The following is a 144,179-nucleotide window of genomic DNA, read 5'->3' as shown; positions in this document are numbered from 1 at the left end:
CTACATATTTGTGTTCTTTATAAATTTTTTCTTGTGATTGATTTCTAGTTTCATACTGTTGTGGTCTGAAAATATGCATGATATTATTTCAGTGTTTTTGAATATATTTGAGACTTGTTCTAAGGCTTACCAGGTGGTCTATTCTGGAGAATGTTTCATGTGCACTTGAAAAGCATGTGTATTCCACTCCACTATTTTTGGATGGAATGTTCTGAGTATATCAGGTCCATCTGGTTCAATGTGTCATTCAAAACTACTATGTCCTCATTAACTTTCTGTCTGATCTGTTCATTAATATAAGGTGTGTTATAGTACCCTACTTTTATTTTATTACTGTGCATTTTTTCCTTTTTTTCTCTTCATAGTTGCTTTATGAATTTAGGCATTCCTATGAAGGGTGTACAGGTATTTATAATTGTTATATCTTGGGGTGTCTGCCTTCGGCTCAGGTCATGGTCCCAGGGTCCTGGGATCAAGCCCCACGTCGGGCTCCCTGCTTAGTGGGAAGCCTGCTTCTCCCTCTCCCACTCCCCCTGCTTGTGTTCCCTCTCTCGCTGTGTCTTTCTCTGTCAAATAAATAAAATCTAAAAAATAATGTTATATCTTGTTGGATTGTTACTTTTATCATTATGTCTTTGTTAGTCTTTGTTTTATAGTCTTATTTCAATCAATTTGAGTATTGCTAGCCCAGCTTACTTTTTTTTTGCATGGTAAATGGTCTGCCCCCTTTCTCTTTTAATCTGCATGTGAGTTTAGGTCTGAAGTGAGTCTCTTATAGGCAGCATATAGGTGGGTCTTGTTTTTTTGTTTTGTTTTCCATTCAGTCACCCTATATTTTTTGATTGGAGCATTTAGTCCATTTATAGTCAAAGTAATTATTGATAGGTATGTGTTTTTTGCCATTTTGTTACTTGTTTTACGGTTGCTTTCCTAGTTCCTCTTTGTTCCTTTCTTCTCTTACTCTCCTCCCTTGTGGTTTGATGGCTTTCTTTAGTGACAATGATTGGATTTTTTTATTTTTTGTGTATTTATTATAGGTTTTTGATTTGTGGCTACCATTAGGCTAATATATAACATCTTAGGCATATAGCAGTCTATACTGAGTTGATGGTGGCTTAAGTTTGAACCCATTTTAAAAGCACTAAATTTTTATTCTGCCCCCATATTTTTTGTATATGAGTCATACTTTACATCCTTTTATTTTGTGAATCCCTTGACTTTTTTTTTTTAGATATAATGATTTTACTGCTTTAATGCTTTAAATTTGTACTGGTTTTGTAAGTGATTAATCTACTTTTATTATGTTTGTATTCACCTACAAAATTTTTTCCTTTCCTAATTTTCCTCTTGATTATGACCTTTATTTGCACTCAAGAAATTAACATTTCTTATAAGGCTGGTTTAGTGATGATGAACTCCTTTTACTTTTGTTTGAGAAACTCTTTATTTCTCCTTCCTTTCTGATAGAGCAGCTTTGCTAGGAAGAGCATTCTTTGTCGCAGGTTTTGTTATTTTTTCCTTTCAGCACTTTGAATATATCATGCCAGATATCATGCCACTCTCCTCTGGCCTGCAAAGTTTCTGCTGAAAAAATCAAGTGATAGACTCATGGGGTTTCCCTTGTACATAATTGTTTTCTCTTTCAACTTTTAAAATTCTCTAAGTCTTGGTGTAGACCTGCTATAATTAATTTTGTTGTGGGCTCTCTCTGCCTCCTGGATCTGGATGTCTGTTTCCTTCTTTAGGGAAATTTTCAGCTATTATGTCTTCAAATAATTTTCTGCCCCCTATCCTCTTTCTTTTCCTCCTGGGATCCCAGTAATGTGAATGTTATTATGCTTGATAATGTCATTGAGTTCCCTTAACCTACTGTCATTTTTTATTTGTTTTTCTTTTTGTTGTTCAACTTGATTGCTTGCCATACTGTCCCAGCTTGCTGACCCATTCTTCTGCATCCTCTTATCTGCCATTGATTCCTTTTAGTATATTTTTAATTTGAGTTATTGAGTTCTTCAACCTCAGTAGGTTCTTTTTTATATTTTCCATCTCTCTGTTGAAGGTCTCATTGAGATCCTTCACTGTTTTCGCCAGTCCAGTGAGTATCTTTATCAGGCATATTGCTTATCTCTGTCTCATTTAGCTCTTTTGCTTGATTTTGTCATTTCATTTAGGGGAGACAGATTTCATTCTGTTTCCTCATTTTGTATAACTGTGTGTGTGTGTCTGTGTGTTAGGAGTATCAGCTATGTCTCCTGATCTTGAAATCAGTGGCCTCATGAAGAAGCATTCCTGTGGTGCCTTGTAACAGTGTCCCCTGTTTACCAGAATCAGACACTTCAGGGTATATCCTTTGTTGGTTGTGTGCACCCTAGTTGTGGCTGAGCCTCATTTGCCTTCAGTCTAGTAGTCTGCCATGGCCCACCTTGCCTATTGTTGGCACACCAGAAGGGTTTGGTCTCTGTGCTACAGTGGGACCTGTCTGGGGCTGTCATGGGCTGGTAGGTGGGTGATGTCAGCAGTCAGACCAGATACCTGCCCCTCCTCTATTGTGGCTGCAATAGCAGCAATCTACAGGGTGTTGCCCCTTGCCTTGTTTCCTGAGAGACTTTCCTTGGTGGGTGAGGCTGGCAATCAGACCAGATGCCTTTTGCCAGTCCATTTACTGAGGCTGCAGTTGAACTCATTGGAAGGGTACTTTGTTTGCACTGCCAGCTGTAAGGTTTGGCTGCTGGGACTGCAGGTACACTAGTGTGTGGTCATCTTCTCTTCCTCGGGCAGGAGCTGCTTTGGAGGGATGCCTGCCAAATGGGACAGGTTGGATGAGTCAGATATGTAGGAAAATTCCATACCAGGGTGTGTGGTTGCAGCAAAATAGGTGGAGAGAGTTCACACTGGTTTCCACAAGTGTCCGGGTATCTAGGCTGGTGTGAGGGGAAAGAAATGGCACCTGCCATCTCTTTTGTTCTTGGAGATATTTCCTAAAGATTCCTGCCCCTCCAGTGCATGTTCTGAGATTAATAAGTCTTGGGCAAAAGGATACTTAAATCCCCAAAAATACAGCTTAGTTCAGTAGAAATGAGAAAGTGATACATCCAGCTATTGATATGGAGTGCTAAAGGAACAAGGACCTGAGCCAGTGCTTCAGGCAAGGCATTTGGCAGATTTATTCCTTCAAAGGCTCTAGTTTGGTCACACCTCCATGTATCCATGTGTTTTGGTAGTGCCTTCTCATGCAGGGTCTGTGATTGGGTAACTGATTATGTTGGACATTAGCAAATATGATGAGTGCAGAAGCTATAAAAGTGCTTGTGCATTAATGCTTGTTTATTAGTGCTCTTAGACCCCGAGACCACTAAGCAAATAAGTCCAGAGCAGGCCTCTGGAGTATAACAGACACCCAGTTAACAGTTTGGTCTTCCAAAGACTCAGACATCTGAGAGGCCAGGCTGTCTCAGCTGACCCTCAAGCTGACAGATGTTCAGATAATTTTGAGACCAGAACCTTCTAGCAGAGTCTACAAGTTGCCTACCCATAGAATAATGAACTAAATAAATGGTTATATTAAACCAGTAAGGTTGAGACAGTTTGTTACAAAGCAAAAGATAACTGTTACACAGTGTATTTAACCACTTCAATGTGATAGCCTGTCACAGGATAATTTTAGCCACAAATTACTTAATTTTATCCATAGGTTTTTATATTTTCTTCAATTTGGAAATATTTCATAAAGATAAGCTAGTTGCTATGTAAAGAAAATTATATATCCTTATGCATACATTTTTTTGTTGTTACTTATGTAGACAATGAACAAATATAATTAAAGTCTTAGGAACATTTATAAGTTCTAGGAAGACATTTATTAAATATTCATCATTATGGGTGTAATAGGCACACTCTTCCCCTACCACCTTTTATATAGTTACCTGCTAAGTGTACATCTGTGCAATGCATTTGTCAACTCAGAAGAACAAGGCCGGCAGTTATGCTTGAGTATACAGGATAAATACATAGTGTGAAAATTGAAATTAGACATGCTTATTATAAAATGTGATGATTATTTCCATTCCAGGACCAAATTAAATAAAACACCTTATTGATCTGGATTGAATTTCAATTTGCTAAGGTTGGTGCCAGCCAACTTCTGTCCCACAATATCTGAACAGAAAGGCTTGCAAGGCCAGTAGGCTATTCATCACAAGTGATTAAAAAAAAAAAAGTCAATAAATTACTTTTTACTACAGAAGAAATTTCTGCTTTATATGCCAACAAAGAGTTGAAATGCCAGAAGCAGTTGAAGACTAAATTACTAAACACTTATTTTATCACATCAGAGCATTAATGCCAGTGCTTGATTACAGCAAGCAATCCAATTGCATGAATTTGGACTTCAAGGCACCCGGGCTTTTATATTCATTAGAAAAGTTATTGATTCTGGAAAGTTACCACTAATAAAACTACACTATTTTCTCAGGCATGTTATATAGGCACAGATTATTTGATCAATGATATTGAGCAAAGGCAAAGTACTCATTGCTTCTAATCTCTTTTCCCTCCCTTTTAAATTATACATTGGTTTCAGCAGCAGGATGATGAGTAAACATGGACCCAATGTGAGCCCAGTGTGAGTCCTGTGTACAACAGAAAGTTCTTGTTTGGCCTCACACAGCTATATATGATTTTTGATAATAAAATTGCATTGTTTTGATAAAAATATTAATAGAAACCTAAAGTAAAAAAGGACAATGAAATAATATAAAATTATATTAGTAAAAATAATTATACATTTATACAAAAGTATAATTTTTGTTGCGATTGGTTTTAGCAAAATCATATGTAAGTTATGCACTTTGCATTTATCAGCTGCTTGAACATTTATGAAAAGTTAGTTTCATCTTTTAAAGGACAAGTTCCATAGGGTTTGTATATATATATATATATATATATATATATTTTTTTTTTTTTTTTTTTAACTGAGACTCCTAGAAAATGGTGGAGTAGGAGGATCCTAGGCTCACCTCATCCCATGGACACACCCAGAAGCCAGCCACATCAAAAACAGTAGGAGGGGTGGAGATGGGGCAGGGAACCAAACTCCTAGTGAGACTAACCACAAGCAGAAGGGACACCATAAGCAAGCAGAGGGTAGAAGAGCAGACCCCAACCAAGTATCCAAGGCATGGGGGACATGCATTGGGAAGACAAGTCCCTATAATATTTGGCATTGAAAACCAGCAGGGCTTAATTCCAGTACTTTAAAAATCACTGGGCTTAGCTCTGGGAACACTAAGGGCAATAGGAAATTGAGTCCCTGCCCTTAAAGAGCAAGTATAACAACCCTTGGAGATACAGCATAGAAGCAGCAGTTTTAAAAGCACCTGGAGTATACACGAGGATTTTTTTTTTTTTTTTCCATTCCCCAAATCATTTATCTCTACTGGATTTTCTTCTTAGCCTGTAAAGATTTCCAAACCTTGATCATCTTAAGGAAAAAACAAAAAAACAAACCAAAAAAGAACAAGCAAATAATACATTTCCAAAAGCCTTAACCTGCACTCAACTAGTTTCTTCCTTCTAGCTATCAATATTTCTTCTTCCCTTTTAGCCAAACCTTTGAGTAGAGTTGCCATTCAGGCAGCTAACTTTGTCAGCCTCCAGACATCAAACTAGCATACTATATTCTTTTTGGGGGGTAATGAGGGAAGGGAATTTATTTTTCCCAGTTTTATCAATAATTGACATGTTATTATATAAATTTAAAGTGTACAGCATGATTCTTGATTTACATATACTGTGAAATTATTATCTCAGTAGGTTTAGTTTATATCCATATCATCTAGCTAAAACTAAAAAAAAAAAAAAAAGGAAAAATTTATCTTTGTGATGAGAATGCTTAGGATTTACTCTCTTGAAAACTTTCCTCTCTTTCATAAAGCACTGTTAACTACAGTCATCATGTGGTACATTATATTCCTAGCACTTACTGATTTTGTAATAGAAAGCTTGTACCTTTTGACCATCTTTCTTCTATTTCCCCTCTTCCCATCACCCACATCTGGTAGCCACAAATCTGATCTCTTTTTCTATGAATTTGGTGTTTTGTTTTGTTTTTCATTAGATTACACATAAGTGAGATCATACAGTATTTCTTTCTCTGACTTCACTTGAAATTAAGAATATAATAGAAGCAATCAGTAGCAGATTAGAGGACACAGAAGAATGGATCAGCAAGCTGGAAGACAGATACTGGAAAGCAATCAAGCTGAACAACAAAAAAATTAAAAATGACAATAGGTTAAGGGAACTCAACAACATCATCAAGCATGATAACATTTGTACAATAGGGATACCAGAAGGAGAAGAAAGAGAATAGGGGGCAGAAAAATTATTTGAAGAAATAATAGCTGAAAACTTCCCAAATCTGGGGAAAGGCAGACATCCAGATCCAGGAGGCACAGGGAACCCCCAACAATATCAACCCAAGGAGGTCTACACCAAGACGTAATAATTAAAGTGTAAAATATAATAGAGAATTTTAAAAGAAAATAGTCAATTATAAGGGAAACTCCACCAAGTCTATTACTTGATTTTTTAGCAGAAACTTTGCAGGCCAGAAGAGAGTGGCATGATATATTCAAAGTGCTGAAAGGGAAAAAAAATATCTGCAACCAAGAATATTCAACCATCAAGACTGCCATTCAGAAGAGGAGAGACAAAGAGTTTCCTCAGACAAAAGTTAAAGGAGTTCATCACCATTAAACCAGCCTTACAAGAAATATTAAGGTAATTCTTTGAGTAAAAATGATGGCCATAATCAGGAGTAAGTTCACAGGTAATTACAAACATAATAAAATAAGTAGATTAATCACTTATAAAACCAGTATGGAAAACACAAAGCAGTAAAATCAATTATAGCTATAAAAATCAGGGGATTCACAAAATAAAATGATGTAAAGCATAATATCATATACATAATACATGGAGGCAGGGGAGTAAAAATTTAGTGCTTTTAGAATAGTTCAAACCTAAGCCACCATCAACTTAATATAGATTGCTGTATGCCTAAGATGTTATATATGAACCTAATGGTAACCATAAATCAAAAACCTGTAATAGATGCACAAAAAATAAAGAGAAAAAATCTAATCATTGTCACTAAAGAAAGCCGTGAAACCACAAGGGAAGAGAGTAAGATAAGAAACAAATAACTAGAAAAACAACCATAAAATAAGTAACAAAATGGCAAAAAACACATACCTATCAATAATTACTTTGACTGTAAATGGACTAAATGCTCCAATCAAAAAATATAGGGTGACTGAATGGAAAAAAAAAAGACCCATCTATATGCTGCCTATAAGAGACTCACTTCAGACCTAAAGGCACATGCAGATTAAAAGTGAAGTGGGGGGGGGGGGGGCAAAAACATTTACCATGCAAATGGAAGCAAAAAGAAAGCTGGGGTAGCAATACTTACATTGAACAAAGTAGACTTAAAAAAAAAAGATTTTATTTATGTATGTATTAGAGAGCGAGTGAGAGAGAAACAGCATGAAAGGGGAGAGGGTCAGAGGGAGAAGCAGGCTCCCCGCTGAGCCGGGAGCCCAATGTGGGGCTCGATCCCAAGACTCTGGGATCATGACCTGAGCCAAAGGCAGTCTCTTAACCAACTGAGCCACCCAGGCGCCCACAAAATAGACTTTAAAACAAAGACTGTAACAACAGACAAAGAAGGACCCTACATAATGATAGAACAATTTAACAAGAAGATACAACAATTGTAGATACTTATGGGTCCTGCATGTGAGTGCCTAAATACATAAAGCAACTATTAATAGACATAAAAAAATCAGCAGTAGTAAAATAATAGCAGTGTACTGTAATACCCCACTATCAATGGATAGCTCATATAGACAAAATAAACAAGGAGAGAGTGGTTTTGAATGACACTTTGAACCAGATGGACCTAACAAATAGAACAGTTGAAAAATAGTGGAATACACATGTTTTTCAAGTGCATATGGAACATTCCCCAGAGTAGATGATGTTAGGCCACAAAACAAATCTCAATATATTCAAAAAGGATGAAATCATACCATGAATCTTTCTGGACCAGAACAGAATGAAACTAGAATCAGCCACAAGAAAAAATTTACAAAGAACACATATGTAGCGACTAATTAACATGCTACTAAACAATGGGTCAACCAAGAAATCAAAAAGGAAATCAAAAAGTACATCGAGACAAATGAAAATGAAAAACGTCCAAAATCATTGAGATGCGGCAAAAGCCATTCTAAGATTATAGCAATACAGGCCTACCTCAAGAAGAAAAATTTCACACAACCTAACCTTATACCTAAAAGAGCTATACAAAGAAGGAAAACCATAGCCCAAAGCCAGTAGAAGGGAGGGAATAATAATAATAATTAGAACAGAAATAAGTTAAATGAAGAATAAAAAACAATAAAATAGATCAATGAAACCAGAAGCTGGTTCTTCGAAAAGATCAAAAATATTGAGGAAGACTTTAGTCAGACTCAACAGAAAAAGGAAAGAGGCTCAAATAAACAAATGAGAAATAAAGGAGGAGAAATAAGCTGACACCACAGAAGTCCAAAGATTATAAGAGAATACTAGGAAAAAGTATAAGCAAAGCAATTGGACTATCTAAAAGTTACGGATAAATTTATAAACACATATGATCTAAAACTGAATCAAGAAGAAACAGAAAAATTGAACAGGCCAATTACTAGCAATGAAATCCAATCAGTAATCAAAAAACTCCCAACAAACCAAGACCAGATGGCTTCACAGGTTAATTTCCTAAATATTTCAAGGAGAGTTAATATCTATTCTTCTCAAACTATCCTAAAAATAAAATGAAAGGATGGAAAGCTTCCCAATCCATTCTATGAGGTCAACATTACCCTGATGCCACAACCAGATAAAAACACTACAAAAAAAAAAATACAGATCAATATCTCTGATGAGCATAGATGCAAAAACCCTCAACAAAATATTAGGAAACCCAATCCAACAGTACATTTAAAAAATCATTTACTATGATCAAGTGGTATTTATTCCAGAAATAAAAGGGTGGTTCAGTATTGCAAATTAACCAAAATGTTAAGTCACATTAGGAAGAGAAAGGATAAAAGCCATATGATCATCTCAATAGATACAGAGGAAACATTTGACAAAGTACAACATCCATTCATGAGAAAAACTCTGAACAAAGTATGTTTAAAGAGTATATACCTCAAAATAATAAAGACCATATATGAAAAACCCATAGCTACAGTAGATTCAGTGGTGAAAAACGGAGCTTTTCTTCTAAGATTAGGACAAGACAAGGAAGTCCACTCTCAGTATTTTTATTCAACATAGTACTGGAAGCCAGTGCACACATCAGACAAGAGAAAGAAATAAAAGGCATCCAAATTCATATGGAAGAGGTAAAACTTCTACTGTTTGCAGATGACATAACACTTTATATATAAAACCCTAAAGATACCACCAGAAAGCTACTAGAACTGATAAATTAATTAAATAAAGTCACAGGATAGAAAATGAATATACAGACATCTGTTGTATATCTGTACACTGTTAATGAAGTAGCATAAGGAGAAATTAGGGAAATAATCCCATTTCACTCACACCAAAAAGAAAAATACCTAGGTATAAACTTAACCAAGGAGGCAAAAGACCTGTACTCTGAAAACTATGAAACATTGGTGAAATAAATTGTAGATGATACAAACAAAGATATTCCATGCTCATGATTTGGAAGAACCAGTATTGTTAAAATGGCCATACTACCCATAGCAATCTACAGATTTAATGCCATCTTTTTCAAAGTAGCAACAGCATTTTTAACAAAAGTAGAACAAATATCTTACAATTTTTATGGAACCGTAAAAAACTATGAACAGCAAAAGTAATCTTGAGAAAGAAAAATATAACTGGAGGTATCAGAAACCCAGGTTTCAAGATATACTACAAAAATACAGTAATCAAACTCAACACCCAAAGAACAAATAATCCAATCAAGAAATGGGCAGAAGACATGAACAGACATTTTTCCAAAGAAGAGATCCAAATGGCCAACAGACACATGAAAAAGTGCTCCACATCGCTCGGCATCAGGGAAATCCAAATCAAAACCTCAATGAGATACCACCTCACACCAGTCAGAATGGCTAAAATTAACAAGTCAGGAAACGACAGATGTTGGCGGGGATGCGGAGAAAGGGGAACGCTCCTACACTGTTGGTGGGAATGCAAACTGGTGCAACCACTCTGGAAAACAGTATGGAGGTTCCTCAAACAGTTGAAAATAGAGCTACCATACGATCCAGCAATTGCACTACTGGATATTTACCACAAAGATACAAATGTAGGGATCCGAAGGGGTACGTGCACCCCAATGTTTATAGCAGCAATGTCCACATTAGCCAAACTGTCCATCGACAGATGAATGGATGAAGAAGAATTGGTATATATACACAATGGAATATTATGCAGCCATCAAAAGGAATGAGATCTTGCCATTTGCAATGACGTGGATGGAACTGGAGGATGTTCTGCTGAGTGAATAAGTCAATCAGAGAAAGACATGTATCATATGACCTCACTGATATGAGGAATTCTTAATCTCTGGAAACAAACAGGGTTGCTGGAGTGGTGGGGGGTGGGAGGGATGGGTTGGCTGGGTGATAGACATTGGGGAGGGTATGTGCTATGGTGAGCACTGTGAATTGTACAAGACTGTTGAATCACAGATCTGTACTTCTGAAACAAATAATGCAATATATGTTAAGACAAAAAAGAAGAAGTTAGCAGGAGGGGAAGAGTGAAGGGGAGTAAGTCGGAGGGGGAGACGAACCATGAGAGACAATGGACTCTGAAAAACAAACTGAGGGTTCTAGAAGGGAGGGGGTGGGGGGATGGGTTAGCCTGGTGATGGGTATTAAAGAGGGCACGTTCTGCGTGGAGCACTGGGTGTTATGCACAAACAATGATTCATGGAACACTACATCAAAAACTAATGATGTAATGTATGGTGATTAACATAACAATAAAAAATAAAAAAAAACTACACTGTAGGTATTCAATTTTCTCACATAAAGTCTAGATGCACAATAGTACTTTTCTTCTCAAAGTGGTACATATAGTACACAAATCTTTAGCACTGGCATCACATGGAAAATTCAGAATCCCAGGTCCCTCTTAGACCAAAAGAGTCATAATCTGGATCTTAGCAGGATCCCCCAGGTTATTACTTTTTTAAATTTAAATCCAGTTAGCCAACATGTAGTTGGCTATCATTTGTTTTTGATACTATGGTCAGTGATGCATTAGTTGTATATAATACCCAGTGCTCATCACATCATGTGCCAGGTTATTTTTTAATTACATTCAAGTTCAGATTCTCTAGGTTAGCATATTAAATTTTTTGAGGAGTCCTGCACCTGTATAAATTACTTGACCTGTTTAACTTAGTATCTGTGTTCAAATATCATCAAGGACATCTGATTATCATCAACCAAATTCACTTGATATTTCCAATAATTTTGTACACTTTACTTTTTCCAAGTAAATATTGAAATAATTTCTTTATCTTTGATTCTTCAAGGTCTTATATATAAGGGAGAATTCAAACTACGAGTACTAGCTTTGAAAACCAAGGACTCAATAAATCAAAGACTTTTTTTGCTCTGCCTTCAATTTCTCAACCACAGCAAGGACTTCCCTTATGCTAAAGATTTACATGCTTCTGATACATCACCATTCTATGTAGGCCTGTTGTGAGTTGTAATTTTACATAAACTTATCCCGTTTAGCTTAATAATATCCATTTATAGCTCAGTTTATAACACATTCTCTACTTGAAAGTAATAAAATTGCATTTTGTTAACAAATATATATATATATATAGTAATCAAAACAATATAGCACTGGCACACAGAGACATATAAATCAGTAGAACAGAATGAGCCCAGAAATAAACCTGCACTTATATGGTTACTTAATCTGTGACAAAGGAGATAAGAATATATAATAAAAAAAAAAGCCGTTCAACAAATGGTGCTGGGAAAACTGGACATCTACATGTAAAATAATGAAATTGGACCTAAATGTGAGACCTGAAACCATAAGAGTCCTAAAAAAAACAGGCAGTCATTTATTTGATATCAGCCATAGAAACTTTTTTTTTTTTAAGATATATCTCTTCTGGCAAGGAAAACAAGCAAAATTAAACAATGGACAACACCAAAATAAAAAGTCTTAGCACAGGTAAGGAAATCATCAGCAAAACGACAAAGCAACCTACTGAGTTGGAGAAAAAATTTACAAATGATATATCTTAGAAGGGGTTATTATACAAAATATATAAACAACTTTTACTAGTCAACACAGACACACAAAATGGTCCAATTAAAAATAGAGGACTTGAACAGATATTTTTCCAAAGAGACATAGAGATGTCCAACAGACACATGAAAAGATGATCAACATTACTAATCATAAGGGAAATGCAAATCAAAACAAGTTGTCCATCACCTTACACCTGTCAGAATGAGTAAAATGAAAAACACAATGTATATAACCATTGTTGGTGAGGATGTAGAGGAAAAAGCTCTCATGCACTGCCAGTGGGAATGCAAACTGGTGTAGCCATTGTAGAAAACAGTATGGAAGTTTCTCAAGAAATTAAAAATAGAATTACCATACACTTCAGTAATCCCACTACTGGGTATTTACTCAAAGAAAAAAACATTAATTCAAAAAAAATATGTCGCCCCCATTTTTTATTGTAACATTATTTTACAGTAGCCAAATATGGAAACAGTCCAAATGTCCTTTGATAGATGAATGGATAAAGAACTTGTTACATATAAAATGGAAAGAACAAAATCTTGTCATTTGCAGTGACATGGATAGATATAGAAAGTATAATACTAAGTGAAGTAAGTCAGAGACAAAAACCACATAATTTCACTTATATGGGGAAATTAAGAAAGGAAACAAATGATAATAGAGACCAGGAAAAACATTATCTCTGAAATATAGTGAGGAACTTGTGGTTACCAGAGGTGAGTAGGGGATGGGTGAAATAAAGGGTATTAAGGTACAAACTTCTAGTTACAAAATAAGGGAGATCAGAAGTATAGCATGGGGAATATAGTCAATAAGTTGTAAAAACACTTTGATGACAGATGATGATTATACTTCTTGTGGTGAGCACTAATACAGATTTGTTGAATCACTATATGGTATACCTGAAACTAATATAACACTGTATGGTAATTATACTTGAATTAAAACAAAAGGTTTTAAATTAACTTTAATGTAAGGATAGTGTACCACAGTAGATAGGATTGGAATTCTCATAAAAAAATTAATCAATATGGAAACCTTAGTCACTTTTTGTATTTTTTAGAAAATATGGTTTTAACTATTCTATGGTTGTTTTCATTTTTATTTAAAATATTAGAATCCCCTAACCAATTTCCACAAAAACCCTACTGCTATTTTAATTGGAATTGCTTGAAACTATAGATTAATTTGAGTAAAATATCATAAAAATACTGAATTTTCAAAAACAATGAACAAGGGCATAGCTCACCATTTATTTAGAACTTTAAGTTCTCTCAGCTGTGTTTCCACTGTGGAAATTTTCCCACATCTTTTGTTGAATTTATCCATAAATACAAATATTTGATGCTCTTATACAAGGTATGTTTAAAATTTTTATTTTCTAATTATCTGTTGCTACATATATAAGTGCAGTTGACTTTTGTACACTGGGAATGTGTCTTAAAATTTTGCTACATTCACTCATTAGTTTTACTAGGCTTTTTCTATATTTCTTAGAATTTTTTATGTGCAGGAAAAAATTTAAAATATCTACTCTTCAGTTAATTAAGATGAAAAATCAAACCACCTACTGAGAGACAATGTTTGTAACACATATCTGACACAGGACTTGTATCCAAAGGTATGAAGCATTTTTACAACTACTTAACAACCACCACCACCACAATAATAGTAATAAAAAGAACAATTGCAAATAGGCTAAAGTTTGAAACAGATGCTTAATGATGTAAGATATATAAACTACAAGCAGATGAAAAGCTGTTCAACATTTTTAGTTATCAGAGAAATGTAGATTAAAATCTCAATGACATATCAGTACACACAATTGACTAAAATTAAAAACTAAAATCACAAGATTTGGCAAGGTTATGGAGTCGTCAGAATTCTTATATATTGCTGATAGATTTGTAAAATGGTACAGCCACTTTGGGGAACTCTTTAGCAATTTCTTACTCAAGTATTAACCTAAAAGATATGGAAATGTATACCGTCTAAAATGCTTATATAGAAATGTTCATGGCAGCTTTATTCACAGTAGCCTCAAATGGGAGACAACCCAATGTCCATCAAATCATAGAAATGGTGAAACAAATAATGGTAAGTACATACAAGGAAACATTCAATAAAAAGGAACAAACTATTGATAATTGCAATAACAAAGATCTTAGGTTACTTTGGATGTCTCTTCTAAGTAGATGGACTTTTCCAATTCAGCAAGACAGTTCTTGCTAGAAAACTGGACATTTCAGTCAGTATGTTTATTTCAATGTTTGGTAAAATAATAGTTCTTTTTAAGTTGTGTGTTTTGGTGGTATTTAAAAGACTCGGGGTAGACTGCTTAGGTTTGAATCTTGCCTTCTCTTGACTTTTCTCATGGATAATAATTTTCTCTCTCACTGCCTAAGATTTGTACCTATAACATGGGATAATGATAATAATAGGTGCCTCAAAACAGTATTGTAATAAATCAATTGGCATAAACATGTTTCAAACATCAGCAATTCAAAGTGCTGTTTAAGGCTTGGTTATAAGTATTATTGAGCCTTCTGTATGTTCTGCTTTTCATGTTTCTTGTGTCCATATACCCTTTCTCTGGCTCCTTATGAAGTGATTAAGGTTTTTAATTTTCTTCCCCTTAACTGTTAGGAAGCTATGTCTTGCATTATAATATTTACAATTTGAGCTTGTATATATAAGTTCTAAAGTTAATAAATATTTTTACTTCTTAAATCCAAAGACCGTAAAATGTTTTATTTTTCATCACCCTTCTCAGAGCACATTTACGATTGTCAAATTCTTAAAATTTCTAGTTTATGTTAAAACCTACAAACATTATTTTATATTTTATAAAATCAAAATATACGTAGATTTATTCTTATATTCTTTACTCTCCCTTCTTTGATGGATTTCAGACCTTCCTTATGGCACCATTTTCCTTCCTTTTTGAAGAAGTTATTTTGTTGAGGGTCAGTTAAAAGCAAACTTGTTCAGTTTTTCTTTATCTTTATTTTTTTTTCATTCTTGAAAATTATTTTAGCTTGTAAATAATTCTAGATTGACTATTATTTTCTCTGAATACATCGAGGACATTTCACTGTAGTCTGTTGATAAGCTAGCTGTCAGCCTAAATTGTACCTCAGTAGGATCTGTCCTTCCTCTCAGGTCCATGTGAGCATGATAGACCCAGATCCACTTTATATTACAATTTCCAGCTTGTATACTGAGGGCTACATAAACAGTATAGATTCAGGCTCCAAACCAATAACAAGCCAGTAGATATCAGATTAACAGGGAAAATCTATTTTTCATCCAGGGTCATTCAAGTTGAGACAGCAGTTGAGAAGATTGATATCCCATTTCCTAGGATTCTGGCTTTATGTAGGTGGTCTCAGATCACAAACTTCAGGCCACAGGGATCTCCTTCAGGATATCTTATGGTCCTAGAAGATCTAGTGGCTCCATGATCACTTCTCTGTGCTTTTGCTTCTGCTTAGCTCCTGCCCATGCAGATTTTCATGAGATTCATCCATTGCTTTAAAAGTTATATGTGTTTATTTGTGTGTCCCTATTGAGCAGTTTTACTTGTCATATAGCATGATCTCTAATCATCCAGTCCCCCATATCATCCATTTCAATTTATTTGGTTTGAGGGAAAAATAATAACAAGTAAGCATATGTGGTTGGCCTTGAAAACCATGTCTCTAGCTTGAGAGTTAGTGTATCAGTTATGTAACAGAAAAAATAGCATATCATAATTTCTTTGTCTAAGAAGTGTTCTAGAAATAACAAAAATCTCCACATTCATCCCCTGTGTATCCATGAGGCAAGACAGTGTGAAATTATTTAAATATCATAATGTACCAGAATTTGAACAAATGACTTTTCATATAGAAAACATAATAAAAATAAAATTTCACTTAGATGTTGAGAAAAGTATATTGTTTTCTTTATGTTCTAAGATATTCTTGTGCTTTTCTCTAAAATCGAGTTGAATATCAGATGGCTCCTGACAGCTGCCTCAACCTTTTTATTTACTGATACTTAAAAAGCCATTGAAATGTTTCAGCCTAATGACCCAGCAAAAATATCAAAGGTTTTCTGAAGGACAACAAACATATTTCTTAAATCTCATTTGCCATCACCCCAAAATCATATTTTCACTTTTTGCTGTGTTCTACACCAGGGGGTGATTGTACAGATCTTCTTATCTAGATCCTCTTGTTTATTCTCTTTTTTTGGCCAGTTTTCAAGTTTAGTAACCACTTGATCATCCAAAGACTTGCACTATATTAGCATTCCATTCTATGCCACCGGTGATAATTTGACTACTCAGAAGACCGCTGCATGCCACAAACTGTCATTTTTCAAAGTGTCCTCAGCAGGGACATCATCCATATGTTTACTTAATATATAAGTAACATAAACTCAGAGTTCCATCTTGGGTACAGCAACTTTTGGTACCAAATGCTTGTCATTTGGTACAAGAGGAGACAGAATTCACTCAAGAGTTTGAATACAGATCATTAGTTGACTACTTAGAAGAGTGAGGCAGGATTAAAGGAACAAACAAGGGATGTCAAGTCACCCAGAGACTAGTAATAGCTACCACTGCTTGTGTTCAAGGCACTACATGTGGAAATGGTTTTACCACTGAAGTCCTAGGAGGCCGGATTGTGAGGAGAGGCTATCCAGGAGTAGCTTAGTCTGTAGAGCAATGCAGCCGCCCCCATAGAGAAACAATGGTGAGGTACATTAAAGAGAGAAGACAGAGCCTGATCTATCCTACTTCCAATGGTGATTACAAATAGTATGGACTGATACTGCTTTAGGCTGTGCTGGGGAACTTAGAGAAAACAAAAAGTTTTAGATTTTGAAATCTCAAGGCACAGGTGGAAAAGTCCCAAAACTACTATGGTGACTTTAAAAGATACCTTGCACATCCAAAAGTCAGGTACACAAAGGATAAGTCCTTAAAACTAATTTCATGGATTGCATAATTGTAGTATGTGTTGAATGCATAATTTCACTGACTCCATTTGGATGGAGTTAGGCAACTGATTGAGAAGGAAAGGGACCCTTAATATGGCAGACTGAATCAAAGACAAAAAACTTGGGCCCTCAAATCCTTTGACTCAGCCCTAATAGTCCTGTGCTGGCAGAATGAGTGCTGTCTTTGTGTTTAAATCATCCTTGGTTTGAAGACATGCTCTGGGAAGAGATAACGTGGACATTATTGGAACTATAAGATCTTGAAAACGTATTAGAAGGGAGTTGGAAATCATGAATAAAAATAACTAATTCTAAGTTTACCTTGGTCTTCCCTCTAATTTTGAATTTACTTCTACTTCAAGTTCTGTCAAATTTTACTTCATGTGCTTTGAAGCTGTTATTTGGTGTGCACACAGTTAAGACAGTTATGTCCTCTTATCATGATGAACTGTTATTTTTATTATAAAATATCTTTATCTGATCACATTTTTCTTTGTTAATATATGCATACCTTCTTTATGATTAGTGCTTATGTAATATATTTTTATTTTTTAAAAGAACTTTTCACTGATCTGTTTTATATTAAATGTATATACTTATATATTTTTTATATAATTTATTTTAAAATTTATAAATATATATATTTAATGGTGAGTTTCTTTTATGCAGAATGTTGTTCACTCTTTTACATCTGGTCTGAAAAATCTCTACTTTTAAATGTAGTGTTTAGACCATTTGTCTTTAAATTAATTTTTAAAATGAGGTATTTTATATTTCCTCCAAAGTAACATCCTAGTACTTTTTTCCTCTATGTAAATCCAAGTTTCTTTTTGGTGTCATTTTTCTTTACCCCAAAGAACTTTTTCACAGTTCTTTTAGTGCAAGTCTGCTAGTGACAAATTATTGCAGGTTTTGCTCCTGAAAAAAGTCTCTACTTCACCATCATCTTTGAAGGATAGTTTTTCTGTTTGCTAGATATATAGTTCCAGGTTGACTTTTTTTTTTTAAGTTGTTTCATTATCTTTTGTCCAGCTTTATTTCTATTGAGAAGGTGGTCTTTGTTCCCCTGTGTGTATTTTGTCTTTTTTTTTTTCTCTAGGTGCTTTAAAGTTTTTCTCTTTATCACTGGTTTACAAAAATTTCATCTTGTGATGACTTATGGTGTTTTCATGTGGTTTGTCCTGATTTTTGTTTGCTGAGTTTGTTAGATTAGGGAGTTTATGATTTTCATTAAACCAGTGAAATATTTAGTCATTATTTGGTAAATATTTTTCTTCCCTCCCAACCCACTTCCCTCTGGGGTCCCACTGACATGTGTGTTATATGATGTCTATTTTCCCACTATTTACTGAGAGTCTATTTTTAGTCCCCCCAAAATGATTCATTTTGAATAATTTCTGTTGTGCTATCTTCACATTTTTTCCATATTTTCCATAGTTTTTATCTGCTTTTAAACCTAGTTAGTGAATTTTTCAACTTAGATATTATATTCTTTAGCTCTAAAGTTCCATGTTTTTTTTTAATAGCTTCCATTTCTTTTTTTTTCCTCATTTCTCTTTTGTCATGTTTTTCTTTAATTCTTAGAGCACATTTGAAATACCTCCCTTAAGGCTTTTACCCACAAATTCCATGGTCTCTGTTTCTTCCACATCTGTTTCTATTGACCAATTTTATCCTAGTTATGAGTCATATTTTTTGTTCCTTTACCTGCCTAACAATTTTGATTAAATGCTATGATTTATTAATGGTACACTACTGAGTCTGAATTTTCCTTCCTACCATCTTCCTTCCTTCCTTCCTTTTTTTAGAGAGCCAGAGAGATTGGGGCCCAATCTCACAACCCTGAGATCATGACCTGAGCCAAAATCAAGAGTCAGACACTTAACCAATTGAGCCAATCAGGTGCCCCTTGTCTTCCTTTAAAGTGTTCAGATTATTTTCGCAACTGTCTAAATGATATGTAGATCAGCTTGATTGAAAACTAGTTTTCAGATTTTCTTAGGTAGGTTTAGATCTTCATTCCCTAGTATTCCATCAGTAATTATGTTACATGGTAAAGGGGCTTTGCAGATATAATTAATGTTATTAATCAGTTGACTTTTAGATAGGAAGGTTATCCTCGATATTCTATGTGAGCTTGAGCTAATCACTTGAACCCTTCAAAAGAATAAAGGAAAATATGAGAGATTATAAATATAAGAAAGATTGAACATGCCATTATTGGCCTTGAATATGAAGAAAGCCACAAGCCAAGGAATGTGGAAGGCCTCTAGAAGCTGAGAATAATCCCCATCCAACAGTCAGCATAGAAACAGAGACCTCCTTCTACAACATGGAGCTGAAATCTGCCAACAATCTACATGAGCCTGGAAACTTTCCCCCAGAGCCTCCAAATTAAGACCACAGGCGAGTGGGCAGCCCTGTTGAGACCCTAAGCAGAGAACCCGGTGAAGTCACACCATGCCCTGACTTGTGATCCACAGAAATATGAGATAAGAAATGGGCATTGCATTAAGCTGTTAAGTCTGTGGTAATTTATTATGGCAGCAATAAAAAAAAAAAAAAAAAATATATGCCCTCAGGGACAATTAATTTCAACATGTTATGTGAATCCTTCACATTTACCATCACCATGTCATAAATACACACATAACTCACATGCACACACACATTCGTGCAATCTCAGAGCTCCCAGTTTGTGGTCTTTTAGAATTGGCTCTTTCTCTGCTTTTAAAGCCTTTGATTCTCAGCATTGTCACTGAGCCTTGCTATTATAGTTTGTGTCACTTTAAATCTATCTTCTCTACTGTCACCCTCAGCATTTTCCTGTTTTACTTTTTTTTCTCTTTTCCCCACTTGTATCTCCTTCCCCTAATGCTTCTCACAGTCCATTGGTTTTCTTTTAATCAGCACATGTATATTTTTTCTTCTCAGTCAAGAAAGCACATTGCATTATGGGAGGTGTTTATATTTTCATTGCATACATACTGCAAAATGGCATGTGGACACTTCTCTAATGTTGCATAACTTAACAGAAAAATTCATTACTAGTACTGCATGACGCTTGAGATTGAAGAAAATTTGGCTTCTGGAAAACTGAATTATTATATTTGGTTTGAGAATTAGATTTGATATGGTTTTGTATATTTTATTACCATCAATAGAAAGGTTATATTAACATCAACACTTGTAATTTAAATGTGGTTTTAAGTGCTTTGTTAAAAAGAATCATAATGGATCAATCTGCATGTTTATGTAAATTGAATATTACATACTTTTCTTTTTTTTCTATTTAGCTTACTCCATCTCATAATTATAAACCATAATAAGGTTGAGAGTCACAGTAGATTCCTTTCTGTCCTTCACATCTTTTGTGTTTTCCTACATCTTTACTTTTTTATCCTGAGGAGGAGAAATAGATTTGATTATTGGGAGCTATATAATTAGCTGCTGTACAAACAAACAAAAGACCCAGAACTTCTAATCATGTACACTTTACAGATGTCTAACTTGTCCTTTGGAAGAAAATGTTTTTCCTTTCACTGGTATTTGTAGAGTAGAGACTTGGTAGGAATATCACAGGAAGTATGCTGACCTCAAATGGTTGGTTGAAGAGTCCATTCCAACATGGGCATTTCTAGTTCTGTGATCAACTTCACTGCTTACCCGGCTGTGAAGAACAGCCTTTCAAGAGCATCTCAAGTGCTCTCAGAGCATGTTTGTTCATTTTTGGATCCTTATACTGGCACAGCCCTTCATGAGGAGAAGATCCTCGGGAAATGGTTCTGAATAAACTGAATAAATTTTGTAGGTTTTTTTTTTTTTTTACTGATTAGTTGTTTAGAGAATATTTGAATCTACTGACTTGAGTAAATTTGGCAAACAGGAACATTTTTACATTTTTAAAAAAGATTTTATTTATTTGACAGAGAGAGACACAGCGAGAGAGGGAACACAAGCAGGGGGAGTGGGAGAGGGAGAAGCAGGCTTCCCGCTGAGCAGGGAGCCTGTTGCGGGACTCGATCCCATGATCCTGAGATCATGACCTTAGCTGAAGGACTGAGCCACCCAGGTGCCCCACATTTTTACATTCTAATAGGATCTGATCTGCAGATTTAATGGCCGCTGCTTTTTTTTTTTTTTTTTTTTTTAGGAACAACACCCTGGTTTTTACAAAATGAGACTTTGAAATTTATAACAATGTATATTATATATGTATGTAACAATGTTACAATAACATTGTAAATTGAAATTTATAACAACTTATAACAATGTATGATTAAGGTTTATGCTTTTTTTAAAACACTGATTTATTTGAAGCCTGTGTTAATTTGGCTAGAATTTGTAGTTGGAACAATCATCAACTAATATAGTGTGAAGGAGCTTATAAAATGTAACTCCATGAAATATTTTTATTAAAACTAGATGAAGTCAAAGACATCTGATGTTTTCATTCTCTAAAGAAACAAAGTCTATTGACATCCATGGACCTAAAATGTAGTCTCTTAAGTTATCAAAAAAGCCTATTTTAATACAGTTTTGAAATATTTTATCCACGCAATATTTATTCTTTTGTGAGACTAACTCTGCAGAGAGTCGTCATCTTTTATGAAAATAATTCAGCAAAGAGTCATTTTTCCTTCCTGTCAACAGTTAAATATTGGTAGCCACAGCTTTATTGAGTTACATTCAGCTGGTTGTGTTTATGAAGCTAATCTATGAGGTTAAAAAAAGAACAGAATATATGAATAATATTTAAAAAATATCACTAACAAAATCACTGATATATTTAAAAATAGCATATAAAAACACTAGTTTATTATACTCTAATATTTTAGTTAAAAACTAAATCTGTTACTATTTTTCCCACAAATCTATTATTGCATTGGATTCCTCTCATCTGAGCATAGCTCAGTTGTGTTATTCATATATTGGGCATGTTGCGGGGGTGACTGGGTGGCTCGGTCAGTTAAGCTTCAGACTCGGTTTCAGCTCAGGTCATGATCTCAGGGTCCTGAGATAGAGCCCTTTGATGCGCTCAGTACTCAACATGGAGTCTGCCTGAGATTCTCTGCCTCTCCCTCTTCTGCTCCTCCCTTTCCTCCCCTTCCCCCACTCACACTCTCTCTCTCTCTAAAATAAGTAAGTAAATAAAATCTTAAAAGGTATTGGGCAAGAAAATTCTCAGAAGTTATTTAATTTATTCTAATAAATGCCTATATTCTAAATGTATTAATTAATAGGGCTCCCCAGGCTCTGATTCAGTAATTTCATTCAACAATTATATATTGAATGCCTGTTGTGTGTGAAGCCCTGTTCTGAATATTGGGGAAACAATAAAAAACTCAGTGATATCTTCAAGAAATTATATTGTAAGGAATGATGTAGGCAATGTACAAACATACATTATAATGTTAGATAGTGATAACTTTTAAAAGAACAATAAACAAACGTATGGGATAGAAACAGATGGGGGCAAGTATAGAGACATGGGTGTGGCCAGGGAAGATCTGTCTAAGGGGATACTGTTTGAGTAGACAACTAGAAGTGAAGGCCAGAGTCTGCAGACTTCTGAAGAGAGAGGGTCCAGGCTGAAGGAGCTGCAGATCCTCAGGGAAGTTGGTGTGTCTGAAGACTAGGGAGGAGGCCAGCATGACTGAAGTAGAGGGAGAACATAGGAAAGTAGAGGGATTTTGAGGTCAGCAAGGAGACCAGATATATATATGGCTTGCTTGGTTGTGCTTAGCTTGCTGGATTTTATTTTAAATGTAATGAGAAGCTATTGAAGAATTTTCAGCAATTACATTTTAAAAGGATCATTTTGGCTGCCTTATGGGGCACAGAGTGGAAGCAAGAAGCCCAGATAAGAAGCTATTTGAATAACTAGGCAAGAAATGGTGGTGTTAAGGACCAGGGTGGTAACCATGAAGGAGGTGAAAAGGGCAGATACAGGATATATCTTGCAGAATGGAGCATGTAAGAAAAACAGCCTATTTTATAAACTGCAGAAATTCAATGTGATTGAACATGGTGAAGGTGATGAAGCTGGGTAGCATGAGATGCAAAACCTGACTAGGGTTGGATTAGAAGAGGCTCTTTAGGGCCTGGGACAGAGTTTTGTTTTATTTTAAATACAACAAAAAGTTATTGGAAGATTTTAAGTGCAGAATCACCTAATCTGACTTCCATTACGTAAAGATTATTGTGTCTACTAAGTGGAGAATAGATCACAGAGGGGAAGAATGAAAATCTGGGACCTATTTAGGAAGCTATTGCCGGAGGCTAGACAAGAGATGATGGTGGCGCTGACTAGGGTGGAGACCGGGGAAATGGAAAAATGGAATCTATACAAAGTGGACTTTGGACTTTAGACCAGGAAAGGAGAAGGGAGATGAGGTCAATGAGGAGTCCCGTCAGACACATAAGTAGGGCCTGGTTAGCTGTGATTGACTGTGATATTGGATATTGGATGTCAGGGGAGCGGGAAGTGGAAGAGTGAAGGATTTCCGGTTTTGGTAACTGAGTTACAGTAGTTCATTAAATTATATGTAAGTTAAATACGTACATATACTTTTAGTGTTCTTTTTTGTTTTGCTTTGATTTTATTTTTGGCTTTAATAGGATTGTATCATACACATGACTCTAAGCCTGTATTAATTTTTAAACATTTTAAAGTAACTGATACATAGTAGGCTTAAATAATACTTTATTGAACTGACCTGAAGTACTTCCTAGATAGTGTTCTTATTTCAAGGATATCCCATTTCTAAGCCGTCCTTTCTATAGTGTGAGCTTCCAAAACTTTTCAATAAACTAAGTAATGCTCTCATTTCAAACCCATCAGCAATCTTCAGTGCTCTTAGCACAAGATCCAAAGACCACAACCTAGCACATAAGGTTCTTCCTCTCATTAGCTTCACTTTACAACAATTTCTTGACCCAGCCTCTCCCTTTTCCTTTCATGCAATATTGCAGATATACCAAACTAATTATGCCTTCAAGTGTGGCGCTTTCTTAGTTCAGAATGCCCTACTGCCCCTTATAGTTATTATTACACAATGTTGATTGTCTTCTTATAAGAAGCTTCTCTAATCTCCCAAGTGTAAGTTAGATGCCCTCCTGTGGCACCCTAAACCATGTGCACTCACCTAATAAAGCAGTATCTCATTGTCCTGTAATTGCTTATTGACTTTTATATTTCCCCCATTGGACAATATGTACCTTAAAGCCAGAGATTTTTTTTTCCCCTATAATTTCATCCTTAGGACACAGTATTGTAAAAGGTTCAAACTAGGAGCTTGATAAATAATACATTACACAAATGAAAATTATTACACAGCAGAGAATAAAGTTTCTACAGAAAGTATATAGAGTGAAAAGAGCACAAGGCTTGGGGGACACCACTATTTAAGGAATGGGGAGGCACAAAAACAGGAAAAAGAAAAGGAATGGTCATAAAGATGCAAGGAGAATGGGCAGTGTACTCGATCACAGTCGTCCATGAAAGACAGAATTTTGAGAAATGGATGATCAATAATGTCAAATGGATATAGAAGTCAAGAATAATAACTGTAAAATGTCCAGTAGATTTGGCAATTAAAAGGACAGTGTGTGGATCCAGAAGCCAGGGGATGGAGTACTGGATAGTAAATGGGACAGAAGGGTTCGATGACAGCATGGCTTTGCTGTAACATGGCAGGAAAAGTTTTGTGTTCTGTGTCATCACGGCCTTCTGTGGATGGTGAATTCTGGTAACTAATGGATGTTTAATTCCCTGAGTGAAAATAATGATGGATGATGCAAATTTAGATGAGCCTTCAGAAGAGACAAGAGAAAGGAAGAGATGTGGAAATGCTCTGGTGGAGAGTCCTCAAGTGAAGGAAGCTTGAAAGACTAAAAGGGAGTTTCACTGGGGCAGTTGGTGGCACTTTGCAAATGGGTACTGGAAGAGAGATCCCTGGTGGCCATGAAACTACTCCTCATAGGTTTCCAACTAGAGACAGGGTTACTGACCTCGGGCCTGGCTGATGAGCTTTGAAATCCATCCTGGATTTGTGCTGTAGCTGCATATGTCATGGGCTGCTCCCAGCCAATGCCTGAGGGCAGTAACGACACTAAAGCAATTTGTTCCTGGGAGACGTGAGCTCCTCGTGGTCAACTTTGGCTCAGGGTCGCCCCAGTGGCCTTGAAGAAACTTGCTTAGACTGGATGACAATCTCAGATGCTTTCTCCAGCCTTCTCTCCTTTACCATTTTCTCTCATAGGAATTTAATAAAATCCTTGCGTATTTAATCCTGCACCAGTGTCTGCTTCTCAAAGGACCCAGACTAACAGAAAGGTGAATTGCTGTGCTGTTGATGACACTGCCTCCCCCATTCATGTTTCTTCAAAAGATACTTAATAAAATGTCCATTTCTAACTAATGCTCACTGAAATAGGTCCTTCTTTTTGGGGGAGGGATAAAGTGAAATGATGAGAACTGTTGAGGAATGCCATAGGTTAAGGATAGAAGCTGCTCAGAGCACAGAGGCATATGTAGATTACACAGTAATATTAAGTCCCTCACATAAGTAAAACTATGAGTATCAACGTGTTGCTTATTGCTGAATATGCAGTCATGTCATTCAGGAATCTTATTTTATATCCCAAAGGAAATTATGTGTTCCCTATTGTGAAATATCCTAAAAAGTAGAAGGCATATAATAATACAGTAATAAAACCTAACAGTGCATAGGATTCAGCTTCAAAGAGTCACAGGATATGAGAGCTATGAGGCACTTCTGTGACCACTTACTATCGTCTCCTAATTATAAATATAAGAAATGGACAAAGGGTACATGACCAACTCAAGGTGTTGTAGACTGTAGTCACTGAGCCAGAAATAGTAGCCAGTTCTGCTCCTGTATATGACAGACAGCTGTAGTCTAGTGCTCTTTGGAACATACTAGTGAGAGAAACCACAGCTCATTGGGATTCCACAAGATCTAATGTACAAGAAGAAGAAATATGTGTGGATGCAGGCACATAGAACTATATTCATGTACATTTCCTGTTTTAATGATAATACACATTATTAACTGAAGGATGAGTATGTACCTTGCCCTTACTATACAAGACTCAGAAATTCCCCAAAAAACTCAACCAGAGGTAAATAGTAAAATTCTCTTTCTATAGAGGATGAAAATGAAGTACCCAAGATTGCATAGCTAAGCCCACTTCGTCCCAACTTCAAAATGGGGACTGGCTATTAAATCTGAGGTATCTTTTGAATCTTCCTAATTTTCTATCTGCAAGCCCATCTAAATTGACTTATACATACTAATTTTTTCATATAATTTGTTTATCACAGGAAAAAAAACATGCATTTAATGGCTTTAAACAGGTGGACCTCAAAATAGATGAAATGAGCATATTGCTGTTTACTCATTTCCCTTCTTTCTATTTTTACTAAAAATCCCCAAGCCCTATGAAAATTCTTAAAAAGTGGGATTTGTTTTATCATGTTCCTTAATATAAACAATTTTTTAAAGGATTGATTTATGCAGTGAACAAAATACTTCTAAACAATAAAAGCAGATGTTACAAATTCTGGACAAGATCTGGGAATGTATGGGACTGTCTTGCAAATAAGCTGCTTTTGTTCAAATATGAAATTTAGTTTTTAAACTTCATTTTAATATACATTTCTGATTTGACTGTTACCAATAAACATTAGTACCTTTTACTAAGACTCTTAGTTTTCTTTCTGCAACTCCCTTGATTATATATTTCATTGAAGCATTCATTGTTATCGAGTGAAGAAAGAGTGCAATAAACCGTATGTACAGAAATGCATGGCCATAGGCCAAGAAGTAGACTAATCTGTTTTTTCCCCTCATTCCTTATGCTATAGCCTTCTTTAATTTTAAAACTCTTTTGTTCCTTCTTTACAGTTTATGATGTAGTTAACTCTATGTACATTCTGAAGCAAGATAGACTGGGATTTTCTCATCCCACATCTCTTATACTGTGACCTGTATTTTTGCATCTTTAGTCATAGATATCTAGGGTAATAAATAAAGTGATTGAAAAGATGAGGAAAGAGCTAGAGAGATAATATGTCTTGAAAGATCGTGTTCTAAGTTTTGGTCAATATCAGCAAGAGGAAGTTTCTTTGCGTGGTAGATGTGTCACTCCAAGTTTTAAAGGAAGAGCAGATGACTCACATTGTCATGACATGAGTTTGGAAGCCATATTCTTCTAGGTTTAGCAAGGGAATGCCCATGTGAAATTGAATGGCAGGCCTTTTGAGATGGAGGAAAAGAGGAAAAAGTGCAACTCTACGGTGACAGCAAAGAGACTGAGGAACTGTGAAGTGTGGGGGAAAGAAGGTGGGAGCAGATCCAGGACACCTGCTACAGAATGATAGCTACTTTGAGGAAAATCGAGGAAGGGCATTTTGCACTATTTTCTGGAGTCTGTGTACTGATTTTATAATAGATATATGTCTTCTTTCCTGGTATGGGAATCTACCTTTCTTCCTTTTTTAAATGCTATACCCATGAAAGTTTTTCAAAATTGAGACACTGGTTATTTTAGACATAAATGAATTTTATAAAACCTCATATAATTGAGTAGGATTGAATTTAGATATCACATCCAACCCCTTTCATTTCTAATATCAAATTATTAGTGAATCCAGGACAAGAACCTGTCTCTGACCTCCAATTTGAGTTTTCTTCCTGCAGTAAGTTCTCTTAGTTCAGGCTGTTCTAACAGAACACCATGGCCTGGACGGCTTATGAACAACAACAATTTGCTTCTCACAGTTCTGGAAGCTGGAAAATTTAAGATCCAGGGGCTGGCAAGTTTGGTGTCTGGTGAGAATCCACTTCCATGTTCATGCATCATTATCTTGCTCTGTCTTTACATGGTAGAAGAGGGGAGAGCTCTGGGGCTCCCTTTTATAAGGGCACTAATCCCATTCAAGAAGGCTCTACTCTCATGACCTAATCACCTACCAAAGGCCCACATCTTAATACATTCACATTGGGGATTAAGATTTCAACACAGGAATTTCCAGGGGGATACAAACATTCAGGCTATAGCATAAAGTGATTTTTTTTTTTAATGAAACCAACCAGGTAAAGTAAAACAAAACAAAACAAAAAAACTGGTTTCTATGCTGTCCCACACACTACTTTGAACAATGGAATAAGGGAAAATATGGTTAAGAAGCCCCTGAAACTCCAGCTGCCTTAAGAGTCATTGACACAGTTGGTGAACACAAGTGGAAATCCAGGCGGCCTGTGAGAATTCAGGGATAGAGAATGGTGACACAGAAAGGGTGAGGGAGAGGGAGACAAGCAAAAACCACAAAAATCAGGAAAGCCAGAAATAGTGACCACACAAACAGGAAAGCCTGATTAGCAGGTGATATGAGTAGGAGTACTTGGGAAAGAGATGCCAACCAGGCTTCCTACAGAGCTATCTGCATATAGAACTTTCTATACAAAGCATTGAAATGGCCATTTGTCTGGTGTTCTGCCCCAGTCCTCCCTATTTGTGGTCTTTTCTGTATCATAGGGGCAGGATATCTGAAAACTACATTTTCCAGACTCCCTTGGGATAGATTTCCAGTAAGTTGCTGATAATGGGAGGCATTGGCAAGACATTGGAAGATGGGAGGGAGGGCAGATCCTTATTTTCAGCCAATGTTTTACTCCTAGCCGTGCATTTGACAAGTGATAGTGAGTGCCAGCCTGCGTTCCTGCATCAGCAGCAGTGGAGGCTCCAACAGATGTGTCAGCCCAGCACTCCTGGGCTCTCACTCCTGTAGTGTCACAAGGAGTGTGGGCTCCCGGCTTCCATCAGCAGTGGTTCTGGAGGAACTCTAGCATCCACAGCAGCACAGCCATGTGGACATGGGGTCACATCATCATCTCCCTTTTGTTTCCTTGGCCCCAGGAGCAGTGAGGACATTCTGCAGTTACTAATGGCAGTAAATTCTGCAGTCTCTGGGGGAGCTTCATCCCTTCTTTCTTTCTCTTTCTTTTTGTACATTTTTTTGTTACTTTTATAACCAATTTTCTAATCAAATCTATTTGAAATACCTAGAGTTCTTGTTTTTCTAACTGGACATGCGTAGACACAAGCAATGTACAGTACTCCTACATCCTGCTCTCAGAAATTACCCAAGAAAGCTTTACGTTATTCACCAACTGTTGTGCTGTTTCTAGGACAGTGGCACTACGCAAAGACTGGTTTATGTGAAGCCCTAGAATCTGCTATCTTATATTTTTATTATGCCAGTTTCTGTAGAGTATATAAATAGTGAATACAAATACTACTATTATGATTAAGTAGCTGTGCATTTTCATATTAGAGCTCATTGTGTTTCTTAGTGCAAGTTATTTCTGCATAGAACTTATACATAGATGTATATACTGTGCAGTAGAGCAGATCAGCTCCAGGTAGGTTGGCAGCGATATACCACAAGAACATAAGGACTTTCCTAAATATACTGTAATTGAACAGGTTGGGCATTTACTAAGATATCTGGAGCACAGTGTGGCTTAGCTTTATTTGCTGAGTCCTGGAGAAGGACTTGGTGAGGGACACAGAGAGATGGTAAGAAGTACACAAATGTCATTTGGGAGGCCAGGGACAGGTAATGAGCAGAGTGGCTCCCTGGAGGGGATGAAGGGAGACTTGTGAAAGACCGGACACACAAACCAAACCAAACAAAACAAGGACACTGATAGGAAAGGCAGGGCCCTTGTTTAGTCCCTCTGTGTGACTCAGCATAGACAAGTCAGTGTGTAAAAGCATGACAAAAATTATCTTTTGGTGTTGATAATGATGATTTTGAATATAAACATACTATGATTATGATTATCTGTTCAAAGCTTATGCTGTGGAAAAAAAAAATCTCTGAGGTTCTTCATCAGTTTGAGGTTAAGAAAACTCAGTATATTCCCCCATTTACCTTTTGGTTGATTGAACAATTGAAGAGCAATCAGTATAAAACCTAATTTCTAAATCTTTCACAGCCATAATGATATTTTAAATCTCACTTGGATAAATTTTCATCCCAAACTATTCTCTTGCTTCATAGGAATGTATTAAAAGCATTTCAAAGGTTAATGAAAATAATGAAGCATGCATAACTTGAACATACACGTCTTATATTATTGTTGGTTGGTGGTCTTATTTCTTTTTTTTTTAAGATTTTATTTATTTGAGAGAGAGAGAGAATGAGAGATAGAGAGCACGAGAGGGAAGAGGGTCAGAGGGAGAAGCAGACTCCCTGCTGAGCAGGGAGCCTGATGCGGGTCTCGATCCCGAGACTCCAGGATCATGACCTGAGCCGAAGGCAGTCGCTTAACCAACTGAGCCACCCAGGCGCCCCGGTGGTCTTATTTCTGAAAACAAATAAAAGGTCCTAGGAGAAAAGTAGAGTTGATAGCACATTTTTAGCTACTCCACTGTTGCAGGGCCCTGCAGAAGGCAAGGCAAAGAGAAGGTGGAAAGCGATCCTAGGGCATGGGAAACAGACATTTTAGAAGTTCAGAGAACCTTCTCTTAACTGCCCCCACATGTTCCTTTCCTACAAACCTGCTTTCTTCTGCCAGGTCCTTCTCTAAGATCTCTATCTCTCTAATTGAAAGGATAGGAAAGAATTCAGGTTGTTACTGTCAACCTTTTGAAAGGAAAGGTAAGCAATTCAGCCAGCAAAACAGAGTTTATTCAGAAATAGCAGAGGAATTGCAATTCAGGACAAGCAAACCATTGCAAACTGTAGGCAAGTCCAGAGAACAAAGGAGGAGAGTGTCCTTTTATAGAGGAAAGGAGGAAGTAGGGAGGGTTGTTTGAACAAAAGTTCATTGGAGGAAAATACGAGTTCAAAGTGGTGGTGGTGGCTTTCCACTGGCTGCTAGGGAGGACAGCTTGCTGTTGCCAGACTGAAAGGAAATCTTCCTTCTTCTTGCGGAACTGTGCAAGTCTGTGCAGGGATAACTAGCTTGGTTTATTCCTCAGAGTCTCAGACCTTAATCCAGAAGCATAGGTGAATGGGGAAAAGCCAAGGCCACAGAGGATATCCACCTGTGTCTTTCCTACCTACCATCTCAGCACACACTTAAGACCTTTCCTGGTGGCATGCGCTCCTCTTGCACATGCTGCTCAGACTCGAAAGAGAGATTTCTTTAAAAAAGAGGATTTTATTTATGTATTTGTCAGAGAGAGATCGAGAGAGGGAGAGAGCACAAGCAGGGGGAGCGGCAGGCAGAAGGAGAAGCAGGCTCCCCAGTGAACAAGGAACCCGATGTGGGACTCAATCCCAGGACCCTGGGATCATGACCTGAGCCAAAGGCAAACCCTTAACTGACTGAGCCACCCAGGCATCCCTGAAAGAGAAATTTCAAAGGTGCAACCCATGAAGCAGGTTTGGGTGAGGGTAGAAAGCAGAGACAAGCTTTTTACTGTTCTGCCTTGGAAGAGGTCAGAGACTTCACTTGTTTGGTGTTTTCAGCAATCCAGCAAATCTGGTTCTGAAGGCAACTTTCTCCCTCTACGCGCTCTGATCTAAGCCTTTCCCTAGGCACCATGTTCTGCAACAGTTTGTGCTCTTGGAAAGAGAGCAATCACCATGTTTACCCACTGAATAACATTTCTGTCTCTCGTTCAAAGTGAGGTTAGAGGTTAAGGAAGGACCTTGTGATCCTTGACTCCAGAGCATCTATGTTAGCCTCTTGGCTGTGGAGGAACACCTCCTTTGTTTGCACACTTTACTTCCTATATTTCACTATTCCCAAGTATTTCTCAGAACAGAAAGGTCTTGACAACCTTGACTGTGTGAAAAGTGTGATAAAGGGTGATGGTCTGTGTAAAGCATACATATATTTTCTTTGTCGGAGGGTGTCTGGGCCCCAGTCTTGTCCTCAGAATCAGTAGTGTAGCATCTCAAAAAGCCCTCAACACCATGTCTGCCTGCCAAGGTAACTCACAAAATATGTCTCGCATTTGTTATTCAGATAGTCAGTTCTACTTGCAATTGCTGTTTACTGATTCCCATCTGTTAGAGGTTTTTCTTGTACCCAATGGCAGTTGAAGCAGATTGGGAATGTAAGAGAAAATGTTTTCTTGGCACAGAAAAGGAGTATTTGTTTTAATTGACAAGGTGTAACATTTATGAGATAAAATGAATTTAGCCATCTCATTTATTTTATTTCAGTCTATACAAGACAGTTATTGGCATTCAGGTATATATAACCTCAGGAAATTTTGGAAAAGACAGAAAAAGAACTCTGAGGAAACTCATTTCAAGTATGCTGATTTAAAAACTTTAAGGGAAATAGCAGATTTGGAGAATGGAGAGGGAGAATAAGGGTGGCAGCAGAAATTCTTAGTGTCTTATGTGCTACTGTAATTATTTTTTTAGAAAATAAAGGAGTGTTATTACTTTAGGAAAGCGATTTCCCCTGCTCAGCAATGATAAATAAATCATTTTGTTACAAATGAGCCTGAAGTCAATGCTTTCAAATGAGGGGAAAAAAATCAATCCCGTTGCTCCTTAAGAATGATCATATATTTGATGAGTATCTTTCATCTGATAATGATTTTTTAAATCTTATTTCTTGATACCCTTGTGAGTCGTAGAATATATTGAACAGTAAAATGCTAAACAATTTTTAAGGTTAGGCATTTATCCCAGTTAGTGAGCTGAGGGTACTGGGTTCATACTGGATTAGACTAGTTTTAAGGGATATTAGGAAGATGCCTCCCCAAAAAAAGTAGTAAAAAAAAAAAGTTGAAAAGTAGTAAAAAGAAAGTAAGGTTGAAATTAACTATTCTTATCAGTGGAAAGGCACTATATTTCCCCCAAAGGAAATAAAGTAATAGCAACATTCTCATGAGATCATTCTATGAGAGAGAAAAAAGGGAATACAAGGGCACATGTTCTATCCCATTTGTAACCCAGTGAGCCTCATTAAATCATTATATGATGCTAAAATGAGAACGAAGTATCTATAATGCATCCCAATTTTCAATTTTGGAAAATATTTGGTACAATTTGAAAGAACCCAAGGCTAAGGTATTATGGTACAGGAAGGATGATTTTGATCGATACTAGTAGTTTTAAGCCCCAAGAGACAAATCAAATGCCCTTTGAGAGTTGCAGTATAAGAAAACACCTACTGTATATTCTGCCTTCTTGTAGCAGTGTTATCCAGTCATTGCCCTGCCTCCCTGAAACCTTTGTCTTCATCTGAGAGACCATTTGCCCAGAGCTGTTAACTTATGTTTCTAATTGGTGTAGGAGTGAGGGTGCTAAGAGGAGCATTACCAAGTGGTACTGCAGGAAACCTGTGCAAAGTGTCCCCACACTAAGCAGAAAAATGCCTCTGTGCTTGCATACTTTCACATTTTCAAAAGCAAAACTTCTTATGCTAACATAACTTTTTCTAAATGGCACATACAAATACAGGATTTTTTCCCTGTCAGTTTGATTAATGCTGTTTGGACTTTGGTAAACCCCCTAATAACTGACGGGGGCAGGGAGGGGAGGTCAGAAGGGCTACAGGGATGACCCTGCACATTCCAGACCTGGCTTCATGGAGTGCTGGCATTTAGAGAATGCTCTTTAATCTGTTTCCCATTGACCTTTCAAATCCTATTAATTGCTTGTACAGTAAGCATTACAAGTCAGGCCTGGCAAAATCAAGAAAGCTGAAAAGAAGACATGAAGTTTTCATTCAAAGGATGAAACAAGTAACAGGAACCATGTCAAATGTGGACCAGGTGGGGAACAGGGAACATTTGCTGTGAGACTGTTCAGTAGAGAGGAAGTAGACTCCTTCAGCTTGACCCCAAGGGGAACTGAGGAGATAGTAGTCATCTCTAGGAGAAATTACTGGGACCCTTGACACCTCAAATGTGTAACAAAGGTAAACCACCATTTCATGCGCATACTCTCAAGAAGTTCAAATATCACATGGTATCAGATTATTTCTACTTTATTTTTAATTTCAAGGTTCTGTATCCTATTCTGAAATTTCTATTTACTTCAAAACTTACAATCGTTAAAATTCTATTCAAAAATTTGAGACGAGGTTGGATTTCTCTTTATAAGGACAAACCAGGCATGAGTGATTTTTTTTAAAAATCACATAGACTAATCTCTGATATTTACCAATAACATTTATAATGTTCCTTCCTCTAAATTGGTTTTCAATATTCCCCACCATTAAAAGATTTAGTGAATTTTCTGTCAAATTATTTTGGGCTTGGAGTCTTCTGCCAAATTTAAAATTTGGACAAAATTAACTTTGGCTATAGAAAGTAGACAGCTATTGATAGTAAGCTATTAGGAAGAAATGGAAGATTTACTGAACAGGAAATTCATTATCTTTTTTTTTAAGATTTTTATTTATTTATTTGAGAGAGAGCGAGAGTGAGAGAGAGCATGATCAGGGGAGAGGCAGATGGAGAGGATGAGGCAGACTCCCCGCTGAGCAGGGGATCATGACCCGAGCCGAAGGCAGATGCTTAACCAACTGAGCCGCCCAGGCGCCCCTCATTATCTTTCTTACTACCTATGTTATGAGACTGAATTGAGGCCACAATCCCTTTTCTCTTGGGCAGGAAAAAATGTTTTTTTCACAATTAGTAATGCTTCCATAGTTGTCATCTGACACTTAAATGGAGCAGAAGAGTTAGGATCCTTAAGCTTACAAATAATTAGGAAAGTATAGACTTATAGATGTCGCCATTATGTTACTCTCAACATCCAAACCATACCAGTTTTGTCCTCTTGCCTTGCTTTATGATTGGGCTTTAAAAATGCACATCTGCTCTCCTCATTCTCCTGATGAGCACCTTCTAATGGGCTCCCATCTCCCTGAGGATATAGAATATTCTAGAACAGCTCCCATGTTCTGGTCCCACCTACTGCTTTTGTCTTAGTGCACTTATTTTCAGCTCCAGCCATAAGGAAATTCTGCTTACACTGTCCCTTGTCTCAGGGATTTAGCATCTGTAATTCTCTCATTTAACCCTCCCTTTCATGCAGCTAACAGCTACCATTCCCTCAAGTTTTACCTTAAACATGGCTTTTCAGAGTTGACCAGTCCAGTCTTGTGTATGTTCTCATGGCAGTTCTTTCTTTCTTTGTAACACAAATTATATGTACTTGGTATGTGGCTTTCCCACCTTTAAGCCTTTGAGCTGCATGAGGGCAGATAATAAATGTCAGTTGGATAAACAGATCCATGCTCGATCTATTTCTAATGACTGCTCTAAACACAGTCTCAGAACTAGATGGGCATACTACGTGCAGTTTAACTTCCTTCTCTATTTTTCTTTTAATTTCAAATACATACACACACAGATGTAGACACATGCACACAGACACATGCATACACACCCCACACACATAAACATCTTGCTTGCAATTTTCCAAAAGTAAAGTTCCAGTGCTGCAGGTCCCTCATTTCCCATGTTGCCCCATGACTCCACTTTGATTTCACTCACCACAACTCCCCAGCACCTGGAGACTGTGGAGCAGCACACTCAAGAGTGCCTTGCTCCCCTTCCTTGTGCCAAAGGACCAGGAGCCATTGAGCCACAAGTAAATGGCTTTATTCTTGGTGGAGAGAGGACACACAGTATGTTCTTTGGGAGGAGAAGCTAAATGCTCAGAGTCATGCTATTGAAATGGAGCTCTGAAAAATTAATGCTCTCCACATGGCTACTCTCTGGAAGGTACGTTGTGCTGCATCCTCACTAATAATTAGTGCGTAAAGGAAGGAGACTATTTGGGCACTGGGACCCGTGATCTCTGAAAGTTGCCGTGGAAAGGCAAACTAGGGCATAAGGGTCTGAACTGTCTATACCCCTTCCTTCCATCCCCATCCAGGCAAAAGCAAATACAAAAGAAGAGAAGTCACACGGCATCGTCTACAACTGACTCTTCTTATCTTGAATAATTGAAAAACAGAATAAAGAGTCTTGAGGAAGAAGAATTAAAGCCTTAGCATGTTCAGGAGGCACTGGCTACATCAGACCTCAGTGAGGCATGCTGTGTCGGGCATCTGGTGAGAGATGGTAAATCCTTCAAGCGGCCAGTGTTCATCTTGATCCCACCACATGGAAGGCACTGTGATCAACATTTAGACAAATAAAGTGGGAGACAGCTATGAAAATCTATCTGCAATGAGTTTCCAATTAGGTAGAGGAGAGAGCAATGTACAGCAGTGAGTGTACGAAAGAAAAAGTCATGCCATGATATAGGCAGAGCAACATGTGGTGAAAGATCAAAGGAGGGAGGTTAATTCTGAATAAGGGGAATGGTGGAAACTTCAGTGCGAACATGCCATCTGAGGGGGATATTGCAAGGTGATGTGGAAGAAAAGAGGTAAAAGGGGAGCAAGGGAGAACATGAGCAAAGGATGAGTTGTGAATTTTCTTAACATTTTAAGAAAAATAAGCTGAGGGAATAAAAGTATTCTCTTGTGCTGGAACAGAGACTATCTAGACAGAAGGATCTGGAAAGAAACTTAGAAAGGTAGATTTAGGGTGGATCACGCAAGACCACAAGACCTTGAAAATAAGGCTAGAAACTTCAACGTTATACTACCAGCAATAGAAAGCTGATGTGGTTTTGTTGGTATGTGTGCGTTGGAAGTTTAGCTAAGCTACCTTATAGTATTGCTGTCTCCGCAACCATGTTATTTGGCCAAGCAGCCTGTGGCGACCTTAACCTGATACTGGCCCCTCAGGCACATGACCTAGAAGCTCCTAGAGTCACCAGCCAGGTAGAGCAGAGGCAGCGAGGGCCAGATGGAGCCCACACCAAGGAACATGAGGATTTATTAGAGACATGAGCCTAAGCAAGGAGTCCTGTTAAATGGTTCCTGTAATAGAGTAAGGGGTTAGTGAGGACAATGGTAATGTGAATACCAAAGAGGAAGTCAATATTAGATAAATCAGAGCCACTGAGATGAGAACTCAAGAGAGAGGGTGATGCTGAACTTGAGTTTGGTGAAAGAGAGAATGGCAGTACCATCGATTGCACCACCAAACCCCAGCAAAGAGCAGGATCGAAGAGAAAGGTGATCTTTGAACAGGCCCATTTCCCTCACAGTGTTTCACTTCATGCTCCACCCCTAGATCTCTGGTGCTGGCACCCTCTGTCAGAATAAAAGAGCACAGCGGCGTGGAGTCTATAATGTATTATGTAAATTTCAAAGAACTAGAGAGAAATGTTATTAAATAGATGGAAGGAAGAATATTTGCCTGATAGGAAAGTTACAAAACTGAACTTAGAGAGATTTAACACTGGTTAAAAACAGTATGCTAAAAATTTTTTGTTACTAAAGAATATTTTAAATGAGACAATATTAAAATGTAGGTCTCCCCAAAGCAGAACAAGGGAACCACTAACCTCCCTGCTAATTAAATGATTATATAATTGTATGAGAGCAGGTTAAGTTCTGCTTTTAGATATAATTGCTGGGTAATTTGAGTAGAAACCAAATATGGAGGATTTGAAATAAAAAGCGTCAGTATTCCCGACTCCATAATATCTGTGCCAGCTGATTGTAGATAATAAAATGGAAGATAATGAGTAGATGTAACAGCTATTTTCAATTAGCCATATTTGCACTCTTGGTTTCCAATTTTCAGTTCTCTCCACAAAATACAATTATTCTTAGCAGTTAGTAACAAAAGTCTCAAAGGATACAAGCAAGTCTTCACTTTGATTTACAAGCTTCAGTGTTTATTAAACTAATGCCAAATACACTAACAGTTTGGAAATCCTTTGACAAATACCATTGTAAATGACAGATCTGGCTTATGCATAATTAGATGGAGACTTGCCTGATTTTTAAAAGGTATTTTACAGACTTGGCCATATAATATTTAATCTATAACTGCTCATTTTATCTTGGAAAATATTGTCTATAAAATCCTGGAGAGAGATCACCCTGGAGTACAAATTGGCTTTGTACAGGAATAAGTCAATTGTTCCTCAGAAAAGGTGCTATTGAGGATGGAGCCCAGAAATGGCAGAAGCAAGCTTAGTTCCTTCAGTTTTTCCTCTCATCTTCCTGTGCATGTGCTCCTATACATTTTAGTCTTTCTTTAGGAGTTGCCTTTCACTGAACTCCTTCCCAACTTGTGCATCCCTCCTCTTACCTGGGACCTACGTATCAGAGTAGTTTGAGAATTTCCTTTTGCCCTAGCTATCTCTTAAACATAATCACATATATTTATTAACTCTTGATTTTACTTTTTCAGTAGCCTCCTACCCTGCCATGCCAGGAGTTATATTCAATATTATATTAAAGATTCTAAAAATGGATTTAGAAAACTGTATGTACTACATTTTGGGTGAGAGAGTGGGAATTTAGTGGAGAAAATTTGTATTTGTTGCTGGGTGGGCTACTTTCTAGAGGTGATTAGATCTATTTCATCAACCCATCTTTTTATTTTGTTATTCCAATACATTTTCAAACTAATATATTTGAATAGAAGTGTAAAATAGTAAAGTTAATATAAATACTAATGAACTGTCAAAACCAAGAGTTGGTTCTTCAAAAATATAAACAAAACTGACAAACCTTTAGCTATACTGATGAAAACAAAAGAGAGTGGGGGACTCAGATAAAATTAAAAGATTTCGGGGACTTCTGGGGAAGATGATATAGTAGGAGGACCCTAAGCCCACCTTGTCCCATGGATACAGCTAGATAACAGCCATATCAGGGTACATAACCCAGAAAATGACCCAAAGACTGGCAGAATAGACTCTCCACAGCTAAATGTAGAGAAGAGGCCACATCAAATAGGGTAGGAAGGGTGAAGACTCCTATTGCTACAGGTCTCCTCTTGCTGATGTGGACCTTCTTGATACTGACTGCCCTGGCCCTGTGTTCTCCTGGCAGTTTGGTGTTCCTGCATCTCCGGCAAATGTCTGCTCTGAGTCAAGGTAAGCACAAGGTGGCCCGGGACTGGCCCATTAAAAACACAGGGACCAAAACCTACCCAGAACAGGTAACATGTCTGAAATGTTAGGTTCTGGCAAACAGGGGACATTGCATTGCAGGACACTACAGTACCTCTTCTTTTTAAGGCCACTACTTTTAAGAGCAGGAGACACATCTGACTTTTCTAGTGCATAAAACACATACACAGAGAATTAGAAAAAAATGAGACAGAATATATGTCCCCAGTGAAAGAACACAAAATCACAGCAAGGGACGTAAATGAATTGGAGATAAGTAATATGCCTAATAGAGAATTTAAAGTAATGGTCATAAAAATACTCACTGTACTTGAGAAAAGAGTGAAGGACTTCAGTGAGGCCCTTACCAAAGAGATTGAAAACATAAAGAAGCACCAGTCAGAGATAATGAAGTCAATAGCTGATATTAAAAAATACACTGGATGGAATAAATGATAGGCTACAGGACGAAGAACAGATCAGTGACTTAGAGGATAGAGTAATGGGAAGAAATCAAGCTGAACAGGAGAGAGAAAAAATAATTAAAAATGAAAAGAGACTTAGGGAACTTAAGGACACCATCAAGCATAATATTTATAGGGATCCCAGAAGAAGGAGAGAAAAAAGGGGGCAGAAAATTTATTTGAAGAAATAATAGCTGAAAACTTTCTGAATGTGGGGAAGGAAACAGACAAACAGATGCAAGAGCCACAGAGAACCCCCCCAAAAAACTCAACCCAAGGAGGTCCACCCCAAGACACATTGTAATTAAAATGGCAAAAAGTAGTAATAAAGAGAGAATTTTAAAAGCAGCAAAAAGAAAATAGTTATATAAAAGGGAAACTCTATAAGGCTCTCAGCTGATTTTTTAGCAGCAACTTTGCAGGCCAGAAGACAGTGGCCATGATAGAGTCAAAGTGATGAAAGCAAATAAGCAAAAGGCTATCATTCAGGAGACAGAGAAAGAGCTTCCTAGACAAACAAAAATTAAGGGAGTTTGTGGCCACTAAACCAGTCCTACAAGAAATGTTGGGATTCTTTGGAAAGACCATAAGTAGGAGTAAGAAAAACAAGAAGCACAAAAGCAGTAAGAATAAGTACATGTATAAAAATTAGGGGTTCATAAAATAAAAGGACATACAGTATGACACCATATACCTAAAATGTAGAGGGGAGAAGAGAAAAGAATGGGTTCAAAATTAAGCGACCATCATAATACAGACTGCTATATGCAGAAGATGTTATATATGCGTCAAATGGTAACAACAAATAAAAAAAAACAGCAAAAGATATGCAAAAAATAAAGAGAAAGGATGGGGTGCCTGACTGGCTCATTCAGAGAGTATGCAACTCTTGATCTTGGGGTCATGAGTTTGAGCCCCATGTTGGGTGCAGAGATTAAATTTTAAAAAAAAGCTAAAAAACAAAACAAAAAAAAAACAAAGAGGAATCCAAGTATCCAAGTATATCATTAAAGAAAGCCACAAACCACGAGAGAAGAGAGCAAGAGAAAAAAGAGAAAGCTACAAAAAAAAAGTAACATGGCAATAAACATATATCTATCAATAATTACTTTGAATGTAAATAGACTAAGTGCTCCAAACAAAAGACATAGGGTGACTGAATGGACAAAAAAGTAAGACCCATCTATATCCTGTCTATAAGAGACTCTTTTCAGACCTAAAGACACACACAGATTGAAAGTGAAGCAATAGAAAAGTATTTATCATGCAAATGGAAGTGAAAAGAAAGCCAAGGTAGGAACTTATATCAGACAAAATAGACTTTTAAAACAAAGACTGTAACAACAAAGAAGGACATTGTATAATGGGAACAATCCAACAAGAAGATAAAACAATTACAAATATTTATGCACCCAACATGGGAGTACCCAAGTACTTAGAGCTGCTAATAACATAAAGGATGTAATCGATAGTAATACAGTAGTAGTAGGGGACTTTAACACTCCACTTACGTCAATGGATAGATAAACCAAACAGAAAATCAACAAAACAGTGTCTTTGAATGACACATTGGACCCGATGGATCAACAGATATATGCAGAACATTCCATCCTAAAAGAGCAGAATAGAGTATTTAGAAATGCACATGGAACATTCTCCAGAAAATAAACCACATGTTAGGCCAAAAAATAAGTCTGAACAAATTCAGAGAGTTTGAAGTCCTATCATCCACCTGTTTCAACAACAATGCTATAAAACTAGAAATCAACCACAAGATAAAATCTGGAAATAACACAAGTACACGGAGGTTAAATAACATGCTACTAAACAATGAATGAATGGGTCAACCAAGAAATCAAAAAGGAAATAAAATAGTACATGGAGACAAATGAAAATAAAAACAACAATCTAAAATCTTTGGAATGCAGCAAAATCTGTTCTAAGATGGCAGTTTTTAACAATACAAGCCTACTGGGTGTTACATGCAACTAATGAATCATTGAACGCTACATCAAAAACTAATGAGGTACTGTATGGTTGCTAATTTAACATAATAATAAATAAAACAATACACGCCTACCTCAAGAAACAAACAAAAAATCTCAAATATCCTGACCTGTACACTTAAAGGAGCTAGACAAAGAATGAATAAAACCCAAAACCAGGAGAAGGAAATAATATAAGAGCAGAAATAAATGAACAAACAAATCAACAACAACACAAAACCCCAAAGAACAGATCAATGAAACCAAGAGCTAGTTCTTGGGAAAAAAATCGACAAAATTAATAAACCTTTACCTAGACTGATCAAAACATAAAAAAGAAGACTCAAATAAGTAAAATCAGAAATGAAAGAGGAGAAATAACCAACACCAAAGAAATACAAAGGATTATAAGAGAATATTATGAAATATCATATGCCAACAAACTGGACAATGTAGAAGAAATGATTAAATTCCTAGAAACATAACCTTCCAAAAATGAATCAGGAAAAAATAGAACATTTGAGCAGACCAATTACCAACAATGAAATTAAATCAGTAATCAAAAACTCCCCACAAACAAAAGTTCAGGACCAGACAGCTTCACAGGTGAATTCCACCAAACAATTCAAGAAGATTTAATACCTATTCTCAAACTATCCCATAAAATAGAAGAGGAAAGAAAGCTTCCAGATTCATTCTATGTGGTTAGCATTACCCTGACTCCAAAACCAGATAGAGACACTACAAAAAGAACTACAGGCCAACATCTCTGATAAACATAGGTGAAAAAGTCCTCAACAAATATTAGCAAACCAAATCCAACTATACATTTAAAAAATCATTCAGCAAAATCAAATGGGATTTATTCCTGGGATGTAAGGGTGGTTCAATATTTGCTAATCAATGAGCATTATACATCACACTAACAGAAAGGGTAAAAACCACAAGACCATTTCATAGACATAGAGAAAGCATTTGATAAAGTACAATATCCATTCATGATAAAAACATTCAACAAAGTAGGTTTAGAGGGGACATACCTCAACATAATAAAGATCATATATGAAAGAAAAAGACCCATAACTAACATCAAACTCAAGGGTGAAAAACAGAACTTTTCTCTTAAGATCAGGAACAAGACAAGGTGTCCACTGTCACCACTTTTACTCAACAAAGTACTAGAAGTCCTAACCACAGCAATCAGGTAAAAGAAATCCAAATTGGTAAGGAAGATGCAAAACTTTAACGACTTACAGATGACATGATACTATATATAGAAAACCTGAAAAAGACTCCACCAAAAAACTACTAGTACTGATAGATTCAGTAAGGTCACAGGATACAAAATCAATATTAAAAATATTTCTGTACATTAATAATGTTGCATTTCTGTACATTAATAATGAAGTAGCAGAAAGAGAAATTAAGAAAAAATCCCATTTACAATTGCACCAAATATAATAAAATACCTAAGAATAAACATAACCAAAAATTAAAGACCTGTACTCTGAAAACTATAAAATTCTGATGAAGAAAGTTGTAGATGCCAGACACAAACAAATGGAAAGGCATTCCATGCTCATGAATTGGAAGAACAAATATTGTTAAAATGTCCATAATACCCAAAGCAATCTACAGATTTAAGGCAATCCCTATCAAAATGCCAATAGAATTTTTCACAGAACTAGAACAAATGATCCTAAAATTTGTTTGGAACCACAAAAGACTCAGAATACCCAAAGTCATCTTGGAAAAAAACAACAAAACTAGAGTCATCAAAATCTCTGGTTTCAAGATATACTATAAGCTTACAGTAATCACAACAGTATGGTACTGACCAAAAAAAAAAAAAAAAAAAAAACCCACAAAAATCAATAGAACAGAAGAGAGAGCCCAGTAATAAACCCATGATTATATGGTCAACCTGTGACAAAGGAGGCAAGAATATGCAATGGGAGAAAGACAGCCTCTTCAACAAATGGTGTTGGGAGAACTACAGATACATGCAAATAATGAAACTGGACTACCTTCTTACACCATATACAAAAATAAACTAAAAATAGATTAAGGACCTACATGTGAGACCTGAAACCATAAACATTTCAGAAGACAGCACAGGCAATAATATTTCAGACATCAGCCACAGCAACATTTTTCTAGATAGGTCTTCTGAGGCAAGGAAAACAAAAGCAAAAATTATCTATTAGGACTATATCAGATTAAAAAGCTTCTGCACAATGAAGGAAATAATCCACAAAACTAAAAGGTAATCTACTGAATGGGAGCGATATTTGCAAGTGATATATTCAATAGAGTTAGTATCCAAAATATATAAAGAACTGATACAACTCAACACCAAAAAAACCCAGATAATCCAATTAAAATGGTAAAAATGGGCAGATACAGAAAGAGAAATTTCTCCAAAGAAAACATACAGATGGCCAACAGACACATGAAAGGATACTCAATATCACTCATCATCAGAGAAATGCAAATGAAAACCACAATGAGATATCACCTCATACCTGTCAGAATAGCTAAAACCAAAAACAAGCAAGATGAAGTGTTGGTGATGATGTGTAGAAAAGGGAATTCTGGTGCACTGTTCATGGGAATGCAAACTGGTGCAGCCACTGTGGCAAACATTATGGAGTTTCTTCAAATAATTAAAAATAGAACTACCATATGATCCAGTAATTCCACTACTGCGTATTTACCCAATGATTATGAAAACTCTAATTTTAAAAGATATATGCACCCCAGTGTTTATTACAGCATTATTTACAATAGCCAAATTATGGAGGCAGCCCAAGTGTCCATTGATAGATGAATGGATAAAGAAGTGGTATAAAAATAAATTCAAAATGGTTGAAAGACCTAAATTTGAGACAGGAAACCATCAGAATACTAGAGGAGGACACAGACAGAAACCTCTTTGACCTCGGCCATAGCAACTGCTTAGTAGACATGTCATCAGAGGCAAGGGAAACAAAAGCAAAAATGAACTATTGGGACTTCATCAAGATAAAAAGCTTCTGCACAGTGAAGGAAACAATCAACAAAACTAAAGAGTAGCCTATGGAAGAAGATATTTGCAACAGTACAGAGGTTCCTCAAAGAGTTAAAAATAGAACTATCCTATGACCCAGCAATTGCATTACTAGGTATTTACCCAAAGGATACAAACACACAGATTCAAAGGGATATATGTACCCTGATGTTTATAGCAGCATTATCAACAATAGCCAAATCATGGAAAGAGCCCGTGTCAATTGACTGATGAATGGATAAAGAATATAAATATATATGTATATATATATAATATTATATATAAATATATAATTATGGAATGGAATATTAGTCACTAAAAAGAATGAAATATTGCCATTTGATATGATGTGGATGGAGCAAGTGTATTTTATTAAGGGAAATAAGTCCATCAGAGAAAGACAAATACCATGATTTCACTCAGATGTAGAATTTAGAAAACAAAACCATGAACATATGAGAAGGAGGAAGAAAAGAGAGCGAGGGAAGCAACCCATAAGAGACTCTTAACAGTAGAGAATAAACAGGATTGATAGAGGGAAGAGGGTGAGGGATGCACTAAATGGGTGATGGGTGTTAAAGAGGACACTTGTGGTGATGAGCACTGGGTGTTGTATGTAAGTGATGAATCACTAAATTCTTCTCCTGAAACCAATATTATAGTATATGTTAACTATAAATTGAAATTTGGTTAAAAAATGTGTGTGTGTGTGTGTGTGTGTGTGTATACACATACAATGAAATATTAGTCAGCCATAAAGAATGAAACCTTGCCATTTGCAACAACATGGATGGAAATAGAGAGCACAATGCCAAGTAAAATAAGTCAGTCAGAAAAATACAAATACCATATGCTTTCACTCATATGTGGAATTTAAATCAAACAAACAAAAAGAGACAAACCAAAAAATAGACTCTTAACTACAGAGAACAAGCTGATGGTTACCAGACGGGAGATGGGTGGTGGGATCAGTGAAGTATTTGAAGGGGATTAAGAGTACCTTACCACAATGAGCACTGAGTAATGTACAGAATTGTTGAATCAATATATTTTACACCTGAAGTTAACATAACACTCTATGTACCTATAGTGGAATTAAAATAGAATAAAATAAATGAAAAAATAAAAGAGCATTACTAACAATTTTACAGAAATAAAAAGGATTATAAGAGAATACTGTGAAAAACTTTATCAACAGATTGGGCAACCTAAATGAAATGGACAAACCTACCAAGAATGAATCATGAAGAAATAGAAAATTTGAACAGACCTATCAATAATACTGATATTGAATATGTAACAAAAAAAAACCTCCCAACAAAGAGAAGTCCAGGACCAGATGATTTTACTGATGAATTCTACCAATCATTTAAAGAGAATTAATATCAATGCTTTTCAAAGACTTCCAAAAAAATTAAAAAGGAGTGAATACTTCCCAACTCACTCCTTTAGATCAGCATCATTGTGATACCAAAGTCAAAGCCATTACAAGAAAACCATGGACCAATATCCCTGATTAATATCAATGCAAAAATCCTCAAAAAGAAGTACTTACAAACAGAATTTCATAGCATATTAAAGGGATTATACAGTATGAATGAGTGGAACTTATTCCTGGGACGCGAGAATGGTTCAACATATGAAAATCACTGTATTACATCACATTAACAGAATCAAGGGGAAAAAAACAAAAACAACACATGGTCATCTTAATTGATGTGGACAAAGTGACAAAATTCAATACCCTTTCAAGATAAAAAAAAATAAAATACAAATAGAAGGACGCCACCTCAACATAATAAGAGCATCTATATAAATCCCAAAGCTGATGTTATACTCAATGGTGAAAGACTCAAAGCTTTCACTCTAAGATCAGGAAGAAGACAACGATGCCCACTTTTGCCACTTCTATTTAACATAGTATTGGAAGTCCTAGTCAGAGCATTTAATCAAGGAAATGAAATAAAAGCCATCCTAACTGACCGGAAGAATTAAAATTAAATCTGTTTTCAGAAAATGATCTGATATGTAGAAAACCCTAGATTTCAACAACAAAAACCATTAGGAGTAATAAATTCAAGCAAAATTGCAAGATACAAAATGAATGCACAAAAATCAGTTGCATTCCTCTACACTAATAATGAACAATCTCAAAACACAATTAAGAAAATCCCCTTTACAATAGCATCAAAAAGAATAAAATATTCAGGAAAAAACTCAACCAAGAGGATGAAATATATGTACACTGAGACTATAAAATATTGCTCAAAGAAACGCACTGAGAAATGGAAAGCCACCCTGTATTCATGGATTGAAATACTTAATACTGTTACGATGTTAACACTACTACAAATGATCTACAGATTCAAAGCAATCCCTATGAAAATTCTAATAAGAATTTTTTAAAAATAAAAATTCAATCTCAAAGTCATGTAGAAACTTAAAAGACACCAAACAACCAAAACAATCTTGAAAAACAAAATTGGAGGTCTCACATTTCTGATTTCAAAATTACCTGAGAAGCTGCAGTAAAACAGTGTGGTATTAGCACAATGACAAACATATGACCAATGGAATAGAGGACACAGAAATAAACCCTCATATATGTAAATGATTTTCAACAAGGGTACAGATATATTTTAACTGGGAAAAGACAGTCTTTTCAATAAATTATACGGGGAAAACGGTATTTACATTAAAAATGAAGCTGGACTCTTTATATCATCTATAAAACCTAACTCAAAATAAAGATCTAAACATAAGAGCTACAAGTATAAAATTCTTAGATGAAAACAGAGAGAAAGCTTCATGGCATTGGATTTGGTAGTAATTTCTTAGATACGACACTGAAAGCACAGGCAGTGCGGGAAAATGGATAAATTAGATTATACCAAAATCACAAACTTCTGTGCATGAAAGCACATAATCAACAGAATGAAAATGCAACCCACAGAATGGAAGAAACACTTTGCAAACATTGTATGTGATAAAGAAGAAGTGCAATTTGACAACAGTAAAAAAACCTAATTAAAAAATGGACAAAGGACTTGAATAGACATTTCTTCAAGGAAGATACAGAAATGCCCAATAAGCATGAGAAGAGATGTTTGACATTACTAATCATTAGGGAAGTGTCAGTTAACACCATGAGACAGCACCTCACACCCACTTGGATGGCTACCAACCACCACCCCCACCACAGCAGATATAACAGGTACAGGGAAAGATGTGGAGAAATTGGAACCTTGTGTATTGTTAATAGGAATGTAAAGTGTTTTCAAAAGAAAACAGTAGGATGGTTTCTTAAAATATTAAAAATAGAAGCAATTCCACTTCTGAATATATACCCAAAAGAATTAAAAGCAGAGACTAGGAGAGATATTTGTACACCCATTCATATCAACGTTATTCACAAAACCAAAAGGGGGAAGTAAGCCAAGTACCATTGACTGATGAATAAATAAACAAAATGTGGTCCATATACAATGGAATAGTATTCAGCCTTAAAGAGGAACGAAATTCTGACATACGCTACAATACAGATGAACCTTGAGGACATCATGGTAAATGGAAGAAAATAATTACAAAAGCACAAATTTTGTATGATTCCACTTATATGATGTAATGAGAATAGTTAAATTCATAGAGACAGGAAGTGGAATGGTGGTGTCTAGGGCTGAGGGGAGGAGGGAATGAGTTCTTGTTTATTGAGTTCAGTTTCTGTATGGGATGATGAAAACATTCTGAATCTGGCGTGGTGGTTGCACAACAACGTGTATGCACTTAATGTAACTGTACATTTAAAAGTTATGATAATTTTATAGCATTTATGTTGTGTATTTTATAATTAATTTTTTAATTAATGAACTTTAGTAAATTTAGCAAATATAAATTGATGAGACAGCATAGTATTTTAGTAAGAACAAAGCCTTTTAAGCTAGAAAGACATTTAATACTTGAAATATTTCTGCTATTTTCTAGTGTTGTTACTTCAGGGATATCACCTGAAATAATTTTGACACTAAGGTCCCTTATATTATACTATGACTACTTTGTAAGGGTATGATAAGGAGTGATTGAAATTATGTATTTAGAGTCACTGGTACAGCACCTGGCCCTTGATGTATGTGCAGTAATGATTATTCCTTTGCATTTGCCCTAATAGCATGGTGTAATTGACTACAAATTGGTCTCTATGATTTAAATGCAACTATCAATATAACGTATATGAGCTAATACATTTTTTACATCATACAGGGCTTTTGTGTAATATTTTATTTTCATAACCTTTAGAGGTAGGCATTAACAGTCTTATTTTACCAATCCGTGGTCTAAAAATGAAATAATTCTATGATTAGTTTAATGCCATGATGCAACACGATGTTCCCCTACTATAATTTCAATGTTACTTAAATTATACAAGGAAAGGAAAAAAAAATCCAAGCCCTATAAGAAACCATACTTTGGTAAGAGAATTTCTCTTAGAAAGTAAAAATCTATTTTTTGTCTGGATGATTAGGTAACATGAACTCAGAGATTATATCTTACCTTCCTTTCAGTCTTAGGCACTCAATAAGCATTTGTTGAACTGAAATGGTTAAAACTATTGATCTGAAATACTGCATCTGTGGCATGGTTCTTTATGCATCCTATTCATATCATTTATGTAGTAATTTATTTTTTAAAATTTTGCATTGTGATTGTGTTTCATAAAAATACACTCAAATGCTAAAATTTAACATTGATAAATTATACCTTGGGAAAAGAATTCAACAAACATACATTTGCCCAGTGTAGTTAACATATTGCAGAATCCTTGACAATATGATATAATGGAAAGAAATTTCGGACAAGAATCAGAACTGCCTTTTCATTCTAAGTTCCAGATTAGCTCTGCTCCTATCCAGCTGTCCTTGAGCCGAACATTTAAGTGTTTCTTGCCTAAATTCTACATTTGCCCGATGGAGATGATAGTATCTATTCTACCGATATTTTAAGCTTGCTCTTCCCAAATCATGAGACTCCATATAACCCAATATTTCAAATCACTAACTAGTTTTGTGATCATAGGCAAACCTCTGAGCATCTCCATCTGTAAACAGAGATAGTAATAGATCCTGTCCTCTAGTTTAATGAGAATCAAACCAGTTAATATTTATATAGGATGTAGAACAGTATTTGGCACATAGCAAGCACTGTATTGTTAAATATACTTTTATGTGCATGTGTGTGTGCACACTTTAAAAAGTATAAAAATGCATCTGTAATATTAAGATTAGTATTTTTCTCCTAAAATGCTGCTCTCCTTCAGTATGTGCATTTCAATTACTTGAGTCCATTTCCACATGTGAAAAATTGGCTTATCTTTCAACTTGTGTTTCTGACCATCAAATGTTCTCACATATTCCATGCTCACTATGATAGAGGTAAATATAGAAATCTAGCCTGATGCTAGAAATTAAGAAGAAATTTTTTTCCCCTGTAAATACGAGACACTTTTAACTAGGAAAGAGAGAAGACAATAAAGACTACTGAAGTCAACTCGTTTATAGACTGTCTGTTGTTCAATCCAAGATTTTAAGATGCATGAAATTCTCTCACTGGGTCTTCAGAGAGACCTTTGAAGAGGAGGAAAGAATCCATGAAAACCACAGTTAATAAAAGATCCTCCCATTCCTTTGACTACACCCAACCTGATTGTAGACACAGGCTACCTTTGGGGAGAAGTACTATAATGTGGCCAGAACATAGTGAGCAGAACATAACTGCCATGGTTAACAACAGACTCATTAGATGCTGGTAACTAGCCACCACCAGCAAATACTGTGCACAATACACAAAAGTAGTATTAGGTAGGATTCCTGGATTGGTTGGGACCAAAGATTAACCTCAGAAGAAGCAAGCTTGAGATTTATTTATTTATTAAATATTAAGGTATTATTTACTCACAGTAAAATAGTCCTTTAATGAGCTTAAACCAATTAATCTGAATTTTGATGAACCTCTAATTGTTTTGTTATAGGTTATTTTTTTAGGACAGTGCTAAGTTTGAAGGAAAATATTGCTGTGATCATTATATCAAATATGAATTTACCCCATAAAATTGGTCCACATCTAATCATGGAACACTACATCAACAATTAATGATGTACTGTATGGTGACTAAGATAAAAATATAAACTAAAAAAAATAAAATAAAATTAGTCCACATTTTCAAGGGTATTCTATTCTAATATTCTGATGAATGTTCATAAAAATATCTTAACTTTTAAATATTTTTAAGTGGATATTTGGTGATTTCAAATAAAGAAAACTTCACTGTGCAAATATTTACAAATTCAAAACCAAATGGAGAGTATGCTAAGTTGGACTAACTGGACCGCAGAAGCCTGATGTGGAAGAATATGGGCTAGATGGTGAAGCAGCTAGGGAAGGAAGAGAAATGGTCTCTCCTCTAAAGGTACGTTTAGCAAAATAGGGAGAAAATAAAGACAATTTGAAAATGCAGTTCTACAAATGAATAAGCAAAAAAGCAGAATCGGACCTACAAATACCAAGAACAAACTAATGGTTGCCAGAAGGGTGGGAATGGGGGATGGGCAATATGTGTAAGGGAAGTGGGAGATACAGGTTTGCAGTTGTGGAATGAATAAGCCACCAGAATAAAAGGCACAGCACAGGTAATGTAGTCAATGACATTGTATTTGCTTTGTATGATGACAGATGGTAATGAAATGTAGAGAAGTTCAATCACTATGCTATATACCTGAAACTAATGTAACATTGTGACACAACTATGTTCAAATAAAAACAATTAAAATACAGTAAAAATGCAGTTCTAGGAATTATAAATGTAAAAACTTATTCATGACATTTTGAAAATAAGAAAACCCAATTATTAAAAATATGTTGAGTTGGAGATGCCTGGGTGGCTAAGTCAGTTGAGTGCCCGACTCTTGATTTTGGCTCAGGTCATGATCTCAGGGTCCTGGGATCAGGCCCCATGTCCAGCTTCCTGCTCAGTGGGGAGTCTGCTTGGGCACTTTTCACTCTCTCTCTCTGCCCTGCCCCCTCCTAAAATCAAATCTTTAAAGAAAAAAAATATGTTGAGTTGACCTTGAAAATAATTAAACTAATGTATCTCTAAGTAATATTTTCACATGTAGATTTTCTCTATAGTCATTATGCATTTTAACTAATAAAATTATTGAATTCTGAGAAAGAGAAAACCATAGACTATCAAGAAAATATAATCAAATACAGATTAATTAGGCAGCACCCCCATTTATTTAAACTTCAAAGACTGAAAAATTCTCTTTAATGATACTTTAGTCATCTAATAAGAAAAAAAAATCATTCAGAAATCATGTTGGTAATATATCTAGCTCAATAGTCAATGTTTTATGTACTGAGTACTTTATTTATACTGAATCCCTGCATATACACTTCAAGAGATGTATTAACTCTTTATCAAAACACACTGCAGTAATTACTTCTGATACCTATATACCTAGAAAGGAACAAGTAAGTTTTTGAAATAATATATTCCTTAGGAATCTACCTTTTGGGATGATTACATTTAAATATACCTTTCATTTTATATGTATTTGGCATAGTGATATCAGTAATTATTCACAGTATGAAGAAATATTTTGTTGCAATGAATTTACCCAGTTTTTTTTTTGAAAGAAGAAACAGTCATGGATTATTTCAAGAAGAATCTTAACTAATATTCTATGTTCATTAACTCACTTTAGATATATTAAACATAGTCAAGTTAGCAGTGTTGATTTTGGGTGTTGATCAACCAGTGTGATGATTAATCCAGAATTATATGGACTTTTTAGGTAGTAAAATAAGAATTACTTGAAATTTAAATTCATTTAATTAAAAGTTAGGTTTAGTTAGAAATATGACTGAAGCATTTTTCTTCAATTTATGCTTATATTTGGGGTGCCTGGGTGGCTCAGTCAGTTAAGCGTCTGCCTTCAGCTCAGGTCATGAATCCAGGGTCCTGAGATCTAGTCCTGCATTTGGCTTCCTGTTCAGAGGGTAGTCTCCTTCTCCCTCTGCCTCTGCCTCACCCTCCCCACCCCCCGGCTTGTGTTCTCTCTCTCCCTCCCTCCCTCTCTCTAATAAGATATTTAAAAATAAATAAAAATTATGCTTATATTTGCATTATAATACACAAAACTCCAAAATAGGAACATCTAAACTCCACTTATTCTAAAAAAAAGTATAAGGCATAGTAAATAGCATAACCAATATGAGGCATGGGAGATAAAAATTTATCACTCAATAAAGGAAAACATTTACTAAGAAACAAGGAAAGGTAAATTTAATTGGTTTGTAATCAGAATATATATCAGCATTATGGAGGCTCTTATTTTCATATAAATTAAAGAATGCTACAAGTTTGTGCCACAATGCTTGCTATGTGTGAATTAATAGGAATTAGATGAAAAATGTCATTGTTTAATATTCCTTAGCAATTTTTCTTTACCATTCTCAATTTCAGTTTTCAGTAAATGCAGACTTAAGAGTTTGTGCTGCTGGGAACAATGTAGTATGTTCTATCATAGGGTAGTTGCTACTAGTGAGAAAAGGGGGTTATCATTTATTGCATCTTCTGTAAAACCAAAGGCCCACACTGGAAGTTTTGTTCACTGCAGCTCCTTCTTATTCATTCCACATCTGGTCATAATAAAGTTGGTTTTAAAAAAGTAGAAGGAAACACACACCCCCCCCCCACACACACACCTACACACACACACACCCTCATTGTCAAAATTTCTAAAGCAATAAAAATAGTGACAATAAAACCAGCTATCTGGAAACAGAAGAGGAATACTTCCACCAAATTAGTTGGTTTAGCATTTTTTTTCCTTTTAAAGTAATAATAGTAATTTGGATAATAAAACCCACATATTTTAAGTAGTATTTTTTCTTGAATTAATTTCTATTGAGATTATACGATTTCATAGATACTGAACATTGTTATACTAAGGTTCAAATTCTGGCCTAGCTCTATATTTTTGTTTGTTTGTTTTGGACATTATTACAATGGGAAATAAGGAAACAGGTTTATAATTGGCTCCAAATTCACAGATTATAAGAAATAAAGATTTATCTGTTAATTTATTGTCTTAGTAAAATATTTTCAGGTGAAAAAATGTCATCTAAAAATGATAAGATTTATCACTTTTATTACTTACATATTAACCAAATTAAGACACATCTGCTTTTTAAATAGAAGTAACTGATCTAAGTATTAACATATTCTTGTTTAATCAAAGTTTGACTTCAGATTAAAAATTATGAAAGTGAAAGATGATGATGTTTAATGATGCCTTCTTAAAATTTTCTTAAGAACATGAAATATAAAGAGAATTGAATGCTGGAAATATTCTTGAACAGAATAGAGATATATTAAATGAAAAATAAATGCCCCCTTCATGATAAAAATTATCAACAAAGTTTAGTGGAAATATATTTCAACATAATAAAGGCTATACATGAAAACCCCACAGCTAATATCATAATCAATGGTGAAAAACTGACAGCTTTTCCCCTAGATCAGGAACAAGATGAAGATGTTCACTCTCACCATTTTTATTCATTCTAGTACTGGAAGTCCTAGCCACAGCAATCAGACAAAAATAAATAAATAAGCTTCCAGATTGGTAGGGAAGAAGTAAAACTTTCACTATTTGTAGATGGCATGATACTATATATAGAAAACCTAAAACTCTACCAAAAAACTGCTAGTACTGATAAACAGATTCAGTAAGGTTGCAGGATACAAAATCAATGTACAGAAATCTGTGGCATTTTTATATACTAATAATGAAGTAGCAGAAAGAGAAATTAAAACAAAAATCCCATTTATACTTGCACCAAAAATAAATACCTAGGAATAAACGTAACCAAAGAAGTTAAAGATGTGACTGAAAATCATACAATTTTGATGAAAAAAAGTCATAGACAACACAAATGGAAAGAGATTCCATTCTCATGGATTGGAAGAATAAATATTGTTAAAATGTCCATACTACCCAAAGCAATCTACATATTTAATGCAATCCCCATCAAAATACCAACAGCATTTTTCTTTATTTTTTCTTTTTTGTCTTTAAAGATTTTATTTACTTATTTGACAGAGAGAGACACAGCGAGAGAGGGAACACAAGCAGGGGGAGTGGGAGAGGGAGAAGCAGGCTTCCCGCTGAGCAGGGAGCCCGATGGGGGGCTCGATCCCAGGACCCTGGGACCATGACCCGAGCCGAAGGCAGACGTTTAACGACTGAGCCACCCTGGCGCCCCAGCATTTTTCACTAGAACAAATAATCCCACAATTTGTATGGAACCACAAAAGATCCAGAATAACTAAAGAGATCTTGAAAAAGAAGAACCACCCGGAGGCATCACAATCCCAGATTTCAAGATCTACTACAAACTTGTAGTAATCAGAACAGTATGGTACTGACACAAAAAATAGACACATAGACCAAAAGAACAGGATAGAGAGCCCAGAAATAAACCCTTGAAGAGCTGAGTTTTCAAAAGGGATATTCTCCACTTCTCCCATGCCATTCAAATGCCCCCTACACCTCACTCTAGAGAAATTGGTACTATGTTCAAGGTCTGGAAGGTGATGTTTTTGCTCATTGTACTTTTTTAATTTGGCCAGATCCCCTTGTAGTTGGAAGATATTCTTATAACATCTCTAGGATGATTTTTAATAGATTTTCTTGTCTGTTTCTTTAAATTATTTTTGCTTACATAGGGGATATCAGAGAGGATATAAATAACTATTTTATTCTTCCAGGAGACTGTGAGTGAGTGTGTGTGTGTGTGTGTGTTTAGGCCGTTAAGATTTGTACAGATTTCTAGAAGAAAAATAATCACATGATTTAGGATTACTTATAATCATAGATTTTTTAATTGTTTTTATTATATTTATTATAAATTTTATTTATTTAATTGTATTTATTTTATTATGTTAGTCACCATACAGTACATCATTAGTTTTTGATGTAGTGATCCACGATTCATTGTTTTCATGTAACACCCAGTGCACCACGCAGAACGTGCCCTCTTTAATACCCATCACCGGGCTAACCCATCCCCCCACCCCCTCCCGTCTAGAACCCTCAGTTTGTTTCTCAGAGTCCATCGTTTCTCATGGTTCGTCTCTCCCTCCGATTCCCCCCTTCATTTTTCCCTTCCTTCTCCTAATGTCCTCCATGCTCTTCCTTATGTTCCACAAATAAGTGAAACCATATGATAATTGACTTTCTCTGCTTGACTTATTTCACTTAGCATAATCTCCTCCAGTCCCATCCATGTTGATGCAAAAGTTGGGTATTCGTCCTTGCTGATGGCTGAGTAATATTCCATTGTATATATGGACCACATCTTTATCCATTCATCTGTTGAAGGGCATCTCGGCTCTTTCCACAGTTTGGCTATTGTGGACATTGCTGCTATCAACACTGGGGTGCATATGCCCCTTCTTTTCACTACATCTGTATCTTCGGGGTAAATACCCAGTAGTGCAATTGCTGGGTCATAGGGTAGCTCTATTTTTAATTTTCTGAGGCACCTCCACACTGTTTTCCAAACTGTTGAATTGGTTTCTAACATCATCATTAGGAATTTCCTTGTTTAATCTCTGTAGTCTTGGTCTTTCTGTGGTTTAGATGACATAGGAGAGGAAAAGGGATAGCTAGTCAAGCATGAAACCCTGGTAGGAAACATACATAGTGTGTGCTGGTTAATTGGTTATAACCAATCACTTCATGCATTATTTTGACAGCTTCTGCTTGTGAACTTGTAAGATGCCGAGCTTCTCAATAATCAAAGAAGAAAACAGGTGTTCTTTCAAAATGCTGACCCAAGCAGTGCCTGCTTTTCTGTTTTTCCACCTGAATCCATCGTTTAGAATTTGTCCTCTTTCAACAGTGGAAAAGCCCATAGACCTCTAAAGCATGAACAAAGTTCAAATAGGGTCAAATTCCTGAGGGCAAAGCATTATTTTTCCTCCCAGCCCTGTTACATTTGGCCACACATGCTTATATCAACCCGTGCAGCAGAGAATAAAGGCTGTGATTTTCATTATGATCACTAAATCCTTAAAAGTGCATCTAGAGGGTCATTAGCCTTCTAGAGTCATGAATTAAGCAGAATAACAGAAGGTAGCATGTCAAAAGACCATAAGCAGGCCCCAGGCTATATTTGCAGTACTAGTTCCACATAATGTTTCCAGTTGGTATGCAATCATGCATGAATGTAAAGCTTAAAAAAAAAAAGCTAGAACTTTTTGGTATAATCACAATTGTACCTGTAGTTTTAATGTACTTATGCCTTTGAAATAGATTTTAAGGATCAAAAATGTATACGATGTCCTGTGTTTTCAATACTTATAAATAAACCTATTGTAGGACTCACTGCTGATCTGTATTCATACCTACCATGGATTATGTAAATACTGTACACTATCCAAATAACATCTAAAATTCAGATGTGATTCCAAATCCTAATATCATATATACTCAACTGTTTTGATTTAAAAAAAAAGGAACCATGACAATCATTACAAAAGAAAATATATTTCTCAATAAACATGGATTCCTCAACATTTTTGGCCTTTTTCTACAGCTCAGAAGACACCAGCAGTAGGTTATGTGGTTAATCTGAGGGTCTGTGTGAGAATAGAGACACCACAATGCTTTGAAGGTTGTTCTGATAATCTGGATGAAATAGGTATTGATATCACCTGCTGAGGCTACAGAATGCTGGTAAGAAACCGGAGGAAGACAAGCTTTGATGTGATATCTGAAGGTGATCAGAGAAGTTAACTAATCAAGTAAACACTGTGTTCTGAACAATGTCAAGAATGCCTCTCTGACTGAAAGCTATGCATTTGTAGCAGCAGTGTTAGTCCCAGCATGCATGCTTTGCCCCTCCTGTGTTTAGCATCCTAGGAATTAAACAAGGGAGTAGAAAAGTGCTAACGTTTATTGGACAACTGCCATACATAGCATGTAGAATGTGCACACAAACTCATCACAATTTCTGCAACATCTCTTGCAATCTATAAATTATAGTCACCATTCTATGAGGGGATCAACTGAGGATAATGGCACCAAGATACTTTGGTAAGTAGTAGGGTATCATCCCAGTCTAAATGATGCCACAAATTCTCCATTTTTAACCCTACTGGCTCCAGAACTGGGAATTTTCAGGAAAAGTACAGTGAAAGACTAAGAACATGATGGGTTCTAGGGTGTGTTTGGATGAAATAATATATAGGACTAATATATATATGTGTGTGTGTATATATATATATATATACACACTATATATACTGCAGTACATTAATAAATAATGATATGTATTATATATAAATACATATTGTACTAATAATATATTAGTCCTGATAGGGTGGAGAAACAAGTCAGTCCAATAGCAGCTTTACAGCCTGGTATAAATCAAAGGGTATCAAGAGGCTGAAGGAAAAAGTGAATCTGTGGAGAACAAAGGAGTATACAGAAGTTGAAGAAGAGTTTAAAAGTTAAGAGGCAAAACCATGGTAAGTGATAAAATGGTCCAAAGTGTGACTCTGGGTTTGGGTTACCCAAAGAAGAGGAGATGTAAAGTTCTTTAAAATAAGTAGGGGTGGTGAAGTATTCATCCCATGTGACTCATTAGGGACATGGCTTGAAAAAGAATTTGGGTCTTTTACATTATATAGTACAGTGCTTCATGACACAAAAATGCTCAGTGTCTCACAATCTATTTTCATTAAAATAGAACAGTACATACATCTCGGTATCTGACCATTACCTTCTGGAATAAATAAGGTATATTCTCACCACTAGTTTGTGATGTGTTGATTTTGTTTCCAAATCTGTAAGTGAGTCTTATTATTGGTTAAATACTTTGAAAAACATAATGAGGTAAAGTTAATGTAGCACAACGACAGTTCCAGAACAAAGGTTGTATTTTACTCAAAGGTAAATTTGGTTTTTAGATCAAGGATTACGTGAATGAGTTAACTTTTATATGATATATATGTAATTATTTTTCTCAATTTCAGTAAATTTATATAGCTTATGTTTCTTCATTAAGATATTCTCAATCACATTGAAGAGATTATAGAAATATGCTTTAAAAGATTCTATTCACAATAAAAGATCTTGGGGCATTGTATTTGCCTTAGAATTTAATATCATACTTGAAATTTAGGGGTTTTAGTGCTCAAGGTAACTATGTCAATTTTTAAAAATCATGACACTAGGAAATATTTTTATATTAAAATATATTTCCCTTTAGGTATTCACATTAACATTGAAGAATGAAGGTTACTTAAATCTTCTTATGTATCATGGAAGCTAGTTACAAGTAGGTGCAATTATTAGAGAAATTCTTCCTGACAGTAAGGGATCAAGTATATGTGTTTTCCATGTATGAAATATGAAAAGTTTATAGAACAAGTTGCTATTAAATAGGGAAATCTAATGATCAAAATATTAATTTATCTGTTTTATTCTAAATTATATACTTTTTCTTCCATTATTTATTTTGAAGTTACTTTAAAACAAAACAAAATAAACCAAGACAATCAACCAAAAATAAAAAAAAATAAAAATAATGGTAAAACCTCTCCTCAGTTCTTTCTCATTCTCCATCTTGCCTTTTTTTTTTTTTTTTTTTAATCTTCAGAGGTAGCCAAAACACTCTGGATATTTATGCCCAGGGACCTGTGTCTGTGACACTACGGATCCTGCCAAGTTTAAATTTTCCCTTGGGCAATATAAATCACTGTTGAAGGAAACAGACTTTTCTAATCCATAGTTCTTTAAAAATTACTCTTTTTCTTTCATGCAGTGCTGTTACCTTTCAATGCACACCCAATTCAGCAATTTAAATATTATCAAATATCCTTCCATAGGGATTGCAGTCTCCAGGGCTATCCTACAGGTAATGCATAGCTTGGTTTTTAGATAATAATAAAGCTCTTCTTACAGGTGAATTTGATAATCAGTGTGCATACAGAAGCATTGGATGTTTCCCATTAAATGACTAATCTTTCAGTTTGGTTTGTACCACAATATGCTCTTGGCCTTGCATTTTGTATGTTAACTTTGCAGAGCTCTTGCTCACTACAAACACACTCGGGACCTCTAAATATTTGTTTCTTGTGCATACCATGAATTTGTATACACATTTTTGGAGACAGGAGACGATGTTGATGTTTAATTGAATTTCAGAAAAATCAATCAGGTCAGCCTTGCGAGGTCATAGCAACCAATACAGCTGATACATTTAGAGTTTACTAAATATTTTCTGAGACTTTGGTATCATTGTGGCAAGTATTCAGACAGTTTTCTGGACCACATCCCAGTGACAGAGGGTTCCCTTACATTCACAGTTCTGGAAGAAACCTCTTCATATTGCCATTCCAGAAATCCAAAAATCCTGCCAGAGTGTGAACATTATTGTAAAATAATCTATGCCTTGTTGCTACTCTTTTTATGTAACACCAGCACCCACGGAAGAATAAGAAAAATCCCTGAGCTCTCTTTGTATGTTACTTAGCATTATGATTCCATACACATTTAAAGGAATTAGTTTTAAAAAGACAACCTTAATTCTTACTAATATTTAAAAATCCTCGTAAAATAGTCAAATGAAGCCAATGTGTTAATTAAATAAACATTTTTTTCTATCTGTTGAGGGACCTTACATTTCCAAGTCTTATACTTTAAATGTGGGCTTAGGGCACCTGGGTGGCTCAGTTGGTTAAGCGACTGCCTTCGGCTCAGGTCATGATCCTGGAGTCCCGGGATCGAGTCCCACATCGGGCTCCCTGCTCAGCAGGGAGTCTGCTTCTCCCTCTGACCCTCTTTCCTCTCATGCTATCTATCTCTCATTCTCTCTCTCTCTCTCTCAAATAAATAAATAAATCTTTAAAAAAAATAAATAAATGTGGGCTTAATTTTTACAATAGTCATTCTAAAGTTGGCCTAACTCATTTGACCATACTCAATTTAGGAATTCACAATTCAATACTAGCCACCTTTTGGACAATTTCTCATATGCTTTTCTCTCTGAATATACCCATATTTTTAATTTAATGCAAAGAAATTTCAACTTACAATTGCATATTTTAATATAACATCTTTAATTTCCAATATTTTCCTGTTATATAATCTATGTAAAGGAATGAAGTTTTTGTCTCTGGCTTAAATCACTATTTTGCTTCATCTGTGGGCAGTGTGTTTAAGCAAGTCAATATATGATCCTTGTGGGATTTTTTTTTCCAGGTGAACTGTATATCAAATAGCTTTGTGGTTTTTGAAGGAACTTTTTGGCGTTCAAGACTATTTCTAGTGCTGTGCAAAGCAGTCCTTAGTGCTTTCTGGGGAATAGACTACTTAAAATTCATATGACATATTAGATGTAATATGTATATTTGGAATAACCAAATATTTCTCTATTTAATTGGAGTAGTCTATGCTAACTCACAGGGTGGACACTGTCAGCTATTTTCAATCTACCGATTATTTCTTTGGGGGACATGGTAAAATCTCTGCTTCAGTAAATGTTTTCACTTTCTTCATGCAGTAGTTTTGCCTTCTCCTTCCAGCTCTATCTCAGTGGGCAGAGAGAGCAAGAAATGCTAGCTGTCGTAATGCAAGCATGGCAGAAGGGGACACAAACCTTCCCCCTGCATCTAAGCAAGCTTTGATACTCAGTTCCAGTATTTGCTGAATGCAAGTGCACCCATTATCTTTTTTTCTGGTATCATATAGAGCATGAGCCCTCAAATAGGAAATGAAGGCATTACTGATGTTCTGGTCATGGTGCTAAGAATACAGGATTGAATCTCTGTGGCCAACCACTTATGTCTCTCCCCGCCCTCAGCTCCTAGAAATCTGCATTTACCCCTTTCTTGATGTCACCCAGTCCTTCTAGGAAGTCCTGGACAGGATCTAAGATGAACCTCAGACCAGCACACTATCTCTCTGCTCCTCTCCTCTACCACATCTTGAGTCAAGATGAAGTGGTGACCACTACTGTGGACTTCACATGCAAATCAAAGAACAAGGGCTATGGGCTCTAGGGACAGATGTCAGCAAGTTACAGCCAAGGATTAAATAAATGTGACCAGTGGACATCCTCCAGAGTAGATACTTACTATGAACAAATATCCATGACCTCCCAAAATTCATATGTTTAAGTCTTAACCCACAATATGATGGTATTTGGAGATGGGGACTTTGGGAGATAACTAAGTTTGGATGAGGGTATAGGAGTGGTACCTTCATGATAGGATCGGTGCCCTTATAAAGAGATGCAAAGCCCTCAGTTCCTTTCCCTCTCTCTCTGCCATGTGAACATTCAGCAAGAAGGCACTGTCATTCAGGAAGGATGTCTTCATCAGACATCAAATCTGTTGACATCTGGATCTCAGATGTCCCAGCTTCTAGTTTGTTGTGTAAGCCACCCAGTCTCCAGGACCTTGTTAAACCACCCAAATGAAGAGAACATCCAGGACTCTAGGTGAATCCAAGGAGCCATCTACCTCCTGACATAGACATAGAGTGGATCCATCCTATGCATCTTTGGCCCTCGGAAAATTCCTCAAGGCACAGTAGTGAAACAACAGCATTCCAGCATCTCTTCTAAAAAAAAAAAAAAAAAAAAAAATCCTTTCTAATATTCTCTCCAACATTTTTAAAAGCATAGAGGCAGGCGGTCTTCTAAAGTTCATGCAAATCCTTTCTAATATTCTCTCCCAACATTCTTAAAATAATAGAGTCAGATGGTCTTCTAAAGTTCATGCAAATTATGACAAGGTCTCCTTCAGTGGACTCATATCCTATTTTGCAATGTGGACACGACTGACAGTTAACTAGCTTGAGGCCTCAGCCAAAACTTGAGAAAAGAAATACTTATTTTAACATACATTACAACTAAGGTATCCACAGAAAATACAGTTGTGTTATTCTCTAGTATGGCCATGCTCTGCTTATGAGCCACCTTTCAGCAGGTGGCTAGATTAATTTAGAATTGCCACTTAATAGCTGAGTTTCTTTCAGTCTCAATTGTCTCCCTTCAGTTTAAATACTAGACGTTTTAAAAATACAACTCCCTATTAGCTTTTAAATGATTGCTTTGGAATAACAGGTTTTTTTGTTGTTGTCGTTTCTGCTTTCTTAGGTAAAATAATAGTTTACTTTTTTTCCCCCTCACTTCTCATCTCTGCCCCAGGGCAGTATCTGTGTCTGTGAGGAAAACTCTATGTCTGTGGCAGGAAACTAGTGGGTCTTGGGATACACCCAGCTTCTTTGGTGGGGGGTGTTACTCTGGAGTTACTACACTGGTATCATTTAATCCTTTGTTGTGATGTATAGACATTTGCCCCTGGAGCTCACGGCCATACATTTCTTTCCCTCCCCCCTATACATTTTAAGTTATTGCCAGTAGCATCTCTTCATCTTGACCCGAGGCCTTTGCTGGTTCAACCCTGTGCTCATCAGGTCTGTATCCCTCAGGAAGACACCTGGGACTTTTTAAGACATTTAACACAACATTTACCATCTTAACCATTTTTAAATGTGCAATTCACTAGTGTCAAGTTTATTCACGTTGCTGTGAGGCAGATCTCCAGAACTTTTTCATCTTGCAAAACCAAAAAAAAAAAAAAAAAAAAATCCAACAACAAATAAAACAAAAAACTTCTATACTCATTAAACAACATTTTCCCCTTTCCTCGCTGACCCCCAGCCTCTGCTAACTACCATTCTACTTTGTTTCTAGAATTGGACTACTTTAGATACCTTGTATAAGTGGATCATACAGTATTTGTGTCTCTGTGAATGGCTTATTTCACTTAGCATAATGCCTTCAAGGTTCATCCATGTTGTGGCATATAACCAGCTTTCTTTCTTTTTTGAGGCTGAACAATATTCTGCTGTATGCATATACTACATTTTTAAAATCCATTTAACTGAGGATAGACATTTAGGTTGATTCCACCTCTTGTTTATTGTGAATAATGCTGCAATGAATGTAGGCATGCAAATATCTCTTCAAGATCCTATTTTCAATTTTTATTTCTTGGATAAATACCCAGAAATGGCAGTGCTGGATCATATTGTATTTATATTTTTAATTTTTTTGAGGAACCTATACCATGTTTTCATATGTATTATGTTACATTCCCATCAATAGTGCACAGAGATTCTAATTTGTCTGCAGCCTTGCTGACACTTGTAATTTCTAGGGTTTTTGTTTTCTTTTTTTTTTAATAGTAGCCATTATATTGGGTGTGAGGTGATATCTCAGTGTGGTTTGGATTTGAATTTCTCTGATGATTAATGATGCTGAGCATCTTTTTATATGCTCATTGGTCAATGTGTAAGAATTTTTTCATTGTACAACAGATACCATTACATTGGCACAATTCCATACTATATGTAATTTCCTCTAAAACCAAACCAAAAGAAACTGTGAAATCTAACTCCAAATTGTCAGGATTACTGGTTTACATCCCACCTCTTTATAAATCTCTGCAATTAATTGTGTCCAAGTTTTCTTCTTTTCCTTCAAGTTGACCACTCTCCTCACATCGGTGGCCTCTTTCTTCACTTTGTTAGAGGCTAAGGACTGAAATTATGTCACATGCTTTCCCTTGGAGCTTAATTCCTTAATTCTCAAATAGAAACAGGAGTGGGCACCCAAGAGGTGAAGGGAAAGAATCTATTTCTAGAGCACTAGAATGTGGAATCTGTTACTATATGGATTGGGATAACAAACATCCTGTCAATTGCTGTAATATTAAAAAAAAGAATAATCAAAATCCTACAATAACAAATAAGAATAACAAATAGCAACTATATCACAAGTTTCTTTAAATCACTGGTAAAATATGTGAAGTGCCTTCAAATTCTTATAAAAATCCCATGGTGTTTCCACTGCTATTCAACATAGTATTAGAAGTCCTAGCCACAGCAATCGGACTATAAAAAGAAATCAAAGGCATCTGAATTGGCAAAGAAGTCAAACTCTGACTCTTTGCAGATGATATGATACTTTGTGTGGAAAACCCAAAAGACTCCACCCCAAAACTGCTAGAACTCATACAGGAATTCAGTAAAGTGGCAGCATATAAAATCAATGCACAGAAATCAGTAGCATTCCTATACACCAACAACAAGACAGAAGAGAGACAAATGAAGGAGTCAATCCCATTTACAATTGCACCCAAAACGATAAGATACCTGGGAATAAATCTAACCAAAGAGGCAAAGGATCTGTACTCAGAAAACTATAAAATACTCGTGAAAGAAACTGAGGGAGACACAAAGAAATGGAAAAAACATTCCATGCTCATGGATTGGAAGAACAAATTTTGTGAAGATGTCAATGCTACCTAGAGCAATCTACACATTCAATGCAGTCCCTATCAAAATACCATCCACTTTTTTCAAAGAAATGGAACAAATAATCCTAAAATTTGTATGGAACCAGAAAATACCCCAAATAGCCAGAGGAATGTTGAAAAAGAAAAGCAAAGCTGGTGACATCACAATTCCGAACTTCAAGCTCTATTACGAAGCTGTCATCATCAAGACAGTATGGTACTGGCACAAAAACAGACACATAGATCAATGGAACAGAATCGAGAGCCCAGAAATGGACCCTCAACTCTATGGTCAACTCATCTTTGACAAAGCAGGAAAGACTGTCCAATGGAAAAAAAGTCTGTTCAACAAATGATGTTGGGAAAATTGGACAGCCACATGCAGAAGAATGAAACTGGACCATTTCCTTACACCACACACACAAAAATAGACTCCCAATGGTTGAAAGACCTAAATGTGAGAGAGGAGGCCATCAAAATCCTAAAGGAGAACACAGGCAGCAACCTCTTCGACCTCAGCCACAGCAACTTCTTCCTAGAAACATCACCAAAGGCAAGGGAAGCAAGGGCAAAAATGAACTATTGGGACTTCATCAAGATAAAAAGCTTGTGCACAGCAAAGGAAACAGTCAATGAAACCAAAAGACAACCGACAGAATGGGAGAAGATATTTGCAAATGACATATCAGATAAAGGGCTAGTATCCAAAATCGATAAAGAACTTATCAGACTCAACACCCAATAAACAAATAATCCAATCAAGAAATGGGCAGACGACATGAACAGACATTTTTCCAAAGAAGACATCCAAATGGCCAACAGACACATGAAAAAGTGCTCAACATCACTTGACATCAGAGAAATCCAAATCAAAACCTCAATGAGATACCCCCTCACACCAGTCAGAATGGCTAAAATTATGTCGGGAAACGACATATGTTGGCAGGGATGCGGAGAAAGGGGAACCCTCCTACACTGTTGGTGGGAATGCAAGCTGGTGCAGCCACTCTGGAAAACAGTATGGAGGTTCCTCAAACAGTTGAAAATAGAGCTACCATATGACCCAGCAATTGCACTAGTGGGTATTTACCCCAAAGATACAAATAGGGATCCGAAGCAGTACATGCACCCCAATGTTTATAGCAGCAATGTCCACAATAGCCAAACTATGGAAAGAGCCAAGATGTCCATCGACAGATGAATGGATAAAGAAGATGTGGTGTGTATACACGCGCACGCACACACACACACACACACACACACACACACACACACACACAGTGGAATATTATGCAGCCATCAAAAGGAATGAAATCTTGCCATTTGCAACGATTTGGCTGGAACTGGAGGGTGTTATGCTGAGTGAAATAAGTCAGAGGAAGACATGTATCATATGACCTCACTAATATGAAGAATTCTTAATCTCAGGAAACAAACTGAGGGTTGCTGGAGAGGTGGGGTGTAGGGGCGATGGGGTAGCTGGGTGATAGACACTGGGGAGGGTATGTGCTATGGTGAGCACTGTGAATTGTGTAAGACTGTTAAATCACAGAACTGTACCTCTGAAACAAATAATACATTATATCTTAAAAAAAAAACAGGAAGGGAAAAATGAAGGGGGGGAAATCGGAGCGGGAGACGAACCATGAGAGACGGACTCTGAGAAACAAACTGAGGGTTCTAGAGGGGAGGGGTTTGGGGGGATGGGTTAGCCTGGTGATGGGTATTAAAGAGGACACATACAGAACGGAGCACTGGGTGTTATGCACAAACAATGAGTCATGGAACACTACACCAGAAACTAATATGTAATGTATGGTGATTAACATAAGAAAATTAAAAAAAAAGGATAAAACGAAAAAAAAATCCCATGGTGTTTTATAATTTACAAAGAACTTTCACATGCATATTGGTCATGTAATTTTTACAATAATGCTTTTGGGTAGGCAAAGTGAGAAATTATATTTACAAAGTACTTATGCACATATCAATAGTGGTAACTGATATCTCCATTTTACATGAGAAAAAGGCCTTTAAAATTATGACTTTTCCTATGTCTCAGAGTACATAAGCGAGCCCATTATCATTCTACAAGTGTTTTGACTTACCTGGTTTGCCTCACTCTTTCCTTGGTCTTTCTATACATTTTTTTAGTTCTTATCATTGTTATTCAAGTAGAAGAGTACTGCTGGGGCCACATGGAATATAAAACTTAGTTTCATCTCACTGAAATATATCTATATTCTTTTAAATGTGCTTTAAAATAATCAGCATTATCTGAATTATTTTTGTCTTTTTTCATTTTCTTGTTATCAACTTTTTATTAAGCAATAGGTCTGTGGTAGACAGAAAAATGGTCCCCAAGGATGCCCACATCTTAATCCCCGGGATGTATGAATATACTACTCTATATGGTGGAAGGAACTTTCAGAGATAATTAAAGTTAAGGACACTGAGATAGATTATCTTGGATTATTTGGGTGAGCCCGGTGTAACCACTAGGTTACATTACAAAATGTATAAGGAGGCAGAAGACAGAGTCAGAGGGAAATGTAGCCATTTGAGAATGGCCAGAGAGATACAACGTTGGTGGCTTTTAAGATGGAAAAAGAGGGCCAAGAGCCAAGGAAGGTTGGTGGCCTCTAGAAGCTGGAAAATGCAAGGAAATACTCTCCTCTAGAGTCTCCAGAAAGGAATACAGCCCAACTAACATGCTGATTTTAGCCCCGTGAGATCCTTGCTGACTTCTCACTTACAGAACTCTAAGACAATAAATTTGTGTTGGTTTGAGCCACCAAGTTTGTGGTGATTTGTTATGGTAGCCATAGAAAACTGACAGAGGGACCACTCATGTAAATTTAATTATATACAGAAATACGTAATACATACAGGAATAATTATGTATTCCTCTTTTGCAGTCAAATCTTACTTTGAACTTCTCAACACATCTTACTTTTTTTAGGGCTATTGTACCAATGCCCATAAATTCATTAAATTTTTTTCCTGTTACCTCTCTCAGGAATCTGGAAAGAATAGTATGTGATTTGAGACATTCTAAATGCACAACCCATAAAGTACTAAATACTTTTTGATAAAGTAAAGCTGTCTGGATGAAATATTTTACAGGTAGTATGAGCTATATGAAATGCTCTCTGGAAAACACTCTAGAGAATGGGCACCACCAGGTTAGAAGAAGCTTCTGGTAATCAAAACTGCTAAATGTTTACCCACCAATAATGGAAAATACCTTCTTGGGGATTCTAGACTTGTTACCATGGATGTTGTTTGCTAACACTGATTGTTTTCATAACTGCTTATAGAAACTCCATGCTGTCACCCATCTGTTCTCTCATCAAAGCAGCTTTGCAGTTGCAGTTATTTTAGACATTTTTTATGATTTCAGATGTCTCTGCATTGAACTATACATTATACTTGAGAATGTGATGATCAGAGTTTCAGTGCAGGTAGAAACATACAGCTCCTATTTTTCTCCATTTAGCAATAGTATGAGAGAAAGTTATAATATCTGAATTATTTAAAAATCGTTAGAAACCTTGATTTCTTTTTTGTAATACTCATCACACCAAAGGTTTCTTATTTAAAAATTTTATTCTTCATTCTTAATTCCTCAATTTTATAGGTGACTTTTTAATTGCTACTTCCAAGTGGTTGATACAATTCTAGTACATGGTTGATAGTGAATGTTGCTTGTAAATGTTTTAATGATATGCTTCTTATCACTGTCACTTATTTAGTTTTAAAACTGAGAAAACATTCATTCTTTTACCCTATACTGCTAAATAGTTAATCCTTGTCCTTGAAGACTCTACCTTCATTCTTCTACACATCACTGCCATTGTTCCTCTGGCCTGAGAGAGACTACCATTCTTCCCTTCATTCTTGGTTCAATCCCAACCCCTCCAATCTGGGTATTACATCCTGCTTCCTTGGGAAACTTGCCTCATTCATTATATTTTCTTTCTTCCAAATCTTCAATCTTTCCTTCATTGTTAGATTATCCTACTCGATATAGAAAGAAGATAATTTTTTAATTATAAAAATTTTGTCTTTCAGCTTTTTACCTTATCAATTACAAACAAGCTGAAGAATAGCCTGTCATGCCTCCCTTCCCTATTTTCCATTTAATCCAACTTCCACTCACAGGAAATCCCATTTCCAAAGTCACCGATATAATGTCCATCTATTCCAAAGAACATGTGGCAGTTTACATGCTACTCATTACATTCGATATGGTTTGTACTCTTCTGAATACTCTCATCTTGTTTGACCTCTCAGATCCTTCTGATGTCTAGAATTTCTCCTCTGCTTATTCTATGCAATTCATCTAAATGGTTTCATCCGTTGCCATGGTTTCAACTACTGCTAACATGTTCATTACTCCCAAATCTCTTTCCATAGCCTCAGAAATTGAGCTGCTTTTTAGGGAATTGCCATCAGATGTCCTAGAGGCACTTCTATCTCAATAGATACAAAACCGAACATACTGACCTTAGGTTATGATGCTGACTCCTTCTTGTATATTTTCTAAATCAATAAATGATACCATCTCCTGTTCTGTTGTTGTAGGCAGCATTGTGGTAGATAAATCTTTTCGCACTCCTCCATGTGAAAAGCATCATCTCTCATTCACCATCCCCCCTACCCACATCTACATCATAAATATCTTTCTAATAAATCATTTTGTCTTTTCTACTTGTCATTATCCATATGGTTTCCCACCTATGCTGGGACACTGAGTGGGACAGGACTAGCTGGAGATCACATACATGTATAAGTCATTCAAAAGATAATGTGTATGGGGCAAAGCCAAAACTAGGAACCATGTGCAGCTAGGTCTGAGGAGAGATGCAGAAACTGCATATGAGCTAACAGAGAGAGATCAGGTGGGGTTTGAGGGTAGGGCAAAGCACACTTACTTAGAGCTCTAGAAAGCCCACATGAGCTGCTTTCGTGAAGTGTGCAGCATGGCTATTAAATATATTGAGAGAGTGTGACACTTAGATATTTGTCACCCTCCACTCAGCTCCTGGATATCTGATGATGTTTACAACTTTTCTTCCTGCCTTCCTAATTGGTTTTAGCCTTTTGATATTCTCGCTGTTCTCTGAATAACAATTGATATAAATTTCACTCAGTGCTGATTATACAAATAGACTTTTTAAATGCCTTCAAAGTCTCCCTAATTAATTAGAAGTTAAGGCTTAAATCTTTGCATGTCCTGCAAGAGGGTCTAAGATCGGCCCTTGATTTCATTTCCCACATGCTTTTCTCAAATCATTTTTGGAACTATCTCGAGCAACATCAAATACCTTTCAGTGCCTCTGCTGTACTGTATTTTCTCTATGTTTTTGTAATTTCCACCCTTTCTCTCTGCAATGCTGTTATCATCCTACTAACTTTGCCAGGATCAACTCAGAAAGGCTCTTCTAAAAGAAAGCCATACCCCATTCTCCCTGGGCCCCACCCCAACTGGGTTAGGTTCACCCTTGTGAATTCTCATCCCTCAGTATATAATCTAATCTACTCTCTAGCCATATTGTACATTATTTAAGGACAAAGATTATATTCTACTTATTTATCATCTATGATTATTTTGTATTTCTATTGCCTTGCACAGTGTGTAATGCACAAAAGGCACTCAATATATGTTGGTAAGATGATAATTAAATACCCTTAAATTTTTTCTATTGAGTTAGGTCTTCAGGGAATAGCAAGTTAAACTCTTGGAAGGCAAGGATGGGTCCTCATTACATTTTTCCTTCTTATAGAACTTAACACTTCATGCATAAAAATTGCTAAACAAAAAATTAAATGTAAATCTAGAATACTACAGCTATTATAGACTTCAATGGTAGGATTCTGAGTTCAAATCCTTTTTTTCAATTTTTGGAAGATGAATTGGAGCCACAAATCTTCCATATAATTATCTCTATCTCTTTCTTCCATATAGGCTCCATTTTTCTTCTTTATTTACTTCTACTTAGCTAATTGCTTTTTTCTGTTTCACTGTTTTTTTGTTTTTGCTTTTGTTTTTATCACTTGTCTCCCATTTCTTTCTCTTCCTCTGAGTACGTGTGTAGATTCATATGTGCACTGTGCGTGTTTGGGAGTATGTAAGTGCGGGTGGTTTGTCAACCACACACCCTGTAAGTATAACAGAAAAGCTATAAGCCAAAACTAAGAGTGACTCCAAATGCAGACCAACAAGGCAAACATAAATAAAATCATACAAAGCATAGGAGCTGAACAGAGACAACACTAAGGTTGTTATAATTTGACTTTTTCTTCTTTTAGCCTTTGTATATTCTTATTGTCCTGTTTTATTCTTTTCTAGTCTCCCGCTCCCCCCCTCTGATTTTTCACCTATTCCTCTTCCAGAAATCATCTTTTCAGTGTTACCTTAGCTTGTTGTTAAAGCTAAATTTCTTTTAGTTTTTGAATAGTGAAAGAAATGAAGATTGTTCTTTGGCGTGGAAATTAGAATGGGTGCAAAAAGTTCACAATAAAAGTGCCCAGGTCAGCTGGGCTTCCCTCCAGCTCTGTGGCGATTACAACAGTGTATATGGAGCTAATACCTTGTGATCTGCTTCATAGGCATGGGGAAGGTTGAGGGTTAAGAGGGAAGAGCATTAAAGGGAGATTTGACTGAGTTTTCTACACTGTGTCCGGATTCTTATTCCTATCATGTCATTCCTGTATATTCTTATGTCTGTTGACTGCTGTTTAAAGCACATCATTGCCATTGTGCATTTTCCATTTTTCTTGGTACTTTGATGCCATTGTGGCTGGGAGGAAACCCTGCTACTGATGGTTTCCACAGATTAAATAAATTCACTTAATCATTTCTCAGTATATTTAAGGAACTATTTGAAATAATAGGTTAGTTCAAGGAACATGATAAAGAACACATTGTCTTAGCAGAAAAACAAAGGGATCATTCTGTACCCTATTCATTTAATTATGCTCTTCACAGAGTGTGAATCCCAATACAGAGTACCTCAGGGTATTTGTCTGAAACTCAGAAATCTTCTTTGGCTTTCTCTGGATGACATTTATCCAGTTGTCCTTACTTTATCAAAAAGTATTTAGCACTTTACCTTATGGGGTTCTACATTTAGGATATGTGTCCCAAAGTACTTAACTACTTTCCAAAATCCATATGGGATATAATAGGAAAAAAAAGAATTAATCATTTTATGGGAATAAGTACAATAACCCTGACAACCCAATAAAGGAAGGTTGTTTATTCAGTTTTTGGCCATAAGTCCAATTCTAGGAAATAATTATAGATGGACAACTATTTCTTTATAAAAATGCTCATTATAATTTTATACATTATAAAATTGGAAATAATCTAAATGTCCACTAACCAAATAAATTTTGATAGTGACATTAACTAGAATCCCATCCATCTATTAGAAACTGTCTCTCAAAAATACAGTAAATGGCTTGGGGATATATTTATAATTTGTAAAACAGTATCACAATTTGTGGAAAGAAACTACAAAACAAAGACTGGTACTGATTCAAAACAGCACCCAGCTCCATTGGCTTTTGTCCCAGAATTAAGTATGGAAAATTGTCTTCTAAGTAAAGCAAATCCTCTACACAGGAAAGCTCCTAGTGTGCAAAGGAAAGCTCCTGAGAGAAAGTCAGATAATGCTGAGGCTCCTGAAAAGACAAGGAGGAGGAAAAAAGGAAAATGTGAAGAGCAACTTTCTTTAAAGAGGAAACAAAGTCTTTCAACCTTAGAGGAAAATTCCTTTTTTAAATTGGAAACTACATGGACTCCCAATACCCTGACTGTCTGCTCTTCACCCAGACACCTTATAGGTGAGATCACTATGGTTACCCCTGCGCACTTACAGAGAGCTGCTACCATGGCCCTCATTCTGGAAAGTCCTGTGAGGAAGCCAACCTCTACAGTTGCCAAGGAAACCTCTACCAGTTGCATATACTGTAGATTTTAATCACCTGGTAGTAAATTTGACCAACTGGCGAGGAAACACCAAGTACTTGAGAAAAACCAGTGGTATTAAAGAAAGAATATTTTAAAAAAATGGCAACAGCACATAATCACCTAGGCTATTATTTCCTACCTTGAGTTGAAACTGAATAGTTTGATCTAAAAGCAGATTTCCTGTTCTAGGGAAAACAACCACAGCAGCTCAGTCAATCCCTTTTCTCTCAAGACTTCTCTGATGATTCTGATTATTAGTTTAATTGCAACCAAGCCCCAAACAAGGTGCCAGCTTCCTAGGGCACTTAACTGCATTCATAAGAGTTTATGTGCAACGGGAATTTTCAGCCTAATGCCAAGTAATTGACAACTAAATTTTTTCCTGGTTTCAATCCAAATGTTTATTAACATGGGCAAAAGTTTAGGATTTGTAGTATTTACATAGCTTCCAACTATCTCCATTGCTGCAAGACATGGACCATATATAAGTCTCATGTGGTAATCACTAACACTTATCTTTGTTATTGTCACCTGGTATCTTCATCAATGTCAAAATAAGAGTCTTAAAAAAATGAAGCTCTGCAGTTTTACTGGCCCAACAACAGAGGTTTTACTGAATAAACCCTATCTCTGCATGACAGAGAATGGGCAGCAGAAACATCTCTGACAGCTGTTGCATGATGGAGTAGGATAAAGGTCATTTCCTGCAAATGTTAGGGGTTTTTAAGAATCCCACAGGCATTGGAGACATAATTGGACTCAACAAGCAATCAATCATATTTAAAGCATGTGAAGTATATCTAAGGACCAAAGGTCAGGATTTAATGTCCAAATTCATCCAACTGTTCAGATGTCTGGAAATTTTAAAAAAAGATTTAACTTCAGAGAAGTTTATATGTAGTAATTTAATTGAATTTAACTATAAATTAGTTGAATATAAAATAGATTTTTTCTTTCTTTGAAAATTTTTGTTGATAAAAACTAATATGATAAATTAGAACCTAAGTGATCTCCCTGAAATTTTATTATTCAAGTAATTAATATAAGCATACTGAAGTTTTTAACTGATTTTCTTAAGTGTTATTTTCATAAACTAAAAATAACAATATATTGGTTTAATTAATGTTAATAATTTTAAGAATGAAATTTAAGAATATAACTACTGTTTAATATCCTACTAAGATATTTAGTTAGCAATTTAATTTTAAATCACCTGGTTCTCTTCTAGATTCATATGTTATCAAATGCAGTTTTGCTTAAGCTATGATAGGGTTAGGAAAATATAAAATTTAAAAAGTGTGATCCTGTTCAAGACCTTAAATCTTTTTATTGAGTGTAACAGATTTCTAACTGTCCCTAAATAACCAATGCCCTCTTCTTTCTTTTAATTGCAACTTTTTATTTTGAAATATGTTGCCTTCCAGAAGTTTCAAAAATAGTAATGAGCATTCTGGTATATTTTAAAACAGGTTTACCCAATGAGCATATCTTCCATAACCACAGTACATGGTCAAAAGCAGGTCTCACATTGGTACAATGTTCTATTTTTTTTTTTTTAGAGAGGGTGTGCACACGCACAAGTGGGGGATGGGCAGAGAGAGAGAGAGGGAGAGAGAGAGAATCTCAAGCAGGCTCCACGCCCAGAGCAGAGCCCAATGTGGGTCTTGATCTTATGACTCTGCGATCATGACCTCAGCCTAAATCAAGAGACTCTTAACCAACTGAGCCACCCAAGTGCCCCAACCTTGGTATAATACTCTTAACTCACAAACCTTAGATAGATTTTAAATGAACTCCTTTCTTGCTCTCTTTTATGTGTATAGTTCTTTGAAATTGTATCCCAAGTGTAAATTTGTTTAGCCATCACCACACAGTACATATTACCATTAGGGTACAGAACTGCTCCATCAGCACAAAGACACTCCCTTATGTTACACCTTAATAGTTATGTCCTCCTCCCCAATGCTAAGCTCCGGCAGCAACTGAATACTTCTCTATCACTATGATTTTGCGATTTCAAGAATGTTACATAAACAGAATCCTATCATATACAATTTTTTCAGATTGGCTTTTTCACTCAGCATAAAGCCCTTGAAATCCTTCTAAATAATTTTGTGTATCACTAGTTTGTTTCTCTGTATCTATTTATTACACTTTATCTATTCACCAGTTGAATTTGGGGTTGCTTTCCAGCTTTTGGCTACTATAAAGTAACTGTGAACATTTGTGTACATGTTCCCATGTGATCATACTTTTAGTTCTCTAGGATAAATACCCAAGAGGTCTGGGCTGTATTGTGTCTGTTAACTTTGCAAGAAACAGCCAAGCTGCTTTCCAGAATCGCTATGACATTTTACATTTCGATCAACAATGTTTGAAAAATCCAGTTACCCTGTGTCCTCGTCAACACTTGATACTGTATTTTTAAAAATTTTTGGCCATTTTAATAGGTATGCAATAGTATCTCATTGTAGCTTTAATTTGCATCTCCCTAATGACTAATGATGGTGAACGTCTTTTCTCTCATGTGTGTATTTGACATCTCTACACGCTTTTGGGAGAAATGTCTGTTAAAATGATTTGCCTACATCAAAAACTAATGATGTACTGTATGGTGACTAACAATAAAAATTTTTAAAAAATGATTTGCTATTTTCTAACTGATTTTTTTAAAAGATTTTATTTATTTGAGAGAGAGAGCAGGAGCAGGGGGAAGGGCAGAGGAAGAGGGAGAAGCAGGACTCCCTGCTGAGCAGGGAGCCAGATGTGGGGCTCAATCCTGGGACTCCAGGATCACGACCTGAGCCAAAGGCAGACGCTTAACCGACTGAGCCACCCAGGTGCCCCTGATTTTTTTAAATTGCTGAGATTAGAGAATTCTTTATATATTCTGGACAAAAATTCTTTCTCAGATATGTGATTTGATAATATTTGTCAGTCAATGGCAAACTTGGTATCTAAATAAACCTTGATCCTCTTAATAGGGATCATATAATAGAGCAAAAGTTTTTAAATTTGATGATGTGTATTGTCAATTTTTGTCTTTTATGGATTGTGCCTTTATGTCATGTCTAAGAGCTCCTTGTCTAACCTTAGCAAGGGAAAAATTTTTCCTGTGTTTTCTTCCAGAAGTTTTTTTTTTTTTTTTAAGATTTTATTTATTTGTTAGAGAGAGAGAGAGAGAGCATGCAGAAGCAGGGGAAGCTGCAGGCAGGGGGAGAAGCAGGCTCCCTGCCGAGCAAGGAGCCTGATGTGGGACTTGATCCCAGGACCCTGAGATCATGACCTGAGCCAAAGACAGATGCTTAACTGACTGAGCCACTCAGGCATCCCATTCTTCTAGAAGTTTTATAGGGTTTTTTTTTTTATGTCACATTTAGATCTATGATCCATTTTGAGTTAATTTTTATATCGGATGTTAAGTTTAGGTTTGGTTCTAGAGAGTTCTGTTTGGATATTGGTTGGAGAAGGATAAATTTCAGAAGGAAGAATACTGATGAATGAAAAATGATGGCAAATGAACAAAGTTTCAAGACAGTGACAGAGGAATAAGGGAAATTGGATACTACTCAAAATCAAACACATTAGAAGACAGAAAGAAGAGTGAAAAAATGACAGAGTTCTGAAAGAAAATGAAAATTTCAAGAGTAGGTTCAAAATATCAAAAAGCTTTCTATTTCTTAGACTTGCCCACAGTTGGACTAGGCTATCTTGGTTGAGAGTTTATACAGATGTTCTACTATATATTATCTATCATACTTGAATAATAGCATTCTAGCAATAATACCTATTTGCTCAAAAGAGTCATCCCATTGGTGAAATTTTAAATCTGTTAAGAAAGTTTATTATAGCTTGAAAACAACATAAGGAAGGGAATAATTTAAAGTGCATTTCTATGCTTCTGAAATTCTTTTGTGTGGCTTTTTGTTCAAGTGATTATAACTCAAAAGCTAAAGAAGGATGACATTTTTTGACGTGTTCTCAATATACCTAATAGCATCAGAAAGGCAAAGAATAGCTTATAAAATACTGACAACTTTTACAATTGGGCTAAAAGGCAATCTTAAACAATGAAATTTAATAGAGAGGCCATGAAAAAGTCACATTTAAGAGGAAGATAAAGCACCACTGTAAAACTTGGAATTTGTTAAAATAATAACAAATGGAAAAATGAAGTAAATATTTCATTTGAATTTTAAGATCTATTTTCCCAAGACCCATTAGCAACATGGCAAGTGTAAACTGAGAACTGATTTATATGGGAAATATGATAGAAAATTTCTAGTTTCACTATCTTTTCCCTAAGTAGATTTACAACGTGTGTTTCTATTTCCATGAAGAGTTGCTTAATCCAATAAGCTTTCCATTGACATCCCATGTCAGATAGGAACACCATTGTATCACTTACTGATTCCATCAGTATTAGTTTTTTCCTAGAAACTAAAAGCAATAGATGTTACTAAAATTTACACACAGGCACATGGTCTATTAAAAATCGACTATTCATCTTTCTGCCTATAATTTTCAGAAGGAAGAAAAGAAAGATGTGCTCAAAGACATTACTATTTATCAGAAAAGCATAAAGATAATTATCAACCTGAATATTTCTAAGAAGTATCCTGATGAAAATTACTGAGGTGATTCTACAAAAATGTCTTAGTTGTTAGAACACATTGAAAGCCATTTCCACAAATTTGAATTTTTTTCTTTTAGTTTTATCAAGATAATTGGTGAACAGAACTATAAATTTAAGGGGTACAGCATAATGACTTGATTCACACATATTATAAAATGGTTATCACATAAAGTTTAGTTAACATCTATTGTCTCATATAGATACACAAACAAAAGAATGTTTTTATCCTTGTGATGAGGTCTTTTAGGATCTAGTTTTTAGCAGCTTTAAAATATACCATACAGCAATATTAGCTATGGTCATCATGTTGTATATGTTACATTCCTAGTATTTATCTTACAGCTGGAATTTTGTACCTTTTCATTAAGTTCCTTCAATTCTCCGTATCTTCCGCCCTGCCCCCCGCCCCCATCCCTACCTCTGGTAACTACAAATATGATCTTTTTTTTTTTGCTATTGTATCAGATTTCACATATAAATGACATCATATAGTATTTGTCTTTCTCTGACTTATTTCACTTAGCATAATGCTCTCAAGATTTATCTATGTTGCCACATATGGCAGGATTTTCTTCTTTATGGCTGAATATTCCGTGTGTGTGTGTGTCTATAGATTTTCCAGATTCTCCTCATCCATTCACCTTTGATGGACACTTACATTATTTCCACGTCTTGGCTGTTATGAATAATGCTGCAACGAACATGAAGATGCAGATATCACTTCTATAGTGATTTCATTTCCTTTGGATGTATACAAACAACTGGGATTTCTGGATCATATGGTAGTTCTAGTTTTAATTTTCTGAGGAATCTCCATACTGTTTTCCAGTGCCTGCACCAATTTACATTCCCACTAACAGTGCACAGAGGTTGCCTTCTTTTCATATCCTCACCAGCTTTTGTTACTCTTGTCTTTTTGATGATGGCCATTCTAACAAGTATGAGGAGGAGATTGTTCATTGTGGTTTTGATTTGCATTTCCCTCATGATGAGTGATGTTGAACACCTTTGCATATGTCTATAGCCATCTGAATGTCTTCTTTGGAAAAAAAGTCTATTTAGGTCCCTTGTCCTTTTTTAATTGGAGTATTTTTGTTATTGTTGTTATTTGAATTATATGAGTTCTTTATATACTTTGGATATTAACCCCTTATCAGATATATAATTTGTAAATATCTTCCCGCATTCTGTAGACTGCCTTTTCATTTTGATGATCATTTATTTTGCTGTATAGAAATTTTTTTATTTCTATTTATTTATTTTTAAAGATTTATTTTAGAGAAAGAGCATGAGCCCAAATGGGGGCAGGGGGAAAGAGTTCTCAAGCAGACTCCCTGCTGTGAGTGGAGCAGATCCTAGGACCCTGAGATCATGATCCAAGCTGAGACCAAGAGCTGGCCACTTAACCAACTGAGCCACCCAGGCACCCCAGTGTGGAAGCTTTTTAATTTGATGTAGTCCCACTTGCTTATTTTTTATTTTGTTGCTTGTGCTTCTACTACCATATCCAAAAAATCATTGTTAAAATCCACGTCCCTGAGCTTTTTTCCTGTTTTCTTCTAGCACTTTTATGGTTTCAGGTCTTACATTTAAGTCTTTAATACATTTCAAGTTAGTTTGCATGAGTGGTATTCACAAATTTTTAGTGTTTATAATAAATTTGAGCACACATGTCATCCAAATTCATTAGAGAGCTTAAAGTATAGTAGTCAAATCTCTAGCATAGATTAGTTTAAATGAGTAGCTCTCTTAAGACTTTAAAATTTGTCCTTCTCATAGATCTGAACTCCTAAATGTGTAAAATGAAGCATTAATGTTAGCAAACACCTTTCAAAATACTATTTGAGTAGGTTCCAGAATAACCATAATGCTCGGAAATGGTCCCTTTACAGGGTATTTCATGCCCTCTGTAAAGTTTCTGGATTGGGTATGAGTTATGTCACGTATGAGTTAGTATTGATTTTATTTCTTTTTCACAAACCAAGAGCACACTTCTAAAGTTGTCAATAGTATGAAAAAAAACAGATAAGCAAATTTTGGAACAGGTGACTTCCCTACATTAACTCAAATTGATTTTGTTCTTCTAAATGATGATAATACTATCTTGGAGTATAATAAAATGGAAATTCTGTAAACATGTTCAGTTGAAAGTATCCTAAAGATACACAATAATTCAATGGAAGATATAAAAGTAGACCTCAGAAATAGACTTTGGGGAGGGGAAGCAAGATGGTAGAGGAATAGGAGACCTGGATTTCATCTGGTCTCAGGAATTCAGCTGGATAGGGATCAAACCATTCTGAACACCTACGAACGCAACAGGACATCGAAGAAAAGAATGGCAACAACTCTCTGAACAGAAAAGCGACCACTTTCTGGAAGGTAGGACATGCAGAGAAGTGAATCTGAGGCGATATTCAGGAGGATAGACGGCGGGGGAGGGGGCCTCCGTCGGCCGCTTCTGGCAAGTGATAGAGCCGCGGAGCACAAAATCAGAACTTTTAGAAGTCGGCTCCGCTGAGGGATGTTGCTCCAGTGGCTAAGCGGGGGGTGGAACCCTCACAGGACAGTGTGGTCTCAGGACCCTCGGAGTCACAGAAAGACCGGGGGTGCCTGAGTGCGGCAGAGCTCCCAGGTGTCGGAGCGGGGAAGCCGGCTGCAGAGACGGAGCCAAGGAGTGGGCTTTCAGCTCGGGGTGGCCATAAACTGTGATCTGCGGCCCAGTTGGGCCACTGCTCCTCCAGCAGGGACCCAACAAGCGGCAGATCCGGGGATACTCCCCTTCCTCCCCTGGGAGGAGCGGCGCGGGAGCGCACCACAGGGATCTGCTGGGTTTGGAAACTCCACACCAAGTTGGATGCCAGAGATAGAAACACTCGGTCACAGGTCAGATGAGCACGGAGTGCGGCCGGAGACTGGGGAGACGGGAGTGATTGACTGCTTTTCTCTGGAGGCGCACTGAGGAGCGGGGGCCCGAATTCTAGAATCCTCTGGGGCGGAGACTGGGAGGCCACTATTTTCACTCTCATCCTCCAAAGCTGTACCGGAAGCTTGCAGGGAACAAGAGCTCCCAAGAGCAAACCCGATCTGAATACTTAGCCTGGACCCGGCAAGGGTGGGGCAATTCCACCTCTGGCAAAGACAGTTGAGAACCACGGCAACAGGCCCCTCCCCCAGAATATCAGTAAGAACAGCCAGCCAAGACCAAGTTTACTGATCAATGAGAATGGCAGAACTCCAGCGCTAGGGGAATACTGCACATAAAATCCATGGCTTTTTACCATGATTCTTTAGTCTTTCAAAGTTAATTTTCTTTACTTTTTTTTAACTTTTTTTCCCTTTTTCAACCAACATCAATCCCTTTTTTAAAAAACAGTTTTATTTTTGATTTTTAGAGTCATATTCTATCCTTTCATAGTAGTTACCCTTATTTTTAGCAAATATATATGTTATTCTTTCTTTAAAATTTTGAGATACAGTTTCTTCTAACAGATCAAAATATACCCTAAATCTCTAGTGTATGGCTCTGTTCTAGTCTCCTACCTGATCACATTCTCTTTTTTCTTTTTTTTTTAAATCCTCTTCTTTCTTTTTTCAAACAACTTCTTATCAATTTCTTTTATATTTTTATAATTTCATCTTTACAGTCATATTCCATCCCTTCATCATATCAACCCTTATTTTTGCACATATATAAGTTTTTCTTTCTTTAAAATTTTGGGAGGAATTTTCTTCTAACAGACCAAAATAAACCCAAAATCTAGTGTGTGGCACTGATCTATGCACCAGCCTCATCATATTTGATCATATTCTGTTTTTCTTTTTGTTTTGTTCTGTTTTTGTTTTTATCATTTCTTTTTCTTTTTCTTTTTTCTTTCTTTCCCTTTCTTTCCCCCCAGCTTCAGGTCTTTTCTGATTTGTTTAGATTATATTTTCTGGGGACGTTGTTACCCTGTTAGCATTTTGTTCTCTTATTCATCTATTCTGCTCTGGACAAAATGACAAGACGAAAAAATCACCTCAACAAAAAGAACAAGAGGTAGTACCGACTGCCAGGGACCTACTCAATATGGACATTAATATGTCATACCTAGAGTTCAGAATCATGATTTTAAAGATACTAGCTGGGCTTGAAAAAAGCATGGAAGTTATAGGAGAAACCCTTTCTGGAGAAATAAAAGAACTAAAATCTAACCAAGTTGAAATCAAAAAGGCTATTATTAATGAGGTGCAGTAAAAAATGGGGGTGCAAACTGCTAGGATAAATGAGGCAGAAGAGAGAATCAGTGATATAGAAGACCAAATGATGGAGAATAAAGAAGCTGTGAAAAAGAGAGATAAACAACTACTGGATCACGAGGGCAGAATTCGAGAGATAAGCGATACCATAGACGAAACAACATTAGAATAATTGGGATCCCAGAAGAAGAAGACAGAGGGGCAGAAGGTATATTGGAGCAAATTATAGCAGAGAACTTCTCTAATGTGAGGAAGGAAACAGGCATCAAAATCCAGGAGGCACAGAGAACCCCTCTCAAAATCAATAAAAATAGGTCAACACTCCGGCATCTAATAGTAAAACTTACAAGTCTCAGAGACAAAGAGAAAATCCTGAAAGCAGCTCGGGAGAAGAGATATGTAACCTACAATGATAGAAACATTAGACTAGCAATAGACCTATCCACAGAGACCTGGCAGGCGAGAAAGGACTGGCATGATATATTCAGAGCAGTACATAAGAAAAATATGCAGCCAAGAATACTATATCCAGTTAGGTTGTCATTGAAAATTGAAGGAGAGATAAAAAGCCTCCAGGTCAAACAAAAACTAAAGGAATTTGCAAACACGAAACCAGCCCTCCAAGAAATATCAAAAGGGGTCCTCTAAGCAAAGAGAGAGCCTAAAAGCAACACAGACCAGAAAGGAACACAGACAATATACAGTAACAGTCACCTTATAGGCAATACAATGGCACTAAATTCATATCTTTCAATAGTGACCCTGAAGGTAAATGGGCTAAATGCCCTAATCAAAAGACACAGGCTATCAGATTGGATTAAAAAACAAGACCCATCAATATGCTCTCTGCAAGAGACTCATTTTAGACCCAAAACACCCCCAGATTGAAAGTGAGGGGGTGGAAAACAATTTACCATGCTAATGGACACCAAAAGAAAGCTGGGATGGCAATTCTTATATCAGACAAATTAGATATTAAACCAAAGACTGTAATAAGAGACGAGGAAGGACACTATATCCTACTTAAAGGGTCTATCCAACAAGAAGATCTAATAATTATAAATATCTATGCCCCTAAAATGGGAGCAGCCAATTATATAAGGCAATTAATAACAAAAGCAAAGAAACACATTGACAACAATTCAATAATAGTGGGGGACTTTAACACCCCCCTGACTGAAATGGACAGATCATCTAAGCAAAAGATCAACAAGGAAATAAAGACTTTAAATGACACACTGGACCAAATGGAATTCACAAACATATTCAGAACACTCCATCACAAAGCAACAAAATACACATTCTTCTCCAGTGCCCATGGAACATTCTCCAGAACAAATCACATCCTAGGTCACAAATCAGGTCTCAACTGGTACCAGAAGACTGGGATCACTCCCTGCATATTTTCAGACCACAATGCTTTGAAACTAGAACTCAGTCACAAGAGGAAAGTCAGAAAGAACTCAAAACAGATGGAGGCTAAAGAGCATCCTACTAAAGAATGAATAAGTCGGGGGCGCCTGGGTGGCTCAGTTGGTTAAGCGACTGCCTTCGGCTCGGGTCATGATCCTGGAGTCCCGGGATCGAGTCCCACATCGGGCTCCCTGCTCAGCAGGGAGTCTGCTTCTCCCTCTGACCCTCCTCACTCTCATGTGCTGTCTCTCTCATTCTCTCTCTTTCAAATAAATAAATCTTTGAAAAAAAAAAGAATGAATAAGTCAATGAGGAAATTAAAGAAGGATTAAAAAAATTCATGGAAACCAATTACAATGAAAACACAATGGTTCAAAATCTTTGGGATGCAGCAAAGGCACTCCCAAGAGGAAAGTATATAGCAATACAAGCCTTTCTCAAGATACAAGAAAGGTCTCAAATACACAACCTAACGCTACACCTAAAGGAGCTGGAGAAAGAACAGCAAATAAAGCCTAAATCCAGCAGGAGAAGAGAAATAATAAAGATCAGAGCAGAAATCAGTGAAATAGAAACCAAAAGAACAGTAGAACAGATCAGGGAAACTAGGAGCTGGTTCTTTGAAAGAATTAACAAGATTGATCAACCCCTGGCCAGACTTATCCAAAAGAAAAGAGAAATGATCCAAATCAACAAAATAATGAATGAAAGAGGAGAGATCACAACCAATACCAAAGAAATACAAAGAATTATAAGAACATGTTATGAGCAACTATATGCCAGCAAATTAGATAATCTGGAAGAAATGGATGCATTCCTAGAGGTGTATCAACTACCAAAACTGAACCAAGAGAAATAGAAACCTGAACAGACCTAAAACCACTAAGGAAATTGAAGCAGTCATCAAAAATCTCCCAACAAACAAAAGCTCAGGGCCAGATGGCTTCCCAGGGGAATTCTACCAAACATTTCAAGAAGAATTAATACCTATTCTCCTGAAACTGTTCCAAAAATTAGAAATGGAAGGAAAACTTCCAAACTCGTTTTATGAGGCCACCATTACCTTGATCCACAAACCAGACAAAGACCCCATCAAAAAGGAGAATTACAGACCAATATCTTTGATGAACATGGATGCAAAAATTTTCACCAAAATACTAGCCAATAGGATCCAACAGTACATTAAAAGGATTATTCACCACGACAAAGTGGGATTTCTCCCTGGGCTGCAAGCTTGGTTCAACATCCGCAAATCAATCAATGTGATACAATACATTAACAAAAGAAAGAACAAGAATCATATGATCCTCTCAATAGATGCAGAAAAAGCATTTGACAAAGTACAGCATCCTTTCTTGATCAAAACTCTTCAGAGTAGAGGGATAGAGGGTACATACCTCAGTATCATAAAAGCCATGTATGGAAAACCCACAGGAAATATCATTCTCAATGGGGAAAAACTGAGAGCTTTCCCCCTAAGGTCAGGAACGCGGCAGGGATGTCCCCTATCACCACTGCTATTCAACATAGTATTAGATGTCCTAGCCACAGCAATCAGACAACAAAAAGAAATCAAAGGCATCCAAATCAGCAAAGAAGAAGTCAAACTCTCACTCTTTGCAGATGATATGATACTTTATGTGGAAAACCCGAAAGACTCCACCCCAATACTGCTAGAACTCATACAGGAATTCAGTAAAGTGGCAGCATATAAAATCAATGCACAGAAATCAGTGGCATTCCTATACACCAACAACAAGACAGAAGAAAGACAAATTAAGGAGTTGATCCCATTTACAATTGCACCCAAAACCATAAGATACCTAGGAATAAATCTAACCAAAGAGGCAAAGGATCCATTTCAGAAAACTATAGAATACTCATGAAAGAAATTGAGGAAGACAAAGAAATGGAAAAACATTCCATGCTCATGGATTGGAAGAACAAATTTTGTGAAGATGTCAATGCTACCTAGAGCAATCTACACATTCAATGCAATCTACACATTCAATGCAATCCCCATCAAAATACCATCCACTTTTTTCAAAGAAAGGGAACAAAGAATCCTAAAATTTGTATGGAACCAGAAAAGACCCCGAATAGCCAGAGGAATGTTGAAAAAGAAAAGCAAAGCTGGCGGCATCACAATTCCGGACTTCCGGCTCTATTACAAAGCTGTCATCATCAAGACAGTATGGTACTGGCACAAAAACAGACACATAGATTAATGGAACAGAATAGAGAGCCCAGAAATGGACCCTCAACTCTATGGTCAACTTATCTTTGACAAAGCAAGAAAGAATATCCAATGGAAAAAAGACAGTCTGTTCAACAAATGGTGTTGGGAAAATTGGACAGCCACATGCAGAAGAATGAAACTAGACCATTTCCTTACACCACACACAAAAATAGACTCCAAATGGTTGAAAGACCTCAATGTGAGACAGGAGTCCATCAAAATCCTCGAGGAAAACACAGACAGCAACCTCTTCGACCTCAGTCGCAGCAACTACTTCCTAGAAACATCACCAAAGGCAAGGGAAGCAAGGGCAAAAATGAACTATTGGGATTTCATCAAGATAAAAAGCTTGTGCACAGCAAAAGAAACAGTCTACAAAACCAAAAGACAACCGACAGAATGGGAGAAGATATTTGCAAATGACATATCAGATAAAGGGCTAGTATCCAAAATTGATAAGGAACTTATCAAACTCAACACCCAAAGAACAAATGATCCAATCAAGAAATGGGCAGACGACATGAACAGACATTTTTCCAAAGAAGACATCCAAATGGCCAACAGACACTTGAAAAAGTGCTCAACATTGCTCAGCATCAGGGAAATCCAAATCAAAACCTCAATGGGATACCGCCTCACACCAGTCAGAATGGCTAAAATTAACAAGTCAGGAAATGACAAATTTGGCAGGGATGCGGAGAAAGGGGAACCCTCCTACACTGTTGGTGGGAATGCAAGCTGGTGCAGCCACTCTGGAAAACAGTATGGAGGTTCCTCAAAAAGTTGAAAATAGAGCTACCATACGACCCAGCAATTGCACTAGTGGGTATTTACCCCAAAGATACAAATGTAGGGATCCGAAGGGGTACGTGCACCCCAATGTTTATAGCAGTAATGTCCACAATAGCCAAACTGTGGAAAGAGCCAAGATGTCCATCAAACAGATGAATGGATAAAGATGTGGAATATATATACAGTGGAATATTATGCAGCCATCAAAAGGAATGAGATCTTGCCATTTGCAACGATGTGGATGGTACTGGCGGATGTTATGCTGAGTGAAATAAGTCAGTCAGAGAGAGACATGTATCCTCTGACCTCACTGATATGAGGAATTCTTAATCTCAGGAAATAAACTAAGGGTTGCTGGAGTGGTGGGGGGTGGGAGGGATGGGCTGGCTGGGTGATAGAAATTGGGGAGGGTATGTGCTATGGTGAGCGCTATGAATTGTGCAAGACTGTTGAATCACAGATCTGTAACTACGAAACAATGCAATATATGTTAAGAAAAAAAAAAAGAAGAAGAAGATAGCAGGAGGGGAAGAATGAAGGGGGAGAAATCGGAGGGGGAGACGAACCATGAGAGACGGTGGACTCTGAAAAACAGACTGAGGGTTCTAGAGGGGAGGGTAGTGGGAGGATGGGTTAGCCTGGTGATGGGTATTAAAGAGGGCACGTTCTGCGTGGAGCCCTGGGTGTTATGCACAAACAATGAATCATGGAATATACATCAAAAACTAATGATGTAATGTATGGTGATTAACATAATAAAAAAATTAAAAAGAAATAAGACTTTAGGTTCAAAGTTCTTCTAATTATCTTAATTTTTCTAGTATAATTAAGGTTCTGCCTTGACTATGCAAGTGATTTATGAAAGAGTTACAAAATTAATATATAGGACATTTGAAATATTTTCCTTTTGCTCACTTTGAAAGATTTCCAGTTTGCTTCTAATTGAATATCAAATTTGAAATGCCAAGTGATTTAAGGCAGGTATTTGATTACTTTCCTCTATGGTTTGTTCAAGCAGGTAAAAAGTATGGAAGAATCTGAATGTTCTTTGCAACAATAGCTTTAGTTTTCATCAGCCAAGACCCAATTTGTGTCAGAGGGTAAAACTTGCTTGATTAGATCTGTTCAAAAAAGCCATTAAACAACTTTCAATGTTCTTGCTCTCTCACATTTAGGACACTAAACTTTTACAGAGACAGGTTGTTTGAAGCCTTCCTAATTATTTCCATTATTATCCAAGAAGGATTACTAATGTTCCAATTCCACTGGAATTCTCAAAGTTCTCAGTGCAAATTATATGGCAATCTAAAATGCCTTTCTCTGGCTTTATGAGCCGATTATTATTTAGAGTCTCTGCAACAGTGAACTTGAAGATCATGCAAATTTGCTCTTTGGGAAAGTCACTGTATAGCTGAATAATTTGTTTTGTAGTAAGCCAGCTCAAATTTATCATCAACCATGAAAATTCTTTATCAATGCTTTTCTATAAAGTAGGCCTATTATTATACCAGTTCCACTTTAACTCTGACAGAAAGCTGATCAGGAATGCTATTATTAAGTCATAAATGCCTTTTTTAAAATATGTTGCCTCATGTTATTACACTGTATAGTTTCATTAATTCATGTAATGTTTCCCTTGGTTTTAGTATCTTCTATGTCATAATCAAAACTAAAATAACTCTAAAAATGTATATTTAAAGTCGAGAGTCAGTATAAACCTACAACTTAGTATGTATAAATACATACAAATTTAACTGGACAGAAGTGACCATGTTCATTCACTACATGCAATATTTACAATGCCGAACAGCAATTGTATTTGTCAAGGTATTTACAGCTCATAATATTGTGAGATAAAATGTAACTATAGACATTTATCAATGCAATATTTATTAAACATGTGTTTCTTAGATCATAAGATCAACAAATATCACCGTGTATTCCTAAGGAGCCTACAGCCAAGTGGGAACAAAAATACATAAGTAATTCGGGCGCCTGGGTGGCTCAGTTGGTTAAGCGACTGCCTTCGGCTCAGGTCATGATCCTGGAGTCCCGGGATCGAGTCCCACGTCGGGCTCCCTGCTCAGCAGGGAGTCTGCTTCTCCCTCTGACCCTCTTCCCTCTCGTGCTCTCTATCTCTCATTCTCTCTCTCTCAAATAAATAAATAAAATCTTTTAAAAAAATACGTAAGTAATTCTAATCTGTGAGACAAACTATCAGATAGGGATTTATTCAGGATACCACTGGCACACCTTACACCCAGCTCTATTTTTCAGGAAAGGTGTTAAAGATCAAGTGATATTCAAGTAGGACCTCATTAGGCATGAGATCCTAGAGTAGAAAGGGTGTGCCAGTCAGGAGAAGACATGTTTATGTGGACTGGAGGAGTATGATTACAACATAGATTTAAAGTCATATTAAATCAGACTTAAAATGGAATTTGGCCTTCATCTTGATGTTGAGATTATCATTGAAGGAAAGAGATATAATCACATTTCAGTTTAGAAAGATCATCCTGACTCAAGTGTAAAGAATGTTTTAGAGGGAATAATGGAATTAGACCAGTTCAGATAAGAAATGATACTGTCTTACCCAGTGGTGGTGATGGAAAAGAAAGGAAAAAATAAATATATATCTCAACTTATTCTGTTATGACTACTTTGTAATAGACTTTGTAGATGTTACTTTTAAAATATTCTGTTATTCTGAGGAGCCATTTATTTATAGATTTCCTTGTATTATTTGTAACAATATTGTACTTTATCTCTTAAGCACAGATTCTTTACACATCAAGTTCCCAGATTGTTTTATCTATTAAAACATTTATCTTTATCTTCCAAATATGACTAAATGCTATCCTCAAAGTCCCATAATATTCCATACTTGTGTACACATTTACATTTTTGTGCTGAAAGATACATGAAAACAAAGGCTTAGATATTTAATCTTACTGATTTGAAGAAATGATAACACAAAAGGAGAGGTAAACAGAGGCTAAGAAAATGTAAAATGTGTATTTTGGAAACAGGTTATCTGAAAAGCGGATTGTCTGAGGGAAATATAGATCTAGGAGGCATGCATGAAAAATGCAAAAAGGGAGAGATGTGATTACATACAAATCTAAACTATTTTAACTAGTGCCTACTCATAAAAACACCATCATTTGAATCATATTATGGATTTATGATCTTCCTAAACTGCAATGTGGTATAGGTCTCCTTCAGTGATAGGTCTCAACATCACGATGAAGGGTACATATGTAGATACACACATATCTACATTTATATACATACAAATATATATGTAAATTTATTACCTCATTGCTCTAACACTATATGTATATGATGGAATTGTTATTCTAGAAAGCAGTAGAACATAGACATTTTATTCAATTAGAAAAGAGAAAACGAGGTTTGGGTACTGATTTCAGTGCTCTGGCAAGACACATAACCTCTTTAGGCATCCATTTCCTTAACTGTAAAATGACAAAACATACCCTACTGTGTATCTCTTGTGTAAATGTATAAAAATGAGATGGTAGTTTTGAAAGTGGTTTTGAAAAACATGTGCAAGGGGTTCGGTAATGATTCACTGTAGGGAGTGACCTTTTTGAAGGAGTCAGAAAGGTAGGGGGAACAAAATTCAAACTTAAAGGAAAAGTAATATTTACTGACTGGCAGGCTTTTAAGATTACAGAAAGAACCAATTTTACATGAATACTGTATCTATTCTTATGAAACTTCTACAGAATACAGGAATCCATAATGTTAGATATTTTCAAGTTTTGTAGTCAAAATTACTTCCTTAATATTTCTTACACACTTCCCATACTCATATGCCTCACACATGCTCCCTATTTTTCAGAGAAGGTCAATGTTTTCACTACCTTTCATTTACATTGTTATTAGAACATTTTCTAGGTCTGTTGATAAAATTTGGCCTCACACACTGATAACACATTTTTGTAATTACACTGTAATTTTCGCTAGTAAGTCTAGCTTTTTTGAATATACAAATCATTTCAACTTATTATATCATTGCTTTAACACTTCATACACATCTTGAGACATTTAGGCCACAAAAGATTAGATTTAATATTAAAAGGACCAAATAATTCTCAATTACTTATCCAAATGGAAGACTCGAATAATGTGTATAGTCTAAATGGACAAATGATCAGAATATACAGATTCTTTACCCTCCTGCTACCGAATGTTTTCCTGAATTGCTGTCAGAAGCAGGGTTTACAGTGTTGTGCTTTAATTTCTATTTGTCAAGACTCCAATTAAAAGCAAACGGATAAAAACTCAGTGAGAGCTAAGAGTGATAAACAAAGTGCCAGCATTATTTGGAAATTGGAAAATGTGCTCTTGAAGACATATTAGTTGGCTTAGCTTGTAATGTGTAACAGCAATACTAGTTTTCTCTCTTCGCTGCTAGGTCAAGATACTGATGGAAGTGGAAGCCAGCAGAGCCAGAAACAGATCTTTAGTTGGGGTCCATGTAAAGAAGGTGGGAAGCCTTCCCTGAGCCTGGCAAACGTCTCGCCCCACAGCACCCCTTGCTCTGTCACCCTGCCTGAGACTTCACCCAAAACGACATTCACTTAGGTGGTTAAGTGCAAGTATTTCCAGGAAGCTTAAGCAAGATATGGTAGCCATTCCAATTTCAAGAAAGTTTCCCTCTTTGCTGTAATTAAAAAAAAAAAAAAGAGGTAAAGTTTTTGGTGGAAAGCAGAAATGAACTTGAAGTACTGGGACATTTTTCAGAGAAGAGAGGCCTGGTAAATTTTAGTAACCAATAGGAAACAAAACATAGAAGTCAGGGGAGAATGAAAAAGGTGATACCAGGGCATAAATAAACACAGAAAACGGTAGAGAAGTAAAAGAATAACAACTCTCATCTCTTAAACTTTGCCCAGAGAAGTCCCCATATATTCTATTTGGAGAAAGTATAGGGATGTGCCCAATGTGTAGCTACGATCAGTGCTCCCCCTGTATGGTGCCATGATCTTGCCTGACCCATGGCCCGAGCAACTGGATGAGAAGACTGAAATCTGCTCCAGTTGGATGGCACATCAAACATGCACATCCTCACAGCTGGGAACCTCAGGGTGGTTCCAAAATACTTTTCTCCTTTGCTTCCATATTGGCCCAGTTCTCTAGTTCTATCAAAACTGATAGCAGAATATACTCAGAAAATCAGATAAGGATTGACTCTCCACCAGGAAGGTAAGTCAATGTAACACAAAAACAAATGCGTCTGTCAGAGTTGAACACCTGTCTTTTTCTAGCTGGATGTTTTGTCTCTCACAACGCAAACTTGCAGACTCTCAAGGATGTAACAGTTTTTGAGAGGGTCATGTCAGGAAAGAAAATTATACTTTTGGAGAAGAAAATTTAAAAATATACACAGATGCAGTGTATTGTCCAGTCACTGTGCCATAGATAAGTTAGCTCTGAGAGTAACTGGGCAGCCTCTGGAGTGGCCTGAGCCACTGAGTCGTTGTCACACACACCATAAGAAGCACCTCCTTTTACACTAGGCTGCCTTACAAAAAATGCCCATTATCTGGGAGTGGCACAGTACCAACAAAAGATGTTTTTGTTGTTGTTCCCTAGGCCCACACTGTTTGTTAAGAAAAGGTGAAGAAACACTGGTTACTTAAATTATAGCACATCCATAGCTCCCCATGGAATATAAACAAGGATGAAAACATCCTGGAGGGGGCTCTCTGTGTAGGGATAGAGAAAGCATGCCAAGATGTAGTTTTAGATAACTAAAATATATTTACAAACGATGCTGCCACATCTCTACAATAAGCAGATAAAAACACCAAAACTAATTTATTAAATTAAAAAACATACTGAACTGTAGACTGTGTAGGACTTTAAGGGTAACACACCTGAAAAGTTAGCACATTCCAGAGAGTTTTTCAGTAAATCCTGAAAATTCCTATCTTCAAGTCCCCTGCCTTTGAGAGTTCTGCTTATTTCTAACTTCTGCCTTAGAATCTCCAGCCACCATTAGGACAATCTCCTCCTTCCTAACAAGGCTGGACTTACCCTGACACAAATCCCTCATGTCTTTAAGATGCAACACTAGGTCTGCATTATCAGTCTGGAACAAGACCCTCCAGTGGCAGTTGTGGTGGTTTCCAATCAGTCATTTTGTGGTTATCTTTGGTCCTTCATGTGCCTCCAAATAATATTAGTCGTGGGGAGATGCCTTTGACACTGCTAATTTCAAAGCATCTAAGTTAGGCATGAAAGGCACTTAAAACTTGCTTCTCTTTGAGTATAAGGGTAAGTTATAGACCTTTATTTTTTATTTATTGGTAACTGTTGAATCAGATCTACATGCATATATACGCACACACACACACACACACACACACACACACATCCCCCTATATGTCCCAAAGATTAACACTGATCCTTATCTTATCCTGAAGTCTCCAAACTGCTTTCTGAAGTTAGGCAGATGAGAAGGGGAGAGGAGGGAAGAGAGAGGAGAGGAGAAAGTGGAAAGAGAGAGAAGAGAAAGAAAGAAAAACAAATCTCAGTGGAACAACCTATGTGTAAGAAGCAAGCTGGGTGGTGAGAATGAAGTGGGCACTAAAACTCCATCAAGAAATGAGTCTTCAGCTCCACTTCCTGCTGCCATGTGGGAATGAGGACCAGGATTCCAGAGCTTCCAATTCTTACACAGAAGCCAGGAATCCTCATGTGCAATTTCTTATAGGTTGACTCAAAATATTAAGTCTTGTGCAGACCAAACAAAAAATTTCTGTGAGGAGGATTTAGTCAATGAGCAATGAGTGTGACCCTTGGTCTAAACAAATAAGAAGGTAGGGAAAAATCTGCCTAACTGCTCCATCATTGGCAGTTATCTCTCAACACCTGAGTTAGAACTTCTAGATTCTAGAGCATTGTTTTTTCCCCTTCTTCAACCAGCTACTTTCAAATCATGTTGCCTTTCCCTACACACACACACACACACACACACACACACCCCAAACACAAATTGACACTAAGAAAGGAGTCTAACACAAATTGACACTAAGAAAGGAGTCTACTGCTGAGCCACGAAAATATCTCTGAAAGCTACCCTATCCCAGTTACAAAGAACCCTGGAGGAAAATTTCTCCACCTGACTTACTCATACTTTTTATTTTATCCACGACTCATTTCCCTGCCAGGCTTGCTGGGGAAGCAAAAGGAGGATTCCTCTGTTACTTAAGTGGGTCCTAAAACTATTCTCTACTCCCTCTATCAACCCTTTTAATATAAGTTCAAGCTCTCATCACTTCTCATCTGGCCTACTCATCAATTTACATGAAGTTTATTGCCACCTAATAATCCAAACTTCCCACTGTTGACAATATCCTTGCTTATGCCTTAGACACCACCATGGACATGCCAAAGTCACTCTCTGCATTGCCTTGGATTTTCTTATGGTTACCAACTGTGACCATAGGCTTTCATGCACCCTCTGTCCGCCTATTATACTCATCCCAGACTTAAATCCCCCTTTACACTGATCCTTGAAATTGGTGTTTCAACCACATTCAGGATGTTTCAAATTGAAAATAATGTGACAATGACCATTTAGTGAAAAGTGTTAGAATCAGAGACTTGATGAAAGACAGAGGTAAGATTTTTAAAATGTGACTCTGATTACTCAACCTTCTTAAGCCACATTTTTAAATTTATTTTTTGTTCTCATTCACATAGGACTGATGTTATGCTTATCTAAGAAGATAGTTGTAGAGATTACAACCTTAGAAGGAGGAATATATGTATGTATTCTTTTATGTTTATAGGAGTTATCTTCTGAAACCTTTGAATATCACCAATATTGAGATACAGAAATGTTTTGACAGGCTCTTGGATTTCTCATGTTGTATTTCTATGAAGAAATATATTTCCACGTCATGTCCTCACGCTACAAGTTAACGGCCTTTTCAACATTCTTTATAATCTTCTGCATGACAAAAGATACCATAAAGGAAACTAAAGACAAGCAGATTAATGAGGAAATGACAAAACATTGAATAAGGTTAAATGATAAGGATACAAATAGCAAATTCACAGAAAAACCTATACAATGGGACACAAAATTATGAAAAAACCCTTATGAAAACATGTGCAATACCATTAATAATCAGGATTGCACCATAAAACAGCAATGGGATTTTAAACAATCATCAACCAAATATTATTGATTCTTGGATAATTTTAAGTGCAAGTGAGAGTATAAAGAAATGGGCATATCTAAACTGGGGATGAAAATGAGAATTGCTACAACCTCTTTGAAAAATTAATTAATTAGGGAAAATAAATATGCACAGAGTCTGTCATGCAAGATTCCATTTGCCAGTATGTACACCAGAGAAAAGTGTGTTACAACCTTCAAATAGGCAGACACTGAGTGCTCTGCATGGCTGTCTATAGGAGGAGAGTGAATAAATTTAGTCAGGTACATTATGGAATATTATGTAGCATTTAGAAAAAAATGGGGCAGATACTGACGTGGAGTGATAATTTCAAAAATCCAGATGCAAACTATGGGTGATTTGCTGCCATTTATGTCACCAATAATTAGTGGAAGAAGAAAGATTTAGGGCCACCTTAGAAACCATGAAATGTTATATAAATATCAATCTTAAAGCTTTGGGAATATTTATCGATCTTTATAATTTACAGGTAATGGGCACTGGATGCTAGATCATCTGATGATGTTAGTTCATCAAATTCTCAAACAGTTCATGACTCAGAGTAAATGAGCAACATTTTTAGAGTTAACAATAAAAAGAGTACTGAATCTACTATATACATTTTCATTTTAGGATTTAAAATTCCTTTTCTACTTCTCACAGTCAACACCGAGGTCTATGATGCAAAGTAAATTGATAGGATTAGTAATATTTATAATATAGAATTGTTATAGGAGTTTCTTAAGGTAATGAATATAATAAGTACCCAACAGATATGTGAACCACAAGGATAGTATGTGGGAGGGACTCATTATATTGGTGAGTCATGCTAGGATCCCACTGACTCAGCAGCTATATCAAAATAATGGTATTATGAATGAAAGACATACCTTTCATGGATAGCAAAGACTTGCTCTACAACAAAAATAAAGATAACACACTTTTGTTTCTGTTGAACACCAAGCCAAATCTTTCCTTTCATACCATGTTTAAAAGGGAAACATTAAAAGTCGTAAGGCTGAGATGGCTGGTGGTTCTAAGGATCACCTAGAAAATGGATTATCAGGAATTGATTAGATATTGACTGGAGACACTAAGACAACAGTAACAAAGTAAGACACAATGGTGTTGGTAAGCAAGCTATCTGTGATTCAGAAATTGATAATCAAAAGGGCAGTGATCAGCTGCTATTATAGCAACCAAATGATTTCCTCCAGGTCGGGTTCTATTTCTGATGTAGCATCATATATTATAAATGAAAAAAGAATAACTAAATTTCCCTTCCCCAACTTCCAGTCCCCTTCAAGGAAAAACAATAATTCTATCTCCACATTGCTAAAATGAAATCTCATTAAATACATCTGCTCTCTGGAACTTTCAGATGTGGTACTGTAGGAAGCAGTTAGGTTTCCATTATAAGGATGAAGGAAATCAGTGGACATAACTAGGACACAACTTATGTCATAACAGGACCTGAAGTGGCGGGGGGTATTTTTCTCAGCATTCCTGCTTTTCCATTCTTGGAAGCTGGTTTGGATGGATCCCAATGCAGGAAAAGTCCTCCTGCATTTGACTATTATCTATCTCCTCCCTAGGTATCATTCTGCCCAAACCAAAACTCCACTCAACAGATAAATGCTACCAATCACGGAAAGTGAAAATTGAAATCGTGGAAGTATTCCCCAATATTAATGTGCTTGAACAATCATTTAATCAGTTCTCAGATCTATTATTTGTTCTGTCTACCCAGAGAAAATTCTATTGTAGCCATTTCAATTATGAACTTGCTTCCACTCAAAAAGTTTTATTATTCCGAGAAATTGCTTGAAAATAGCAGAAGTTGTAGTGGGATAGTGAAGGCTTGATAATACATTCTAAAATTGTTTAATAGTATAACTTATGTTAAAACTTGTCCTAATAGACATTGCAAGATCACTTAGATATCACTTTATTTTAAAGACTGTATGTAGCTTTCTCACGGCTCTAGTGCCATTTCCAGTAAAATGAGATTTTCATGGAAGACATTAAAAATCATGTTGCATTTAAATGGTGATATTGTTTCAATCTTTCATCAGGCTAGGTCATTTTCATTCAGAAATTTGACATTCATATAGAACATTCTGTATCTTAAAAAGAAAAAAATGCCTACATTTGCTTCAATTTCCAGACTTAAGTCCTTTTGCATATGAGTAGAGTTCCTCTTCAGCCCGCTTAGGTAATCACACATCTATTTATTTGTTAAGGCTACCCTGTCCTGAAATAGCTCCCCTGAAAGTTTGACATAGTTATAGAAAAGAGCCATAAAATGTCTTATTAAGGGATTTAATCTCACAATCATTAATATGTAAATATGTATTTCACTTGGGTATAGAAATTAACCTACTATGCTTTTTTTAATACAGAAGGAGGCAGTCTGGAGAGATTTGAAGGAAACACGAAGGCACAATTAATTTATTAGATAGATACAGGAAGAGAAGCAGGTACAGATAAACTTTCATCTGATACAAGGCTGAGAAGAAGATATTTGCGCCTAGAGGCAGAAGTAAGGAAATAGGAAAATGTAACAACTTTGCTGATGATGTATCTGAAATACATGCTTTCTTATGGTTTCCTTCTGAAAATTTTACTTTTCCTATAACCTACATTTGTAGTCTTTGTTTGATTACAAAGCAATTTTATGTATATTATGTCATTGGACTTTTATAGTATTGTATGTTAGAGCAAGTTTTGGCTATTTAACAACGAGGAAATGGAACTTAAGTGAGCTCCCGTAGTTAATGTATGTACTGACTTGAAGAGCAGGGTCACGAACCTATGTCTTATGTTTCACTAAGTTGTTTAAGCATCATGTTATTGCCTTAGGGAAAAAAAAACTGCTTTATGAGCCTATAAAAAACATTTTGACACCTTTTGATTTATAAGATTTGTTAGTATGGGCATGCATCAAATCTTCTTTTAGTGCACAACAAAATAAATCTAGAAGAGTAAGAATAATATAATTCAAATCTCTAAAGGCAACATTTAGTAAATATTTTTAAAAATCAAAATACTATCAAAGTTAACACACACACACACACAGCACAAATTTTAAGATACACAGCACAAGAATTTAAAGTCTATCTCCTTTCTGTCTCTTGCTGCCAGGAGAATCCCAGCCAAAAATTATATCTCCCTAGCGAAGATATTTGAGCGTGATTTCTTTTTGTTCTCCTGCCCTTTATTTTTTAACACAATGATTTTTTCCTACACATTAGTTTCAACTTTTATCACTTAGCTCCACAGACAAGCGTGCTTGCACACACACCTGTGGGCATACACACTCTTCATTCCACATCAGCACAGGAGCTTCCTTATTTTAATGGCTCTAAGAATGTGTTAGAATTGATTTGATCAGTTTCCCCAGCACAATTTGTTGAAGAGACTCTCTTTTTTCCATGGGATGTTCTTTCCTGCTTTGTTGAAGATTAATTGACCACAGAGTTGAGGGTCCATTTCTGGGCTCTCGATTCTGTTCCATTGATCTATGTGTCTGTTTTTGTGCCAGTACCATACTGTCTTGATGATGACGGCTTTGTAATAGAGCTTGAAGTCCAGAATTGTGATGCCACCAGCTTTGCTTTTCTTTTTCAACATTCCACTACAACAAAAACTTATATATGCTGGCTAACTGAACATAAAAAAAAAGAATTGATTTGACCAGTTGGACATTTAAGTTATTTCCCAATAAATCTTGCACAGATGTCATTTAGATGGTGTGTATGTCACTGAATAAATTCCTAGAAGGGGAATTATTAGGCAAAATGAATTCTACATTTCAATTTTGAGAAATGCTGCCAAATGCTGCCAACAACCTCTGTTGTAGTTGTATTAATCTATATTTCCACCAGGAATGCATGAGAATGCATGCTTTCCTGACACCCCATTGACATTATGTCATTAATTTTTTAACTATACAAATATGATAGCTGAGTTTTAATTTGTGTAAGTGAGGTTGAGATTTTTCTCCACATGCCTCTGGTCTTCCCAGTCATTCATTGGACATTGGTCTTTTCCCAACTGATTCATATGGATGCTGGACATGTTAAGAATATGAACTCCTTAACTATTAAAGATATAATTTTTTCCAGTTTTATCTTTTGTTTGTAGAGTTATTTTACATGCAGCTTTATTTTCATGTAATTAAACACAGATATTTATATATTTTTGAGCTTTTTGTCATTTTAAAAAAGCTTTCTCCAATCCAACACTATAGCATCTATTTTGAGTTGAGCTTTGCCTTGATAAGTAACTAATGGTGTGTTTTATATAAAATGCATCAGGCAGATGAATGAGTTATCCTATTGGAAAACTTAACATCTCCTATTTAAATTTTGAAGGTTATCTGAGGTATTCAACATTTTGCTTTTTGCATGGTTGATATTCAAATGCACAGGCATTGGAAAAGAGGCTTAATTTTTTCTAAAGCTATTTCTGGTTCTAAATGATAAAACCGCATCTTTGACATAAAGGAGGATACTTTGTTCTTATTTCCAGTAGAAATTGATAGCCTCCAAGTCATCCAGTAGTTACCCTAAAGGATCCAACTAGAATTAAGATGTAGGAGATGTAGTTTACATCCATTTTGACCAGAATTAGAATTGTATTCGTCAAAATATTTTTCTTATGCTTATTCTAGCTGCTGTATCATGAAGTAGATGGTATAAAAGCATTTGTGGTTTTGTATCTTTACTGAGATTATACAGTTTTCTGGTGAATTATTTCTATCTGTGGACTCAAAGCCTCATAATTTATCATATGTATTGAAAATGCCTTATGTATGTTCTTGATGACATGAAACTATATATGAGTGATTTATATGGGAATATCTACACATAAATCTATATGCTCTTTTTATATTGATATATACATTTAGTCTAAAAAGTATTGAGAAATATCCAACAGTAATATTTTGAAGGGATATTCTACAGACTCATGGCTTTGTTCTTTTGTGAGAAAAGATTTTCCCTTTTTAAAAGAACACTATACTCACATTTCTCTCTAAGGAAACTCTGTGTAGTTAAATCAGAGAAAGAACATTTTGTAAGGTTTAGAGAACTCTTTCGGGATAGACTACAACATGGTCTTGCAGTTAGTATATGTGAGTTAGTGTAAGTGAAGTAATTATTTAAAGTCCAAGGACTTAATGTGAATCTCCAGAGCAAGTCAAAGCGTACCAATAATTCTCAACATAAAATAAAAGAGAGGAGTGGGGTTTGTATATGAATAAAATAATCAGATTTTAAAATTCCAATTTAGTTATCTAAATAGTCTGCCTATACCAATTGTAAACTGTATTCACTTACTTAAAATGTATAATTCTACCCAAAAGGTAATTAGTTGCTATAATTTACTTAAATGATGTACTTTTACCAAGATTTCAATTTCACTTGATGTCCCTGTAATAATGTGGAAAGTAAAATGGAAAATTCGAACATTTATCCCACATGGAGCAATATAGAAGACCCTAAATAAGAGACTTCAAATAAATGCCTTTTTATATAATGAATTGCTTTGAATGAAACAAAATTCCAGTGTTAGAGACCTATAAATGGAGATGCAGGAAAATGTTGACTTTTGTTTCTATTTCTGTTATTACACATAGAGATAAGATTTTAAACAACAAAGGGAATAAAATCAAATATTTCAGAAAAATAGAAAGTACTGAGGAATAATTGCAAATGGCACTGTTTATCCGTGAGTGTGACTTGGTAGGGCTTTCAACCGAGGTGGGAAAAGCAGGAGAGTAGCCCTGGGGGTGGGAGTGTGGGGTAGAGTGGGTGAGTGATTAGCACCTACAACTCTCAGACATATCCCCGTACAGGATTTAATACTGTAAATGTGATGGAACTTCACTTTAACATTCCATAGCAGAGTGTAGCTTTGACTTAAAGTGACTCTACCCCCGATCCACAGCAAGATGGTTAATTACGAGTACAGAAGAACCTTATTAGGCAGTACTTTCTTAGACAACGACTACGGAGTTGTTTACCTACTTCTTGGCCACAACATTTTGTAAGTGAAAGGTCTCCTACTTCCCTAAAGGTGGGGCTAGTATATCCTGCTTGCTTCTAAAGCCAGTCCATTTCCTCTACTCAGTTTCCCAATTAAATCTTACCTTTCTTTGGGAACAAGTGAGCTGTAGGTAATAAATAAAAATACTGACTAGAGAACAGGTGGAAAGCCAGTGAAGGTAAGAGTTTGCCTGGAAGGCACCCAGCCACCCCATCCCTCCCACCCCCAACCACTCCAGCAACCCTCAGTTTGTTTCCTGAGATTAAGAATTCCTCATATCAGTGAGGTCATATGATACTTGTCTTTCTCTGATTGACTTATTTCACTCAGCATAACACCCTCCAGTTCCATCCACGTCGTTGCAAATGGCAAGATCTCATTCCTTTTGATGGCTGTACTTCTGAAATAACGCAACATATTTTAAGAAAAACGAAAAAGAAGATAACAGGAGAGGAAGAAAAGGGGAGTATGTCAGAGGGGGAGACGAACCATGAGAGATGATGGACTCTGAAAAACAAACTGAGGGTTCTAGAGGGGAGGAGGGTAGGGGGATGGGTTAGCCTGGTGGTGGGTATTGAGGAGGGCACGTTCTGCATGGAGCACTGGGTGTTACGAACAAACAATGAATCATGGAACACTGCATCAAAAACTAATGATGTAATATATGGTGATTAACATAACAATAATAAAAAATAAAAAGAGTTTGTCTGGAAGGAATAGAAAGAAAATACAAACATATCAAGAGTCTCTAAAAAGTTAACACATTTTGAATGTGACTATACCTACTTATTTTTTAAAACCGTGACTGTCTAAAACAAAAGAGATGCTTTTCTGTGTGACTTTGTGATAATTATCTTGTATTAAAAAAAATCAAAATCTGTTCATGTGTTCCCAAGAACATGTACTTTGGTCATTAAATGTAGTAGTAGGGCTATCAGATTGAGAAATATTTTTGCAACTATTAGCTGATAAAGTAACCTTAATTTCCTTTTGAGTGAAGTTCATATTTTTTATTTAAGTGGGATATGCATGGAGCACTTTACTGTGGTGTACAAAAAGTATTTTGTATGGCACATCTGATCACTGTCAAAGCATTAAATCCTAGTCAATCACTACATCGCCTTTTAGGTTTACAGTTCTTCCTCATATGTTGGAGGTTCTCAGAGTAACAAAGGTTTTCAACTAATTCCAGGAGAATTATGGAGGTCCTCTCATCAGACAGGTAGATAGCAGAATTTCAAAACTCACATTTGGACAGTCAGGTGCTTTTCTCAGTTTGCTACCTAAGTTTGCCATAGGCTAAACAATTTTACCATTTTATGTTGCAACCATATAAGTTATTTTCCAAACTGAATTCTTTTAATAGTGAAAGGGACACTGATAATAAGGATACTAGGAAAACCAACATAATCTGGGCCTATTTTAGGCTAACTGGAACTTACAGCCACCTTAGCAGGGAAGTGTTAGGGTCCTTTGCCTGCTTCTATTTCGAGAATGCAAATATTGACTTTGATATTTATATTGATCATTAAAGCAGGAAAATCACTACATCTCAATGTCTTTTGATGAAATGTGGATATACCATTTAGCAAGATGGTTCATCCTTTCACATCCTATGTCCTACCAAAGTCCTTACCCCTTTTTTTTAAGCTGGCTGGTAGAGAGAAAACCCAACACACCACTTGTTTTAATATTTTAAATAAAAGACCTGAAACAAGGTAACGGGATCTCTGAAAAGCCAGGCCTTAAAAGACATAAAACTGCAAGTCATTTTAATATTGATCTTTATCCCCAAGATGATTTTGATGATGATAAGGTTTGTTATCATTCCTTGGATGAGTGCTGTATGCCAGGTGTTCTGGTATGTGCTTTTCATATATTAACTTCCCTCACCTATCCAACAGCACTCTGAATCTGTCCAGATTTGCTCTGTTCTAAAAATGAAAAAAATCAGGCATAGATAAGTTTGATTTGTTCAAAGAAGCCCAGCTAGTCACCCAATGGAAACTTCTGTGTTCAAATTGGGATACAATTCCAATCCCCACGCTCTTCTTGAATAAGCTACAACACCTTTATGGAATCTTTCTTAGGAAGTTTAGGATTCCTCCTGACACAGTAGTGTGGTGACTTTTACATTAAGGAATTAGGGGAGACATTTGAGGCCATCAGAAAACAGAACATGGTGTTCACTTGCCAATGTGTAAAGAAGGAGAAAATGTCCACATTATTAGCAAAATAAAAGCCACATGTACCTAATCCACAGCAAATAATACTGACAGGACACAATAAATCATGGGAATTGATGTGGGATTTGAAGATAAGAAATTCTTAGTAATTTTTTGGTCAACCCCAAGTTCCCCATGAACTACTCTCTGCAGCCCAGTCATAAGGGGCGCCTCTACCCGGCCAGCTTCCAGACAGTCACACAAGAAGAGATGGGAGGTCTACCCAGTACAAGTTCCTTAGCAGGCATCAGAACACCTACGTGCTGGTAAATATTTGTTAAATGCAAGAAGGACCTAGAATTAACTAAATTAGGACATTAGTCAAATGGATAGCAGTATTTCCCATCTGCAAAGTCTTTTTCTCTTTAGGTTAGTATTTATATATGATGTTACTTCATGACAACTTCCTGAAGTAAAATTCAGACAATATCACCAACACTGACTGAGGACTTGATATGTACCTGTTACTCCCCTAAGAACTTTCCAATTATCTTATTTAATCTCTACAACATATGAAGAATGTACTGTTTTCATTTCCATCTCTCAAATCAGGAAACCAGGCACAGCAGTTACTAATTAGATCACACCCTTTCTAAGTGATATAATCAGTTAACAGATCCAGGTATTTTAACTTGAATAGGACTGTAAGCTTACATACTATGCCCCAGTCTACTTTTACTAAATTCTACAAATAAAAATTTAATTTGCAATACTGAAAAAAAATCATTGAAGTACAGATATGTTCGATTTTTAAAATGAAGTGTTTCTATTATTTCAATCCACATTACTATTATACAGCGATATTTAAATAAAAATAATCTTCAGAAATGTTAACAAGGTTGTCTAAAGTCTGATCTGAGCTAATCATCCTGCTTGGCCACTCCCTGACATCTTGATTTCAAGAAATATAAGTTCTAGATGAAAACATACTGAAAACATGCACTGAAGTGGTGATTTGAAAGCAGGCATATTTCACGTTATCAGCTACATGAAGTAGCAGGGATTAGGTGATGTTTCTACATAGACCCTATCCTGATAGAAATAAAGTTGTATTTTTACCTACATTGTGATTTTACAAAAGGATCATTATCACTATTTGTCTTCCTCTCTACTTCTCTCAGCTTCATTCTAACAACTAATACTAATTACGGGAAGGCTGAATTGCCATCATGTGTGATTAACTTCAATGGAATTTCTTTCTCCTCCACTTCAGACATCCTCTCCTTTCCTGGAGTTCTTCTCAAGGCCACTTAGGAGATCACTGACACCTACAGAGAATACTAAAACCAAACTCATTATGAAAAATGAGTAGTAGGGAGAGCCACTGTAGACAGGAGGATGCATCTGGGGAAACCCAACAACAACAAAAAAGGTAGAGTTGGAGCAAATGAAGATTGCAGCTGTGTCCCTACATCCCTTAGGGCTCTGGGAAAGATGAAGTAGGAAATGCTTTTAAAAAAAATTACACCGAATTTTAAAATGTTTAACACTATTTAATCCTGTTTAAACCATAAAAGAGGGTATCATTAAAAACTTCTCTTGGGGAACAGCTGTGTTTTGAAGCTTTGCTACTTAGAAACGTAACAGTGGAAGATGTGGGGGTTGGGAGAGTTTAGATTTCATGTGAGCATTCAGGGTAAAGAGAGCTGAGCACTGGGATAAGGCAAAAGGAGAAAGCTGGAGAGACAGCAAAAAGATGGTGGACTTGGTATGACATGCCAACCTCAGTGGGTTCAGCTATCACCCTGAAGGGCAGCTTCCAAGGCAGACTACGGGAGAAGAATGAGACATAACCCAGTCCCTGCAGATTTAATGAGGACTTGGTCTCCAGTTCCGAGATTCAGAGGTAAAACCAGTACTGCTGTGCTCTCCATGGATGGGTTCTGGCACATGGCTAAGAGCAGAACTGCACAGGAGAGAGAGAGAGAGACAAGACTTGCCCGGGGCTGTGCATAGCCAAGGTGTACTTGAAAGTAAATCTGTCTTCATAAATCAATAAGAAAAAACAAATTTCAGTCATAGTGGGCAAAACTAGACTCATATCTTATTTCCACTTCTTGCTTTATTTTTTCTAAAAGACTTTCTTTGAGAGAGAGAGAAAGAGGTTGAGAGAGAGCACGAGCAGGGGGGAGGGACAAAGAGAGAGGGAGAGAAGCAGACTCCCCTCTGAGCATGCAGCCTGATGTGGGACTCAATCCCAGGACCCCGGGATTGTGACCTGAGCCAAAGTCAGATGCTTAACCAACTGTGGTATCCAGGCGCCCCTCACATCTTACTTCAATGTCATTTTGTCTTGTAATGGAAATGTATATATGTTTAATCCATATTTACCTTTCTATTTAATAGCTGTTTTTATAGGTAGAACACTTTGAATTTTAATAAACTATGGCTATATACTGATTTTCTTTGTCTATCAAGCAGATACCTCATTTAGTGGAAACTGAGCCAAACTGCAACCATAAGCACAGACAGGGCCCTCCAATATATATGATCTTTGAATGCATATTAATCACATATTACACTCTCAAATGGCTACTTGGACCAGGCAGGTAATATATGAATGAAATGAGCCAAGATAAGAAAAATTGCAATGGTTGAAATCTATGGTAAACTGATGTCTACTTGCCATGGCTAAAAGGACTCACCTCCAGAAGATTTCTGCCCTGTATTAAGTGAACTCCATGTTGGCAAATCTCACAATTTTCAAACGAAGCCAGGTTACTATATGAAATTTCCCGATTTTTAAAAGTTATTCAATTAAAAAATACCATAGAGGTAAAAACAAAACAATACAACTCACAACAGTCATTGCAATAGAAATACATCTGCAGAATGAATTTGGCTCACAGGCTGCCAGTTTATGACTTCTGATCAAATTTTTGAAATTATCTTTGGGAGGCTGGGGAAGGGAAGATTCAATTTGAAAAGAGCCACATGTAGTTTTGCAAGAGAATTTGTAGACTTCAAAGTATGCACTCAGAACATCGCCCAAGGGAAAACGAAAACTAAAATAAGACACATTAAGGTTAATACTCAAAGGAAGGAAAAGTCACTCCTTTGCTATCATGCAGACATACACTCCCACATGATTGCTGGCTGTAAGATCAAATCAGTCTAAGACTAAACCAGAAAAAGTAAAAAGAACAGAAACAAGCAAAAATAAAAATATAAAAATCTTTCAATTTCTTATAGACAAGGACTAGAAACCCAATGACAATAAAAATAACAAACGAACAAACAAATCCACCAAACAACTTCCCTAGGTATTACTGGCAAACACGGGCATTAATCACAGTTTCACACTAAACTGCAGATTTTATAGAAGTATTTGCTGCAATAAAATTTGTGCTAGTTGTAATTTATGTTTTGTTTAGATGAATTCCTGAGTTCTCTGTACCTAAATTTCTTAATTAATGAATGAAAATAACAAATAGTTTAGCTTATGTGCTTGCTTTGAAAAACATATAAATAAAATGTAATGGTGCAGGGGTGATGGACATTGGGGAGGGTATGTGTTATAAGGAGCACTGGGTATTATAAAAGACTGATGAATCACAGACCTGTACCCCTGAAACCAATCATACATTATATGTTAATTAATTGAATTTAAATTAAATGTTTTAATAAAAATAAAATGTAGTGGTATATTTAAAACCACATTATGCATGGTAAGTATGTCCTACCTACTGGTGAGTTTATTACTGGAGAAGACAGCAGGTGCCAATGAGGAATGTAAATAGAGGTATTGACCTACTGTGTCAGTGACAAAAGATTAGTCTTTTTTTCCAGGAGGTTGGAATTAGCCTTGCTGAAAATATTCATTCCATACCAGATTAGACTACACATTGTATTTCTGTCACTGAATGTTTTCCTTGGTGGTTGTCTGAGTAAAACAAATTGGATGTAGGTTCAAGGTATATCATTCAGGCACCTTCCTTCAAAAGTAATTAGGGTCTTACTCACTTGAAACCAGATAATTACATTTAATGTAATCTTAAAGGAGCCCCCAAGGACTGTTTTCCATTGGTAAATGAATAAGAAGTGGAACAAAAGGACTTTCATGACCACTAAAGTTTATAAGAACTAGGAAGAGAAAATAATGCTGAATCTAAAATTTAGTCTCATAAGACTAATAAAGGTAAAATATATTTTTTCCACTTATTCTCATGTAACCCTCAAGGAATTTTTGTCCAGTGAAAGTGGCACATGGAAGGATGTTCCACAAAGACTCATTCAGTGATCAGCTCAGCATGATTCTACACTAGACTTCCAACCAAATGAGAGCTAGACAACACTCATCCCCTTGGCTTCAATTCATTCAGGAAAAAAGTGTATATTTGGGTATCCCATTGTGCTCCATACTAGTACACCAGGATAATAAGACTTCACTCCTGACTCAAATTATAGGTGGAGACCGGTTACTGTCTGATCTAAACCAGGCCAAATGTAATTAGAAAATAAATTCACTACCAGCCCAAGAACTAGGTTAGTAGATACACAAAGATTTTAGGAGTAACATCATAAAATTAGAACAGAGGAGGTCTTGAAGGGAGAAAAAAGGTTTGGTAATTATAAATGGGCAGAAATGCTAATAATAAGAAAAATTCAGCAATTTTCAGAACTGAGCAATCTTTCCCCTATTGCAAGTATTTCTAGAAAATGAATCTAGATGCAGTTTTGAATATCTTTTTATACCACAAAACACAAGTATACTTAATTGATTTTTATTATTTTTCTATGTTCAGTGTAAGAAAAAAATTGTACTAAATCACTCCAGTTAGTGTCTAATTAAGTCACACTCAATAACATGTTTCAGTCTCTGAATGTACCCTACTAAAAGAAATAAACAGAATTTTTGAATCAAATAAAAACATTTTAATTTTAAATTTCACTCTCCCAATTTCTAAAATGTATTCAGAAATTACATGAAAATTGTTTCAATGGCCACTGTGGCTTAAATTTCTTTTATTTTAAAATATATATTTTCTTATTTAAATTAAATCTATTTATTTGAATTTTAATTAACATTCAAATATGTTAATTTTTAAAGACACTTAAATATGCCAATGGTCCTATTTCCTTCCTCTGGGTAGGTATTTGAAACACATTTCCATGAATTTAAAGGACCCTTTAAATTTTGAAAACATAGCTATTGTTTTGTACTTTCAAAACTTAGTGTTGTCTATGACCCTTTTAACTGACTATCTTCTAAGCAGTAAGCTTACCACACTTCACACATGTAATGGACACCCCGTGGATAAAATCACAATGCTTCATCTTCCTGACAGCCTTCTCTTCTCTCCTGAGGAAACCTCTAATGGGGGTGACTCCTTTCTGGTGTCTTGAATGTTTTTTTCAATTTCCTTCATATGATACACAGCATATTCTTATTATGCTGGGTTTTTTTTTTCTTTTTTAAAAATTCTGATCTAGAATTTGGCCTACTGTAGTGTATTTTGCTTACTAAGACTCTCTTTTCAACAATTTTAACAGATTATTGAGGTTTAATTGACATACAATTAACCGCACATGTTGAAGGATACAATTTGCTAAGTTCTGAGCATATAAATAAACATATATTGGTCAAATTCTAAAAAGATGTTGAAATCTGAACCTTTGTTTCTTCAGGATGTGACCTTATTTGGAAATAGGGTAACTGCAGATGTAATTAGTTAATATGAGATTGTATTGGAATTCCAGTATGACTGGTGTCCTTTGAAGAAGTGGGAACTTTGGAAAAAGACACAGCTGGAAAGAGAAGATGGCCATGTGAAGACGGAGACAGAGATTGCAGGGTGTTGCCATGAACCAAGAAACACCCAGGACTACCAGAGACTGGAAGAAGCAAGGAAGCATCCTCCTCTAGAGACCTCAGAGGAAAAATGATCCTGGAAGACATTTTGGACTTCTGGTCTCCGGAACTGAGGTAATAAAATTTTGCTGCTTTAAGCCAACCAGTTTGCGGTAGTTTGTTATAATAGCCCTAGGAAACTAATAGAATTTGCAGTCAGGAAACTGAGGACAAAAATAGCAAACAAATGCATCACCTCAAAAAGTTACATGATCCCCTTCCCATTGACATCTCCCTAACACTCACCCCATTCCCATGAAACCACTGAACGTCTTTCTGTCACCATAGATTAGATTGCATTTTCTAGAATTTTACATTTATTTTACATAAATTTATAAAAATTCTAGAATTATGGGGCGCCTGGGTGGCTCAGATGGTTAAGCGTCTGCCTTCGGCTCAGGTCATGATCCCAGGGTCCTGGGATCGAGTCCCGCATCGGGCTCCCTGCTCCTTGGGAGCCTGCTTCTCCCTCTGCCTCTCTCTCTGTCTCTCACGAATAAATAAATAAAAATCTTTAAAAAAAATTCTAGAATTATATAAAATGTATTGTTAGAGACATGTGGCATGCAATGGATCCTTTCAGTATAATTATTCTGAGATTCATTCATGTGCACATTCATTGTTGCTCCTTTGTCTTAATAGTATTCTATTACATGGATTTACCACAATTAGTTCATTCACTCACTAGCTGATACACATTTAGATTGTTTACAAAATCTTGGCTCTCACAAACATACCAGCTATATATGTCATATACGTGTACAAATATTTGCATGGAGTTACAGTTTCATTTCTCTTGGGTAGAGAGATCCCTAATTGTGGAAAAACTATGGGTCACATAGTAGGTGTATGTTTAAATTGTAAAGAACTACCAAACTGCCCAAGCATGAGAAGCCCAGTTCCTCCACATCCTTGTCAACACTTGGTATGTGTATTAATTATGCTTTGTTATTTTCTGTATATTATAACGTTTTGACAGCTCTTGGGAGCCTTAAGACCCGGGAAGAGACTGCCTTTCCCAGAGCTAGTTAATTCCTGAAGATAATGACAACTTTCCCACAAGTATGTTTTCATGGACAACCAACCCACTGTGGAAGCCCCGACTAACTCTTATCTAGCTCTCACTCACCAAGCCAATATATTCGTCTCCCCTTACTGTGGAGGATATGTTCCAGGACCCCCAGTGGATGCCCGAAGCCATGGAGAGTACCGAACCCTATGTATACTATGCCCTTTCCTATACATAAGCACCTATGACAAAGTTTAATTTATAAATGAGACACAGTAAGAGATTCACAATACCTAATAATAAAATAGAACAATTATAACAATATATTTTAATAAAAGCTCATGAAGGTGGTCCCTCTCTCCCCAAATCTCTTATTATACTGTACTCACCCTTATTTCTGTGACGTGAGATGATGAAACGCCTACAGCAGGAGAGGAAGGGAGGTGACAGAGGCGGGCGCATTCTGACGCCCGACTCTTTTTTTTTTTTTTTGTAGCCTCAGCGGAGCTTATTGATACAAGAGGTTACCGGAGAGTAAGGGGCTTGGCCGGAGAGAGGGAACACAAGCAGGGGTAGTGGGAGAGGGAGAAGCAGGCTTCCCCGCTGAGCGGGGAGCTCGATGCGGGACTCGATCCCAGGACCCTGGGATTATGACCCGAGCTGAAGGCAGACGCTGAACAGCTGAGCCACCCAGGGGCCCCCTGACACTCGACTATTTACGTTCTGACTTGAAGAAGGAGCTACAGCTGTTTCCAGACCACAGGTGACAGCAGGGAAACTGAAACCGTAGATAAAGTAACCACACATAGTGAAACCACAGAGAAGTGGGAACTCTTGGTATTTCCCCTGCCCTGAATGGGTATCACGCAACTAGAGACCACCTCTATGGCCCCAAACCCACCGGAGTTACTCAAACTAGCTGATCCTAAACTGTTTACTCTCCCTTGCCTTGTCTTTTGTGAGGAAACTCCAGTGAGGCTCTGGGAGAAATGCCTTCGTTTTTGGATTTACACTCTATTATTAAAGAAAATCTTTTGTATTTATTTGTTTTTTTCAGAAGACTTCCCTACTTTATTAATCTGTTCTACCTCATCATTCTTTTTTGGTAGGCATAGAGAGTTCTTGCATCTACAAAGTTGGTTGAAAATATGGTAGCTATTTGTGAGACTACCATGAAATTGGAAAGGTTGAATATCAGTTTTTGACATATACAGGTATAGATAGATATATTTCCACAGTTTCCCTGTTATATTCCTAATCTCTGACTGTTGAATGCTAGATGAATCTCTTTGTTTTCTTGAAACAGAACATAATTTTTTTTAAATATTTATTTGACAGAGAGAGGGAGAGAGCACGAGAGAGGAGACACAAGCAGGGGGAGTGGGAGAGGGAAAAGCAGGCTTCCTGCTGAGCAGGGAGCCCGATGCGGGGCTCGATCCGAGGACCCTGGGATCATGAACTGAGCCGAAGGCAGACGCTTAACGACTAAGCCACCCAGGCGCCCCAAAACAGAACATAATTTAAAATAAGTTTTTTCTTTTTTTTTTTTATAGCTGGTCTGTGATGTCTTTTAGCTTGAATGAAGTTTTGTTTGGAGAAAACATTTATTCCTTTATCTGCATATTCACAGAGATTATAGTTTTAAGGGCAAGGTGAGGGTGGAGGGGCAGAGGAAGAGGGAGAGAGAGAATGTCTAGCCGACTCCGAGCTGAGCAGAGTCTGCCGCGGGGCTTGATTGCACAAGCCTGAGATCCTGACTTGAGCCGAAATTAAAGAGGACGCTTAACTGACTGACCCACCCAGATACCCCTCTTAGTAGATCTTATTAGGAGTTTATCAAATCTATTAGTCTATAATTTATAGAGAATCAATTTTTGGCTGTTTAATACTTCTACTGCCTATTTACTATTCCATAGATTTTAAAATTAAATTTCTGCTCTTTGTTTTTCTTCCATTTTCTTAAAATTAATTTGATACTATCTAACTCCTTTAGAATAATCAATTTTTAGCCTTTCTTTTTTTCTAGTATTTACATTTAATGTAATACCTTTCTTTTTTTTAAGATTTTATTTATTTGAGAGAGAGAGAGAGAGAGCACAAGGAGGGGGAGCAGCAAGCACAGGGAGAGTGAGAAGCAGACTCTCCACTGAGCAGCTGACCAGGGAGCCCGATGCGGGGCTCGATTCCAGGACCCTGGGATCACGACCTGAGCTGAAGGCTGACTCTTAACTGACTGAGCCATCCAGGCGCCATATAATACCTTTCTGTCTAAACACAATTTTGCCTGCCTCTGCGAGATACTAGTTTTTTAAAAAAATTATAATTCAGTTCAAATATTGTCTGTGGATTATTTATTAATATATAGCTTTACTATATAAAGCTTGACCTGTGGATTATTTAGTAATATATAGCTTTATTTTCAAATATATGGACATACTCCAGTCATCTTTTATGAAGTCCTGAGATCAAAGGACTTTCTGAATTAGCTGGTACTTTAACATTTGTTGAGATTTTCTTTCTAGTCCAGCTTACAATAAATTTTTTTACAATAAATTTCTATGAATGTTCTTGTGAATTCAAGAGAATCTGTACATTCATCTATTTTGTACTGCGGTGCTTCATATATATCAATTAGGTCAAATATCTTAATTTCTACAGATCTCCTATGTGCTTACTGAATTTTTTTCCTGCTTGGTCCTATGAACCAAAGTTATGAGAGAGAAATGTGTTAAAATCTTCTTATTGTGGATTTGTCCACTCCTCCTTTTACTTTTGTTCTGTATATATTTGGAATTTATATTGTTAGATGCATACAATTTTAGAATCACTAAATCTTCCTGGTAGATTGAACTTTTCATTATGAAATGTTTTTTCTTTTTCTTTTTTTTTTGTCTCTTTTTATTTCTAGGAATACTTCCTGCCTTAAAATGTGGCCTATTTGACATTGGCATAACTACACAAGAATTTTTTTGGAGAGTGCTTAAATAATGTTTTTCCATTTTTACTCTTTTCTGTATTTATTTCTAGGAGTATTTTCCTTCTTCTTAAAGACCTCCTTTTAGTATCTATCTACTATTAGTGAATTCTCTTCACTATAACTTTCTGGAAATGTCTTTATTTCACCTTTACTTTGAAGGATACTTTCAGGGGGTAGAGAATTATATATTTTAAATTATTTTGTTTAAACCAGTAATCACCATTTTTAAAATTTCTATTAAGAATTCCACTGCCAGTCTTATATTTAGTCTTTTGGACTGCAGTTAAGAAATATTGACTTCATATAAACTAACTTGACTACTAAGATAAGAGAAAACTATCAAAAAGCAGGAAAAGTTCATAGTGAGAAAAAAACTATGAGGGGAAGAAACACCATAGAAAATAATTTATTGGACAATTAAGTGACACTCATTTTTGACCAAAGTTTGCAGAGTGGCTGGATGTTATTATTAGCAGTCAGATGAAAACAAGTAATGCTCTAGTCTAACTTTGTCAGAATAACTTCCAGAATGTCCTTTAGTAGAAACTTGCTGTTACATGAAACTAATTGCCACAAATGATGTTATAGTTTGAGTAAAATTCAGCATGGATGTAAATTTTGACTCGTACTCCAAACCTAAAATGAAAGCAGAACTATGTTAATAACAGTCATATTTGATGAAAATAATTCACTTATTCATTGATCAATATCATATGTCTGTGAGGTGACAAGAGTTAATTTTCTTTCATTATAATTCATTGGATATTTTGTTAAAGATATTTATACTATCAGTCAATAAAAATAAATAATTGACTTTCAGGGAAGATAGGATGCAGACATGGGTATTACATAAGAACATAAACCCTGTGACAGTGTGGACTTTGTGTATCTTGTTCTCTGTGGTATCTCTTGCACTGAGATTAGGGCTTATTTCATAGTGCTAAAAAATACGTGTTGAGGGTGCAGGAAATGAGGATTAAGGCGTGCACTTGGGATGAGCACCAGGTGTTGTATGTAAGTGTTGAATCACTAAATTGTACACCTGAAACTAATATTATACCATATGTTAACTAACTGGAATTTCAATAAAAATTTTAAAAATATATATGTGATAAACAAATGGATCAGTTTTTCTCTAAAAGTTGACTTAAAAACATCTTAAGGGTGATGATAATAAACAGTATAATCTAGCTGGAGAGGTATCTAATAGAAGTCTGTAAACATCAATCTCTTATTCACTGTAAACATATAGTCAAGATAGTATTTACAAATGAGGCAAATCTTGAATATCCACTGAGATTGGCTCTGTCGCTATTTTAGGGAATACTGAAGTTACCATGTAGTGTGATCTGACATGGCTTCAGACCTAGTTTGCTCTAAAAATTAACACCTTTCAAGGGTATAAACCACCTCTTAATAACTTTGAACTCTTCATCGTTTGCAGCACTTTTGGCTAGGCTACCAAGCTCTGTATATGTTCAGTATGTTTTGAAGGTGACAACAGTTTGAAAAGAAAAATATGAAAAATAAATACATATATTTGGATGAGAAAGATAACCCCAAGCTTAGACATATGAGACAGGCCTACATTTCTTACAAATAGCATTTCATGATTGTCTACATTTCCTGCCTGGCTTGAAGTTCCTTAATGTAGAATAATTATTTGGTTAGACAGTAGTGAGGCTCTTGCCTCAAGACATATTTAGCAAGTACCATAACTTTTACTCTCTTAGCATAATATTAGATTCTATGAGTGGTATAAAAAGTGCATAATGCATTTTTTTATGAAGATCACAATTTTGTTTTCTGCAAGAAAAAAAGAGATATCTGCATTTGGTTAAATGTGTATTAGAAATTCTGAAACCTCATATTAGAAGTCTGAAACTTCATAGCAGGAATATATACTTGGGGTCTAAATCTTGACTTAATTTTTCTAAAGATATCCATGGTTGGCAAAGTTGGAAAGTTGTGTTATGTAAAACCTTCCTGATCTACTACTTTTGGGTTAAATTGAGAGTGTTATCACCCATCCTTGGAAAGAGAAAAGTTTCCTTCTCCCCCCAGAAAAACCAGATTACTTTAACCTTTACGAACGCAAAATAATGCCACCTAAAGGAGCTTCAATTATACAAAACAGAGTTTAGCATGCAGAATCTACTTTCACATGAAAAACAGGGAAAAAAAAAAACTATAGTCTGCTTCCTTCACCTCTACTTCAGTGGAATAATGGAAAGATCAGAGGCTTTTGAATGAGATAAATCTGGATTTGAGTCATGTTTGTGAATTAGCACAGGTTTCTTAGTTTCTCCCTTATGAAATGGCCTTAATAACCTCACGATAGAGCATTCTTGTGAAGATTAAGAGAATGCATGTGAAAGCTCTCAGAAATTAGATTTTCAGTAAGTGTGAAGTCTAGACTTCTATTGTTCTCACAGTTGTTTCCACAGAGTTTAACAGAAATTGTCTTTCATTTCTTTCTGTTGGGTTAGCATATAATTGAGGAAATGGCCAACAAATACATGGAAAAAAATGTTTAACATAACTAATCATCAGGGAAATGCAAATCAAAACCGCAATGAGATACTACTTCACATCTGTTAGAATGGGTGTCATCAAAAAGAAAAGAGCTAACAAGTGCTGGTGAGGATGTGGAGGAAAGGGAAGCCCCCATACACTGTTGGCGGGAATGTAAACTGGTTCAAACACTCCGGAAAACAGTTTAGAGTTTTCTCAAAAAAGTAAAAATAGAACTACCATATGATCTAGCAATTCCACTTCTGGCATATAAGCAAAGGAAATGAAGTCTCTATCTTAAAGAGATATTTGCACTCCTGTGTTCATAGCATCATTATTCATAATAGCCAAGATATAGAAACAGCCTAAGGCACTGAGAGATGAATGGATAGAAAAAGAGTGAATATATATATATATATATAGAATATATATGTGAATATATAAATATATTCCATATTCCATATACATGGATCTATGTGGAATATTATGCAACCATAAAAAGGAAAGAAATCTTGCCATTTATGACAACCTAGATGGGCTTTGAGGACATTATGCTAAGTAAAATAAATCAGACAGGGAAAAACAAATACTGTGTGATATCACTTGTATGTGGAATCTAAAAAAGCCAAACTCAGAATCAGAGAATAAAATGGTGGTTGCCACAGGATGGGAAATGGGAAAAGTTGGTCAAGGAGTACAGACTTCTAATTATAAGATTAATAAGTTCTGGCCATCTAATGATGATTATAGTTAGCAGTACTGTATTATACACTTGAAAGTTGTTAAGCGAGTAGATCTTAAATGTTCTCACCCCAAAAACAAAATGATAATTATGTGAGGTGATGGAGGTGTTAACTAACTTTATTGTAGTAGTCATTTCACAAAATATGCGTATCAAATAATCACCTTGTACATCTTAACCTTACATAATGTTGTATGTCAATAATATCTCAATAAAGTTGGAAAAAATATCCTTGAGGACAATAAGGTCTTACTCTTCTCTTAAGTACCGGTATTCAGTCAGTTACAACACTGGGCCTGGAAATATTACTTACCAGTTTGAGAAATAGACTGGTTCTCTCATCTGCTGGCTGATATTGCTTCATTTATGTCTGTCTGTCTGTCTGTCTATCTATCTATCCATCCATCCATCCCAGATCTTCTATATCATGATATAGATACAAGAAAACTTCAATATTTCTGTATTTATTGTTAAATTTGGCATTTTATTCCTTAAATACTTGAAGAAAATTATAGTAAGTGCTATATAAATAGTAGATGCCATTATTATAGCTCACTCAATAAATAAACCATTTTACAATAATTCATTCAAATAAATTATGGGAGAAAATATATAAATTTCTTCTGAAAACACGGTTAAAATAAAAATTGTTTCTAAGCTGATAAAATTCTTAGTAGTAGCAATAAAGCTGACAATACTTACTCAACCAGAAAAGTAGTTGACTTATCCCAATCCTATCCCAAGATTATCCCAATCTCATTCAAAGATTTTTGTTTGGTGATTTTAAATATCTCTTCTCATATACAAAAATTTGTGCCTCATTTAATTGAGATAAAGATGCTTTCAATTTCCATTTATTAAAAAAATGGCCCTAAGTACTTTAAAACACACAATTAACACCAGTATGATTTATGGTGGGGATTTCAACAAAACTCCATCACAGATAAAGATCAAAGTGATAAACTTACGTTCCTAATGACACAGAGTTCCAGAAACAGAGGTAAATCCAAGGTCTATATACAAAATCAGGGAATGATAATGTGCCAGAGACCACCTGCATTATAATTCTGGAAGAAACTCTCCATCCTAAATGGGTAAATGCACAAATGGTGGGGAGCAGAGATGAAAAGATGTTGATCACAACACAGTTACCAACTCTCCCTTCACTGTCCACCCTCCACCAAAAAAAAGGAGTAATCCAGATTTATCAGGCCGTCATAGAAATTTTTTTAAAAGGAAGCTTTTTAAAAAAATTATTTACACTGCTTTTTCTTTTAATTTCTGGAAGGATGAATGTGCTTATAATAATATGTTTTATCAAACATATATGATATTTGTAATGAAATAGACATAACTAATCTTGACATAATTGAGAAATTAAGAATTTTTAATAAATCAATAAATTTCTAAATTAGAAATAATACATCTTGTTTCTGTGATAACATAACCTCTACTTATTCTCATTTTCTTTTCTGTCTTCTTTGTAGACCACTCATTGTACATACTGGCATTGTCCAGGTGTGTCTTCTTCCCTTGACTACTTGTTTTCCTCACTCTGTGGATTTAACTATCACTTTAGCCATATATGTATGTATATATATCTATACATACAGATACAGAATATATCAGAATCCAGAGTCTCTATAAAGGATCATTCACAATGTTGGATATAATCTCATATTATTAGATACACAAAGAAACATTAAAATGTGACTAATACTTAGAACAAAAGGCAATCAATGAACAACTCTGTGAATATACTAAAAACCATTAAATTATGGACTTTAAATGGATAAATTCTATCATGTGAATTATTTCTCAAACTATTACAATAAAAACAGGCAATCAATGGGGTCTCTGAGATGATCCATATGTAATTAGCAGACAAGATTTTAAAAGCATTTATAATAACTAGGCTCAGTATGTAAATTAAAATATACACATAATGATTAAACACAAACTGTAGCAGAAAACCTGAAATGTTCATTAAAGAACCAAATGGAAATTCTAGAAAAAATTATAGACACAGATTTTATATGTATGTATACTCTATGTATTTATACCTGTATTTATATCTATAACTATAACTATAGTAAAGTTTTCAGCCATAATTATTCTCTACTTGAGACTTCTGTAATAGATATGAGTGTCCAAGGTCCAACTTCACTTTGTCTCATACACACCTTGAACTCAACACATTTAAAATTGAGTTTAACATCTGCTCTAAAACTCCACCTTCTGTGTACCTCCACAGAAACAGATAATAACAGATTCCACCCATCCCATGCAATATGGAAACCAGAGATTTACCTTGGATCTCACATTTTTCTTCTCTACTCACATCTAAACAATCACCCGGTGCATACAGATTTTACTTCCTTAGTTTTCCTTTTCTTTCTTCTCCGTCACTACTAGATCTATCATGGATAATTGGGAAAAAAAATCTCCTTTGTTCTCCTCTGCCTCTGGTCTTATTTTATTAAATCTACTCTCTAAATAAAGCATAGTTACAAACTCAAATATAACTATACTACTGTTCTGATTAGGTATTTTCAATGGCTCTACATTTTCTTTGAAATTAATTCCAATCTTCCTATATTATATGCAAGAGAGAAGATACTTGCACATCCCCTTCTTCAACTGGAAGAAAAAGGTGGGAAAGGGAATTTTTAACTTCAAATCAACTAGGAATCTTGACTATTTTATGGGACTGGGTATTTTTAATAATTGACTGCAGGAATTGACTGGAAAAATCATGAGGGAAACTCCATCTGAGTTTCAGCTGGAGAAAGGAGAAATAACTAACTTCATCAAATGAATATAAAAAATAATAAGAGCCAAATATCAGGGTCATGTTATACTTTCATTCCAAGGAGGGTAGTTTGATACACTAGTTATATGTGCAATTTTCTATACTCAATATAGGCTCTGTACTTCATGTTCATTAAAAAAAGAGAGAGAAAAGTTTTGTCCTTAGTTTAGAATGCCCTATCTCCTCCTTCTGCCTACTTGAATAATTACTCTTCATTCTTTAAAACACAACTGGTGATTTTACTTAGCAATTCCTGATTATTCAAATCTTAGTTTGTATTCTGCATCCTTGTTCCCATCATACCCTTTGATTTATATGTGCCATCATACTTACGATAATGGATTTTGAACATGTGTTTCGGTTCTGATTATTCCATGAACTCCTTAAAGTCAGAGAATATGGACCATTCATCTTTGTGTTTTCAAAACTGCAAATATTTGGACCTGAAATCTTAGGGTATCAATAAATAAAATAAATAAAATGATGCTGCAGAGAAGGAGAGACAAATGGAACTATCACAACAACAGTAGAGAAGTAGTTGCAGTTATTTTTGAGAGGGGATGAAGAACTCCATCTTGGGAAGTTCATGCTGAAATGGCAATAGATTTTGTTTTTTTTATAAAGCTTCCTGCAGACCTAATAAGCACTAATTGAAAAAACAGCACAAAAATTTGTTAGTGCAATATCATTGGGATGCTTTGAAATTACACTTTCTTTAGATACAAGAATCAGAACTGGGCAGTCTTGGAGCTACAAAGGACAGAAGGTATGGTCCCTTCACTCCCGAACATCTCTGTAACCATGTACCACCTTCGGGGAATAATCATTTTCTGAGAAGATGTCTTATGACTGAGATACAGAGAATACAAGTGATTCTCTCAATTGCTTAATAATGAAATCAAAATAAAACAAAAACCCATCTTGTCTAAGGAAAATAACCCAATGCTTTGTGTTAGAGAAATTAGAACTAAGGAGTGATTTAGCTATAGAAAACTCAAGTATGAGGATTATTTCAGTTCCTGCCAAAAGAAAGGGGATGTCTTATGATACCACATACAGAAAACCCAAAAGACTACCAAAAGAACTACTAGAACTAATAAAGGAATTCAGTAAGATCACAGGATATAAAAATCAATATACAAAAATCCATTGCATTTCTGTACACAATTAATAAAGCAGCAGAAAGAGAAATTAAGAAAATAATCCCACTTACAATTACACCAAAAATAATAAAACACCTAGGAATAGGGACGCCTCAGTGGCTCAGTCAGTTAAGCATCTGCCTTCGGCTCAGGTCATGATCCCAGGGTCCTGGGATTGAGTCCCGCATTGGGCTCCTTGCTCAGTGGGGAGCCTGCTTCTCCCTCTGCCTCTGCTTCTCCCCTCTGCTTGTGCTCTCTCTCTCTCTGACAAATAAATAAATGAAATCTTAAAAAAAAAAAATCTAGGAATGAATCTAACCAAAGACATGAAAGTCTATACTCTGAAAATTATAAAACATTGATAAAAGATATCAAAGACAACACAATCAAATGGAAAGATATTCCATGCTCATGGATTGAAAGGACAAATACTGTTTAAATGTTCATGCTACCCAAAGAAACCCCAAAGATACTACATAGTGCAAACCCTATCAAAATACCAACAGCATTTTTCACAGAAGTAGAATAAACAATCCTGCAATTTGTATGGAACCACAAAACACCCTGAACAACCAAGGCAATCATGAAAAAGAAAAACAAAAAGAAAGTATCACAATTCCAGATTTCAAGTTATACTACAAAATTGTAGTAGTCAAAACAGTATGGTATCAGCATAAAAACAGACACCTAGATCAGTGAAGCAGAATAGAGAGCCCAGAAATAAACCTGCAATTATATGGTTAATTGATCTTTGACAAAGTAGGCAAGAATATGCAAAGGGAAAAAGAGAGTCTCTTCAACAAATGATGTTAGGAAAGCTATATGCAAAAGAAAGCTATATGCACTTTCTTACATAGTACACAAAAATAAACTCAAGGGGCGCCTTGGTGGCTCAGTCATTAAGCGTCTGCCTTCAGCTCAGGTCATGGTCCCAGGGTCTGGGATCGAGCCCCACATCAGGCTCCCTGCTCAGTGGGAAGCCTGCTTCTCCCTCTCCCACTCCCTCTGCTTGTGTTCCTTCTCTCACTGTGTCTCTCTGTGTCAAATAAATAAATAAAATCTTCAAAAGAAAAAAAAAAACTCAAAGTGGGTTAAAGACCTAAATGTGAGACCTGAAACATAAAAATCCTAGAAGAAAGCACAAAGCAGTGATTTCTCTAACAGTGGCCACAGCAGCATTTTCTAGATATGTCTCCCGAGGGTAGGGAAATAAAAGGAAAAATAAACTATTGGAACTATATCAAAATAAAAAGCTTCTGTACAGCAAAGGAAATGACCAACAAAACTAAAAGACAACATAAGGAATGGGAGAAGATATTTGCAAATGACATAATCAATAAAGGGCTAGTATCCAAAATATATAAAGAACTGATACAATTCAACACCAAAAAAACAAATAATCCAATGAAAAATGGGCATAAGACATGGGAGATGCCTCAAAAAATTAAAAATAGAACTACCATATGATCCAGTAATTCCACTACTGGATATTTACCAAAGAATACAAAAACACTAATCAGATAAATATATGTACCCCTATGTTTATTGCAGCATTATTTACAAGAGCCAAACTATGGAAGCAGTCCAAATGTCCAACACTAGATGAATGGATAAAGAAGTGGGATATATATATATATATACAATGGAATATTACTCATCCATAAAAAAGAATGAACTCTTGCCGTTTGCAACAACATGAATGGATCTAGAGAGTATCATACTAAGTGCAATTAATCAAACAGAGAAAGACAAATACCATATGATTTCACACATATGTGGAATTTAAGAAACAAAACAAAGGGGAAAAAAAGAGACTAACCAAAAAACCGACTCTTAACTACAGTGAACAAACTGATGGTTATCAGAAGGGAGCTGGGTGGGGGGATGGGTGAAATAGGTGACGGAGATTAAGAGCACACTTATCACGATGAGCACTGAGTAATGTATGGAAGTGTTGAATCACTATATTGTACACCTGAAACTAATATAACACTATATGTTAACTATATTGGAATTAAAATAGAATAAAATAAAAAGTCACTTTCATATCTTATTAAAAAAAAAGAAAGGGGATTTCTTAACATGGGTTTTAACTATTTCTTTTGAAGAAACTCTACAAAAAAAAAAAAACAAACCCTATTACCTTTTGCCTAATATAAAAAAATGAAAATTTACCATATAAATATAATCAGGCACATATGCTTCTATTTTCTTTTTGAAAATATATCCCAGGCTAGCAAATGTTGCTTTAATAATATTATGGCTATCTATCTGTCACCTATCTATCATATCATCTATCTACCTATCATTTGTGTGTATATATGCACACACATTATATATCGATGATTATCCCTTTCTTAAAAAATTTTCTTATGCTACCCGTTATTTACTTATTTTGAACATTAAGATATTAAATTTTTAAGAATTTCTTTTCATGAATTAATAAACTTGAAGTCTCAAGTTTATTAATTCAGTTATTCTAACAAAAATGAAGAAAACAAGGCATTTTACAGAACTGACTATAATCGCTGTTATAGAGCCACTAGAAGGGAAAGGGGATAAAGAAATATCATATGGAATTAACAATGGTTAATTGATATTTCATGTTAAAGTAAAGGCACTCAGTTTAAAATAAAATTAAATGGCTCAAGTAGCATAAACATGCCACCAAGTTTGAGTGACAAAATCTAACAGATTCATTAGAGCTGGTTGGGGTCTTCAGAGTTCAACTCCAGAGCTCTTGTCTCTGGCACCTTACTTTTCCAATGACATTTTCCGAGTGCAGTGCTTACTCATTGGGTCTTCCTGTTTTCTCAGAATGGTTTATGACAGGAGCAGGTGTCATCAGCCATGAAATTGCAGGAGGTTTCCCAATAAATACTATCATTGCCTGAAGGGAAACAGCTGCACACATTTGTATGGATTTATAGAACACCTGATGTAAAACAAGGCGTTACACTGGACCTGCGGAGGTGGTTCTCCTCCTCCAGCTCCCCATCCCCTCCCCTCCCCCACCCCCTCCCCTCCCCTCCCCCACCCTCCTCCTCCCCCTCCCCCACCTCCTGCCCTCCCCCACCCCCCCACCTCCTCCCCTACCCCACCCTCCTCCTCCCTCCTCCTCCCCCTCCCCTCCCCCACCCTCCTCCCCTCCTCCACCCCCTCCTCCCCCCTCCCCCACCCTCCTCCCCTCCTCCACCCCCTCCTCCCCCCTCCCCCACCCTCCTCTTCCCCCCTTCCTCCTTACCCTTCCCTTTCCTCCTCCCCCCTCCCCTTTCCCCTCCCCCTCCCTTTCCCCCTCCTCTTTCTTCCCCTCCCCCTCCTCCTCCTCCTAATGGAAATACCCTGATCTAGGTGGGCAAAGGCTGGATATGTTTTCTTAAGTGAAAAGCAAGTGTTTGTGTGGAGACTTTTATCTGTGGAACTGCTGCAAAGATTAAGACACACTCATATACACATCCATTTCCTCGTAATGTAAAAAAAAAAAGCTATAAATTAACTTACTGAAGAAAACCACAGGCATGTGTATGTATACACACACACACACATATATGCACATATATTTGCCTATTTAATTTACCTATCTGAAATCTTTTTCTCCTTGTAAATTCAAACATTCCCCATTAATGAGTCTTCATTTGTCATGAGCCCCAGAAATGGAAGCCTCCATTTTATGAATGAAGATAAAATGTTCCTTGAATAGTGAATCTTTTTTTAATAAAAGAAGAAGTCAGGCTAAAGCAAGGGGAATGATCAGTTCTTGAGGGCCTTGGGTTTTTTTTTTTTTTAAGTTTTAATTCATTTATAGCTTCACCAAAAAGAAAAAGGTAAATTATTCCCTGGGTTTCCGTTTAGCACACAAGTAAGTTCTAAGATATTATTTGAGGGAATTAAGACAGTTGAAATTATCCTGATATAAAAGAAAGTCAATAGTAGTCAGTAGTGTGTAATTGCATTATATTTTAGTGAACGTTAGAATAATGATATATACGTGTCAAACCACAAGCATCTTAAGGGCTTTAAAATATGTGGTTAGGGGATTTTCCAGCTGCCACATATCCTGCCCGATGCTTTGGTTTTTTGGTCTGTTAGACAGTTCTGGAATGAAGAAACTTGCTCTGCAGAAGTGTTGTCCCCTGCATTCTGACGCTTTCCTCCAGCTGGGAGCTGTGTCCTCAGGATCTCTGCCAATCAACAACCTTGGCTTAAGTTTTAAAGTGCTGATCATAATAACAAAGATGAGGAGAGCGACTTCTAGTTAGATGAATTTAGAACTGAAGAGTTCTAATTTTTTTTTTGGTACTGTTATTCAGATGAAATTGTATAACACAGCAATGAAACTTACAAGGTTAAAAACTAAAGGCCAAAAGAACATTTAAATAAGATGTGAAACACACAGCATAATCATAAAGCTGTAGACTAGTTTCCAAAAGTCACTACAGAAAACTAATCTCATAAACTTATAATGAGTACTACGTATATAAAGATATGTATGCATAATAAAAGCTTAGATATCTTTGCTGCAAACATTTGTAATACAAATAACCTTTTCAGCAAATGTGTGCACAGGGGATATTTTGAAACTCACAACGCTGTCAAGAGGAAATTAATTTCCACTTGAAATAAGCTAATGTGAATGTCAAAAATGCCCTTTGGAAATTTAATCACAAAACAAAAGATCAAGCCTAAGGAGTAAATTTACATACATAAAAAATAATCTATAACATGGCCTAAATGTTGCTTTATTACAATCCAGTTTAGTAAATAATCTAGCTGTGTGATCTTGGGTGAGTCATTTAGTTTCTGTGTGCTCATATAAATAACTGACCTGTGAGGGTAGAGTGAGGCAGGTGTTCAATAATAATAAAAATAATAAAGCAAGTCCATGATACATTATTTTAAAAATTATAAGATATATTTATATCTCTACACATATATGTATAGACATGAATTATTTACATAACTAATGATGGCTATACTTTCCTATTTCCCTGTTAAACACAAGTACACATGTACTTATAAAAAATTTAATATTTAGATTTGATAATATTTTATAATTTTATGAAATACTCTTCAAAGGAAGAAAAGTGCGTTGGTGGTATAGTGGTGAGCATAGCTGCCTTCCAAAGGAAGAAAAGTCCTATAGGATCTTCTCTTCCAAGAGTAATAACAAGAGGCAGATTTGTTCAAAATTTTAAAATGACTGTTGAAAAATGTTGAAAAGCTATCAGAAAAATTTTACCATAAACGAAATAAGCTAAAACGCATGGCTAGAGCTTTGGGATGTTTTTGTAAAACCTTATAAACTTTTATATTTGGGAATTAAACTGGCAACATCAAATAATTGCTTCTTTTTTAGACTTCCAGAAATCCAGGGTTTGGATGACTAAGATACACAGTAAGAATAGGTTTGCACATGTACATATTTGCCTTTGGACACAGACCAAGGAAACAAATACGAAAAGCCAAATGAAATAAAAGTTTGCCAAATTTGTTAAGCTGCGAAATAGGATATAGTCTCATTATAAGAGCAGAAGAAAAATTTTATTTTATTTCAATTTCCCAAACCATTCTTTGTAGAACCCATCACAGCAATATTCTCGGAGCAAGCAAAATCAGCATGTTGTTCATATCAGTAGAGGGGGAATCAGAAATGAATTCTGGACTTACTCCAGTTTCACAGACCACCGAAAGAAAATTAAAATTAAACTTAGAAGCTGAAACACTCAAGACTAATAAAACATACGATTTTAAAAATTAAAATAATTCTAAATTTTATAGGCATAAGAATGTCACTGACTTATCTTGACTCTAGTTTCATGATATGATGAACAAAGCAGCATTATCAATGAGATTAATTCAGGCTGTCCCTAAAAATAACATGGATTGAGCCGTTATTTCATGATTTATCCTTTAGTTTCCTCTTTTTTTTAAATTGTTATTAACAAGGCAAGTGCTCGTTGTGAATAAATAAATGACTAATAATGAATGAATAAATGAATGACTGTATAGCTCAAATGTAATCGTCTCTAAAAAACGTGGTGGTTCTTTTCTAAGAGATTTCCAAAATCACACACTTCCTGATTTATTCACACTTCAGTACAGCTTTTCTAACTTTGCTTTAATATTACTATCATTTGTTTTATTTCTCTGTGCCTTTCTGGTGTGCAAAGAGCACATTTTCTGTTTGTCTTTTCATTCTCAACACAAAGTATGGCATTTTGCATATTAAAGGTGATGAGTAAATGTTTGACAAAAAATTAAGGAATGAAGCAATAGGCTTCCTAAGCACATTGTCACACTCAGTTGTTGACAGTATCAGTTGGATAATTACAAACTCATACCCTTTTGTTTCATTCCTTCTCAAGTATTGGTAGAGTGCTTAATATAAAGTAAATGCATCCATAGCTATCTATCAGCTTTCCATTGAAGATATCATCCGTGAACGTAAATAAGGGAGATGAGGGAAGACATCCCCAGAGGTGCACAAAGCCCCAGGCTAACGCTCTAAGGGCACGAGAGGCGAAGTTACTATGGGCTCCATAAAAATCTAGTTAGGGTGACGTTGGCTGCTCCACTTTTCTGGTTATCAGTTGCTTCATTTGTAATACGAAAGGATCACCTTAATCATCTTTAAATTCCCTGTAGGTCTAACATTTTATTTTTGTGATCAATAGTTATACTGTTCAGGGACAAGCTCTGTAGGCTCCTCATCACACTGCTTGAGGGACAGGCATCAAATCATTCTAAAGGACATCAACAGGGGGAAACCAGACTTCTAAGATGATTCTATGTGCAAAATGCAGCACAAACAGAGGCAATGAGAGGTCGAGTGGTGGTGGTGGTGTGTGGTGGGGAGAGAAAGCTTCAAGAGAAGTGTTACCAAACGATATGGATGCTAAACCTAGGCTTTTAAGGGTGAATTTTGCAGGGACACAGCAGGGGATGTAATGGGATGAGTCATTCCAAATGTCAGAAACAACATGTACACAGAATAAAGGTTTGAAGCAGTGGGAACCTAAAGGAAATCGGAAAGTAGTTTGGTTTTGTTGGAGCATTAATTTGTGTGATGGAGACTGGAGTCGTAGGCAATAGCCAGGCCTAGAGGATCTTGGATTCCATGTCTAATGGTGTAGACTTTTTTATTTGTGCGGTGATGGACCATTAAGAGGCTTTTTGACAATGGAGCGACATGATGGATCGTTGTTTACAAAGATCATGATGGCTGCTGTGTGAAGATTAACTCAAGGAAACAAAACCAGAAGCAGTGGATCTCTAAGAGGAAAGTGAGGTGACACTCCAGGGGAGATGGTGAGGTGGTAAACTGGGACAGCAGCAGTGACCCGGAAAGGGGCTCACGATGAGAGAGATCTGTGAGGAAGAATCAACAAATAAGATTAAGTAATAGACTAGATTTGGAAATCAGGGAAGAATTACAGGGCAGAGTAGGAGACTGTTTTAGGTTCGGTTACTGAGGCTCGGAGATGATTTCATTAAATGAGATGGGCAATGTAGAAGCAGAAACATGCTGGTGGAAGAAAGATGAATTTGGTTTTAAATATGTTAAATTTGAAGTGTCTTTGGAACCTTCAGGAAGGAACAGGCTTTTGCAATTAGACCAACAGTCCTGCCCTGAAAGTCTAACATGATGCTCTCACTCCTTCCTCGTTTCCTACCATTCTCCGCTTTCCTACTCTAGCCAACACCACCATTTTTAGATTCCTTGAACATGCAGCAGTTTTCTGCCCTGAGCTTTTGCATTTGCTATTTACTCTGTTTAAAATAATTTCTTAGGTGCCTGGGTGGCTCAGTTGGTTGAGTGTCTGACTCTAGATTTCGGCTCAGGTCATGATCTCGGGGTCCTGGGATCCAGTCTCACATTGAGCTCTACGCTAAGCAGGGAGTCTGCTTGAGATCATTTCTCTCCCTTTGCCTCTGCTCCTCCTCCCCACTCGCGCATGTGCTCTCTCTCTCTAAAATAATTTCTCCCAAAATATTTATAGCGATGGTTTATGTTTATTATTATGTCTCAGAATATCGTCTTCTTAGAATCACCTTCTAGTACTATCTCGAGTTGCCCATTACCCCAGTCATTTCTATCATCTCCTATTTTATTTCCTGCATTGCTTATATGACTATCTAAAATATTCTTGGTTATTTATGTATTTACTTGCTAATTGGTTGTTCCCCCCTCCCCATCTGACAGAAAATCTCTCTGGGAACATGGACTATTATTCACTTTTACTATACCTACATCTAGAATGAACCTGATACGTATTAAATGCCCCTCAAAACTTATTTAATGAGTAACTAAACCTATGGCCATGGAATTATGGAGAAAGGATGGACTGATACTCAGTGGGGGGCACAGGAAGATTTACTGGGGAGTTTCAATTATACAAGCCCCTTCTAAAACTCTAAGAGAGCCTCTAGCAACAGGTTCACACAATCAAATCTTTTTTTTTTTTTTTTTTGGTGAAATTCACAAAATAAGATATTTTAACCATGGTAAAAAGTACTGTCTTTTTTCAACTCTTTTTCTCCTCCACCCTCTTCATCTCAGGTGATGTCAAAAAAGGCATATTTGAAATCTGGCTTGAAAAGTTAAGTTGGGATACATTTAGTTTGTTTTTTAAAGGGTGATTTTATATAGTTTGCAAAATAAAAAAATCATAAATGCAGAATTATATACAGAAAGGAATATTTACTTAGAAAGAGAAAAGAAATAATAAATTATAAATTTTAAAAAACTGACAAATACCATCACAAAGTCCAGAAAATAACGTTTTTATGTTATTTATGCCTGACATACTTCATAACACTTCTTTTCTGATATTTTTGGCTGAGTACTCTTTGACTCCTCTTCAAATTGCAGTGCTTTTGTAATATAATTTTCTTTTTTTTTTAAGTAGACTCCATGCCCAGCTAGAGCCCAATGTGGGCCTTGAACTCATTACCCTGAGATCAAGACCTGAGCTGAAATCAAGAGTTGGACATTTAACCAACTGAGCCACACTTGTGTCTCAATACAATTTTCTATAAGAATAATAAAAAGACAATTCTGTTTTTCTACTAGCATGGTTGATTTTTTTAAAACATTGGTTGTTTAAAAAAATATTTGTAGCATTATAACTTGTTAATGGAATATCATTAAGTTTAAGGATTGTTTTCAAATTTGGGAGAAATCTCAAGTTTCCTTCACATGAGTTGTTACTTACAAACTCACTGACTTTACAGGTTTGTACCCTACAAACCCAGGGATCCTGATAAATTCTATTTTGTGTAATTGCCACTAAAATTAGTATGATGTGCTTACCTTTGCATATACCCCAAAAGAAAGAACTTCTATTACTTGAGAACCAAATTCTCTAATTACATGTTATTCATTCAATATTAGAAGAATTTTCAGTTATATACCTTTCAAAATTTATTCTCCTCCATTCTTCATATGCTTCTGGTACTGAGTCCTGTGGGGTACATTCATATTTCAATGAAATCTTTGGCCCTGCCCCTGTGTCATTAGATGAGCCAGTATTTGGAGTTTTTCCCTATCCCAGGAGAACTGCTAATAACTTGCCTATATACCTACACAGCTACACGGAAGTAGTTGATATATATACAAGATGGCCTAAGGGAAAGAGGAGATGGGCAAGACAGGAATTCTCACATGAACTGTTTGGTAAAGAAGTCAGTAAAAGATTTGGGAAATAAATGGGCAGAAAGGAAGAATTGTAACAGGCAAAGGCAAATATCATGGAAGAAAGGCAAGGAAAAATTTCATGTCTATAAATATGTTTAAACAATGTTTCTACAGCACTGAACCACTAATCATTATGAACTGATGTTTTAAAGAATTAAAAATTAAGATAATAGAAAATATTGGATTTTAGGATGAAAGGTTTTCATATGAAACTGAGAAGAATGTACCTGTATTACCTTTCCTAAGGCTGTTGTAACAGATTACGGCCGACTGAGTGGGTTAGCCAGCAGAAATTAATTGTCTCACATTTCTGGAGGCTAGAAGTCAAGATCAAGATGTTGGCAGGTTTGGTTCCTTCTCAATGTCACGAGGGAAGGAATTGATCCAGGCCTTTCTCTTTGGCTTGTAGATAGTTGTTTTCTCTCTGGGTCTTAATTTTTTCTTTTTCCTATGCATGTTTGTCTCTGGGTCTGAATTTCCCCTTTTAAAAAATACTGGATTAGGGACAACCGTTAACAACCTCATTTTAACTTGATTACCTCTGTAAAGGCCCCATCTCCAAATAAGGTTACATTCTGAGACAACAGCAGTTAGGACTTGAACATATCTTTTGCAGAGGACACAATTCAACCTGTAACATATCAAATTTAAAATTATATTTCGTGTTACTAGGTAATGAGTGAAACAATATGATGGTAAGAAAATGTCATGATTAACTGACATAGTTTGTTCTCTGATTCTATTGATTGAGGGAATGCGGGTCACTGAAGGAATGGGTATTTTAAAATAAAACACCCATTCAAAATAAAACATCCAGAATATACAAAACATAAAATATATACATATAATATAAATATAATATATAGGTATAAAATATATAAATATAAAATATACCTTTTAAACTATTGCCCTATTTTCAAGAAGACACACACCTTTGTTTTCTCGAAAATACTTGGTACCTTTCTTTTCTTTTCCTTTTTTTTTTTTTTAATGCTACTATCTAGAAGATAGGAACGTTTCCAAAAGGGAAAGTCCTACTACCTGTGTTAATTATTGCTTGGCTTGATTGTCAGCAACTAGTCCCCAAGACCTGACCTTTCCTGCTCACTAGCTTGTACCCACTGACCTTTGTTCCACATTTTTCCTTAAGCTCTTCTTTCCAGCTTATCTCTCTCTTCTTTTTTTTTAGATCTTATTTATTTGACAGAGAGAGAGTGAGAGCAGGAACACAAGCAGGGGGAGTAGGAGAGGGAGAAGCAGGCTTCCCACTGAGCAGGGACCCCAATGTGGGCTTGATTCCAGCACCCCGGGATCATGACCTGGCCAAAGGCAGATGCTTCACTGACTGAGCCACCCAGGTGCCCCTCCAGCTTATCTCTTAATTCAGTAAAAAACCATACGTGCATAATATCCAGTGATGGAGACCAGAACTATCCCTCAAGCAATAATGACTTCTCTGACAAGACCTCCGGCCAGCCCAGACCACCCAGACCAGTTTGAGAGTAACCCCTGACTCATGCCTTTGCAGATGGACCACAGAGTGACCTCTGGAATGACCAACAATTACCTTTACCTCATTATAATACTACAATCTCTGCCCAAGGAGGAGAACGAGGCTCATTTACATAACATGTAATATATGTACAGGCATGTTTCTTTAAGGTGTATATGCAACCTTATGCCTACCTGTACATATGATGATAAGGATGCCCTTTTTAAATATTCATCCTAACCCTAAATAAAAGGAACCCATTCACCTTTGCTCGGGGAGTCACAGCTTTGGAGTTATTCCCTGTGATCTCCTTATTTACTGCAAATAAAGTTTTCATTGTGCAACAACTCCACCTGGTGTATCTGTGACTCACCAAGGGGTGACTCTCATTGATTTGGTTATGCTACAGCAATAAATAATCATGGCACAGAAATATGGTTGTTCTTGAGGAACTTTCAACAGATATATATTTGTGTATACGCATATATATTAATATATGTACACATTTATATATGTGTGTATATATGTTCATATGTTCGTGAGTGTATATGTATATAGAATATTCCCTAAAACTTAAAACTCTGAGAAAACACTATATTTGTATAAAATAAAATATATCAATGAACAAAATAATCCTATAAATCATAACTCTAATCTATATAAAACTCTAGCACATAATCTAATATATATGTACAGCATGTATATCATTTTCTATAGGCAAAAAAGTATAAACATTTATATTAATAACTTTATTTAAATTAAATTATAGCACTTATATAGAGTTAGAAAAAGCAAAATTAGTTTTTTATTATCCTTTCAACTAGATGTTAATAGAGATAAGATAATTTGATAAGAATGGTGAATATTTAAGGCAATTTTACTCTATCCTTCAGTGTATTTGCCTTACATTGCAGTTAAATAACTGGATTTTTTCCTAAGGCTGTAATTCTATCACAGGAGCAGGTTGTACGAAAACAAGCAGAAAGGGTCACAGCCCTCTGTCTAACCTTTGCTATTTAAACCAAAGTCTCAAGCCTTTTGAAAATGTAAATTGTCCCAGTCTGTTCACTGAGAAGACAAGAACATACAGTAAAAGAATTATTTTTTGTAGAAACTAAATCTGCATTTTTTTCCCTGAACACTTTTCAAGTGTTGAATTTAAAGACAGTTAATTATCATCCATTCTTTAGAGACCAAGAAAAACAATTTAGTATTCAGTAAAATGAGCATGCAATCTACCTTATTACCCGCTTTTTGGATAGGTGAATGTGAAGAATTTACATTCATGTAAAAAAGGCAATAATGGTGTTCTCTTGAGAAGACAGAACCATAAGAAAGACACAAGTTGACACTTGCTCAACCCAGTCACAAAAAAACATTTTCACCTGACTGATGAAAAGTGCTAATATTTCTAAGAAAGTGGCAGAGACTATAAGAAACAACAATGAATAACTCAAAACTAGTACCAGGCATAACATTAACTTTCAAATGACACATTGGGCTATGAATTTTTAGTGACCTTTACTAAATTAATTGAAATACTGTCAATAAGTCCATTCCTGCAGAAATAGAAAAGACATCAATGCTGTGCCAACTCAGCTACAAATTAGTACATGTCTGACTCCAGAAGCTTTCTCACAGATTTCAGCAAAGCACCAGGAATCTAGCTGTTGATGAGTCATGGAATATGGTGTAAAACTCCACGAAATAAATTGCTAAAGGGTAGGAAACTGTGATTTGTAAAATCCACTACTGTCTTTTGTGTGCCTCCCTTTTTCTTCAAGAGACTTTTTTTTTTAAGAGTTTGAGGTTCACAGCAAAACTGAGAGAAAGGTACAGAGATTTTCCATATGCCTCCCATTCTGACACGCGTACAGCCTCCCCATTATCAACACTCTTACTGGAGTGTTAATTTGTTACAACTGATGAACCTATACTGACAAATTATTATCACACCAAGTCCTCAGTTTACATTAGGATCACTCTTGGTGTTGTATATTCTATGGATTTGGACAAATGTGTAATGGCACATACAGAACATTACGTGTTGTACAAAGTATTTCCACTGCCTTAAAAATTCTCTGTGCTCCACCTATTCTCTCTTCCTCTCCCAAACCCTTGGCACCCACTAATCTTTTTACTGTCTCCATAGTTTTGCCTTTCCCACAATGTCATATAATTGGAATTATACAGTATGTAGCCTTTTCAGATTGGCTTCTTTCTCTTAGTAATACAGTCATACCTCATTTTATTATGCATTACTTTATTGCACTTTGCAGATACTATGTTTTTTACAAATTGAAAGTTTGGATCAAAACTGCTTCCAGCAAGTATGTCTGTACCATTTTTCCAAAAGCATTTGCTCACTTCATGTCTCATTTTGGTAACTCAAGTAATATTTAAAATTTTTTTATGATTATTATTATATTTACTATGGTGATCTGTGATCAGTAATTTTGGTAACTCAAGTAATATTTAAAATTTTTCCATTATTATTATTATATTTACTATGGTGATCTGTGATCAGTAATTGCAACTCACTGGAAGCTCAGATGATGGTTAGCATTTTTTTAGCAATTGGTCAGGTTTCTGTTAAGGTCTTTGGCCTATCTTATAATTGGGTTGTTTTCTCATTATTCAGCTTTAAGAGTTTTTTGTATACTTTGGATAACAGTAGAATTAGTTTATCAATATCCGCAACAAAACTTGATGGGATTTTGATTGGGATTGCACTCAATGTAGAAATTAAGTTGAGGAGAACCAACATTTTGGCAATACTGAGCCTTTTTATTCATGAAGATTGAATAGCTATTTAGTTCTTTGATTCCATTCATCAAAGTTTTGTAGTTTGCCTTACATAGATTTTGCACATATTTGTTAAATTTATACATATGCATTTTATTTTTTGGAGTGCTAATGTAAGCCGTATTGTGTTTTTAATTTCAAATATCACCTGTTCATTGCTGGTATATAGGGAAGACCCTGGCTTTTTGTGTGTGAACTTTGAATTCTACAAAGTTCTATAACAGCTTACTAGTTATAATCAATTAGTTCCAGAAGTCTTTTTTGTCCATTCCATTGGATTTTCTGCATGGACTATCATGGTATCTGTGAACACAATTTCATTTTTTCCTTCCCAACTAGTGTATCTTTTATTTCATTTTCTTGTTTTATTGCATTAGGTAGGACTTCCAAAACAGTGTTGAATGGAGTAGTGAAAAGGGACATCCTTCTTTTGTTCGTGAAGAGGGACATCCTTCTTTTGTTCCTGATCATGTATTTTTATATTTTTTATACTTTGTTGTCAGGTGCATACATATTAGGATTTTGATGTTTTCTTGGAAAATTAACCCCTTTATCATTATGTAATGTCTCTTTTTTCAATCCCTGATAACTTTTTTTACTATGAAGTCAGCTCTCCTTGAAATTAATATAACTTTTTTCTTTTGATTTTTGTTTTCATGGTATATCATTTTCTATTCCTTTATTTTTCATCTATATGTGTTGTTATACTTAGAATGGATTTCTTCTAAACTACATATTGTTGGGTCTTGTCTTTTGATTCACTCTGACAATCTCTGTCATCTTATTGGTGCATTTAAACCATTGATGCTCAAAGTGATTATCACTATAGTTGAATTAATATCTGCCATATTTGTTACTATTTTTTTTATTTGTTGGCCTCATTCTTTGTTTCCTATTCTTTGTCTTCTACTATTTTTCTGCTTTTCGTGTTTTGTCTTTGCTTCTTATTGAACAGAATAAAAAATGAATTGATGGTTTTCTCAGAATCAACTTTTACTGTTATTTGAAACTAGAGGAGTCCTCTGGAAGTGACCTTTATCTTTATATGCTTGTTATTTGACACACGGTTTTCACCAGGCAATGCCCTTCACACCCAGACTTCTGGGTTTTTGATCCATTTACTTCCTCTTTTCTAGTTTTGGTTTTTAGAAATTTTTAAATTCTTGTAGTCATTGTTGATATTTTTAATTCTTGAAGTGAAAGATTAGGACAATGTATTTAGGGCATTATTGATAGTATTTTTTAAGAAGATTTCTACAACGATTTTATTTTAAATAGAAAAACATTTCTCTTTTTCTATTTTTATGGTGTGAACATGTTTTATGGTTTGATTTTTTTATATCAGAAAAACATCTGATACATTTGAGATCTGAGCTATCTTCTCTCAACTAAACTCTCATTGAATTTATCTGTACCATGCAGTGTCAAGAGGTCTTGCTATGAAATATGGAAGCCACAGACATATTGAAGTGCAACAGAGTGTATATTTGGTTTCTACTGGGCTCTTCTGCTCACCAGCTCTTCTGCTTGCCTTTCAGATTCCTCATTAGTAAACGCGTGAGTATAATGCCAATCCCTACTATTATCACAGGTATTAGTGGAAATGTTTTAATGTAATGTATCAATTAAAAAATTTCTGAAATATAATGCCCCCCCAAATTGCAACCTCACTTATTCATTATTATATTCTCCTTTGTAGTTCAGTCTTTTGTTATTTTTTTCCCATATAAAACAACCTAGAATGGGAATTTTTTTCAATGATATAACAAAACCATTTTTATTTGTATTCAAAATGTTAAAAGACATCATTTGTCAAGAAATACATAACACATGAGACGACGTAGGGACTCTGGTAGCAAGATATTTTAATCCCATTACAAAAAGTGGGTAAACAGCTTTATACAGTCAAATAAATCGAAGTATTTCTATACAGAACCTGAAACTGATATCTCTTATCACCAGGAGCACACAAATAAACTGATGGGTAAAACTTAGGCAGATTTCTAGTTTACCAAATACTGTAGCAGCTTCTCTTTCTCAATCAGTATTTTCTTATATGTAAAACTAACCTTTTGTTGGTGGGTGGGAGTGGGATCAGGGAAATGAGAGAGTGTACTGTTTTAGGAAACCGATCTGTAAATGGACAGAACAATCCTTTTTGTACTTTGGAATAAGCCTAACTGAGTTACTAGAAAACTCGTGTTTCAAATACTAAGCTTGCTTATGTCAGGGCTCACTCATATGGAGCAGAGAAAGACACATTTAAGCACCATTTCCACTTGCCCTATTACCTGGCCAAATCTACACGAATGCATTATTTCTTAATGTTTAAAAGAATGGCAAAAATGTCCAAACTGTTTATGCTTACAGCCCCTCTGCCTCTAGAATGGGAATTGGGTCTCAATTTTTGAATCCCTAAGCACTTGATCTGTCATTTAGTATGAGCTCAATATGTTTGCCAAAAGAAAAATAAATATCCCCAATTTTAAGCACTACTGTAAGTATTTATTTGGCTACTAAGAAAATTTAATAATTAGTAATTGATACACTTGAAAACTTAAAAACATACTTGAGAAGCCCTTCAAATGTGAATGATCAAACTAAGTTATCTGGCTTCTGAATTTAGTCCTAATAACCTCTTTGAACAGTGTCCAAGCAAGTGTTTTCTTTCCAATAAACCACCTTTAAAGGTTGAAGCTACAGATCACAAAGTGTGAACACTTGCTACATATTTTCAAGTGTTTTAGGTCCATACATCCCCAGACTCCACATGGACGTGTTTCCACATCCATCAAGTGGAAGTGAAAGTATTTACCTATTCTCTCTATCATTGCCACTTAATATGAATTTCTCAGTAGTGGTTGAGAGCATGTTTCCTCTCATGTCATTCCCTCAAAACAGCCCAGGCTGTTTTGTCAGTTGACATCAATCTGCTTTTACCCACTGTGACATGGGAAGGAAGGAAGAAGCCAAGGTGTTCCCCCTCTTCTCCTTCCTCAAGCTGAGGTTTGGACGGTGGCTACGTATTTCTGTGGCTCTCTCCAGAAAGATCCACTGTAGTTTCAGTTTCCACCAGATGATCCCTGTCCCTGAGCTCTGGAAAATGCCTTTGCTTTTGAGACTGCAACCTAGGGAAAAGAATGCCTTGCTGCTGTTCCTGATTTCCGTGCTCCTCACGCTCACTTTACTGCCTTCTCAGGTCTTCCGTCACCCTTGAAGCCAATTCCCAGGATTAAATTTTCCTGTTTCAAAATCAGTAAAAGATTTCTGTGTTCTTATCTTCTTTTTGACTTGATTGTGACAGATATACTGTGTATGATGATATCCTAGGAGTCACATTCACTGAATATATTTCTTTGATGTCATTTCTAGGCATTGTGGATTATGAATCTGTTTTCAACTGGAAGTATTAAATTTTACAGATCACATAGTTAATTGAGAATTAAATGAGTCTTCTCTTTTCTTAAGAAAATATTTTCTATTATAAAAATACACAGAAGAACAACCTTGATAATTAGTTCTGTTATATATTGGGAACACATATATAAGTGGACAGAAAGCTTGATTCATGGAATACTACCGTGTGATATATATTATTCACAATATATATACGTGTGTGTGTGTAGATACATATATATGTATATATCTATAATATTATATATAAAACGTATTCTTGTATTAACCCAATAGGGATATTATGTAACTTAACTTCCTATTATGAGCTTGTAAAATATCTCCAAACTACATCCAGGCTATCTGAGTCCAAAGCCTAGAACATTTTATTCTGTAAAATCATCCCTTCCTCAAAGAAAATATCTGAACAACAGTGATAGAATATGAATATTCAGTACATATAATATGGAAATTTTTCTTATTTTTTTCTTTGCTACATTAGAAAAAACTCCTTGTGGTATTTTAAGATTAATGTTTCCTTTCCCTCAAGGAAAGAGAAAAGAGCAAAACAAGTTTTGTTTTTAATGACTTGAGCTCTGGATTTAATGTTTTAAGCATACAATATGAAATTACAATAAGAAGAAAATAAGAAAATAATGTATTTAGGGGTGAGTATGAGTTAGAGGTAAAACTTCATGAAGATGACAGAAAGAAGCAAAGGAAGTTTATCTGGTGGGAAGCAGAAGCCTGGGAATTGATGATGGGAAGATTCCCAACAGGGGAAGAGCTACTATTTGATCAGTCTCAAGAGCAGTTCTAGTGGAGAAGCAATTAAGATCAATAATTTAAAGTCAAGTTGTTTCTATGTGATAAGGACAGAAGTACAAATTCACTGTTTTGCTCCTGAACTATGTTAACTATCTTGTCCTCTATCAAAATATAACCTATAGAGATCTTGGTTATCTGGATATTAGGCAGGGCATCATGCTGGTTCACTAAATGATCCAAATAACCAAAATGCCCTAGTAAAAACAATATATATATATATATATATATATATATATATATATATATATATATATATATACACACACACACACACACACACAATATACACACACACACACACACACACACAATCCATTCTGTGTCTTGGGCCACATGACCAAGAAAATCCAGTATGTAGACATATCTGTAGTAGGTAATGATGCTGTAGGAAGTCTCCAACAAGCCCAAATATAAGGGTTGCAGCATGGACCCGTGGGTCCTGATTAAGAGTCATAACTTCTGAAGCATGCAACTGGACTCTAGTAAAGACTGAACACCTTACCATGGGATGTCAAATGGTTTTGCAATAAGATTTTTCCATTGTGAGCTGGATATCATAAGATCTGCTCATTGATTATCCTGAGAATTTGCAACATCATTATATTGTACAATGGAAAGATACTGTATTCATTTTCTATCACTGCATAACAAATAACCACAAATTTAGTGGCTTAAACAATACATATTTATTATCTTAGAGTTTCTCTAGGTCAAATGTCTTGGCACAAATTACCTAGGTCCTCTACTTAAGGGTTGACAGGCTACATTTAAGGTGTAGGCTGTACTCTAGTCTCATCTAGAGATTATGGGGGGAAAATCCACTTCCAAGTCCACTCATATTGTTGGAATAATCAAGACTTCAAGGGAGACACACTATGATTAACAAAAAGGGTATCCTGCACATTAACTCAGAGAAAGGAACTGATTTTAGGATAAAGAAAGTGTGACAAAGGGTTCATGGCCATGAGGTTCATGGGGCTAGGAAGAACTAGTAGAAAAGTGGAATAGCTATAAAGGGCTCAACTAAGGTAGAGCTTGAGGAAACCACACTGCATGTTTCCAGAATGTGGAATAGACACTGAACCAACAACCAATATGTGGTGCTGAAACTCAAATATCTGAAATACATAATTCTTAGAACCACAGCGTGGAAGTAGGGTTGACCCCTCTCACAACTGTGTCTAAGTAAGTCACTTGCAGAATAATTTCTGCTTCCCATTTCCACATATTAGGCTTTTCGGGATTAGAGATAATGATTCCTGAGAGGGAAACGCTTCTATAGGGGATACAGAAAGGATTCCATGTAACTTGAAGTTGAAACTACCACCTGGTTACTTTGTGTACCCATAGGCAAGGAAAGGGGTTACTGTACTAGGGAAGTAATTTACCCAGATTACCAGAAGAAATTAGGATTGTTTTTACACAACAGGGACAGTGACAAATACTGTAGAAAGCAAAGGAATAACACTGTCCTCTACTGTTGCTTCTCATCTCAATGATAACAGTAAATAGTAAATGGGCAATTACAGCAATTATGGGTCAATGAGAGAAGGAACTATGGATCAAATCCCTTGGGGATAATAGTTTGACTCAGCCTAACAAGCAAATAGCTCAGACCAGCTAAAGTGCTTTGTTCTTTATATAACTGACACATGAACTCCCCCCACTAAATCTTATAGTGAAAGTATTTACCTATTCTCTCTATCATTGCCACTTAATGTGAATTTCTCAGTAGTGGTTGAGAGCATGTTTCCTCTCTAGGAAACTAGAGAGAACATTTTGAGAACATTTTATTCTGTAAAATGAAACTAGTTGCCTATCACTTACTTTTCTGGACTTTTCTGTTGGCACATAGAGAATAATGTCATGATGACCTACTGATGCTCTAGAATGTGCTACCTAGGAGTGTGGGCAGTTAACTCAGTGAAGCAATCTTTTGAAGAAAGGAATTTGGGAGAAAACTCCCAATTTTTCTCCAGACAATTTTGAGATGTATTCCATACACACATTTAGGAGATACCACTGAATGGAGAAACCAGTTGTCCATAGCTGTGGCTAAATTGAAAATGCACCTCTCTTTGCTCTCTCTTCTTCGCTGTTTTGTTCCCCTGTGTCCTAGATCACACACCTCAATAAAATGTTTGCACTTACGCCTTTGCTTTAGCTCTGGTTTCTGGGGAATTAAGGCTAAGATCCTGCTCATTATGAGAATATCCATGACATCAATATCCATGTCAAGTTTATTAATTCCAGATGAACTAAAATTTCTAACATGCAGGGATCCAAATCACTGGAGGATTCTACTCACAGGTGTAGAGAAAAGCCTCCATTCAAACTATACATCACTTTTTGCCAACCAGGCCCAGAAGCAGCTCTCCTTATATAACTCAGGTCTCATATATGCCCTCTTTGATGTGTCCATTGGCATCCAAGGAGAAACACAACCTATCATCTACCACTTCACTCTTTTCCTCCCCCACTGGTGTTATTATTACTCTGGCCTAATTCTATAGCAATAATCCCATGAATTTGGGTGGGATGAATTCAAATGGCAACAGTCAATCACAATGCCAATTTATATATCTACAAATCTGTACTTCCTTTATAGTTTTCCCCTCTTATGTTTCTTCTCCTCTCAAGGTTGCATTTTAGTACATGAATACTTCATAATATGGTTAATACTGTAAATGAAACAAACAAATTCCTTGTGCTTAGTCAACAACACCTTGAAGAATCACTTATCATCCATTTATCTTAAAATCTTATTACATTTTTCATTTTGGAGACATTAGTTTGATATTTGCTTATGGAAAATATGTTCATTTGAATAAAGAGATTGAAATCATGAAGATGGCAAAACAAAATAAAACAAGTAAAAATTCATTGAATCCTTGCCTAAGTACCATCTCTTTGAATAGATAGCTAACATTGTGATTATGCTATTATGACCTAACCCCGCCCATTAAAATTTACCTGTCTAGGCATAATAAATTTCAAGGGTTATAACATACTACATGTTGTTCTGAAGAAGGGGATTCTTGGGCCAGTGCTATTATAGCTGATAAAAGGCCAGCTTTTTGCAGAAGTGAGTTAAAATTCGTTGGCACGCTTCCATCTTGTTTTCAGAATGCTCTCTTCCATCCCAAGGGATAACTACCCACGTCTCATTTTTTTTCCTGAGGAGACTAGGTCTTTTTCCTGACTCCAGGTCCATGTGGCCCTGTTACCAGCCAGTTCCTTTCCAAGGAAAACATTCTCGTTATCATCTGCAGCCAGGATTTTCTGAATTCTCTTCCCAACATGCACATTTCATTGTTATTGGTATATTTCTTTCTTCACATTGTGGTAGCCACTGTTTCCCTCAGTGCTGGCTTATGGCAATAGGTGTGCTTCTTTTTTCAACTCATGCCCAGGCTGCATTTGTCCAGGCTTTCCACACATCAAGGTGTCTTGAGTCCACCCTCTTCTCACAAACAATGCTTTCTCTATTGCCTGAGATTCGCTGAGTTACTGACTTTACTATATTCCCTGGGGTTTAAAGTTATAATAGGCTTAAGTTGTTAGTAGCCCCCAAAGATACTTAAATTTTGATGGACAGCTACCAAATATAGAAACCTGTTTAAGTCACACAATAAATTTCTAATGGTAGAATTTAGGCACCTCTAATAGGTAAGATATTTGCAAATTGAAGTACAATGTGTCTATATGTTTGTGTGTGTAACCTTGTCCATCAGATTTATCTATTTGTCATCCATCTTTACCATCCATTCTAAATTGATCTAATATTAATGCTAGAGGGGAAATTATCTTATTTTACTGAGTGAAATAATGAGGAAAAATGGGGAAAAGTCATGTCATTGGTTGAGAAAAAATGGCAGACTCTTACTGTGCAGAAGTGTAATGGACTACAGGTAATTTGGTTAGTAAATTTTCTTTATGTATGACCTTGTTATTTTAACTACACTGAAGCCAGTTTCCTACCCCCTTTTTCCTTTTGCAGAACTTACCCAGCCTCTGTTAGAAATCAGAGTAAAATACAAACAAAATCTGAGATTTTCAAATGCACTCTGAAGTTGAACTGTTTAGTTCTGGGCATTTACTACGCCACTGGCCCTGTACAGCAAGTTCGGGAAATAAAGATAATGTAGTTGATGTGGCCTTGTTCTGAATCTACATGTAACACTATTGATTTGTTTGACATTACAGTTTGAACAAGTTAAAAAAAATAAATCAACAAAATCTAAGTAGTACCAGGTAGCATATTTTGAAATAAGCAGAAAGGTGTGGAAAAAAATCTAAAAGGAAAATATTTATTATTCCCAACTGACATTATCAACAATATATTTGCATTTATAAAAAGTGATCATGCTAGTATGAGAACAGTTAAATAGATGGTGTTAAGTGTGTGTGTGTGTGTGTGTGTGTGTGTGTGTGTGTGTGTGTGTTTTAAGATTTTTTATTTATTTATTTGACAGAGAGAGAGACAATAAGAGAGGGAACACAAGCAGGGGGAGGTGGGGGAAGGAAAAGCAGGCTTCCTGTTGAGCAGGGAGCCTGATGCAGGGCTTGATCCTAGGACCCTGAGATCATGACCTAAGCCGAAGTCAGACGCTTAACGACTGAGCCACCCAGGCACCCCCCAAGTGTGTATTTTTAATACCACCATCACTGTCACCCTGCTCCAGGTCCTATTGCTCAAAAGCAGCCATTTTCACTTTTGTTTATTTTTCAGGTATTTACCAATTTATTTATGAATAACATAGGTATAATATTATTTTCTGATTTAGCAATTTAGACATTTATCCACTGCAGATATTTTGATATCCTATTATAAAGGATATAGACTCAACTCTCTTTACTAGAATTAAAAGAGAAAAAGACAAATCTCTTAGCCTTGTAGTAAATTTATTACACCATACAATTTCAGTGTAAGATTGGATTTTACATTTTATCTAGTTCAACACTATCTAATGCCTGATTTTTTTTTCAAACCACTCCTCAGAGGACATCAGCTTATGCATGAATTCCTTCAGTTGCTATGAAATTATACCTCTCAAGGTTGTCCATTTCATAATTCCACAGCTAAGAACGTTGTCTCTCTCAAATTAAAATCATATTCCTGGGACTGCCCTATCTTGGTCTAGAATTCCAAATGTAATTACTACTATTCTATCTGACAGATCTATAAATATTTTGAAGACAATATTCATTTTTTTTCTTTTAGTATCCTCTCTTCAATGTTAAATATTATAAATTCCTTAAATTAATATATTTCAAGCCATCATCAATGCTACTTCCTAAAGTTTTTTTTTTTTTAAAGATTTTATTTATTTATTTGACAGAGAAAGACACAGCAAGAGAGGGAACACAAGCAGGGGGAGTGGGAGAGGGAGAAGCAGGCTTCCCGCCGAGCAGGGAGCCCGATGCGGGGCTCGATCCCAGGACCCTGGGATCACGACCTTAGCCAAAGGCAGATGCTTAATGACTGAGCCACCCAGGCGCCCTACTTCTTAAAGTTTTAAAATGTCTCGATGTCACGATTGGGGGACACTGTGAGAGTGGCATGTAACACACGTTCTCACCTCTACTTCCTTACTCGGTTTTAGAAAAGCTACCTCACCATGCTCACTCATAGTGAGCTGATATGCAACCAAGACACTTTACAGAGTGCCTTTTGCTGAGTCTAGATTTTCTCATTCTGACCTCTTGAACTTGATATTCTGGACCCAAGAACAGTGCCCAATATTTTATCCCTGTTATATTTTCTTTCTAATTATACCTGACATGTTGCTAAGTCTGGGAATCTTTTGAATATGAATCCTATCTCTG

Source organism: Zalophus californianus, chromosome 2 (genome assembly GCF_009762305.2).
Source record: "Zalophus californianus isolate mZalCal1 chromosome 2, mZalCal1.pri.v2, whole genome shotgun sequence".
NCBI classification, from domain to species: domain Eukaryota; kingdom Metazoa; phylum Chordata; class Mammalia; order Carnivora; family Otariidae; genus Zalophus; species Zalophus californianus.
This window is presented reverse-complemented; position numbering follows the sequence as displayed.